Source organism: Heteronotia binoei, chromosome 16 (genome assembly GCF_032191835.1).
Source record: "Heteronotia binoei isolate CCM8104 ecotype False Entrance Well chromosome 16, APGP_CSIRO_Hbin_v1, whole genome shotgun sequence".
NCBI lineage: Eukaryota > Metazoa > Chordata > Lepidosauria > Squamata > Gekkonidae > Heteronotia > Heteronotia binoei.
The window spans coordinates 39,723,709-39,863,353 of NC_083238.1; the positions used below are offsets into that span (position 1 = coordinate 39,723,709).

At 43.8% G+C, this 139,645-nt stretch overlaps 1 protein-coding gene and 1 long non-coding RNA gene across 8 annotated transcripts; both read right to left on the bottom strand.

Moving 5' to 3' along the window:
- Window positions 1-9,164: 9,164 nt before the first annotated feature.
- Window positions 9,165-11,330, bottom strand: LOC132585481 (uncharacterized). Its single transcript, XR_009556311.1, has 2 exons — window positions 11,258-11,330; window positions 9,165-9,230 (listed from the first exon to the last, which is right to left on the bottom strand). It is a non-coding gene; the product is annotated as an uncharacterized LOC132585481 (long non-coding RNA).
- A 19,341-nt stretch (window positions 11,331-30,671) lies between these two features.
- NCKAP1 (NCK associated protein 1) lies at window positions 30,672-114,036 on the bottom strand. 7 transcript variants are annotated; one of them, XM_060257413.1, is made up of 32 exons: window positions 113,823-113,976; window positions 99,530-99,547; window positions 97,886-97,996; window positions 89,532-89,618; window positions 80,133-80,189; window positions 78,248-78,390; window positions 78,066-78,156; window positions 76,358-76,495; window positions 74,776-74,824; window positions 73,232-73,388; window positions 71,202-71,258; window positions 67,400-67,496; window positions 67,097-67,203; window positions 64,657-64,789; window positions 62,789-62,885; window positions 61,470-61,528; window positions 55,809-55,954; window positions 54,791-54,923; window positions 53,156-53,275; window positions 51,622-51,761; window positions 49,789-49,920; window positions 46,579-46,797; window positions 44,654-44,784; window positions 43,684-43,781; window positions 40,421-40,514; window positions 38,780-38,862; window positions 37,973-38,053; window positions 37,150-37,243; window positions 36,598-36,714; window positions 35,723-35,832; window positions 35,229-35,318; window positions 30,672-31,634 (listed from the first exon to the last, which is right to left on the bottom strand). In XM_060257413.1, the coding sequence occupies exons 1-32, from the start codon at window positions 113,928-113,930 to the stop codon at window positions 31,518-31,520; spliced, it is 3,414 nt and encodes a 1,137-aa protein (XP_060113396.1). In that variant the 5' UTR covers window positions 113,931-113,976; the 3' UTR covers window positions 30,672-31,517. The 7 variants fall into 7 exon arrangements, with proteins under 7 accessions (XP_060113396.1, XP_060113397.1, XP_060113395.1 ...); XM_060257414.1 differs by having other exon boundaries at window positions 62,804-62,885; window positions 89,532-89,624; XM_060257412.1 differs by having other exon boundaries at window positions 89,532-89,624.
- Between the last annotated feature and the right edge of the window lie 25,609 nt (window positions 114,037-139,645).

The window sequence follows — 139,645 nt, forward strand, 5'->3', positions numbered from 1 at the left end:
GTCATAGTACTTAAAAAATTCTCTTTTTATTCCCTCTTGAGTAACCACTTCTCTTCCATCTATCACAATTCTATTAATAATTTTATTTTCTCTCTTTTTCTTCAATTGCCAAGCCAAATGCTTTCTCGTTTTATTTGCCCCTTCAAACGCTTTCTGCTGAAGTCTTTTCAAATTCCATTCCACTTCTTTATTTAACAAATGTCTCAATTGAGTTTGTAATATTGAAATTTCCTTAGAATTTTCTTTTTCCCTGGTCTTTTTCTCAGCTCCCCTTCTTTTTTCTTTATTTCATTTTGAATGTCCAACAACTGTTTTTCTTTTTTTCTTTTGTCTTTATTATTCAAAGTAATCAACACCCCACTCATTATTGCTTTATAAGCATCCCAGACCGTCTGAAAATCAATATCTTCTTTATCATTCACTTAGAAAAAAGCTTTAGTTTCTTTTTCTAGAAATGTCACTGTTTCTTTATTCTGTAGCAAATCTTCATTCAATCTCCATCTTCTCAATTTCTTGGACAATTTTGTAATCCACATTATTGGGTTATGGTCGGCCCCAATTTTAGGTAAAATCTCTATCTTCCTTGTTATAAGACTTAAGTCTTTAGTTCCCCACAGCATGTCAATTCTAGAAAAAGTTTTATGTCTTGCTGAAAAAAAAGTGCAATCCCGTACTTCTGGATTAAATTTCCTCCTTATATCTTCTAAATGTTCTTGTTTAGCCAATTCAAAGAAAGACTTTGGCAATTTCCCTTCTTTCCCATCATTTTTTCCCCCTCCAGATCTATCCAATGAGTTCTTAACTGTTCCATTAAAGTCTCCCATTAACAATACTTGATCATAAGTCAGCTCATCCAACTGTTGTGTGACGTCTTTAAAAAAGGCATCCTTTGCACCATTAGGCGCATACAGTCCCAATAACGTTTTTTTCCCATTTAATATTATCTCCGCTGCTACAAATCTTCCATCCTTATCTTTAAATACTAATTTTGGCTCCAATTCTTGTTTAACATATAAAACCACTCCCCTTTTCTTCTGTTCAGCTAGTGAAAAAAACTCTACTCCCAATTGTTTGTTCCATAAAAATTTATAATTCTTTTGTTTAATGTGTACTTCTTGCAAACAAATTATATTACAATTTTGTTTCTTAATCCAATGAAATGTTGCCCTTCTTTTTTGTGGTGAATTTAGTCCATTAACATTCCACGACAATAATTTGTAATCCATCATGGTGCAAATTCTTTATTTTCTTCAAAAAATCTATGCAACTCCTGAGCATTTATAATTGTGACTCTTTTTCCCTGGAGTTCAAAGCTCAAACCTTCAGGTATTATCCATCTAAACCTCGTGCCATTGTCTCTCAGTTTTTCTGTCAACTTTTTGTATGTTCTCCTGTCATTTATCACTTGCCTTGGCAACTCCTTTATGATTCTCACTTTACTGCCTCCCACTATCAATGCCTTTTCAAAAATTTTATTCACGATCCTTCCCACCATTTCCTTTGTCATATATCTTATAACAACATCTCTTGGTAGATTATTTTTCTTGGCAAAAAGTGAATTCACTCTGTACATATAGTCATACATATTTTTGGTCTCATCAGGATCTTCTTTTAGGAATTCTGCAGTTATTTTTATTATATATCCTTGCAGATCACCATCGTCCACTTCAGGTACTCCTCTCAGACGTATCTGAGTTTCCAACAATTTGCAGTCATGAATTGTCACTTTTTCTTGAATTTTCAACAAGGTGGAATCATATACTTTCATTTTTCCTTCTACTTCCTGCACTTTCTTAACTGTTTCCCCAGTTTCCTTTCTGAGATCTTCCATGTTTTTTTAAATCTCTGCAATAATTCCTTCTTTCGATTCATCTATCATCTTCCTGACCCCTCTCGTCATTCTGGCTTCCATTGCATCCAATTGTTCCTGCATTTTCTCCATTGAAAGAGCCCTTGTTCGGGGCTGCTTGGCTTCAGACATTTAAAAAAAAAACACCAAAAATTTTAATCTCACAAATTTCATATTCAGCTATCAGATTCAAGAGATTTGGGCTTGCTTTTTATAATAAACTTTATTTCATCTTCCTCGGAGCTTCCAAGATATGAATTTTTAAAACTTTTAAGAACATAAGAGAAGCCATGTTAGATCAGGCCAATGGCCTATCCAGTCCAACACTCTGTGTCACACAGTGGCAAAATTTTTTTATATATATAGTGGCTAATAGCCACTGATGGATCTCTGCTCCATATTTTTATCTAAACCACTCTTGAAGGTGGCTATGCTTGTGGCCTCCACCACCTCCTGTGGCAGTGAATTCCACATGTTAATCACCTTTTGGGTGAAGAAGTACTTCCTTTTATCCGTTTTAACCTGTCTGCTCAGCAACTTCATCGAATGCCCACGAGTTCTTGTATTGTGAGAAAGGGAGAAAAGTACTTCTTTCTCTACTTTCTCCATCCCATACATTATCTTGTAAACCTCTATCATGTCACCCCGCAGTCGACGTTTCTCCAAGCTAAAGAGTCCCAAGCGTTTCAACCTTTCTTCATAGGGATAGTGTTCCAGCCCTTTAATCATTCTAGTTGCCCTTTTCTGGACTTTCTCCAATGTTATATCCTTTTTGAGGTGCGGCGACCAGAACTGCACACAGTACTCCAAAAGGGTTTTTTTAAACCCTTCAAAAAATAACGAAATTTTTGACCTCACGAATTTTCAATTTGACTATTAGGTTCAATAGATTAGGACTTGCCCTTTATGGCAAGCCCAATTTCACCATCCTCTGAGCCCCCAAAGTTCAGATATTTATTTTTAAAGTCTTTAAATTTTCCAAAATGGTGACCACAACTTTTTATTATTTCTTATAATTTCTTTTTCCTTTTAAAAAATTCCGAGGAGCCCACAAATAATATGACAAATAGTACTTATCTTGTTACTCTCTTTTCAGTTGATTCCAACAATTTTTAATGTCCCAAATTCTTTTAAAAACAATGTTTTTAATTTAGCCTCCCAGCAATGGCCGCCGATGTTTCTCAATGGTATATATTCCTAGAGTAGGTTTTCTTTCTACTGCTTCCTGTTTTTGTTGCCACCAACTCACAAGGAGATCTCACGATACTTGACGTATTTCCTGTCTTGCTCAGATGTGCTGCAGGTCTGTTCCAGTATGACGATGTTGCTTTTACTTCCAAACCACAAGTAGACAAAACAATAAATTCCTTCTCACTTTTTAGCAGTTTTAACACTGTCCTTTATATTTATAAAATCCAAATTTTGCCTCTTCCTTCCCTCTTCTTCCAAGCTTTCTATACTTTCTTTTCCCACCTTTTAATTTTGTCCCTTTAAGCTATAAATAGCTCCGGAATGAAAAAATAATCTGTACCTTTTCTTCCAATTATCCAAGTTTCCACTGGTCTTTCAAAGCTTTAGATGTTTAGCAATGTCCAAGAAGGTTAGGATCCTGACGAGCTTATGTCAAATAAATGACTCTGGGCACTTCTGCAGACGATGACTATGCAACTTCCCCTGAGACCCCTCAAAGAAGTCCCCCTCCGGGGCTCCCTTTAAGCCAAGGTAAATCTCCTTAAAGTTTTCCGTGCATGTCTTGGACTATTCTCTAACTGAGAAAGTAGGCAATAGGCATTAATTTGCCTTCTACTACCCAGAACAGAAGTTCCAGCCTGCTCCCGTTATGAGAGACAGCTCAGCTCGGCGTCCCGCAAGACCTTGAGATTTCAAAACAGTTTGCCATCCCTTAAATCCTCCAGGCAGTCCCCGCATACATAACATATAGAAACTACTTGTATCAAGGCTTCCAGGATCCTTTCCAAAGTTACATGGCTACAGAAAGCTACTATGGAGAACCACATGTGGTCTCCGAGGCACAGACTGCCAGACCAGTGTGGCTTAACAGAAATGCAAGGAGTGAGCCAAAGATTCATGAATACCATGTTATTTTGCATCCATTTGGTTCTTGATTCATCCATATAAAAAGTGCTGTCCAGAAAAAAAATCTGTTATTTTCCAGTTAAGGCTGCCGTCAGAGAAACAGAATGCCAGAAGGCAAGCTTGGTTTTTGCTTGTCTTTAAATGAGTGGGCTACTCAGCCATGAAGGGCCCTGGATGTACCCAGGGGTTGTTTTGTAGAAAAATAGGTGGTGGAGCTCATTAGCATAACTCATTAGCATATGCCACCCCCCCACCAGCCAAAAGCAACTCGACGCAAGAAAAGAGAGTCCCAGGTGAGCAAGGCGTGCTTGGGCTGGCTAGAGATCCAGCCAGCCCAAGCAGGCCTCGCTCATCTGGGGCTCTCCTTGGCCGTCACTCCCCCATAATCAAAAGACCAGAAAACCACCCGCCACCCCAAATCACATAAGAAGTGCAGAAGGGGTGGCACAGGCTTCTCTGGGGGTTAATGAGGGCTGCTGGGGGCGTGGCAATGCTCCTGGTGGCCGGCTGGCTGCCTGCTCTCCTAATCCAGGGATTGTCATGCAGCTGCACCTTCTATTCAATGGACAAGGTAGGTGAAGAGGGGGAGGGGGAAGCCTCAGAAAGGTTCAGAAGCTGCACTCCTGTGAATTCCTGCTGAATTTAAGGCCTGGGTGTTCCGAGAATGCATAGGAGGCCTGAGACTCAGACTATTCTCTGCACTGTTTTCTTGAAACGTGGCCAGACTATTCCCCTCCAATGGGAATACGTATTTTATTAATAGAGTTTCGACATACCCATCCCAATCTTCAAGGTTTACAAAACATGTTAAAAGTAAAGCTTTGGTTGAAAGACCCATGGAAACATCGCCATAAAAGCATATGGGGCAATGATGACTTAAGGTTGCCAGCCTCCAAGTGGGGACTGGAGATCTCCCACCTTTACAACAAGGGCTTTTTTTTTTTCTTTTAAAAGCAGGAACGCACAGGAACGCAGTTCCAACTGGCTTGGTTTCAGGGGTGTTGCCTAATATGCAAATGAGTTCCTGCTGGGCTTTTTAAAAAGTCAGGTGTGAAACAATGGTGATGTCAGGGGGTGTGACCTAATATGTAAATGAATTCACGCCCCTGGAGAAAGAAGCTGCTTTGAAGGGTGGACTCTATGGCATTGTGCTATGCTGAAACCCCTCCTCTCCCCAAACCCTGCTCAATCCTGGATCCACCCCCAAAATCTCCAGGTATTTCCCAACCCAGACCTGGCAACCCTAGATTACCTTGAGAGCTTTTCAATCAGGACTTGTAATATAGCCAAGCACAGCAAGATCTCTCCCTGCTCTGCTCTCCCGTTTGTGTTTTCAAGATGACTGTTTCCCTCCCTGACTTCAAAATGTGGTTGACAGGCTACCATTTTATCAACAGTTGATAAATGGATAAGGATGGGGAGGGACGGTGGCTCAGTGGTAGAGTATCTGCTTGGGAAGCAGAAGGTCCCAGGTTCAATCCCTGGCATCTCCAAAAAAGGGTCCAGGCAAATAGGTGTGAAAAACCTCAGCTTGAGACCCTGGAGAGCCGCTGCCAGTCTGAGAAGACGATACTGACTTTGATGGACCAAGGGTCTGATTCAGTATAAGGCAGCTTCATATGTTCATATGCAGCAGGATACAAGGCAGTGTTAATGCCAATGGGGCACCATGGAAGTTAGTCTTTGAAAAAAACCACTAAATAACATTTGTACAAACAAAACTACTTGTTGCTCTTTGAGATTGTATGGAGAATTTAATTTTTCGATTTATACCCCACCCTATCTCGCAAACATTAAACAAACCACATCCAGACTAGACAATATTACAATTACAAAATCTGTAAAATTACACAGCTGCAGAATTATCAAAATAGTATTCAACATAATTTAAGCACCTAGATGGTAAGGTGCTAATAGGGTGCTGATGAGGTGCTGTGGGAAGCGATGACTTCAGGGAACACCCACTGGATCAATTAAAAGCCTGGCAAAAGAGCTCCATTTTACAGGCCCGGCGAAACTTAGATAAGTCCCGAAGGGCCCGGATCTCCAGTGGGAGCTCATTCCACCAGGTGGGGGCCTGGACCGAAAAGGCCCTGGACCTTGTTGAAGCCAGTCGGGCGTCCTTAGGACCAGGGATCATAAGAAGATGTCCTGCAGCTGACCTCAGGGCCTCGGGGAGGCTCATATGGGGAGAGGCGGTCCCGGAGAAATGCAGGCCCGAGGCCGTAAAGGGCCTTAAAAGTAAGGACCAACACAGTAGATTGTTGTTGAAGAACAAGCCGTCTTAGAACATTTCTTAAAATTAGCATAAATGTAAAAAATTGGAGTTAAAATGGCACTGAAAGGCACACCCAATCTTGTTGTTTCCCATAGCTGGTGGGCAGTGTTCCCTCTAAGCTGAGTTAGTGTGAGCTAGCTCACAGGTTTTTTTAGCCTCCAGCTCACACATTTTTGTTTTAGCTCAGGAAAAATAGCCCCAGAGCAAACTAATGTATTCAGTAGTTTGCAACTTTAATGCCTCCAGTTCAAGAAGTAGAATTTTTGCGCGCAAGACTCCTCAGCTTAGAGGGAGTATTGCTGGTGGGGGTTCCTCGCCAATGTTAGCTTTTAGCAACAGTGTTATGAGTCTGATTACCAGGGCTTTCTTTGCAGCAGGAACTCCTTTGCATACTAGGCCACACACCCCTAATGTAGCCAATCCTCCTGGAACTTACAGTAGACCCTGTAAGCTCTTGGAGGACTGGCTATATCAGTGGTGTGTGGCCTGATATGAAAAGGAGTTCCTGCTAAAAAAAAAAAAAAAGCCCTGTATTACCACACAGCAGTAGTATTTTTTTTTTTTATCGAGTAGCTGAAAGTTACACAGCCCCTCACACTATGCATGCCTTCGAACACAGAAAATATCTGGACAGATAGTCCCTTCTTGTTTTTCTTTACCGTTTTAACTTGCAATTATTTAGTGCAAATGACAACTGTAAAACTGCATGCATGAATGAAATTCACCTAAATCCTAAAATGCCCCTATTCTGGGACTTCTATGTCACATAAAGTTTTTTTAAAAACCTACTAGTAAAGAGGGAAAGGGGGGGGGGGAGAGAAACCCTGCAAGAGTTTTAGAATGTCACTCAGAACCTCCTTGCTAGCTATGATTAGATGCAGGGCTTTTTTGTAGCAGGGACTGCTTTGCATATTAGGCCACACACCCGATGTAGCCAATCCTCCAAGAGGCTTCCAGGGCTCTTAGTACAGGGCCTATTGTAAGCTCTTGGAGGATTGGCTACATCAAAGGTGTGGGGCCTAATATGCAAAGGAACTCCTGCTACACAAAAAGCCCTGATTAGAGGTATGAAGAACAGTAATTTGCAGGGCTTTTTTTTTTTTTTTAACAGGAACGCACCGGAACACAGTTCCGGCTAATTTGGCCAGGGTTCCAGCTGGCTTGACCAGGGTTATGGATGGCTTGGCCAGGTTTCAATGGGTGTGATGTTTACCCACGTTAGTTGTCGCATTTGCATTCCTGCTTGGCTTGAGGAAAATGGCATGCCACAGTGTCTGTCCCAAAGGGCCATCAAACACTAAGCTTTGATGATAAAAATTCAGAAGCTTCTACTCGGGGTGGGGAGATTTTATAAAAATCTTTGTTTCCAGGGCTTTTTTTTTTTTTGAGCAGCAACGCAAAGAAATGTAGTTCTGGCTGGCTTGGTGTGAGGGGGTGTGGCCTAACATGCAAATGAGTTGCTGCTGAGATTTCCCTAAAAAAAAAAGCTCTGGTAACTTGTATGTAAACTTACCATGTCTAGGAGTAAGAAACCGGATCTGCTGTTCCATGTAGGGGCTTTGTCTGTTTCCTGACTAATCTTTAGTTAGACTAGTGGATGCAAACTAAAATAAACCAACACACAAACTGCAACTAAGATACCTGCTTAAAAAAACAACTATTTTCATTCCATGGGAAAAGCACAATTTGTTTAAAACAAACTACCATTTTCACATTAGGAATGCTATGAGATTTTGACTGCAGCACATTCCGCAGTAATAAAGGGAACAGGTGGACCATAATTGCACAGATTATCAGGTGAGCGCTGCAGTTCCTGGATCAGAATGATATTGTTGCAAGTCAGCAAGAGTCAAGCAGCAACTGATACTTATGGGCTGAATTCAGATGGCCAATTTGAGCCGACATAGGGACAGCCCCAGCAAGATCAGACAGATACAACTGCCATCCGTCCCTCTCCCGCACTCACCCCGTCCTCTGACGTTTCTAGCAAATTCTTCTGTTGCACTGAGGGGTGCAGGAGCTCCTTTGCACGTTAGACTACACACCCCTGATGTAGCCAGTCCTCCAAGAGCTTGCAAAAAAGAGCCTCGTAAACTTCAGGAGGATTGGCTACATCAGGGGTGTGTGGTCTAATATGCAAAGGAGCTCCTGCTAGAATTCTACCCCTGGTTGCACTCCATCCATCTTTCTGGACATCTGACTGTGGGGGCACGCAAGTGAGACGGATTGGCAGTGTGAACCCACCAATCCATTCTAGGCACTCACTTGTATTCTTTTTTTTTTAAAAAAAAAACTGCCTAGAGCGCACGTGCACATGAGCGCATGGCCACTAAAAATGTAAGGGGAAAAAAGAACCCCAAACTGCGCTAAGGGGATGGCGCACAACAACTGTGTGAATGCACCAAAATGTCCCTTGCACAATATATGGGCACATCGCATGAGATCATCTGATCAGGATTTGGCCACTCCAGTTTGGGGCGGCATGGTTTGCCCATCTGTACTCAGTCATGCATGCCTATAGTCAGGGCTCACTTTGTAGCAGGAGCTCCTTTGCATATTAGGCCACAGCCCCTGATGTAACCAACCCTCTAAGAGCTTACAGTAGGCCCTGTAATTAGAGCTCTGTAAGCTCTTGGAAGATTGGCTACATCGGGTAGGTGTGGGCTAATATGCAAAGGAGCTCCTATTACAAAGTGAGCCCTGCCTATAGTGCTATTCTGACCCTTTTCAGTCAGCTTGGTAATCACTGCTGCGTAAAAGAAAGCCGTGATAATGTCATTTGGCTTCAAGACAAAAATTAAAACTAAAATGTTAATCACAGCACAGCTGATAGTCTTGGTGGAAATAAAAGACTGATTTCTGGAGCAGATTGTTCCCGTATCAAAACTGTACTTACAGCCAAGAATTCTTTGAGACGGTCTTCAATGCTTCCCTTGTGAATGGTAAATAAAGCTGCAGCAATCTGGTTGATAGCTTTGGCCAGGCAATGGATATTGTTGCAGTGACCTAAACAGAAAACACATTTGTGTTATTACTTTACCTTCACTTACACTTTGAGCGTTTCTGCTGAATGGAAGATATCTTTTAACAGCAGCAGGGTAACATTAGAGATGGATTCACTTTCAGATATGCTACAGGAGCCCTTCAGTACTTGCAATTTCATAAAGAGGATCTAAAGACCTTTAAAATTAATACTGCAAAATGGTATAATTTAAAATCCTTTTTTAAAGAAAAAAAATCCAAGTTTCCTTTTTTCTCATACTATATCAGCTTCAAAGTTTTAGTTTTGAGTTCTTGATGGCTACTAGGCACTAGCAGGGCTTTTTGGGGGTAGAAATAGCCGAGGGGGAGCAGAGCCGGTGCATGGAAGTCGGCAAGGGAGGCAGCCGCCTGGAGCGCCACCTCACCTCAGGAGTGAAGGCAGGCACCCACACCCCATCCCCACTCGCACCGAAGGAGCAGGCTGGGCAGCGGTCGCCCACACACTTCTTCCTGCGTTTGGAATGCAGGAAAAGCACGTGGGCGGCCGCTGCCCAGCCCTCTCCCCCCCTTCAGAAGGAGCTGGCTGGGAATGGGAGGGACGGTGGCTCAGTGGTAGAGCATCTGCTTGGGAAGCAGAAGGTCCCAGGTTCAATCCCTGGCATCTCCAAAAAAGGGTCCAGGCAAATAGGTGTGGAAAAACCTCAGCTTGAGACCCTGGAGAGCCGCTGCCAGTCTGAGAAGACAATACTGACATTGATGGACCAAGGGTCTGGTTCAGTATAAGGCAGCTTCATATGTTCAATGGCCGTCTGCGCGCTTCATACTGCGTTCCAAGGAACGCAGGAAAAAGCATGCGGGCGGCCATTCCTAGCCAGCTCCCTCTGAAGAGGCAGAGAGTTGGCCAAGGGGCGGGCTGAGTGAGAATATTTGGCTCTCTCCTCCCTTCAGAGGTAGCTGGCTGGGAAGGGAATGGCCACGAGAATGTTCGTCCTGCCCCCTCAGCCAGCTGTCCCCCCCCCACTTCAGAAGGAGCTGGCTGGGAACAGCCGTCCGCATGCTTCTTCCTGCATTCCAAGGAACGCAGGAAAAAGCACGTGGACGGCTGTTCCCTTCCCAACCAGCTCCCTCTGAAGTGAGGGAGAGGGCTGGCCAAGGGGGCAGACTGAGTGATGACATCGCTGCACGTGGTTAGTATGAGGGTAGGGGGCAGGGGGGCAGGTTTCTGCCTGAGGCAGCAGAACTCATGGTGCCGGGTCCGAGCAGGAGCTCTCCTGAGGCCTTCCCCAGCATGCTTACTGAGGGGGCATGCTGAGGAAGGCTGAAGCCGTTGGGGAGGCATTTAAAGATGCCTCCCCCAGCATGCCAGCTGGAGCCCTGGCCAGCCTGGGTGGAGGTCTGCTCCTGTGTGCTCCTGCCCCCAAAAAGCCCTGAGCACCAGAATGTATTGCTGGTATACAAAACCTAAGAAAGAGGATCGCTGCAAATCTAAGGCAGAAATATGTAGAAATTACAATTGCTTATAAGGTAAGTGGCTACTAGAATTATTTTTTATAATCTTTGCTAATACTTTTCATCCCTACAAATGCTGGCCAGTGGTGTTTAGTGTCTCTTTTATGTGCAAGTGCAGAACACATTCTTGGTAAGAACGTCTACTAGTAAAGTATGACCATAACTGAGGTAATTTAACCTCCGCTTTCATAGCAATACTCAGGGCTTTATTTTGTAGCAGGAACTCCTTTGCATATTAGGTCACACACCCCTGATGTAGCCAATCCTCCTGGAGCTTACAGTAGGTCCTGTACTAAGAGCCCTGTAAGCTCTTGGAGAATTGGCCTAATATGCAAAGAAGTTCCTGCTACAAAAAAGCCCTGGCAATACTGGGAGATATAAAACTGACATTATATAATTCACACACTAAAACCCCACCCCAAAACACCATTACCATAAAGTGAAAGCTAGAAGACAGTCATACAAAACCTAAACAGCCTTGCTTCCATGGTCAACAAACAAACAGATCTTCACAACATAAATGCATTTGGTTTGAATGCTACCTTCAGTGATTGGGCTGTACTGAGACATCATTTTACTGTACAGAGTGGGTAAGGAGACTGCCATGAAGACCATGGAGTAGTATTTTCTGAAAAGAAACAAGCACTTTAGGAAAGTGTTTGTGACAGTATGAATCCAGAACAGAGCTTTGTTAATTTAAAACACTCAAGTTCTCATCTATCAAGTTCCATGGCATGAAAGAAAAAGCATGTAGCATCAAAGATGACAGATACATACCAAGATATGAAGAGGGACCACTGAATCCAAGCAATGCATATAGTTGTGAGAATATCTACTAGGATGATTATCACCAGGCCAGGGCTTTTTTTGAGCAGGAATGCAGTTTCTGCTGGGTTGGCATCAAGGGGTGTGGCCTAATGTGCAAATAAGTTCCTGCTGGGCTTTTTCTAAAAAAATGTGTGTGAGACAATTGTGATGTCAGGGGGTGTGACCTAGTATGCAAATGAGTTCCTGCTGGGCTTTTAATATGCAAATAAGTTCCTGCTGGGCTTTTTCTACAAAAAAGCCCCGCCTTCCAGGATTGTTGTGAGGATAAAATGGAAGAGAGGAGAATAATGTAAAGCACTCTGTGACCCCACAGGAGAGAATGGTGAAGTATAAATGGAGCAAATCAATTAAATCTGCTATATTAATAAACTAATGATTTACAGTGAAAGATAACAAATCATTTGGATTATTGAAATGGTTTTTTTTTTAAGTCCAGTGTTATTAATCATCTGCACAGTTCCATTCAAGCATACAAATTAAAGAACAGCAATAGGTTAAGTATTTACAAGACAATGTTTTGAAGAGAGCCACCATCTGATCTGGTTTATCGAAACTGGTCCTCATTCGCGTGAGCATTTCAACATTCTCCACCACGAGTTTCTAAGCCAAGGTAAGATTTCAGGTCAGGCAAAGATCCCCGAGTGTAGTAATAAGTGCATGCTTGAGGACATTTCGGTGTGGCAAGCAGGAAGCAAAGCTCATGAAATCCAGATGTTCCCACTATCTGACCAAAAGAACTACGTGGTTATACTTAGGTAAGGCTTAACTGTACGCCAAACAGAAAGGCTTGCAGTGCAATAATAAAGGCTCTCTGTGCCTTCACCACTTACTGCTCAAATTGACCCATTAAGGCTGAACAGGGCTGCTTTAGAAGAAGTAGACTGAATATGGCAGCTTGGACGTGTTTTGTACAGTCAGCAGTGAGAATTGCATGGGAGGGGAGACCCACGTCACATTACACACAGTGATTTGTTGCTCTTTATTCCACTCCAGCAATCCCCTTGCTGATTTTTCATCACATAAAATCTTGCATCTCATCCAAACACCCACCCACAGAGGGAGAGGGAGGGAGAGAGAGAATAGACTTCATCACTGGTCTAGAAAAGAGGAGGAGGGAACAAAAACCAAATCTGTGTTCTGGGACACCACAAATACATTTATATCATGATTGAATACCAGTCACATACAACACTGCCACATTCCTGACCAAATGAAAGCATACTAACAGTGCAATCCTAAAAACACTCTCCTGGGAGTAAGTCCCATTGAGCAGACTTTAGGAGAATTCTGAGTAGACCTGCTTAGGATTGCACTGCTAGACACCTATTTATGAATAATAGAATCTTGAAAATGAAAGTCCAAGCTTGTAAAATGGAGAGTCTGTTCCAAGAAGAAAGTTGTGGATAAATATGAAATATAGTGCACAACATGAATTCCAGATAATCTACAACTAATTTCCGTATAAATTCAGTGTTTCAGGATTAAACCCTTCTCCAGGAAATAATCTCAATCCAAATAGTAGTGTTAGAAGAAGAAGAAGAAATTAGAGATTAGATTTATATCCCACCCTCCAGACTTGTGAGCTGACCATTCCATTGTTCCCAGCCAGGGAGGCCATTAGCATTTCTAAAGTGTTGGGCTAGGCGAGGCTGGAGAACAATCAACGGGCTCCCCCCGCCCCCACACAAGAGAAAGCCAGGGCTGGATTAACAAGTAGGCCAAGTAGCCTAAGGGCCCCCATGCCTTTAGGAGCCCCAGGCTAACCCCCCTGCCCCAGTTTCGCCCCTGCTTGCAGCCCTCAGAGCCTGCACGCACAGCCAGCAACTGAGCTGCTCTTTGCCCAGCTTGCCTGTGCGTCTCCTGCTGGTGTCGTTGCCAAGTTTGCCTCTCTCTGCCTCTCCCCCGCAACTTTGTCAAAGGGGCCTTTGAGAAGGTGCCTGCAGGCTGCAACAGGGGCCGCAGGCAGCAGGGTGGGTGCTACAACTCTGAGATAATATGCAAGGGGGTCCCCAAGATTTTGACTGCCTAGGGGCCTCCATAGGTTTTAATCCAGCACTGGGGAAAGCAATCCTGTTTAGGTACTGCACTGTTAATAAGTCTAGCTGCTGGTCGTAGTGCAATTCACCTGACAACCACTTTCTTTACAGACCCTTAAAATATATGTTTGCCCATACAAAAGGGCTCTACAAAATAAATGTCTGTTTAGCAAGGTTTCAAGGCATCACAGGCTAGCTAGTAATCACACTCAGCTGTTCTGGCGAGGATATAAATTCCTTTCAGGTTGTTCAGTATTGCAGTGTCTAAGAAAGTATAAATAAGCCCTTCACTTGCATAAGAGAATGTTCAAGTTGGGACAAATGTTAGGTTCATTGCATCTATTGTAGACAGGATTTGCTGTTTGCTGAAAACAAATTCAACTGTACAGACATACTATTACTTGATGAAGGGGAATAAAAAATGTAGGCATCTGATAATGTGGTACAGATGCTTAAAAGAGAGCCAGTTTGGTGTAGTGGTTAAGTGTGCAAACTGTTATTTGGGAGAACTGGGTTTGATTTCCCATTTCTCCACATGTAACTGATGGAGTGACCATGGGTTAGTCATAATTCTCTCAGAACTGTTCTCTCAAGAGCAGTTTTCTCAAGAGCGCTCTCAGCCCCACCTACCTCACAGGGTGTCTGGTGAGGGGAGGGGAAGGGAAAGGAGACCAGAAGATGCTCTGAGACTCCAAGTGAAGGGCGGGGTATAAATCCAATCTCTTTGCCTTCGTAAAAGAACACAGTGGTTGGATCAATTAAACAAGCTATGCATTTTAATATAAAAGACAGCAGGATGTCCTTCTACTTTGCAGTATCCATTTACAGTATTCCTATCTGTAACATGAGATTTTAAAAACAGAATCAAGAACCACAAGTGTGTGTGTGTGTGTGTGTGTGTGTGTGAATGTGTGTAAAGTGCTGTCGAGTCACAGTTGATTTATGGCAAATCCCAGCAAGGGACTTCCAAGGCAAAGGAGAAGCAGAGGTGGCCTTCCTCTGCAGAGTCTTCCTTGGTGGTCTCTTCCAAGTACCAACCCTTGGTGGTCTCTTCCAAGTACCAACCCTTGGTGGTCTCTTCCAAGTACCAACCCTGCTTTCAAGGCAAGTGAGAAGCAGGGATGGTTTCCCATTGCCTTCCTCTGCAGAGTCTTCCTTGGTGGTCTCTTGTACCAACCCTGCTTTCAAGGCAAGTGAGAAGCAGAGGTTGTTTGCTATTGCTAGGGTGACCATAATGTCTGAAGGCCAGCCAGGGACACCTTGGGGGGGGGGGGAAGGTAGGGGTGTGTGCGCGCGAAGCCGGAAAGAGGAAGTGACGTCACTTCCGGTGATGTCATGCCACCGCCGGAAACAGGAAGTGGCGCCACTTCCTGTGATATCATTTCCCCCACGTCACCTGCCGGAAACGGGAAGTGACATCACTTCCTGTGACATCACTTCCCCCAAATGACATCATTTCCCCCAAATGCCACTGCCGGAAACAGGAAGTGACTTCACAGCACTTCCTGTGACGTCCCCAAAAATCCCCCAAATATCACCGCCGGAAACAATTTTGTTCTCAAATCCTGTATATACTTCATCAGTATATGGGATAAGGCACTTTCTCAACTGTGCTGCATAATGCAGCCTATTTATTTTGTCCTGTTTGCTCTGTTGGCTCTATCTGCGCCACCTTCATCACTTTCGGGGTGTGGATCCCCCAGTGGGGTGGTCTCCCGACTCCCTCCGCCGGCTATTTCTGATAGCCCTGCGCCCCCTCTTTCATTTGATATGTGTCCCGTGCGGGTGCCACCCTCCCGCCGGGAGATGCCACAAAATGAGCCCCCTTGAGGCTTATGGCGGCAGGGCTCGGGGGAAGCGAGCTAGACTGCTGTTCTTTTGAGGGGTTATAGAGTGTTTCGAGCCCGTCCCTGTGGCATCGGTCCCATCGTTGTGGGACCCAGGGGGCCGGGCAGCGGCACGCCGAAGCAGCCTGTCACTAATAACACAGGTCGAGATGCAGGACAGGAACCCGGAAGTGACCGACAGGCTGCTTCAGCGTGCCGCTGCGCCGGCCCCCTGGGCCCCACAATGATGGGACCGATGCTCGAAACACTCTATAACCCCTCAAAAGAACAGCAGTCTAGCTCGCTTCTCCCGAGCCCTGCCGCCATAAGCCTCAAGGGGGCTCATTTTGCGGCATCTCCCGGCGGGAGGGTGGCACCCGCACGGGACACATATCAAATGAAAGAGGGGGCGCAGGGCTATCAGAAACAGCCGGCGGAGGGAGTCGCGAGACCACCCCACTGGGGGATCCACACCCCGAAAGTGATGAAGGTGGCGCAGATAGAGCCAACAGAGCAAACAGGACAAAATAAATAGGCTGCATTATGCAGCACAGTTGAGAAAGTGCCTTATCCCATATACTGATGAAGTAAATACAGGATCTGAGAACAAAATTGCACCAGAAGACACAAACACAAAGCTCCCTTACACTGAATCAGTGCTTGGGTCCACCAAAGTCAGTATTGTCCACTCCAGTCACAAACACAAAGCTCCCTTACACTGAATCAGTGCTTGGGTCCACCAAAGTCAGTATTGTCACATAAGAACATAAGAGAAGCCATGTTGGATCAGGCCAGTGGCCCATCCAGTCCAACACTCTGCGTCACATAAGAACATAAGAGAAGCCCTGTTGGATCAGGCCAGTGGCCCATCCAGTCCAACACTCTGCGTCACATAAGAACATAAGAGAAGCCCTGTTGGATCAGGCCAGTGGCCCATCCAGTCCAACACTCTGCGTCACATAAGAACATAAGAGAAGCCCTGTTGGATCAGGCCAGTGGCCCATCCAGTCCAACACTCTGCGTCACATAAGAACATAAGAGAAGCCATGTTGGATCAGGCCAGTGGCCTATTCAGTCCAACACTCTGTGTCACATAAGAACATAAGGAGGGAAGGGGGGAAGGGAGGGAGGGAGGGAAGGAAGGAAGGGAGGGAGGAAGGAAGGAAGGGAGGAAGGAAGGAAGGAAGGAAGGAAGGAAGGAAGGAAGGAAGGAAGGAAGGGAGGGAGGGGGGAGGGAAGGAAGGAAGGAAGGAAGGAAGGAAGGAAGGAAGGAAGGAAGGAAGGAAGGAAGGAAGGGAGGGAGGGGGAGGGAGGGAGGGAAGGGAGGGAGGGGGGAGGGAAGGAAGGAAGGAAGGAAGGAAGGGAGGAAGGGAGGGAGGGGGGAGGGAAGGAAGGAAGGAAGGAAGGGAGGGGGAGGGAGGGAAGGGAGGGGGGAGGGAAGGAAGGAAGGAAGGAAGGAAGGAAGGAAGGAAGGAAGGAAGGAAGGAAGGAAGGAAGGAAGGAAGGAAGGGAGGGAGGAGGTTGGGAGGGAAGGGAGGAAGGGAGGAGGGAGGGAAGGAAGGGAGGAGGGAGGGAAGGAAGGAAGAAAGGAAGGAAGGGAGGAGGGAGGGAAGGAAGAAAGGAGGGAAGGGAGGAGGGAGGGAAGGGAGGAAGGGAAGGAAGGAAGGGAGGCCGCCCCCTCCCGCCAGCCCCCCCGCTTTCGGCCCCCACCCTCCCAGCTTACCTTCTTCCAGGGGGGCGGCCTCTCCTCCCGGCGGCTGGTGCTGCTGGCGAGGCTGGCAGCGGCTGCGGAGGCCGGGGAGGGCCTGCGCTGGTCTCTGGAGGGCCTCCAGGGACCAGCGCCGGCCTCTCCGCGGCCTCGGCTGTTCGGCGCTGGTCGCTGGAGGCCCTCCAGAGTCGCTGGTCGCTGGAAGCCCTCCACGCGCAGGGACGCTCCCTCCCTCACTCGCCGCCTTCCCCGCCGGCGCCCGCGGCCCACCGCCTCCGGGGCTGGCTAAACCGGGACCTTTAATGGTCCCGGTATAGGCAGCCTGGGAGGCGGGAATTGGTGGCCAGAACCGGGAAAGTCCTGGGAGGCCGGGACGGTCTGGCCACCCTATTGCCTTCCTCTTCAGAGTCTTCCTTGGTGGTCTCCCTTCCAAGTACCACCCCTGCTTTCAAGGCAAGTGAGAAACAGGGGTGGTTTGCCATTGCCTTCCTCTGCAGAGTCTTCCTTGGTGGTCTCCCTTCCAAGTGCTGACCCTGCTTTCAAGGCAAGTTTGAAGTAGAGGTGGTTTGCTATTGCCTTCCTCTGCAGAGTCTTCCTTGGTGGTCTCCCTTCCAAGTGCTGACCCTGCTTTGGTTCCTGAGATTTGATGAGATCAAGCCATACCACACCACCTTCCCTCCAAGCATCACAAATAGTAAGCAACAACTGTATGCTCTGGGGAAGGGGAAAAAGAGGGGAGTGACGTTACTGGAAGCATCTCTGCTGAGGATTAATTATTTGGTAATAATAATAATTAGTTATATGGACAAGAATAAAAATTAAAAGTGCAAGCCTTTTACAAAGTTCTAGCAAATTGGACTGGGGCGGGGACACACTCTCCTATTATTTTTACAAGCCTGCCTGACACAAGCATGCTTCTACAGTCTTATATCTGAAATGGCCATATAACAAAATTAAAATTATTAGCACAGCAACAGCTAACCCACACACAGCGTGAAATATTTAAGATAGAAGCAGTAAAAAACTAACATGTTTATGTGGAATACAAGGCTAGCCATGTTTTTTCCTTTAATGGCACATTATTCATGCTTCGGGAGTTGGGCATTTCTGTCCCCTGGTTTGTAACAACTTGTTTTGAGATAGAGATGGCAGAGGCTTCCTTTTCTAAGCCCTTTGCTTGAAGCTAGCAATGGAGCTGCCGCAACACTGCTTCCTCCTGTAACGTCTGGCCACGTGGGAAGAGTCCACAAAGCCGGCTCCATCATGACACAGAGTGGCTTCTGCTGTTATCTGCATGGGATAGAACCTTAATGTAGTGGCTCTAGGGCTGTCAAGCCACCGGGCTGGGTGGGGGTTCTCAACCCGCCGACCCACTTTGAGCCAGCAGGGGGAACCTCCCCTGATGTCACCGGCATGATGACATCACCTGCAAGCGATGTCATTGCACCGGTGACGTTACGTGCCAGCTGCTCTAGGCGTTTCTGGGAAAACTCTATGGTTTTCCTGGATGCTCTAGCATTTTGGGAGGGAAAACTCTATGGTACAAAAACAGTCCCCCACCAGAGGCTGCGGGAGACTTGGCAACTCTAAGTGGCTCCAATGTAAAAAGAAAAAGTCACAAAGAGCTCAGCAAAAAAAAAAAGGGAGGGGGGAGCCAGCCCACAGAGACCAGAAGTTTAGCATCTTTGTAATGGAAACCCATGAATTTCAAAAATGCCACCTGGATTGAAATTAAGGCTCCCAGGCCTGGTTTGGCAGGCCCAAACCTCCTGGCAGGGAGGAGGCTGATCCCTGCCCCCCAAAGAGCCCATCACCATGCAGCATGATGATGTCACCCGGAAGTGACGTATCGTGCTGGGCACATTGCACAGGATGCGTTAGGAATTTGCTGGAAACTATGGTTTTGCAAGGTGATGCTCTAGCAATTTCAGGGGAAACTCTGTAAAAACATATGAATATAAGAGAAGCCACTGTGGATCAGGTCAATGTTGCCCCCCACCCAAAGCACCAAGAATACAGAGCATCACTGTCCCAGACAAAGTGTTCCCTCTATACCTTACATCTAATAGCCACTGATTGACCTCTGCTCAGTTCATTTATCTAATAGTCTATTGAAGCTGTCTGTATGTGTAGCCACCACCACTTCTTGTGGCAGTGGATTCCACATATTATTCTTTGGGTGAAGAAGTACTGCCTTTTATCTGTTCTAAACCCACTGCTTCAAGTGCTGATGAGTTCTTGTATTGTGAGAAAGGGAGAAAAGTACTTCTTTCTCTACCTTCTCTATCTCATGTATAATTTAGTAATCCTCTATCATGTCACCCCTCAGTTGTCATTTCTCAGAATCTAAAGAGCCCTGATCTCTTTACCCTTTCTTCATAGGGTAAGTGTTCCATCCCCTTAATAATTTTAGTTGCCCTTTTCTGCACTTTTACAGGTGCTATGGTATCTTTTTTGAGGTGTGGTGATGAGAACTGTACATAATATTCCAAATGAGGCCACACCATCAGTTGATACAGGGGCATTATCATACTGGCTGCTTCTTTTTCAGTTCCCTTCCTAATAATCCCCAGCATAGCATTTGCCTTTTTTTATTGCAGTTGCACACAGAGTCAAGGTTTTCAGGAAATTATCTATCGCAGCTCCAAGATCTCTCTCCTGGTCAGTCTCCACCAGTTTGGACCCCATCAACGTGTATTTAGAGTTAGGATTTTCGGCTCCAATATGCATTACTTCACACTTGCCCATACTGAAGCCCACTCTCCCAGCCTTAACAGTGGTGGAGAGGTGGGGTAAGTGATATAGTTTACTGTATGCCACTGATTTTCCTAGTCCTACTATGCTTAAAGAGACCCGTGGTGCAAAGTTGTGATGCTGCAGTACTGCAGTCCAAACTCTGCTCACAACTTGAGTTCAATTCTGGCAGAAGCTGGGTTCAGGTAGCTGGCTCAAGGTTGATTCAGCCTTCCATCATTCTGAGGTTGGTAAAATGAGCTCACACTAACTCAGCTTAGAGCATACAGACTACTGGGGGGAAAGTGCAGATGACTGGGGAAGGCAATGGCAAATCACCCCGTAAAAAGTCTGCCAAGAAAACATTGTGACGTGACATCACCCCATGGATTGGTAACGACTCGGTGCTTTCACAGAGGACTACCTTTACCTTAAACAATAAAAATAAACTACTTATTAGATGTCTCATGTCATTCATTGCCTTGACTCACATTGTATCATCCTTCTTGTGTCCTGGTGAGGGTTGGGGATGTTGAGGGGGGGGGGACACTCTGCTTTTTTTTTTTTTTTGCAAACTCTATGGTAGAATTAGCTTCTTCCATGGAGTTTTGCCCAAAAACCAGAGCATCGCCCCTGGCATCCCCAAGGTGCCTACATCACTTCCAGGTCATGTAGGCAGAGCACATTTATTTTTGGCATTATTCCCTGTTTGGGAGGGATAATTCCCCCCTGCTGGCCAGTGGTGAAGAGGTGGAGAAAGCGAGGGACCCCTCCTCCACTGGGGGTCTGGCATCCCTAATTGTACATAAGATTGGAGTCCAGTAGCGACAATTTTGTTCAGTTGCTTCAGGCCAACACAGCTGCCCACCAGGATCTATAAATAAGGTTTTCTGTCAAACCAGTATGACATATGTCACTTGTCTAAAATCACTTTATTTTAGTTTTCCACACTCCATCATCAACGTTCCCTCTAAGCTGTGAGCAAAAATTCTACTTCATGAGCTACTGGCATTAAAGTTGTGAGCTTCTGGCATTAAAGTTGTGAGCGACTGCATCAATTAGTTTGCTCTGGGGCCATTTTTCCTGAACTAAGACAAAAAATGTGTGAGCCAGAGGCTAAAAAAACTGTGAGCTACCTCACACTGATCCAGCTCACACTAACTCAGCTTAGAGCATACAAAAGCTTACATTCTGAATAAAACTTAGTTGATCTTAAAGGTACAACTTGTCTACCACTTTGTTCTATTGCTTCAGATCAACACGTCTGCCCACTTGGATCTATCAGCTTAGAGGGAACACTGTCCATCATTTAGAATTCTAGGGCACGAGTAACATCTGCTTATAGTTGGAACAGTGTCTCCGAAAAACATGTTAACAAAAGGAGTCATCTGAACATTAAGTATAGTTTTGCAGTTGCACTGGTCACCTATAGTTAAAAGTACAATTAATATTGATGACAAACTGTTTATAGTTAGTGTCAAAAGGAAGTTTCTTGCTTTTGTTTAAATACTTTCCCAGTGGCACCCTACCGGGATCAAAGAACTATCAAGACACAGAAAGCTCATGTTATTTTGCTACTGTTGCAGCTGTTACTTGAAAACTGGGCTGTTGCAAAACTCTAGTAAGGTTTGTAGCCAAAGAATTCCTGGGTGCCACTGCAGAAACAGAGCTTTACACTCTTTTGGAAGAAAAAGAAGAAATTACCCTAAAGCCAACATTACATAAAAGGAAAGGAGTGTTTTTCCAACCCCGTCTGCCCTTACAAGTTCTTTGAACAAATGAGGAAAACCAGGCCTTCTACGCTATCTCAAAAACAGCTTCCAAGAAAAACTACTGGCTTTGTCTAACAATGCGACCTTGCATGTAAAATAATGCTGAAGAGTAGGCCATAACCTTCTTAACTATGCCTTGGCTATGCAACTCTGTTATTACAGGCTTCTAATTCTACCCTTATCACTCCATTTGCACTTCTCAAGGTAGTTTGATATTATCCTGTTGCCCCTTTTCTAAATAATGGTCATGGACTGGTGCAGTTTTCCCCTCGAAAAGTTTGCAATTCAGCCTATATTTGCTTAATACTCTGGGGCCTCAAGTTCTGCTTGGAAGCAAAGCAGATTTCATCCCCTTCCCTCCCCCCCCCCTTTTAACATCTTCACAAGTTGTACAATAGCAATAGTCTGCTATAACATTTACTTACAATATTCTGACAGGTCAGTTTATATGGGATTTTTCTCCCATAACATACTAGATGTGTTTCCTGCATATGCCTGGGATGCTCCTGATAATAGCTGAGCTGCAGCGTTCTGCATAGGGCTGCCAATCTCCAGTTGGGATCTCCTGGTTTGAAGGCCCTCCCCCTGCTTCAGGGTCATCAGAAAGCTGGTGGGGGGAATGTCTGCTGGGCACTCCATTATTCTCTATGAAGATCGATTCCCATTGGGTATAATGGAGAATTGATCCACAGGTATCTGGAGTTCTGGACAGGCTGTTTTTTGAGGTAGAGGCACCAGATTTGCAGCACAGCATTTGGTGACTCTCCTCAAAACACCCTCCAGGTTTCAAAAAGATTGGACTAGGAGGTCCCATTCTATGAAGTTCAAAAGAAGATGCCCCATCCTTCATTATTCCCAGTGGAAGGAAGGCATTTAAAAGGTGCACAGTCCCTTTAGATGCGATGGCCAGAATTCCCTTTGGAGTTCAGTTATGCTTGCCACACCCTTGCTCCTGGCTCCACCCCCAAAGTCCCCAGATATTTCTTGAATCAGACTTGGCAACCCTAGTTCTGCACTCACTGGAGTTTCTGAACTGATTTTGAGGGGAGACCAATGTACAGTGCATTACAGTGGCCTAGACTTGATGTCACTGTGGCATGGATCTAGGCGCAACGTATCAAGGTAAGGGGACATTTTTAAGCATAGCAGCACTTGCAGGGAGAACTCTCGCAGTCTATTTTTTTTAAGTGAAATATGGCAACTAGCATTACAGGGCAAGTATAACCGAGGAGGAGCAAGCAGTATCTGAACTCTGCCTAACCTAACAAACAGGAAGTTAGTTCAATGTGATCAACCTGCCCTGACGACTTATTTATTCATATATTTATATCCCACTTTTCCCTTCAAGGCAGCTTACAAATCATACTGAAAAGCATAACAGGGGTGTGCAAAAAAATTGCTTTCTTCTGGTTCCATTACATCCTATGGGGACCATTATAGTCAATGGCCCCATAGGCTATAATGGAGAATCAATTTGGTAGTATCTGAGGCTCGGGAGGGGCTGTTGTTTGAAGTAGAGGCACCAAATTCACAGCTGCTGGTGACTGTCCTCAAAAACCTCCCAAAGTTCCAAAAACAGCAGACCAGGGGATCTAATTCTATGGGCCCCAGAAGGAGGTGCACCCATCCTTCATTGTTTCCAATGGAGGTTGTGAGCGGAGATCAGAAACCTGTGAGCAGCCTGTTGAAAATTTGTGCGCCAGCATCCCGTAGTCCAGCTGGGAGACGCATCAAAGGCCAAATGTATGGGGGGTGGGGAAGGCAGAATAAACCATCTTTTAGATAACAGTAGATAATGTCCTCAGCATTTAAGGCAGGTATTAAAGTAACTAAGATGACGCTTGGAATTGTTTTAATTCCTCCAGAATGATATACAGGCTATAATTTAAATCAGGAGTGGCCAACAGTAGCTCTCCAGATGTTTTTTGCCTACAACTCCCATCAGCCCCAGCCAGCATGGCCAATGGCCGGGGCTGATGGGAGTTGTAGGCAAAAAACATCTGGAGAGCTACTGTTGGCCACCCCTGGTTTAAATAGTAAACATTTAGGTAGAGCTTCCATGAATAATGAGAAATGAGCCCCATCTACTGGCTACTGAAAAGATGACCGCTCGTTGCAATTACTAACAGCAGTTTAGGGGTCTTCCACACAGCGACGGGATTTTGTAGTTTCTCCATGGTTGGTGTGGCTGGAGATAAACCACAATAGGAATGGGGCTTCCCCATGCCAGGTTTCCCCACAATTTCCCTGCTTCAATGCCCCAGAAGTGACTACTCTGGGCTTTTTTGTTCTTTTAAAATCAACACTAGAATATTGTTATGCTGAAATATCATTGTACTGATGGGCACAGTGGTTTCTCTGAATTCCCCACTTTCGTTTTCATTTTGTGTTTTTAAAGACCAGGGGTGTCGAACTCATTTGTTATGAGGGCCAAATCTGACACAAATGAGACTGGGGTGGGCCATGTCGGGCTGGACTGGGCCATGTGCATACCTATTCAAGATTAGGTAGCAGAGATATAAACTTTATAATGGACACAGACAAACACAATTAAAGATTTCTTTTAAAAAACTTAAAATGAAACATGCTTAAAACATTAGCACCCATTGGTCTTAAAGGTGCTCTTTGTTTTTCTCCCATGGGATCTGGGGAACTGGGCAAAGGAAGCTCTGGCCCTTTCCCTCCCTCCCCATGTGATCAGGAGGGGAAGGAGCCTCAACACATGGAGAAAATAGAAGTTTTGCTCTGTAGCTCCTGTGTGATTGAGCAAGCCTTGCAAAGCAAGCAGTGATACAGAAGAAAGTAAAAGAGAGGGAGAAGGACACAGATGAGAGCCAGTTGCTTGGGGGTCTGATAGGAGCCCTCTGAGGCCTGATTTGGCCCCCAGGCCACATGTTTGACACCCCTGCTCCAGATAGCAGCAGGGGCCAGGGTGCCTTTCAGCAGTTTCGGCTGGTGAGCCAACTGTGAGTCTTCCTGGAATGAAAAGATCTTGCTACCATGGGACATACTCTGGTGACATCTAAATTAGATTACCACGCTGTGCTCTACATGGGGCTGCCCTTGAAGACTGTCTGGAAGCTACAGTAGGTATAGAATACTATGACCGGAGTGTTGACTTAGAGTGGGTTGTATCACTTTAGCCTTGTTCAACCTTCACTGGCCTCCAGTTTGCTTCCAGGCTCAATTCAAGGTGCTGGTACTGACCTTTAAAGCCTTTAAGGGCCAGCTTCTCTCATACAAACCTACCTGTTCACCCTGATCATCCTTGGAGGCCCTGCTTTGGTTGCCCCCAACATTTGATGCTAGATGGGTGACAATCTAACAACCTTCTCCGTTGTAGCACCAAAGCTTTGGAACTCCCTCCCCAATAGGGTTGCCATGTCCTTAACCTTGGGGGGAAGGTTGCCTTCTGAGAGGGAGGAGCGGCTCAGCCCCAAATAGCAAAGCTGCTAATGTGATGACATCATCTGGATGTGATGCCATCACATTGGGGATACTCTTGCATGAAGGCAAGACTCTATGGTAGAATTGCCTTCAGTCCACAGAGGTTTGCCCTCAAACTAGAGTGTCCCTGCACAACATCCCTCAGCATGATTTATTTATTTATTTATTTATTACTTTACATTTATATCCCGCCCTCTCCGCAAGCGGACTCAGGGCGGCTTACAGTATCATAAAAACAATCAATTCCATAAAACATATAAAACCATAAAACATTTATCAAGTTAAAAACTAGTACGCTATCTCAATCTAGTCTGGCGGTATTGGGTTCTGACTATGACCGCCAGCTTCTGTAGGATGTCCAGTGGCAGCCCATTTTCAGTCAACCAGAAAAGCCTGCCTAAACAGTTCGGTCTTACAGGCCCTGCGGAACGCCGACAAATCCCGCAGGGCCCTTATAGCTTCTGGGAGGGTGTTCCAGAGTTCTGGTGCTGCCACCGAGAAGGCCCTAGATCTTGTTGCGGATAGCCTGGCTTCTTTTGGGCCAGGGGCAGACAGCAGATTTTTTGTCCCTGATCGCAGTGCTCTCTGGGGGATATATGGGGAAAGGCGGTCCCGTAGATAGGCAGGTCCCTGACCATAAAGGGCTTTAAAGGTTAATACCAACACCTTGAAGCGAACTCGGAACACAACAGGCAACCAGTGTAGCTCTCTCAGCACTGGCCGAATGTGCTCCCGTCGTGGTAGCCCCATTAACAGCCGTGCCGCAGCGTTCTGCACTAGTTGTAGTCTCCGGGTTAGCGTCAGGGGTAGCCCCATGTAGAGAGCATTACAGTGATCTATTCTTGAGGTGACCGTAGCATGGATTACCGTCGCTAGGTCGCTGCGGTCCAGGTAAGGGGCCAGCTGCCGTGCTTGCCGGAGATGGAAAAAGGCAGATCTAACAGTGGCTGCCACCTGAGCCTCCATTGTAAGGGAGGACTCGAGGAGCACGCCTAAGCTCTTGACCTTGGGGACCGGTATTAGTGGCACTCCGTCAAGGGCCGGCAGCTGGATCTCTCTCCCCGGACCGCCCCGACCCAGGTAGAGAACCTCCGTCTTCGTCGGATTCAATTTCAGCCGACTCAGTCTGAGCCAGGAGGCCACGGCTTGTAATGCCAGGTCTAGATTTTCCGGGGTACAGTCAGACTGGCCACCCATCATTAGGTAGAGCTGGGTGTCATCCGCATATTGATGGCAACCCAGTCCATACCTCCTGACTATCTGGGCAAGGGGGCGCATATAGATATTAAATAACATCGGGGATAGGACCGCTCCCTGCGGCACCCCGCAACTAAGGGGGTGCCTCTGGGATGCTTCCTCCCCTATCACCACCCTTTGTCCCCGATCTTGGAGAAAGGAAGTCAGCCACTGCAAGGCAGATCCCTGTATCCCCACATCGGTGAGGCGGTCAGTCATTAGCTGGTGGTCAACCGTATCAAAAGCGGCTGACAGATCTAGTAACAGCAGCACTGCAGAACCGCCCTGATCCAGATGTCGCATAAGATCATCCATGAGGGCGACCAGAACTGTCTCCGTCCCGTGACCTGGCCGAAAGCCGGACTGGAATGGATCCAGTGCGGAAGTGTCCTCCAGGAATCCCTGCAGCTGAGTCGCCACCGCCCGCTCTATGACCTTACCCAGGAAGGGAAGGTTTGACACCGGCCGATAGTTCGCCAATGTGGCCGGGTCTGCTGATGGTTTTTTTAAGAGGGGACGGACCACTGCCTCTTTAAGAGGTGTGGGAAAGATCCCTTCAATCAGGGACCTATTGATGATGTCCTGTAGTGGTTCACGTAGCCACGCTTGGCTAGCCTTTATAAGCCAAGACGGGCACGGATCTAACCTACAGGTCGTAGGGCGTACAGCTGCAAGGGTCCTGTCGACTTCCTCCAGACTGAGTGGACTGAAAGAATCCAGAATTGAACTAGAAGACGTGCTCGGTGCCCCAAGTTCATCTACTGTATTAATTATGGCGGGTAGGTCGTGTCGGAGTGACGAGACCTTATCTGCGAAATAGCTCGCGAAAGCCTCACAGCCTATTTCCAATTCTCTACTATTTTGTTTGCCCTGCGGCAGTTCTGTTAATGACCGAATTATACTAAACAATTGTGCTGGGCGCGAGGTCGCAGATGCGATTCTGGATGCAAAGTATTCCTTCTTTGCAGTCCGAATAGCCATCTCATAGGCCCTCATAAATGACCTATATGATGTTCTCGTAGCTTCGTCACGAGCGCGACGCCATTGTCTCTCTAGCCGTCTTAATCGTCGTTTGTGATGTCATCACACTGGGGATGTTGTGCAGGGGTGCCACTATTTTGGGGTAGAGTTTCCAACCCACCCACCCCCGCCCCCCCCTCGCAAGTGGGGGATCCTCTGTTTGGACCTGGGAGCTGGCAAACCTACTCTCGAGGGAGATTTGTGTCAGTGTCTTTCATCAGCAGATGAAGACTTATTTTGTCTGGCATACCTGATAATGGTTACTGGCCCTCCTTCTAGGGTTGTTTATGTTTTCAATTGAATTGTGTATTTTATCTGTATTTGAATTGCTTAAATGTTTCTAATTTTTATGTTCACCACCTTGTGGGCTCTGATTGGGTGGAAAGGCAGCATAAAAAAGGTTTTAAATAAAATAATAAATAAAACAAACCAGTTTAGAAGAATTGGCCAGATTTATACTACTAAAAATAAACACAGACCAATTTAAACGAGTTTAGACCTGCTCGGATTAGTGTAAACTGGTTTTTACTGGTTGAATCTGGTCTAATCTGTTTTTAATTACTTTAATCTGGTCTTAACTGGTTGAAATTGGTTTCAATTTCTGTAAACTGGTTTTAACAAGGTTAATATGGTTTTAACTAAGTTTGAGTCCAGTGGCAAACTTTATTCTGCTGCTTTAGATCAACACAGCTACCTCACCTGAATCTATGATTTTAACTAGTTTTAACTTGTCCAAATGCTTTTGTGACTTGTTTGAAATGGTCTTTGATGTTTTAAATTGGTTTGAAGTTCTATGCTCTTTAAATGGTTTTAACAGGTTTCAACTAGTCTTAAAAGGTCTAATCTAGTTTGGAGAGGTTTTAACTCATCTAAACAAGTTTTAAGTAACCTGTGCTACTGTAAAATGCACGCTGCATCTCTAAAAAGAGCAATGTTCGTATAAAGAGATCTGAGACACTCCTCCCGTGAACTGATGCAATTGTTCAAAAATGCACACTACATATACCGCCTCATACTAATATCCTCCTGATATCTTGCAGTTCCTTACAGTGGTAGAATTCTCTGATAGAAGAATGTTAGATATATGAATGTGCACCCAGTAAAAAAAAAGGTAAAGGTAGTCCCCCTGTGCAAGCGCCAGTCGTTTCCGACTCTGGGGTGACGTTGCTTTCACGTTTTCACGGCAGACTTCTTACGGGGTGGTTTGCCACTGCCTTCCCCCCCAGCAAGCTCTGTTGTTTTATTCTATTCTGTATTATGAGCCAATATGTGTACTTACCTTTCTGACCTCTGAAGAAGACCAATTTAGGTTGAAATGCACCAGGTCAAGTTGAGTGGGTTCCCATTGAGGTTTTATGATTTTTACATAGGATAGAGGCTTATGATGGGCCCTTAAATGGTTTTAGCTTTCTACAATAAATACATGTATATTGATTTATGATTTTTTTACACTTTGTTTTTAATGAGTGGGAATAACACCATTTCTTGCATTGTTTGACATGTCAAGTTTGATACTCGTCATGCCTTGTTTCTTATTTCTGCAAACTTAGCCCCTTTACATTATTAGGTCTCCTCATCCTATTGATTGTTCTGAGTTACGCTATGTAACTCACCTTCAGCCTTAGTGAGAAAGCGTCTACAAATAATATAAAGTCCTTGCCTTCATGGAACACTCAAGTTTCTTAACTTTGAATACGAGGCTCCCTTCAGTTCCTGGGTTCCCCCTTCCTTCTTCTGTCATCAAGCTTTATGGAGGTGGGCAGAAGCGGGACAAATGATAAAATGCGCCTCATAAGAAGTCTGTTGTCTTTGCATCTGATCATTTTGGAGGGAACGAAGGAAGACATTTGTCTCTGTGAAATGACAGGTCCCTCAGCATAAGCTGTTATATGGAAGCGTATTGTATATCTTTACAATGGTTACCTTGTCTGCATTCAGAGTCCCACAGAATACCAGCAGTAAAACACAGCATATCGAAAACACCATGTCAGCCTGAGGTGTTCTCCACATGCAGTTTAACAGGTGACACAATGCTGCTGCAGAAAAGACTGAGGAAGATGGGGTTGGCAGTCGAGGGGTGAGAGAACCAGTCAGGAAGTAGGAGCTTCTAACTCCATCCTCCATGCTCTAATCTGGAGGGAAAACTCTGAAGGGAGAGAGAGATTCCACCTGTCCCTTCAGGGAATCCATCTTCAAGAGTTTTATCTTAAAGGTTCAAACATAAACAAAAAGGAAACCTGCAGGATTGTTAAAAGTACAGTTACAGACCCCTTAAAGTTTTCATTTAGAAAATATGCAAAAAAGGAGCATTTGTAACTTATTGAGAGAAATCTCTCTTTAAAGGCTGGACTCGTCTTAGTCCTGAGGAGAGCCAATGGGAGGTCAGCAACAAGGAAAGTGAATCAACCAGGACACAGGCGCCTCCTGATTTAATTTTTACTGAGTTTTTTAAACTACTTTGAACTGGTCTAATACGTTTTTGAAGGTTTACAACTGCCTAAATGGATTTTGAGTTAACTGGTCTAAACTTGTTTGAACTGGTCAAAACTGTCCTAAAGTGATTTTAACTAGTTTCAGCTGGTCTAAACTTGGGTTTAATATGGTCTAAACTGGTCTGAATCGATTTGGACTGGCTCAAAATCAGGCACAGCACAGGATTAATCTGCCCATAAATTTGAAGAATGAATGATATATTCTGGATCACCAAAAGGGTAATTAGCAAAATTCTACGGTAATGGATCTAGATTTGTTGAATCCAGAATTTAGCATGGCAGCACACAAGGTAAAATGGTACAGAATTAATGCGGGAAATCACAAGGAGTTTGGACAGAAGAAGCTATTATAACTGAAGACTACAAAACAGCTCCTTTAATCGTCAAAAAGTTCCTGGTGTGTATATAAATCAAATCTGAGAACAGATGACCAGAGTTGCAATCTCCCTGCTGCTGATAAAAAACCCAAACCATCTGTTCAGCTTTCGGACTAATGAGCCAACTCCACTCGACATGGCAAACTACAGGATGGACAAAAAAGGACCCATAATATGGCGTTTTTGCCACTAACCCTCTCCATCTCTACATTCTTCTGAATTTTACTTTCAAGCAGAGTGGCGTAGTAGCCACAACTGCAACTAAGTGTTGAACTGTGGTGAGAAGCCAAAGGGGGGGGGGGACGTCTGTTTTTGCTTCAGCTTCCACTTGGTTTGGTAAAGACTGTAAAAATATCTTACATACAAAATGATTAAACAATCACCAGTGAAACCACACGAGTGCATAAGTCTCCTGATGCTAGAATGTTAAATGCTAAAAGTAACTGGAAATAGAAAGCAGTGAAAGTCAGCAGCAAGCCAATACAGTGTAGTGTTTATTGTACGTAATGGAAGGTACACTTGAATTTCAAAAATTTAAAACATATAAAAAGTGATTAAAGGGCTAACATTTTATCAACAGTTGATATCAACGCATAAGAATGTTTATTATACAGCAGGGTACAATGTAGTGTTAATGCCAATGGGGCACCATGGAAGTTAGTCTTTAAAAAATCCCACTATGTAGCGTTTATACAAACAAAACCACTTGTTGCGCCATTTCAGATTGTACGGAGACGATTGTTGGAGGAGAAGCACTTCTCCTTAGGACATTTCTTAGGATTAGAGATTAGCATTAAAGTAATTAATTGGAGTGAAAATGTCAAAAAGAAAAGTAGAAATGTCGTCGTTCACAGAAATGCACATCCAGGTTTTTTTTTTGTTTCCCATAAGAACAATAGGCATAGATTGTAAATCTCCCTATATGAAATAATTTACACACAGATGAAATATAGGAACACTAAAATAATCACTAAATAGAATTCTTTTTTTGTAAATAAACAAGCCATTATGATTCCTGCATGATCAAATATGAAAAAAAAATCCATAGCTGAAATAGTGTTTTTCTTTCTCTTTCTCTTTTAAACAAGATTCTAAAATAAACAGGAATAAATCTCAGCAAAATGTGCAACCTAAAAATCAGCCAAGCTTATATTTGTAGTACAACTATATTAAAGAAACCACTGTTCAGAAATACAACCGCACTGGGAAAAAGTTTATAATCCACAAAACTCTTTGCCAGGCCATAAAAGTAAAACAGCTCCACAGTTTACAAGTAAAACTGAGGCAACATAGATGCGTGCTTAATTGTCTTCAGTTAAGTAGATATTCAGGCAGAAGATGTGACACTTTGTTTGTACACAGCATGGTAGGCATTGCGCAGCAAAACATAAGGAAAGCAAGACTCCAGAAGATCCATGGTCAGGAACGGAGACTCCTGCACAATCTAAGACAAGGGGTGGGGGGGAGAAACCAGTCAGAGGCCTACAGAGAATCCAGCGGTTGCTGATCAAACTCATCTACTGGTACTGCATTGAACCCATTTTCAAGAGAGAGGAGCACAAAATGGTAAACGCTCAGCATCACGTTCTTTCCAATAACATGCAATGTAAACTGGGAGCCCAAGCATTTCACATGAGGCTACAATAATAATGGCATATTTGGAGCAACTGAAAGCCTGTGAACGTAAGAGAAGCCATGTTGGATCAGGCCAGTGGCCCATCCAGTCCAACACTGTCACACAGTGGCCAAAAAAATTCAGGTGACATCAGGAGGGCCACCAGTGGGGCCAGGACACTAGAAGCCCTCCCACTGTTGCCCCACCCCAGCACCATCAGGAGGTCCACCAGTGGGGTCAGGACACCAGAAGTCCTCCCACTGTTCCCCCCTCCCCAAAGCACCAAGAATACAGAGCATCACTGCCCCAGACAGAGAGTTCCATCTATACCTTATGGCGAATAGCCACTGATGAATCTCTGCTCTGTGTTTTTATCCAAACCCCTCTTGAAGCCATCTATGCATGTAGCTGCCACCACCTCCCGTGGCAGTGAATTCTCTGTGTTAATCACCCTTTGGGTGAAGAAGTACTTCCTTTTATCTGTTCTAACCTGACTGCTCTGTGCATGAGTAACAGAGGGAAAAAAAGCAACAGTAGGTGATAACAAAGAGAAAGAAAAAGAAGATGACTGAAGATTTATACCTCGCCCTTCTCTCTGAATCAGAGTCTCAGAGCGGCTCACAATCTCCTTTATCTTCCTCCCCCACAGCAGAAACCCTGTTAAGTGGGTGGGGCTGAGAGGGCTCTCCCAAAAGCTGCCCTTTCGAGGACAACCTCTGCCAGAGCTATGGCTGACCCAAGGCCATTCCAGCAGGTGCAAGTGGAGGAGTGGGGAATCAAACCTGGTTCTCCCAGATAAGAGTCCGCACACTTAACCACTACACCAAACAGAAAGCGGTCAGATGCACTGATCTCCTCCTTTGGAACATTAAAATCATGGTTACTAGGTGCACCCCATGTTCTCTTGCCTTCCCCCCCCCTACTTCCCATTTACTCTGCCAATGTGCCTATTCTTAATATCCCTTTGCTGCTTGGGGTTGTTTCCTCCTTCTCCCACGATGCCATCTCACATCCAGCCTTTCTATGTGTAGCGAGCAAATCTTTAACATGTACACAAAATAATGTAGCAGTACTGTCTAGGTATCAAGCTAACTCAATTTCATATTATGAGTCAGAGAGACCAAAGGAAGTTACCTACAAAGCAAATCTTTCTTCACTGGACCAAATGACTGAACACGGTAGTTGCCTGCTCTCTAAAAGATTCTACCCCACTTGGTGGGATTCTTCATCAACTCTGGCTCATGACGATAACGTCAAGACTAACCTACGGCAGTGATTTTTTTTAATCTAGTAGCTAAACGTTATTTATTTATTTTTCGCATTTATATCCCGCCCTTCCCGCCGAAGCAGGCTCAGGGCGGCTAACAACATCATTAAATATCCACAACAAAACAATAAAACCATAAAGCAATAAAAACAATTACAGTAAGATCAATTAAAATTAACAATTACACTTTAAATATTGAACAGATTTTAAAAACAGTTTTGGTGCTACGTTCCATACCGTGATGTTAAGCAGCTCTGTACTTTAGTTGAAGGCCATTCGAAAAAGTGTTGTTTTACAAGCCTTGCGGAATTGGGCAAGGTCCCGCAAGGCTCTAACATCATCAGGGAGTTGGTTCCACCAGTGGGGGGCAGCAATAGAGAAGGCTCGTTCTCTGGTAGCCTTCAATCTCGCCTCCCTCGGCCCGGGGATTTCTAATAGATTTTGTGATCCAGATCTCAGTACCCTCTGGGGAATATGTGGGGAGAGACGGTCCCTAAGGTAGACAGGACATCAGCCATATAGGGCTTTAAAGGTAATAACCAGCACCTTGTAGCGAATCTGGAATACTATTGGCAGCCAATGCAGTCTCTGCAGCCCCGGCTGCACATGATCCCGAATAGAGAGACCCAGTAACAGCCTGGCTGCAGCATTCTGCACCAGCTGCAGCTTCTGGATTCGAGACATGGGCAGCCCCATGTAGAGGGAATTACAGTAGTCTAGTCTCGAGGTGACCGTAGAATGAATCACTGTTGCTAAGTCGCTGTGCTCTAGGAAGGGTGCCAGCTGTCGTGCCCGCCTAAGATGGAAAATGGTGGATCTCGCAGTGGCTGCTATCCGGGCCTCCATAGCCAATGTGGGCTCCAGTAGCACCCCCAAGCTCTTGACTTTAGGCGCCAATATCAGTGGCACCCCATCAAAGGCTGGTAAAGGGATTTCCCTTCCCAGGCCACCATGACTCAGACAAAGGACTTCTGTTTTCGTTGGGTTCAGCTTCAGACGACTCAGCCTGAGCCACCCCGCCACAACTTGTAACGCTGGGGCCAGTTTTTCTGGGGCGGAGGCAGGCCGGCCATCCATCAGCAGATAAAGCTGAGTGTCATCTGCATACTGATGGCAACCCAGCTCGAATCTCCTGACAATCTGGGCAAGGGGGAGCATGTAGATATTAAACAATATCGGGAAAAGCACCGCCCCCTGAGGCACCTCACAATTAAGTGGATGCCTCTGGGACAATCGTCCCCCGATTGCCACCCTTTGTCCCCAATCACAGAGAAAGGAGGAAAGCCATTGTAAGGCTAACCCCTGAATCCCCCCCTCGGCGAGGCGGTGAACCAGCAACTGATGGTCGACCATGTCGAACGCCACCAACAGGTCCAACAACAACAGCACTGCTGACCCGCCTCGATCCAGTTGTCGTTGGAGATCATCTACTAAGGCGACCAGCACTGCCTCCGTCCCATGGCCCGGGCGAAAGCCGGACTGGTGTGGGTCTACACCAGTTACACACCCCCTCGCATTGCATGTGCTGTCGAACACACAAGATACCTTGATCGATAGGCCCTTCGTCCTTATTTGTTCCTTACAGTTTTATCTGCAGTTATTTAGTTCAACATCACAACTTGCCTGAGACCTTGGAGACATGCTGCCAGTCTAAGTAGAAAAGAATGACTGTGACGGACCAGAGGTCTGATTCAGTAGAACGCAGCTTCATGTGTCAGTCAGTTTTAAAGCTGCATTCATGAATGAAACCAACCTAAATCCTACTGTACCCCCCGCTGCCGGCACTTCTATTCCACCTAAAGATAAAAACCCACCTACTAGAGAAGGGATGTGAAAGGAAAGAGAGAATTCACAAGTTTCAGGTCACTGTTTTATCATGGTGTCTAGTGACAATGTCATTCAGAACCTCCTCGTTAAACAGCCCAGGGCTCACTTTGTAGCAGGAACACCTTTGCGTATTAGGCCGCACACCCCTGATATAGCCAATCCTCCAAGAGCTCACAGGGCTCTTCTTACAGGGCCTACTGTAAGCTCTTGGAGGATTGGCTACATCAGGGGGTGTGGCCTAATATGCAAAGGAGCTCCTGCTACAAAGTGAACCCTGCTAAACCTTATAAGGAGACGGACAAGGAACAATAATTTGGATGTGAACTTACCATGTCTAAGAGTAAGTAAACAGATTCTCTGTTCCGTGTTGTAGTTTTGTCTGTTTCCTGACCAATTTTCAGTAGACTAGAGGAGGCCAACTAAAAGACACAGACACGTACAAGCAGCAAGTAAGTAGTGTACTTTTAAAAACCGTTTTCCTTCCATGACTTAAGCGATTTCCAGTATAAAATGCAATTTGTATAAGACAATCCATCATTTTTCACATTTGGAATGCAATGAGATTTGCACTCCACAGCAATAAAGGCAACAGGCAGCCCATAATAACACAAGGTGCTGGAGGTTCCTGAATCAGACCCAATATTACTGCAAGTCAACAACAGTCAAGCAGAAACTGATACTTACGCATGCCTACAGTGCTAGTCAATTCCTTCACTATCAATTTTGTAATCGCTATGGTGTAAGAGAAAGCCACACTAAAGCCATTTGGCTTCAGTACAAAAATTAAAACTGTTAATTGGTCCAAACTCAAAACTGTACTTACAGCCAAGAATTCTTTGAGACGGTCTTCAATGCTTCCCTTGTGAATGGTAAATAAAGCTGCAGCAATCTGATTGATAGCTTTGGCCAGGCAATGGATATTGTTGCAGTGACCTAAACAGAAAACACATTTGTGTTATTACTTTACCTTCACTTACACTTTGAGCGTTTTGGCTGAATGGAAGATATCTTTTAACAGCAGCCCGGTAGCATTGATAAATGGATTAAGTTTCAGGTATGCTAACAGGGGCCTTTTGATACATGTAATTTCATATGGAGGATGAAAAAGGTTTTAATATTTTAACGGTCTAAAACAGCATTCATTCCAAAATCTTTTTTTTTTTTTAAAGGAAGAAAAATCTAAGTTTTCTTTCTTCTCACAATTACCAGTTTTAGCTTCAAGCACAATTGCTGCTAGGCAAAAGAATATACCACTGGTATACAAAACCAAAGAAACAGGATTGTCGTACATTAAAGCAGGATACGATGTTGGAAAATTACAACTGCTTTTAATGTAACTGTCCGCTAGAATGATTTTTGATACACATCTTTGCTTTGGTTTGTACAAAAGCCTCCAATCAAGTTTAGTGTCTCCTTTATGGGCAAGCAGAGGAATGCATTCTTGGTAAAGAAGTCTAGAATTAAAATATGTCTCTCTGTGAGAGATTTTAACCCTCCACTTTTCAAAGCAAACACTAGGAGACAAAAAACTGAACTTACTACATAACACACACAAAAATGCCAAATCACCACTATTACAAAGCAACAGTCAATAAATATGCAGATCAACACAGAACAGCTTCCCCCCCCTCCCGCCCCCGCACACAGTAAAAACAAAGCAGACTATCACAAGAGAAGTTTAATTTGTCCAAATGCTACCTTCAATGGCAGGACTGTACTGAGACATCACATTACTGGCCAAAGTTGGTAAGGAGACTGCCACAAAGACCATCAGAAGGCAGGCAATTTTGTATTCTTCCTCCGGACTAATGTTTTCTGGAAAGGAACAGACACATCAACAAAGCCTTTGTAACTGCATGTGCACAGCAGATTTCCCCTGTTAATTCAAAGCATCAGCATTCTTGTCAAGCTCCACACCGTGAAAGGAAAGGTATGTGTATCAACAAACATTGACGATGTACTAAGATATCAAGGCACTACCCAACCCAAGCAGTGCAAGGTAGCCCTGAAAAGAACCAGATTCGTGTTAATCACACATAGAAAGTTGGAAGGCTCCACATTATATGGAATAAGCTTTGGCCCAAGTGAAACTTGCTATAGAAAATGACATAGTTCTCCATTCTTAAAAACAACAACCCAAACCACAAGCCCGGTCCGGGCACTTTAAAGACATCAAATCACAAAGGGTGGCTACATGCCCAAGCAAGTGACAAAGTGCAGAAGAATCCCTGCCTACATCTGTAATCATACCTGATTTTTGAGAAGAAAGAGCTACAACCAGGGCAGGATCAATTTCACAGGGCAATCCTGCAGCTGATGAGAGCTCATATACATTCATTGCAACCTAGCAAACAGAAAAGATTACTGAAAACTGAAAGCCAAAATCAGCACAAGAAGCAATCACAATCTTATTGTATGCTCTAAAATCAGTACTAGCTCTTGTCTCGAAAAATGAACAGCAACCAAATTTAAACTTATGGCATAAAAAATTGTGGAATATTTCATGTAATGAGTAAAATTACATCAAATATAAAAAAATCTTTCACAAAATATATCTTTTGAATTTATGGTTTCCTATTTTAGATTAGAATATTTAATCTCTCAAGGTGAGATTCCTGATATTATTAATAAATTTTATCTCTACTAAATTTTATTCTATTTTTTAATTTTAGATAGATGATAGATAGATAGATAGATAGATAGATAGATAGATAGATAGATAGATAGATAGATAGATAGATAGATAGATAGATAGATAGATGATAGATTATATTATTGTTTGCACCTACTGAAATGGTCACACGTTTTACTGTAAAATTTAACTGCTATATGCAGTTTAATAATTTAATAAATTGTTTAAACACACACAAAAAAGAAAAGACAAAAAGTGAACGCCAACAGAATTCTATGCAATCTGACAGAGAACACAAACAGCAGAATCTTTTCAATATTTACAGCTATCCAAGTCTGAAAATATGGAAATTCAAGAGCAGCAAGGTTCCTGGTGGTATCTAAGGCTCCAGAGAAGGGCTCTCTCAGCAGTGCTCTGATACCCTCGGAAGGGAAGTTTTACCTTCATGTCAGTCTCTCTTGGAATGTGATCCTTGAAGTCTTCGATGGAACTTACAAGGAAAGGAATGTGGTAGGATAAGACCTAAGACAAAAGTAATAAGCAACAAAATAATTCACTTTTGCTATCACAAAGGTCCTTGTACATTGTTAATTTGATGGATTTACATCCAATCCGGCCATTTATTCCAACTACACATGCCAAATTTGAAAGGACTGAAAGTATAAAATCTGTTCTAAAGGACTGTTAAAAAGACAGGCTGATCACAAGTAGGTGGTAGACACAAGGGATTGTGAACAATTCCCCATAAAAGTTTCCGAAGTTCATTATTTTATAGCATAGCGAGTTTTATTCTGCCAGTAAGTACATTCTTCTTTTATTCTGCCAGTAAGTATATTTTTGCATCAACAGTGCTTATCATTAGCAATAAGAACATAAATGAAGCCATGTTGGATCAGGTAAATGGCCCATCCAGTCCAACAGTCTGTGTCACACAGTGACCAAAAAAAACAGGCTCCCTCAGGAGGTCCATCAGTGGGGCCAGGACACTAGAAGCCCTCCCACTGTCCCCCCCTCCCAAGCACCAAGAATACAGAGCATCACTGCCCCAGACAGAGAGTTCCAACAATATGCTGTGGCTAATAGCCACTGATGGACCTCTGTTTATCCAATCCTCTCTTGAAACATTTAAAATTTAACAAGGATGGTCCCTCAAACTTTTGTTTTTAGAGTAATAAGGTTCTGAGAGTAAACGAAGCTTTTATGTATTCAAGATTTAACACAAAAGCTGTTATGGTGGTCGATACATACATCTCGAAGTGCTTCTTGTGCCAATGACCGGAAAGACAAGATGACACCAATAATGGTCATCCTCTTCAAAACACTGTCAACAGCTGGAGGGTGGGAAAATGCATGTCAGAGAACAAGAACTGGTTCCTGTACTTCAAAAATGTCTACTTGTAGAATCAAGCTAAGGGGCAGCAAAATATAACTAGAAAATGCCTGTAAAAAGCAGTGTGCCTCTACCAAAGCTTGAAGTATGCAACACAACTGCTTCTAAGAGCAACATAAAGTGACAACTGCAAACACAGCACCATGAAATCAGCTTCATCTCCAGCAATACTTGTTGGACCTTATGCATCAGATTCCTCATCAGAAGTGCTTTCTTCCTGTACAACTTCTGTTGAAACAAACTTTTGTTTTCTACTGGCCAATCTAGCAAAGCACTCCTCTACTAGTTAAAAAGGCACACCTAAACACCAAATGTGTTCCATACTCATGGGGATTTTGAAATATACAACGGCAGTTTTGGGAGCAAAGTCTAATTCCATATCTTCGTAAACTCAACATAACTCAGCCTCAAAACCACCCCAGCTTCTCAAGCTGTACAATCACTATAAAAGGTGACACGAGAACTGTAAAAGTCTGACCTCCTTTGGAAGCATGGGTATAGGCTACATATTACATACCACACAGAATTTGTGTAATGGTTAGTGTCAAACTAGGATCTGGGAGACTCAGGTTCCAATCCCCACTCTGGGTAAGATCATATGGGAGATTTTGCCTGACCTAGCCATGCCTCCTCTCCGGATTTAATGTGAGTGTTCACACATGCACATCTGCCCCCCGCCTGTATTTCCTTTGTCTTAGGACAGACTGGGACCGGATTAAATAACTACTGGAACTTCCAGTAGCAAATCTCTAAAAGCACACATAGGGTGCATTTTCTGGTTGTCTGAACAGCTGGAGTGTGCGATAAATGCACTCCACATGTGCAGGAGCAGTTTTTAATGCTCCTCTTGCATATGTGCAGCCTGTTCCTCTTCTGGCAGCAGGAGCTGCAGGGTTTTTGTAGCAGGAACTCATTTGCATATTAGGCCACACACCCCTGATGTAGCCAATCCTCCAAGAGGTTACAGTAGGCCCTGGAAGCTCCTAGAGGACTGGCAACATCAGGAGTGTGTAGCCAAATATGCAAATGAGTTGCTGCTACAAAAAAAGCCCAGGGGAGCTGTGTGATTGCCGCAGAACGCATTAAAAAGAACCAGCTTTTTCAAAGCCAGGAGATGGCCATGGCAAATTCCTGGTGTGATCCCACCCTCTGCCACGGAAGCTCACTGAATGGCCTTTGGCCAATCACAGAATTGTAGCCTAACCCATTTCACAGGGCTGCTGTGAGGATAAGTGCAGGAGAGGAGAATGATTTAAGCTGTCCTGGGTGCCCACTGGGAAGAAAGATGAGATATAATTATCAAATAAGTACCGGTAAATAATATTTGTGTCATTTGATGAACTGGTATATATATAAACTGGTAAGTTAATATGAAAGATAAATCATTTCGGCTACTTAAGATTGGTTTAAAAAAGGTCCAGTTTTTCAAATCATCTGCACAGTTCCATTCAAGAATACAAATGGGGGGGAAAGCCAGCAATAGATAGGTGGTTACTTACAAGACAATCTTTTGAAGAGAGCCGCCATCTGATCCGGTTTATCGAAACTGGTCCTCATTTGCGTGAGCACTTCAACATTCTCCACCACGAGTTTCTAAGCCAAGGTAAGATTTCAGGTCAGGTCAAAGATGCAAGTGTAGTAATAAGTGCATGCTTGAGGACATTTCAGTGTGGCAAGCAAGAAGCAAAGCTCATGAAATCCAGATGTTCCCACTATCTGACCAAAAGAACTACGTGGTTATACTTCGGGTAAGGCCTACCTACACGCCAAACAGAAAGTCTTGCAGTGCAATAACAAAGGCTCTCTGGGCCTTTACCACTTACTGCTCAAATCGCCCCATTAAGGCTGAAAAGGTCTGCTTTAGAAGAAGCAGACTGAATACGGCAGCTTGCTTTACATGCAGCAATGGAAATTGCATGGGAGGGGGAGTCACAGTTCACCCTACACGCAATAATCTGTTGCTCATTGACCCAATCCCTCCTTCTCCCGGACTGGAGCCCCCTCACCCAGTAAGCACAGCACCATACCCATGCACTTATTCTCCAGACTCGGACGGACATTTATTCTCCAGGCTTCAAAGCTTCTGATCTTACTTACAGCAGAGTCCCAAAGAGATGGTCTCTTCCTTATCGTTCACCCAGACCTCCAGCTTTCTTTAACCCCCTCCTTCCCAATGTGAAAGCTGAGTATCTTCCTCCCCCTTTTATGATCCTCACTTGCTCATTGTCATTTTCTCGCCATCAGTGAGGAACAAACAAAATTCTCCGTTTGTTAAATGCCCCACGGGTTTCTCGAAATGTCTACTAGACCTACATGGGTTTGAGCACTGTGGTCTAACAATCTTTGTTTTATGAGCAGAGTCTGGCTGCATAAAATCCAAAGGTCTTCAAGCATCCAAGAAACTGAGGCTAGTAGCCACTAATCTCAATACACTGCTGTGCCAAGAGTTACCTTCCTTATGAAGAAAGGTTGAAACGCTTGGGGCTCTTTAGCTTGGAGAAACGTCGACTGCGGGGTGACATGATAGAGGTTTACAAGATAATGCATGGGATGGAGAAAGTAGAGAAAGAGGTACTTTTCTCCCTTTCTCACAATACAAGAACTCGTGGGCATTCGATGAAATTGCTGAGCAGACAGGTTAAAACGGATAAAAGGAAGTACTTCTTCACCCAAAGGGTGATTAACATGTGGAATTCACTGCCACAGGAGGTGGTGGCGGCCACAAGTATAGCCACCTTCAAGAAGGGTTTAGATAAAAATATGGAGCACAGGTCTATCAGTGGCTATTAGCCACAGTGTATGTGTGTATATAAAATTTTTTGCCACTGTGTGACACAGAGTGTTGGACTGTGTGACACAGAGTGTTGGACTTGATGGGCCGTTGGCCTGATCCAACATGGCTTCTCTTATGTTCTTACCCTTCATCTCTCCAAACGCCAAAGTCAAAAGGCCTGGGGATATACAGATTATTTTCAGCTAGTAAGTTTTATAAGTTAAGGTTGTTATTGAGGCAGAGATAATTCTGCTCTTATCATAGCTGAGAGTGCCGATTGCGGAACAAATAACAGCCGGCATGCATATTTTGAGTCATTTCTGAAAACTGGAGATTTCCAGAATCCCAAATTGTCTGCAAATTCTAGTCCATGAGGGTAAGCCACTGATGCTCAGAGTAAAAATAAATATCTTAAAATTGCAATACGGGCAGAAGCGTCATGTCAGTGTGTCTACTCGGCACCATCTTGGACCCTCTGCCGATTCTTTTATTAAAATAGGGATCTACGGGGTTTTATTTATTTATTTTTGCTAACATTCCAATGACAGCAGCATATTTTCCAGGGATGTTCACAGACCTCCCTCCCTTCTTAAAAACTGAAATGCTTGTTATTATGGCCATTACAGTTTTGATTTGATATCACTATTTTGTGACTCGAATGCAGGCACATTTCTAATTTCCTATCACTTTCTCCTGCTTCCCGCTTTGTGTGGGGGCAAATGGCAGCTCCTGCATATGTGCATTTATCGTTTCTACAACTGACCAAATAACCGCCATTGTGGCGATCCTGCAGCCAATCACTTGCGAGGAAACCAGATGAAAATGACAAAGCAAAAAAAAAAAAAAAATCCTGTAGGCAAAACTTAAAAACAAGAGATTTCAACCCAGTAAATTCAAAATTGGCACAGTGAGAAGACAGCAAATTCCAAGAGGGCAGGGCGTGGGAAAAGACATGCCTTTCTTCAGCATAATATCACTACATCAAATACACAAAAATAAAAAGAGGGTTGGTACTATGATGCCACCAAACGATGACGGCACCCTTGTTTGAAAACCATGATTATTTTTAAAGGCACGTCTGGAAGAAAACAATCCACCTCCACGGCTGGAAAAAATAAGAGGGAAGGCAGACATGCAGAAGGCCTGTGCCCAGAATTATTCTGACCCTTGTGGAATGACTGCTAAGAAAACCAGGAATAAGTTGAATGTGTGGGGGAAAACCCAAACGTAGATATTCTGACAAACTGAAATTAGACTTTAAGATTTCCTAAACCAGGAAGTCTTCATTCTTAGCTGTGAGGAACGGAGCACATGAGTTTGATAATAAACTAATCTTGAACGCATCACAAACAAATCTGTTCATAGGCCTGAATACTGTTTTGCATACAGTCTAAAGTGATCTCAAAATATTCAAGCTGTGGGAAGGAGAGAAAGTCAGAGAAGGAAAGCTAGAATTTTATGTTATTTATTCTGTCCCAAATTGTGCTGCCTGTTCTGCTTTTATTTAATGTATACTTGTATGACTGCTTAGAAAGCCTATTTAACTGTTAACGATTTCCCCTCACGGATCTTTTCATTGTGCTTATATGTATAGCAGAAGTCAACAGCTGAACTTTTAAAAAATAAGGGTAAAAACTGAGCTTTTGAACTGCTTTGATGCTTTTGCACATACAAACATGAAAAAGCTGTGCACAATGTAGCCCAAAGATATGTTCAATTACTTCCATGTACCCATGTTTCTGGAATAACTGCCTTCCATGATAGAGGGTCTGCATCCAAGGAAAGGTGCAAATCAGATGTGTCATGGCAGTACGCTCTTCAAAGAATATTAATTTATCTATTTATAGGCTGCTTTGTCTAAGGCTCAAGATTCTGAGGAGGCGTAAAACCTCAAGCTGATTTTGGATCTTGTCCTTACTCCAGCATTCATGTTTTAACACCAACCCTGCTTATCGAAAGCAATGCCCACAGAGGAACAAAGACAGTTACCTTTAGTTCAGCAACCTGTGAGGAAATGTGCCACATAAGGCTTTCGCTCAAGAACTTCATACCATATGGACCAAGGAGTTCTGACAGGGCCCTCATTTCTGAGGAAAAAAACCGAATTGTATTCATTCTGATAAGAGTGCCTTAAGTTTAAAACGCAGAGAACATTTGGTTATTTCATTCTACCTCAGCCATTTCATCCATACTAATGTTTTCCAATTTGTATCAGCTGAAGATGTGTAACAGGTTAATTTATATTATAAATGAATATTAGCAACAGATAAACCTGAATACTTAAAAGAATGTCCTGAATTAGTTTAGTTCCAACTCCCAGTGGCCAACAAACCTGCCCACCATTAATAACTGCCCCTCCACCCAACCAAACAGAAATATTTCTTTGCCCATTACTTCAACATGCTAGAAGGGAACACGCATATATTCCTCCCCTCCCAACCACCATCTTTATATCCCTTAAAAGGGAAACAAGCTTGCCAGGGCTTTTTTTTTGTAACAGGAACTCCTTTGTCTATTAGGCCACACACCCCTGATGCAGCCAATTCTCCTGGAGTTTACAGTAGGCCCTGTAATAAAAGCCCTGTAAGCTCTTGGAGGACTGGCTACAGCAGAGGTGTGTGGCCTAATATGCAAAGGAGTTCCTGCTACAAAAAAAGCCCTGCATAATTCTTCACCAGATGTGCATTCAGGATACACAAAGGAAAGACTGAAGAACTTATGCCAAGCTACTATACCAAGATCAAAAGTTGGGAGGTTTTTTCGCAATTACCAAAAGCTAAGCCAAGCGAAATAGTCTTCCAAATGATGTTCAGAATACAGGGACAAAGTGAAGCAGTTACATAAAAGCTACAGACTTTCCCCTTATAATACCTACAGTTTTTCAGTGCAGAAATTACTATACAGGAAAAAGAATCTTTGCCCTTATCTTACATTAATGTTCAATCTAAGGAAAGCTTACCTGATATGTCTGAATATTCTTCTGCATTGAATGTTAATTCATTTTCAGTAGGCAAGTTCACAAATGCCTTCATTGCTGGAAAATAGGCTATATGACCATTACTGACTTGCCGTAACAAGGTTTCCAGATACCTGAACAAAAACCAAAATAATTCTTGTTATGGACTAAAACATTTCTTACTACTAAACTTCAATCATCATATTAATTTTGATCAGACTGCACTGCCATTTAATTCTGCTCTTAAAGGCAACTCACACAAATATAACTAACTTAGGCATTACAAGAGAGCCCTGTGGCGCAGAGTGGTAAGCTGCAATACTGCAGTCCAAGCTCTGCTCAGACCTGAGTTCAATCCTGGTGGAAGCTGGGTTCAGGTAGCTAGCTCAAGGTTTGCTCAGCCTTCCATCCTTCTGAAGTCAGTAAAATGAGTACCCAGCTTGCTGGGGGTAAAGTGTAGATATTGGAGAAGGCAATAGCAAATCACTGCGTAAAAACTCTGCCAAGAAAACGTTGTGATGTTATGTAACCCCATGGGTTGGTAACGACCAGTGCTTGCACAGGGGACTACCTTTACCTTTTAAGCATTACATCAATGCTGCAGTAGTTCCCTGAAAAACCACCAACTTCAATTTAAACAAAACTGTAGGGGTTTTTTTTTTACACAAAATACTAGATGAAATCCAATGCTGATGTGGTACACAATTCAGTTTTTCTAATTATGGCAACTACCGTATTTTTCGGACCATAAGACGCACCCCCCCCCAAAAAAAAGTGGGGGGAAAAGTGTGTGCGTCTTATGGAGCAAAGGGACGATAGGATGTACCTTCCTCCCGGGGGGGGGGGGGCGCGATCTGCTGCCTCCGCCTCCGATCCCGGCGCTTCCCCCGCACCTGCCTGCCTGGCTCCAGCTCTGCTTCCAGCAAGCGCTGGGATCACTCCACGCTGCCCCCACCGCAAACCCAGTGTTCACGAGCACCAGCTGCGGAGGGGGCAGCATGCTTCCTCCGTGCCTGTCTGCCTGGCTCCAGCTCTGACGCTTACAGCAAGCGCCAGGATTGCTCCCTCTGCCCTCCGATCCCGGCGCTTGCTTTAAGCATCAGAGCTGGAGCCAGGCAGACAGGCACAGAGGAAGCACGCTGCCCCCTCCGCAGCCGGCGCTCGCGAAGCGCTGGGTTTGCAGAGAGGGCGGGTGCTTCCTCCGTGCCTGTCTGCCTGGCTCCAGCTCTGATGCTTAAAGCAAGCACCGGGATCGGAGGGCGGAGGGAGCGATCCTGGCGCTTGCTGTAAGCTTCAGAGCTGGAGCCAGGCAGACAGGCACAGAGGAAGCACGCTGCCCCCTCCGCAGCCGGCACTCGCCAAGCGCTGGGTTTGCGGTGGGGGCAGTGTGGAGCGATCCCAGCACTTGCTGGAAGCAGAGCTGGAGCCAGGCAGGCAGCCGCAGGGGAAGCGCCGGGATCGGAGGCGGAGGCAGCAGATCGCCCCCCAGGAGGAAGGTGCGTCCTATGGTCCGGAGCGTCTTATGGACCGAAAAATACGGTAATTTAAATTTACACAGGAGGAGAAAGCATATATGAACATATGAAGCTGCCTTATACTGAATCAGACCCTTGGCCTATCAAAGTCAGTACTGTCCACTCAGACTGGCAACGGCTCTCCAGGGTCTCAAGCTGAGGTTTTTCATGCCTATTTGCCTGGACCCTTTTAAGATGGAGATGCTGGGGATTGAACCTGGGACTTTCTGCTTACCAAGCAGATGCTCTACTACTGAGCCACCATCCCTCCACATAGTTAATTCCACAGACAGTGATTTATCACTTTGTCCTACTTCAACACATCTTTCAAATGACTGCATGTTAAAGCTCACATCTCACCAAAAAGGAGGTAAAGAGAGAGATACAGACTGAAAACCCAATTTGAATTCTTACCAATTCGTGTACAGACTTGTAATTGTTGGCTCCCCATGACTGTCTAGATGCTGAGTCTGCTGAAGAAGAACGTTGTTAAACACTCTCGTGATGTCAATCTGTACATAGTTTTCTATCGACTGGAGAACCGTCATGTAAGCTCTGACGCTGGTTAACAACTCGGAAGGCTTTGCAATTTCTTGGGTTGCTTGATTATACATGGTCATCCCAACAATTGACCTTTGAAAGGCAAGGAAGGAAGTTATTGCCGTTCAGCAACTTGAGGAAATCATTCCCTATTTACTAGCTGATACCCATGTAGGATTAGATGAAGAGGAAAGCGTGAGCACCGACCTAAGCCTGGGTTTAAGCACATGGCTCATATAATGGATTCCTACTCTGGAGGCTGTCAAAACATCAGACCATCTGGTTGCAGCTAATCATTTGGGCCAATTATGCAACAGGCTGGGTCTCAACACACACTCATCTCGAATTTTTCTGGCATTATCTGAACTGGCAAATTATAATGCCAATGGTAAATTGTAGTTGAGCCTTAAACCTGGAAACTGGATGAGAAGATAAGACACTTTTTCTACTGTCCTCAGGGCAGAAAATATCCACAGATAAATCCAGCAAATTTATTTATTTAATTTAGATCATTTGTATCCTGTCCTTCTCCCCGATAGCAATCCTGAATGGCCTACATCAGGGTGGCCAAACGTGCTTAACATAACAGCCACAAAGAATAAATGTCAGATGTTTGCCATTGGCTCAAGACATGAATGTCAGATGTCTGAGAGCTGTAAGATGGAAGGGAGGGAGGGAGGAAGGAAAATAGTCTGCTTGTGAAGAGGGCGGGATAGAAAATTAGATAGACAGACAGAGGAGGGAGAAGGGAAAGAGAGGTGGAAAGAAAACAACATCAACTTTAAATGCATTTTCCAAGCTGCCAACTGGCCTGGCTTGGAGAAGTGATTTAGAGACAAATGCCTTCTCCAAGCCAGCTGATGGGGGGGCGAGGGGCCTTCGAGAGCCACACAATATGTGAAAGAGCCACATGTGGCTCCCAAGCCACAGTTTGGCCACTCCTGGCCTACATCATTCTTACATCACCCTAAGTGGCTTACATCTACCTACTGTTTCTCATCATTTTCCCCTAGTGCAAAAGAAAGGCTCACCATTTAAAAAATACCTAAGAATTAAAACCTGAGCCAATTCAATTTGAACTATCTACTGCAAGGCATTTTAAAAGACAGGAATGATCTGAATTCTTGCCGTTCATCTTTTCCTTCTCTTTCCTGAAAGTAGCCAAAGCATGGTGTAAAATAGGCCTGCAGAAGAACTGCAGTTTCTGAGAGCGCTTTAAGATGTTAAGCAGATCAGGAAAGGGACTAGGGAGATGACAGCAGTCCCACAGTAACCCACAGCATATACTGACAAGCAATGTGCCACATTTTCTTGTAATGTCTGGACACAAGGGAGGGGTCCACAAAGTCGTCTCATCATGATGCAACATGTGGCTTCTGATGTTATCCGAGTGAACAGAACATAAGAACGTAAGAGAAGCCATGTTGGATCAGGCCAATGGCCCATCCAGTCCAACACTCTGTGTCACACAGTGGCCAAAAAACCCAAGTGCCATCAAGAGGTCCACCAGTGGGGCTAGAAGCCCTCCCACTGTGCCCCCCAAGCACAAGAATACAGAGCATCACTGCCGCAGACAGAGAGTTCCAACAATAAGCTGTGGTTAATAGCCACTGATGGACCTCTGCTCCATATGCTTATCCATTCCCCTCTTGAAGCTGTCTATGCTTGCCGCCACCTCCTGTGGCAGTGAATTCGCATGTTAATCACCCTTTGGGTGAAGAAGTACCTCCTTTTATCCATTCTAACCCGACTGCTCAGCAATTTCATTGAATGTCCACGAGTTCTTGTATTGTGAGAAAGGGAGAAAAGTACTTCTTTCTCTACCTTCTCTATCCCATGCATAATCTTGGGAAAAGACCTTTGATGTAATGGCTCCAAAGTAAAGAAAATGTCACAATGGACTCTTTGTTGTGGGCTTGGCAAAAGGAGGAGGAGGAGCCAGCACAGACACTGGAGGATTAGTGTTTTTTGCAAAAGAAATGCACATCAATAATGCCACTTATACCAGAATGACACTTCATCCTCAGGCGTGTATGTAGAGGTTTACAACGTTGGAGGTGAATTTAGAATTTGTATTCTTCAAAGGCCCAGAAGCTAAATCAGAACTACTTTTACAGAAAGTCTAAAGATTTCAAAAGAAACTTTTATCTCAGTTCCAGTCTGCGAGTGTAGCAGGATGTCATGTCATGACAGAGTTAACTAGAAGAGGGTGGGTAGGAGGAAGAAATCAGAGAGATGGATTTCCTAGAGGAAAATCAGAAGTGGAAAATTGTCCAGAAAAAATACAATCTGATTTGCCGTGTTCATTTTGACTGACGTTTAGTAAATGTATCTCACATCAATTTTATATTCTTATAGCAACAAATACTCAAAACTGTTTGATCGGGAAAAATAAATGTGATTTACATGTTACATTTAAACAAATTCAAGGCTTTATGTGGAAATGATTTTTATTGGAATAATACCTGTAAAAATTAAAGGCAATACAGTATTGTATACATATAAGAAAGGAACTGAAGTCACTGAAAATGTTCACAGTAATTTTAGCACACTCACAGTGCCATCTCAAGCAGAAATTCTTTATCCTAAAGAAAAGTGCCTAAAGAGACAGAAATACAGTGTTTGCATTGCAGGTTACTAGACCTCTACCTCTTAACTTAATCATCCCATTCTGAGTTTGGGATGGATTAAAGCAGAAGTTAAAGCTCACTGAACACCCAGCAGCTTGAGACCTGGACCAGCTAAGCAAAAGCCTATAACCGTTGTGGCAGAACCGCTGCCTGCTGCACCACCCTTTTAGAGCACTACATGCATTTTATATATATAATAAAAATACACTTTTAATATAATAAAAATACATATGAGACACTGCCAAGACCCAGATCATACGAAAAATCATTCTCAGCTTGCTCAAAGGAGTTGATAAATACTAACTCTCAAAATGCTTATTTTATAACCCAAGCCACTTAATTGACATCATTAAAAAAATCCATTTCTTTACAGAACACCTAAATGAACACTTCATTAAAGCAGAGTGCATATCTTTTGGGCAAAGTAAAGTTTTACGTTCACAATCAGTCTTACTTGGTAAAGCGGATTTCCAGGTGAGACGTTAAGTATTCCCTTGGGGTGAAAGTGTGCTCCCATACAATCATGTTCGGAACGTAATTGATTGAGAAGCAAAGCTCCGAAAGTGCGGTGTGCAATTTGTCCAGACTTGTAAAAGAGGGGGGGGGGGGGGAAGCAAATGACAAAAAAGTTACAGATTAGGGACGGGCACAAATTGAAACACGAATCACAATTCGTGCCTAAAATAGCCAATTTGCACGACATGCAAAACAAAGTGGCTTGAGGTTTTTTTTTGACAGTTCATCTGTGTCGTTATGGGCAAGGGATCCTCCTTGCACGCTGCGACGTGCCTGGCGTGATGACATCACTTGAAAGTGACATTATCATGCCAGGCACTTTGCCCGGGAAAGGGGGGGGGGGAGATGCTCTGTCACTTGGGGGAAAACTCTATGCTATGGCAACGTGCCCGGTGCGATAATGTCACTTCCGGGAGATGCCGTTATGCTGGATACATCACAGCGCACCTGCACATTCTAGCCCTCTCAAGGGGCATTCCAAGTGTTCCCGAACGAAACAAACCCCAACATTTTCAGATAATCAAAAAAACCACAAATCAAACCACTGGATCAGACAAATCAACAAACCATAAAACAAAACAAACCATCATTTTTACGTTCTGCGCCCATCCCTATTACAGACCCATCACACTTTGTTCTCCTATCTCCCAATCCTATAAACATGCCAACGACTGGCAACCAACTTACAGTGCCTACAGCAAGGAGCTTTCAAGGCAAGTGAGAAGCAGAGGTCGTCTGCCATTGCCTTTCTCTGCAGAGTCTTTCTCTGGAGAGCCAGTCTGGTGTAGTGGTTAAGTGTGCGGACTCTTATCTGGGAGAACCGGGTTTGATTCCCCACTCCTCCACTTGCACCTGCTAGCATGGCCTTGGGTCAGCCATAGCTCTGGCAGAGGTTGTCCTTGAAAGGGCAGCTGCTGTGAGAGCCCTCTCCAGCCCCACCCACCTCACAGGGTATCTGTTGTGGGGGAGGGAGATAAAGGAGATTGTGAGCCGCTCTGAGACTCTTCAGAGTGGAGGGCGGGATAGAAATCCAATATCATCTTCTTCTTCCTTGGTGGTCTCCCTTCCAACTACTGAGCCTGCTTACCTTACAAGGTATGATGAGACTGGGCTATACCATGATGCTGCCTTCCCGCCCTCCCCCAATCTTACATATTAAAAGAAAATTGCTATAGGACTTTTGCTTAAATTAATTCCCATGATGCTTCTTTCATCAACGTTTTTAACATGCAATATTACAGGTAGATGAGGTGGTTATACAGAATAGAAGTTTACTGTATGCTTTTCCATATCAGCACCCATGGTACATACAAATATTTCTAAGAAGGGTTACATTTTATGCTGTCAGTTCAAGAGCTCAGAACATTTCTTAAGTGTACCCCTATGTGCACGGCCCCTCCAAGCAATGACTGAACGCATGGGGAAAGAGAGCAGGCACAAGCGTGCTAGTTGCACCCCTGCGTGATCACCAGCTTGTGAGAGTGGCAAGCTGCAGCTACGTCTATGCCTGTGGAAACGTCTATGCCTGTGTTCTCTTTCCACAAGGATTTCTCAGTGCTACTGATTACGAGGAGGGAGCGTAAGTGCAGACACTTCCTCTGCACTTAGGCACTGTGTTCATGAGTTAGCAATCACATGGTGACAGGGGACGGGGCTATGTGTACAGGGCTTATATGTTAACAGTGCAAGTGAAATTCAAAGACTAGTATGTAAAAGTGAGAAATCAGGACACGCACAAGGGAAGGACTAAATGATAAGAAATGCCGCTTACTTGGTCACCACCAGCCTGTTTTTCCTCATGCTTTCTACTCCTGGTTTTTCCCTTTCTGGTTCTCCTTTCTTACCCGTCTGCTTTTTCGACTTTTTGTTGACTGCTTGGCTGATGGTTTTGGCACAATGCTTTGGCAGTAACTTAAAAAAGGAGGGGGGGGGAGAGAGAGAGAAACAGTCAGTAACAAAACAGACTTAGGTGAGTAGCCGCATTATTCTGAAGCAGCAGAACAAAATCTGAGTCCAGTGGCACCTTTAAGACCAACAAGATCTTATTCTAAGTATAAGCTTTTGCCACATACCTCTTCAGATACTTCCATTTCAATGCATCTGAAGAAGTACGCATGCACACGAAAGCTTATGCCTTGAATAAAACGTTTGTTGTAAAGGTACCACTGGACCTGAACTTTGTTCAGAAGCCAAACAGTTCATTTAAACTAACCACAATTGCATAAATCACATTTTGTGCAGAAACCCTCATTTTCCGTTTAGACCAGGGGTGTCAAACATGCAGCCTGGGGACCAAATCAGGCCCATGGAGGGCTCCTATCAGGCCCCCAAGCAATTGGTTGTCATCTGCTTCCTTCTCCCTCTCTCATTTCCTTCTGCATTGCAGCTTGTCTTGCCAAGCTTGCTCAGTAGCATAGGAACTACAGAGCAAAGTCTATTTTCTCCATTGGCTGAGGCTCCTGCTTTGGAGGGGGGTGGGATAGTTCGCTTTGCCAGGCTCTCTCAATTGCACAGCAGAGCTACTAAGCCAAGTAGGCTGAGGCTCTCCCCGCCCCCCCCATTTCCTGATCCTCTGGGGAAGGATGGAAAGAGCCAGAGCTTCAGTATGTTGTCGAAGGCTTTCACGGCCAGAGTCCACCAGTTGCTGTAGATTTTCCGGGCTGTGTGGCCGTGGTCTTGGCATTGCGAGACCTGATGTTTTGCCAGCAACTGTGACTGGCATCCTCAGAGGTGTGACCCAGAAAACTGGAGTTTTCTCTGGGTCAAATTGAGAACTCTGGTGATACTGAGGAAACTGAGAAACTGAGAAAACTGGAGTTCTCTCTGGGTCAAATTCCCAGGATCGCACGGGAGAGATACGAAGAAAGCACCTTTAAGACCAACAAGTTCTAATGTCTTGAGCATGTTTTATTTTAAGTTGCTTAAATCTTTAATTGTGTTTGTCTGTGTCCTTTATAAAGTTTATATCTCCAGTACCTGGCATTACATTTTATGATGCTCATGGCCTGGCCCAACAAGGTCACATCTATGTTGGATCTGGTCCTCGTAACGAATGAGTTTCACACCTCTGGTTTAGACTTTAGAATTCCCCCTCGCCCTTTCCAGTATTTTATGTGCTTGTACACTGTTTCATTAACAGCGCTAATCTCCTGATAATGAAGACCTCAGAGCTCCAAGAGCATTTACTGGTAAGACTATTTAATGCAAAGAACAGGAGGTCTTAAGAAGGAAGTAGCTAGCAACACTTTACTACAAAACCAGGGAAAATGTCTACGTTCAGAAAGAGATGGAAACAAAATTCTTACCTGGTCACTTAGAGTACACTGCTCTGTGCAAATATCTGTGATAAGGTTTCGAGCTTGCTTAGCCATTTCATCCAAGAACATGTTACAGAGAGAAAGGCTGCGGTCGCCAATATGGTGTCTCTATCAAGATAAAAACATGAGCTGTTTTCTAAATGGTTTTCACAGTAATTAAAATGTTACTGTTAGTGACTCTACAACTAAAACTACAACTGTTAACTAAGGGCTAGGCCCAGTCAGCTTTTCCCCTTGTGAAAAAGGGAGAAGAAGATATTGGATTTATATCCCGCCGTATACTTTGAATCTCAGAGTGTCAGAGCAGTCACAATCTCCTCTACCATCTCCCCCTCCCCCCACAACAGACACCCTGTGAGGTGGGTGAGGCTAACAGAGCTCTTACAGCAACTGCCCTTTCAAGGACAACTCCTATGAGAGCTATGGCTGACCCAAGGCCATTCCAGCAGGTGCAAGTGGAGGAGTGGGGAATCAGACCTGGTTCTCCCAGGTAAGAGTCCACACACTTAATCACTACACCAAACTGACTCCCCTTCTGCTGTCCAAAAAGGCTATTGCTGGGGACCACAGGACCTGCATAAAGAAAAGCCATGGAAGACAGTGGCTATAATACGGAGACAGAGCAAAAACCTGGGGAGTTCCAGCCTTAACCGTGCAAGTCACACTGTCAAGCACACATGCCATGCACTGAACATACTCAAGCTGTGAAAACATGAGAAAGCCCATAAACCAGGGATGGCCAAACTTGCTTAATGTAAGAGCTATATAGAATAAACATCAGATATTTGAGACCTGCAAGACAGGGAGGGAGGAGGGAAGGAAGGAAGGAGGGAGGGAGGGAAGGAAATAGATGGGGAAGGAGGGAGAGAGAGGTGGAAAGAAAGCAACTTTATTTTTAAATGCATCCTCCAAGCTGCTGGCTGGCTTGAAGAAGTGATTTAAAGAGAGAAATGCCTTCTCCAAGCAGGCCAATAGGGTGGTGGTGGTGGTGGGGGGGGGTGCTTTGAGAGCCACACAATATGTGTGAAAGAGCCACAAGTGGCTCTCCCGAGCTGCAGTTTGGCCACCCCTGCTATAAAGCATGTTTTGCAATTTGATAAGGGGAAAAAATCTGATTCTTTGAAACCCCCCAAAAGCTTTTTTGTTTGAGTTGAGAAAGGACTTCCTTAGCAAATAGACACTTTACCTTACTGCTATTTAGCTACTAAAGAGAAATAGTATCACCAATACCATATGTTAACCCTAAATTTAACAATAAAGATCTAGTAATTTTATGTAGTTCCTAAATCTAAATAGCAGAGTATGGTATTTATAAAATAGCAGCCTTTCATGGAAGACTGCCACAGCATTCCCAGTGTTCTGATCTCATGGGCCACAGCAATAGAGGAAAAGTTGCCACTTCATCTACCACACCTCTGCTGGTGCTAGAGTGAGTCTACCCCTTAACAATTAGAGTACTTTCTCTTCATCAGCATCTCCTCAAGGAAATCACAGTGCTTTTCAGGTAGTGTAACACAGATAGGGAATTTCACTCTCTTCCACTGGCTCCATATCTGAAAACAATCCAGTCATGCAGCTTTCCCCATTCCTGCGCAAGCGTTAACAGTAAAGACACAAAATTACCTCTTCTGGGCACAGCTCATGGGTGCAGCTCATAAAGTGGGTGCAAAGCAGCGGGAATGCAATTGAGTATCTGGACTGAGAGGGCAGTTCCAAACACTGCTGGAACATCTTCTCAAAAGCACGGCTATAAAAACTGTTCAGAAATACAAAAAACTGTTCAGAAATAGAAACTGCATCTTCATTCCAACGCAACAAATAAGCACAGATCAATACACATGCCTGTATGACTTGAAGTTGAAATCCTGACATCGGAAATGTAAAATGTCAGCAAATTTAACTATCTTGTTTCTATGACACTGCACATTACTAGAAGCAAGCACGGAAGAACATATGAAGCTGCCTTCTACTGAATCAGACCCACAGACCATCAAGGTCAGTATGGTCTACTCAGACTAGTAGCGGCTCTCCAGGTCTCAAGCTGAGGTTTTTCATGTCTACTTGCCTGGACCCTTTTTTAGTTGGAGATGCCGGGGATAGAACCTGGGATCTTCTGCTTACCAAGCAGATGCTCTACCACTGAGCCACTGTCCCTGCCATTAAGAAAATTAAGGCTTTGCACAACGTATGCATTAGCCCAATCAAGTGAGTGTATGTTTCTAATTAAGTAGTTCAAACAACAGGACACCTCTTTTCCAATATAAGCTGCTACAACATTTCTCAATGGCCTGTGGCTCAAATGGGTTCTCATTTATTATTTTACGGAGAATACCTTCTACTTTCTGCCCTGCAAAACCTTCCCTCGAGATCAGTTTCATCTCCTAGCAGAGAAAACTGCACAAAATTTACTACTAGTAGTCATTTTAATAGCATTTTTAAACATGCACAGAATTTCAGTTTTGTAGGTTGTTTCCCAAGAGAATCCCAAAGACGAGTCACACCTCTTCCTACGAATAATGCAGATCTGACTTGTCCAATCCAAACACATCCTAGTAATTTTATTACAGTGACTTGTTTCGTTGGTTAAAAAAAATAAATCACAAAAGCGAAAAGGCTTAAAGGATCAAATTAAAGTACATACCAAAATATTGACAGGTCAGATGTTTCCACCAACATCTCTACCAAGGAATCTACCATTTTTGTGTGGAAAATGATTGTGTTCATCATTTTCCCAAGCTCTCTGTGGTCTGCAAGACCCAGCGAAGCCTTGGACACACTAGTGTAGGCCTGTGGGAATAAAAAAAAAAAAAAGAAGTACTGTTATTTTGAGCATATCTTAATTCTCATGTGAAAACTGTTACATTCAAGTAACAGCTCTATTCTAGCATTAGTATTTAAAACGGCTGAACATGAAAGTAGAAGACATTGGATTTTTACCTCACCCTTCACTGAGTCTCAGAGCAGCTTACAATCTCCTTTTCCTTCCCCTCCCCACAACAGACAGCCTGTGTGGGGCTGAGAGAACTGCTCTTGTGAGAACACCTCTGAGAGAACTGTGCCAGGTTCAAAGTCACCCAGCTGGTTGCATGGGGAGGAGCGGAGAATCAAATCCAGTTCTTAAGATTAGAGTTCGCCAACTCTTAACTACTGCAAGCAAACTACATATCGTAATTCAGCACTACGTAAGGGAATCGTTCAGAGAACTGTTATGTATATTAATACAAAATAGGTGCTTTTTTTGAGGAAGCATGATTAGGGACTCTACTATTGTGCACAGTATGTATTGTCTGCTGCTTTAACTATTATTCTACTCTCATTGTGTTATTTTCTGTTTTCTGCACTTTGTATTATGTCATGCCTGATACTTTATGCTTTGTTACAGCCTTCTGTAATCATAGTCCTCTGTTTATTAGATGTCTCATCCTATTTGTTGCATCAACTTGAACCTGATGAGAAAGGAAAACTTTAAATAATATCGTCTGTCAACACTGCACGGCATGCAACCACTTCTATAAAATCACTGATTCTAACTTTCCATATTCTACCATAAAGAATTCTGGGATATGAGTACTGTCAGCGTATACTTGAAACAGTAATCTTCTAAAAACATATGTTAACAAAAGAAGCTATCTGAACATTGTGACCAGGGGTGGAATTCTAGCAGGAGCTCCTTTGCACATTAGGCCACACCGCTTGGCCTAAGCTTTTGGAGGACTGGCTACATCAAGGCCTAATATGCAAAGGTGCTCTTGCTAGAATTCCACCCCTGATTGTGACCCCCCCCCCCCCGGCCAAGGCTATGTTGCCCTTGTTCTGTGGCAATCTTCCCTGCAGTGGAAAGCTATACTTGCAAGACCTCCGATTAGAGGCTTTCCGTATCCTCTGCTCTTCCGTGCTACCTGCACAAGGATGCTTCATCTTCCTTTGCCGGCTGCAGATCCTCCTTAAACAGACCACCCTTCTAATCCCCTCCCCAGCCTCTACCTCTTCACCAAACCAGAAGCTGGGTGAAACTGAAGCTGCCTCCTAGGGTGCTCCCTTTCCCGGGCAGGGCTTGGGGATGTTACTGGCTCCACCTGGCTGCCAAACACAGTTACTGACCCTAGAGTCTGCAGCCCTGCCTTGGGTGTGTCTTGGCTGCTTCAGCTGCCAGCTGTGCATGGCTTGTCTCAGCCAAGCTAAGTTGATCCTGAAAATCCTGTCTCTGGCCAACATTACGCATGATTTTGTAGCTGCAATACTCACCTGCAGTTAAGAGTGCAACAACACGCTGTTTACATTTCTTGCCTAAGGAGGTTTTTCTTGCTGTTGTTTAAATATTTCCACAGTGGCACCATACAGTGTTCACAGCGCTAAAGGTATAGGCAGTCCCCCTGTGCAAGCACCCAGTCGTTACCAACTCAAGGGGTGAGGCTGACGTCACATCCTGACTTTTTTTGGCAGACTTTTTGTTACGGGGTGGTTTGCCATTGCCTTCCCCAGACATCTACGCTTTCCCCCCCACCAAGCCGGATACTCATTTTACCGACCTCGGAAGGGTGGAAGGCTGAGTCAACTTTGAACCAGCTACCTGAACCCAGTTTCTGCTGGGATCGAACGCAGGCCGTGAGCAGAGCTTGGACTGCAGTACTGCAACTTACCACTCTGCACCACGGGGCTCAAAGCCCCTAAAAACTCATGTTATTTTGCTACTGCCACAACTGTGACTTAAAAATAGGGTTGCTGAAAAATGTAGGTTAGGTTTGTGGCCAAAGAGCTCCTGGGTCCCACCGGAAAATGAAGAAAAGACTCTAAAGCCCAGCATGGCATAAAAGTGAAAGAGTGTTTCTCCATCCTGCCTGCCCTGAGAAGTTCTTTGAGCAAATGAGGAAAACCAGGTCTTTTACACTATCTCAAAAACAGCTTCCAAGAAAATGACTGGCTTTGTGTCTAACAATGTGACCTTTCTAAAAAAGCTTTGCTCAGCGTATAATAATGTAAAGCTGAAGAACAGGACATAACCTTCTGAACTCTGCACTGGCTACAAAGCTCTGTTATTACAGACTTCTTACCTTACCTCTCCAACTTGTACTTCCCAAGACAGTATGACACTATCATGTTGCTTCTGTTTTAAACAGTAACATAATGGCAGCAATGGCAATGCTTTAAACAACAGTAACAGAATGACTCGTGGAGCTCCCCTCTAAAAAAAAAATTTGTAGTTCAGATTAAATTTACTTTATACTTTGGGACCTCTCTAAAATGTCCTGCAGACAGACGTAACGTGTGCCGCTTCTACTCCAGCAAGGGAGTTATTACTTTAAGTTCTTCGTTGTTGTTCAGTCGCACAGTCGAGTCCGAATCTTTGCAACCCCATGGACAAAGTCACGCCAGGCCCTCCTGTCTTCCACCATCCTCTGAAGTCTGCTCGAATTCGTGTTTGTTACATCAGTAACGCTGTCCAGCCATTTCCTCTTCTGCCGTCCCCTTCTTCTTTTGCCTTCTGTCTTTCCCAGCATCAGGATCTTCTCCAGTGAGTGCTCCCTTCTCATTTGGTGGCCAAAGTATTTGAGCTTCAGCTTCAGCATCTGACCTTCCAGGGAACAGTCAGGGTTGATTTCCCTTAGGACTGACTGATTTGATCTTCTTGCAGTCCAAGGGACTCTCAAGAGTCTTCTCCAGCACCACAGCTCAAAAGCATCTATTCTTCTGCACTCGGCCTTCCTTATGGTCCAGCTCTCACAGCCATACATTACTACTGGGAATACCATCGCTTTGACTATACGGACTTTTGTTGGCAGGGTGATGTCTCTCCTTTTTATTATACTGCCCAGGTTCGCCATATATGTCCTCCCAAGGAGCAAACGTCTTTTAATTTCATGGCTACAGTCAACTAAGTTCTAGTTAAGACCAAAACCCTCTTTTTATTTCTTCACATGATGTGTGGCAGTAATAAGTTTACAGAATTCATTTACAACTTTCTGCCACGTCAGCCTACATTCTCCCTCACAACAGACTTGGTTTTTAATCTGTATCTTCTTTTACCAGAAGTTCCTTTATTCAGGTGCCATTTCAAATGACACTTGGATCCAAGTCTGAGCAAAGAGGTTCAGATCTTTTTTTAAAAAATACTCATTGAATTAATACTCAACTGAATGAGTTTAGCTCAAAATCACTTTTGAGGGGCATACCCCTTAAAAAAAAATCAAGAACGTTTAGCAAACAGATTGTTTTTCTGTATTAGAAAAAGCCAAGGGGAATAATAATAATAATACATTTTATTTGTATCCCGCCCTCCCCGCCGAAGCAGGCTCAGGGCGGCTCACAACATGTAATTCAATATACAACAAAACATTCATATAATTCAATAAATAATACATTAATAAAACCATTACAATTAAAATTTATGGTGCTACATCTCAAACCTTCAGTAAATTTAGTGACGGAAACGTCAACAGCGGATCTAACTTAACTCCATAATTAGGCGAAGGCCAATCTTATATCTTAAAGATATAGCTGACTTAAGTTAAACCAGGGCTTTTTTTGTAGCAGGAACTCCTTTGCATATTAGGCCACACCATCTTGGTGTAGCCAGTCCTGCTGGAGCTTACAGTAGGCCCTGTACTAAGAGCCCTGGAAGCTCTTGGAAGATTGGCTACATCAGGGTGGGTGTGGCCTAATATGTAAAGGAGCTTATGCTACAAAAAAAGCCCTGAGTTAAACATTATAAACAACACAATACTGCAAGTTTCGTACGGGACCCCAAGATGCTGACACTGCCGCCCTATGCAGAGTTACTCCTCTCTCAGCTCATGGAACTCAGGAAATGATCTCGTGCTCCTGTTTTTTGCCCTGGAACTCCCAGAGGTCTACAGTACAATTGATCATCACATCAGGAGTTTTATGAACAAGCAAGTGGGGACCCACAATACTCGCAGGGTGGTATTCCCTGCACAACTCCCAGCTGCCCGAGCCGCCATGGAGGAGGAAGCGGTGATGGCCACAGGTGAGCCCAGCAGGCGGGACAGGCAGACACTCCTTTCCCTGGTCTCTGCTGCTGCCTACCGTCTCTCTCTCTCTCTCTCCCTTTCTGTCTCATTTCCCCCAGCAGAGCAGTTGAGTGGAGGGGAGGCAGGTCTAGGGAAGGGGAGTCCAGCCTCTCTTGGGCAGGGAGTCCTGTCTGGCTCCCAGCTGCTGGGTCCACAAAGGCTTCCCCACCCCCTCCCAACAATGACAATGGTGGAGAGCACTGCCCAGCTCCCAGGAGCCCTGCCTTCCAAAGCTTCACCCCCTCCCTCCCCAATAGTGGTGAGCCCTGTGTCACTACTAAGTGCCTTGCCTGCTGAAGCTTCTCCCCCTCCCAACAGCAGCAGTGAGCCTTGTGTGGATCCCACCATCCAGCCTTCCTTGCAGCTGCTGTTTCCTACTCCCACCACAATTTCAAGTGGTGTGTTCTCCATGCATGCTGAGAATGCTGTTTTACTTTTGAGGGGATGTTAATATCCTCCTTAAAGTTTTCTAAACATTTAAGATTTTTCTGTACACTTGGGGAGGAGCCCATGCGTGCAAGATAATCTCCTTCCCCTCCATGTGCCCCCAATCTGTGGAAGTAAGTATCCATACACAGGGGACCATGTTGAGAATTAGATACATATGAATCTACTAAAGACAGCATACAGATTTAGTTCCCATCTTACTGAGAAACACTACTTACCCAGCCACAAAAAGCTCTGGCTTTTGGAAAATTCTGATCGTGAACAACCTATGCACCTTTACTCAAAATTCCTAATTTTTTCCCCAGTGCAATTTGCCTCTAAAGATGCAAGCTTGGATTTCAGCCTTGGCTTTCAAATACGTGATCTTTCATGTGTACAGAGAACCCCCAAAGTCTTTTGTCTATAAGGAGATACAGTTCTGGAATGCATGTGGGCTGTGTGACTGTATGATTTAAGATGATACAAAGGTTTCAGCTTGGAACCAGTGGAGTTTCCCATATGTGGAGCATGATTTTTTCATCTGCTCCCTCCTGTTACAGCCCCAGATGTCCCCAAAACACAGCTGTTGGGCACCCCTAGGAATAGCATGAGGGGAGCACCAGAGATCTGCAGCAAGAGCAATTCAGTGAAAACTGCCCCCCCCCCAAAAAAAATTGCAATGGATCCAAACCAATGCATTAATTGTATTTATTCACAAAATACACGGATTTCAAAAAGGGAGCTCAGCGATTATTCACTATTTTTAAAAATGATTTACTGAAGGATTCTATCAATTTAAGCATATTGATCATCCCTTATGGCCAGGAATGCCCAAAGAAAATTCTTACCTGTAATCTAAACCAATCAAGTCTCATTCCTCTGAAGTCAAATACTTCCCCATCTTCAACTGCACAACGGAGGAAAACAAAATACAGAACAGTAATAAATTGTCTTTGTGTAGTCAACAAAACAAACACTTAATTCCACTCTTACGAGAACTTTGCTTTTGCTTTTAACCGTCAGGTTATTAACACTGTACATTTTTTAAAACAAAAACATACTGTTCCAATGAGCTGTGTTTAGTAGCCCACGCTATTAAACATCTGAATGTAAAAATGAGCATGTTGACTAGATCTGCACATCTTACCCATCTGAAATGTGGCTGCATCAAGCCTTCAAGACAGGGTAGGGAAAAATACTTTTTAAAAAGGCATTCCTTGCTAGAACTGAACGGGTTATATTTGTAGCTCTCTGAAGAGGATCTACAGGCCCTTCTGGAGAAGGCTTGTGGAGCACAACCTCTCCTACCACCCCAGCCCTCGCTAATGTAGCTAAGATCAGAACAGAAAGGAAGAAAGGAACCAGTTTCAGTAAAAATGAAGGGATGTAACGCATCCTCTGAGAACAGATACTATTCTGAGCAAAATTCATGCATTTTCACGTGAAAGACTGACAGTTCAGTTCCCAACACGTGTCAGTCTCTTTAAGGGGTCTTTTTCTAGCAGGAGCTCCTCTGCATATTAGGTCACGCCCCCCTGATGTAGCCAATCCTCAAAGAGCTTAGAGGGCTCTTAGGACCTACTGTAAGCTCCAGGATGAGTGGCTACATCAGGGGGCGTGGCCTAATGTGCAGAGCAGCTCCTGCTAGAAAAAGAGGCCTGGTCTCTTTATTGGACAAGAACAAATGCAGAAAAACAACAGGACTGTGACGTAAGAAGAGCCCTGCTAGATCAGACCAATGGTTCACCTAGTCCAGTATCCTGCTTCACACAGTGGCCAACCAACTGCCCTGGAAGGCCCATCTGTTGCCTCCTAGCACTGAAATTCTGAAGTCTATTGCCTTTGAATGTGGAGGCCTCCCTTCCACTCAGTGTGACAGCAAAGAAAGAGGCGCAAGCCCTGCAATATCTTGAAGTGTTACTACTCTCTGTGTCAGCAACAGAGATAATTACACACATGTGGCCTTCTTTAATACCCTCAGAAGCCTGAGTGTCAGGCATCAGCTGAGCCTAGTGAGGGGTGGGTGGGTGCAGCGAGAAAGAAAAACTGGTTCTTGATGTGGGCTAGATATTGACTTCCCTGAACCACACTGCCTCCAATTATTGCTTGTTTGTTTGAACTGAAAATGTTGCACTCAGTGTAGCCCTAATAAATGGTAAAAATAAACTCTCACACAAGTTACCTTGCTTCACGCTTAAGGAAGTCATTGTGTTCACAAAAGAGGACATGATGATCGACTCATCTTCAGGGCACACGGAAAGATTCTAAAAATTAAAACCAGAAATATATGTTATGCTACAGCACTGATTTCATTATCTACTCAACCATCAGTAAGAACCCACAGTTGATGTACGGAATGCATCAATTCCCATGTGCCTCACAGAAGACGACTAGCAAGCTTTCCTGCTAGACCAATTGCCTCAAGTTAGACAACAGTGAGAGTGCCAACTTAATGATGAGGTTTTAGAGCAGGAGTGTCAAATATGTGGCCCGGGGGCTGAATCAGGCTCCTGGAGGGCTCCTATCAGGCCCCTGAGCAACTGGCTCTTGTCTGATTCCTTCTCCCTCTCTTGCTTCCTTCTACATCTCAGCTTGCTTTGCAAGGCCTGCTCAGTTGCGCAGGAGCTACAGAGCAAAACCTCTATTTTCTCCACTGGCTGAGGCTACTCCCCCTCCTGGTACCCTGGGGAGGGAGGGAAAGAGCCAGAGCTTCCTTTGTCCAGTTCCCTAGATCCCATGGGAGAAATAGAAAGAAAGCACCTTTAAGACCAACAAGTGCTAATGTTTTAAGCATGTTTTAGGGTTTGTTTTTTTAAAAAATCTTTAGTTGTGTTTGTCTGTGTCCTTTAAAAAGTTTATATCTCTGCTACCTAATCTTAAATAGGTACACAGGTGGCCCGGCCCGATATGGCCCAACCCGGCCCAATAAGGTCTCATTTAGGAGAAAAGCAGCTATACACAAAGTGCTCACATCTAAAAAGAGCATCCACGAAATTTTACAGGCTTCTACTTGGGAGAATTAAAACACAGAAACTTCTCTTCTAAGAAGACAGCTTACCCAAGCTTACGCTGCCAATTCATTTGTATTCAACGAAAAATACAGCACATTTTTTGGATCAGCTAAAATATGGACCTACATCTATTTTTTTATTAAAAACTTCATATATTAATTTTCAGGAAAAAGATATTAGAACAAATTTGGCATACATATAACAAAAGACTGCATGGAGACTAACCACTGTTGCGCTAAAAACTACTTCGCTTAATATAGAGCAACAATTAAGGCTGTGCTGAACTGTAAAATGTGTCCTGGATCTAAATGGCTGTTAACACAAGCAGTTCATAGGTGTGGATCTTCTCCACCATTCTCTAGCAGGCCATCTGACCTGGAAAATACTGGAGGCACTTGGGGGTCCTCCATGAATACATTGTGTGGTTTAAGGGGCTGGAGCAAAAAGGCGCAGGTGGGTCACTTAAGACCTGTGGTACAACAGATGAGATCCTTTTCTATACTAATCATTTTAATGAATTTTTAAGACACATTGAAGGCCAAATGTATGCAGGAAGGCAGAGTAACCATCTTTTAAATATTGGTAGATACATATTTCTCTCATTATAATGTTGCTAGAATTTATGGCAGGTGTTGAATGTAATAAAGATAATGCTTGGAAGCATTTTTATCCCTGCAGAATGATATACTGGCTACAGTTTAAATCTTAATAATCTATGCCAACCTTCCATGAAGAATAATGAGAACTGGGCCCCATCTACTGGCTGCGGAAGATATTCACTAACTGCGATTCATAACCGTGACTATTCCTGTCTTTGACTGGTCAATGCAATTAGTATGGGTCCCTAAATTTATTTGGCATTGATATATCCACATTTAGTTTGGGGGCAATCCAGTATTACAAGCACCCACCCTAATGAATAAACTAAAATCACAGGATTTTTGAAGGGGTTTTTTTTTCGTTACACTGAAAATCAATGTGAAATACATGAAAGGTTTTTATGAAAAAAACGCACACCACTCACCTGCACAAGTTCATTTAAGACAACTGCATCAAAGCCTGAAAGGTATTGCACATAATATCTTTGCATAACTGGGCCATATTTCCGTACATGTGCTCTGAGCTCCTCCATGTAGAAAATCAGCTCTGCTATGTGCCTTTAGAACAAGAACAACAACAAAAAATGTTGACCAAGTGCAAAGAAACCCCCCTCTGTATAACTTAAGAGGAGAAAAATAATGTGAAGTTCTCATTTTCAAGCTGTTAATAGTTGCCAGTTTATTACTTTTGGTAACTTCACTATAACCAAATTCCTCGTTCTCTCTTTAAAGCCTTGACTCACTTCAGCAGGATGATGATCTAATAAGGAAGAACACAATAATTTAAATAAACACTTTATTATTGCTAAGTTTTGTCCTAATGGGCCTCCATAATTAAAGAAAATCTCCCCATATGAACTCCCCCCCTCCCCGGTTCTGAGGTCTCTGTTCAACATCTTCTCATAATCCGTGGTCCTAAGGATGCCCAGCTGGCTTCAACGAGGGCCAGGGCCTTTTTGGTCCAGGCCCCTACCTGGTGGAATGAGCTCCCACTGGAGACCTGGGCCCTGCGGGACTTATCAAGGTTTCAAAGTGCCTGTAAGACAAAGCTCTTCCGCTAGGCTTTTAATTAATCCAGTGGGCATCCTTTGAAAGTCATCACTTCCCCTGGCATTTCACCATTACGGTGTTATGTTATGCCATCAGCCACATGTTGTTTACTGCCTATGTCTGTAAGATGGTTTCCTGTGCTGCTCCTGTTTTGTAATGTCTGTTTTTATGATATTATTTTAACTCTGTTGTTTTATTGTTGTTAGCCACACTGAGCCCACTTGTGGGATAGGGAGGGATATAAATCTAAAAATTAAATTAAATTAAAAGTATTATCGAAAATGGAAAGTGACTTAAAACAATCAAACAGGAATGTTTTGTTCGGCTTCACCGCTCTCCAATGAAAAACAAATCAAAGAGAAATGAAACCAACATGCTATGTGCTTCGAGATCCAATGGAAACGCAACACATACCGAGTGGGTAAGGAAGACGGCATTTGGGTAGACAGTCTACCATAGACTGGCTTCTCCTCCTCAACTTCCATAGCAGAAGGGTGGGGAGATTCAGAGGAGGAAATTTCAATCCAGACCAGATAGAAGTAGTATTAGCTGATATAGTTAGCTGGCATAGCTAACCTGGGAATTGTTCTTTGGATTGTGTTCAATGGAGACAGAGCATTGGTGCATTCCTGGAACTGGCCTTGCTCCAGATGCCAGCAATGGCTGGGAGTCACAGAGTATTAAGAGCTGAAAGTGATCCTGAAGATCACCCAGTCCCCCTCTGCACAAAGCCCGCCATGGCGGGGAGGGCAGGGTATAAATTGAATTAAACAAAGCTACGACATCAGCTGAGATATGTATACCATTTATCCCTTTTCCAGAAATTAAGGATCTAGTCTTAGTTACAAACAACCTCTAAACTGGATTGCTGCAAGTTTATGTGGAATGATTTCAGGTTTTCAGAATGCATAGCTGGTCCAGAATGTAACGCATTACTAAAAGTTACACAGTCCAATATGCTAGTCCAGTCTTCAAAACAACAAAAACGGAGCTGGAATCAATGCTAAATCTGGTTTTGAAATGTGAAGCCCTTACAATCTGAGGGTTCTTTGAGAAATGCCTTTCTCCCATATCAACCTATCTACACACTGAGATCCTCTGTAGACAACCTGCTTTACACCTCTCAACTTTACACCCCTACATGTCACAACTAGGGCATTCCCAGTAGTGGCACCAAAATTATGGGCACCCTTTCCTCTGGCTAAAGCAACACATTTCTAGCAGGCATTTGGCACTAATTAATTTGAGCGTTCTTGTTTTACTGATGTTTTCTCTTTTACTGGACCTTGCAATTCACTTATCGTTGGTATCGGTATTATTGGGCTGTTCTGTTTTTAGATGTTTAAGCGTTGCCGTTTTCTGCACTGTGGCCCTAAGAGCAAGATATACATTTTTTAAAAAAGAGGAATCCACTAAAGAAATCAACCACACTGTCAGGTACTACTGAGTTGCACATTCATGCTATTATCTTGCTTCTGTAGAGCAGAGCAGAGCATCACACTCAAGGCAACATCATGCACGCCTTCATAACTCTCGAATCAGAATGACAGCCACATTATCCCAGACTGCGCGGCTTGCATTTGCCAAACATGCCCATTTGTTTTTAAACAAACCGAAGAACACAAAACGTAACTTCCACAAACTTCAGGTCTTCCATTTCCCGGCAACTCCACGAGGAGAAGGAAGCCTTCCTGATATTTAATCTAATCCCATTCATTACATGCCATAAGCAGAGATCAGAAGCAGCTTGTTGCTACAAGGGCGTTCAGTATGATGCAAGTGATCCGAACAAGGCAATGCTGGATATTAACGTACTTATCTATGAAATCATCTGCACTCTTCTTAGGCATATTGTCTGCATGTCGAAGAAGCCAAATAATTTCATCACGAGCAAAGGATAATGCCATAAATACAAAAAGTGCCTGGAGGAAAAAAACACACACATTCAAATGTTTTCACTCCACATGTATTTTGTATGTGTACAGCAAAGGCAACTGTATTCCCCCCCCCCCCCGCCCCCGGTAAACAGACTGTGCTCACAAACAAAAAGGAAATTCTGGAGGAGAATGTATGAAATGAACTATTATTCGATTCATGTTATCAATAAATGATATTCACCTTGGGTCCTAACAACCCCGGCTGATCCGACAGGACAGTAGCAAGTTCTTTCAGTGCAGACCGTAAAAATTTGCGTCTTTCTCTGTGCATCGAACCACTGTTTTGAGGAAAAAATATATCTTGATTAATCAACAATATACTAATCAGATCAAAAAGTACAATTCAAGTTGTCCTGATGTCAGTCACGGTCTACACTGGATGAGCAAAAAACACCAGCTTGGATCCTGATGATGATTTCCGCTAACGGGAGGCGCTTCCATCCACAAAATGGATTTCTGCCATCAGCTTCTCCTGCTGCAGGCTCCGCCTCTCTTACTACTTCTGAGCGGGGGTGGGAGGCTTGTAGCAGGAATTCCTTTGCATGTTAGGCCACACACCCCTGCTGTAGCCAGTCCTCCAAGAGCTTACAGGGATCTTCTTACAGGGCCACTGTAAACTCCTGGAGGACTGGCTACATCAGGGGTGTGTGGCCTAATATGCAAAGGAGTTCCTGCTACAACACCCCCCCCCGAGTCTCCCATCCTGCAGGAGCAGCATTTCCGGGAGATCAATGGGCTGCAGTGAGGACAAGAAGGGAAATTCTATCCTGTTAATGGATGTGCCCAGAGCTTTTTTGATAAAAAAAGCCCAGCAGGATCTCATGTGCATATTAGGCCACACCCACTGATGCCAAACCAGCCGGAACTGCATTCCTGCTCAAAAAAAAGCCCTGGATGTGCCTTCCATTAGTGGAGATTTGTGTTGGAATCCGAGACAGTGTTGATAGAGACTGACTGTCATTAACTCACAGCAGTCCTCAAGATCCAGGATTCATGCACTTATAACTCCGTACTGCTTTTATGCTGCTGGCGGAATGCTCAACAAATACTCCATTCCTCACAAAGTCAAATTCAATAGTCTTAAACAGGCCAACTTTGTCTAGAAACTTTCAACTTATGGGCAACGTCCTAACCTTGGATGTACAAAGCAGCCCTTAGCAAGACATGGAATTCCTTCTAAAAGAAATCATTAAAAAATCACTTTCCATCTTTTTAAAAAAGCATACTAATAATATCCAGTGCCAGAAATGACCACAGAGTGGGATTCATGATACAAAGCAGAGAACCAGAGCGGTGTTCCCTCTAAGCTGAGTTAGTGTGAGCTAGTTCACAGTTTTTTAGCCTCCAGCTCACATATTTTTGTTTTAGCTAAGGAAGGATGGCCCCAGAGCAAGCTAATCTATGCAGCAGCTCACAACATTAATGCCAATAGCTCACAAAGTAGAAATTTTGCTCACAAGACTCCACAGCTTAGAGGGAGCATTGAACCAGAGTACGATTCATGGTACAAAGCCATACATTCCAACATTCAGGTAGGTCAGTGGAAGGCATGGATGGATGGATGGATGTGGAGTTGCCTATTCCTCACACCCAAGCTGCAGCCCATCCCTCCAGGGTAGCATAATAAGGACACACGGAAAAGCAGCAAGGCAAGAAAAACTGGCAAACTGCCCCCACACCCATAAACAGAAGTGACTCTAGCTGACTGGCTCCAAGCTGGAGTTTTCAACATTATCAAGGCATTTATACGTTTCACCTGAATATTAAAATGCTCTCATTTTGGCCCAGGCTTATAAAACCAGAATGAGTAACAGGAATTCTCACACTTTGACACGTTCCTATTTTATTGGTTTCTCACACTCATGCTACCCAGATCAAAGATTTGCTCAATTTTTTTTTTACTATTCTGTCACTGGATTTTAAATCTGTACCATTTTGCATTCTAAACCACTGCCTACCAGCTATATGTACCGTATATACTCGAGTATAAGTCGACCCGAATATAAGCCGAGGCTTCTAATTTTACCCCAAAAATCTGGGAAAACTTATTGACTCGAGTATAAGCCGAGGGTGGGAAACGCAGCAGTTACTAGTAAACCTATGGTACCTTACATATACTGCCCCACAAGTTGGCCAGCTTGGAGAAGGCATTTTTTTCTCCTTAAATCACTTCTCCAAGCCAAGTCAGCCAGCCGCTTGGAGAATCCATTTAAAGCTAACGTTGCTTTCTTTCCACCTCCCCCCTCTGTTTTCCTTCCTTCCTCCCTCTTATGGCTCTCAAACATCTGACGTTCATGTCTTGTGGCTCTCAAGCATCTGATGTTCATTCTAGATGGCTCTTACATTAAGCAAATCTGGCTTTGAGAGCCACACAATATGTGTGAAAGGGCCACACGTATCATCCAAGCCACCGTTTGGCCACTCCTGGTTATTATAAACTACTTGAAATATTTGTAGAAGGGTTTTTTATGCTGTTTATCTATGTTAAGGATTTAATTTGTTGCACTGTTACATAACAGCATAGATAATGCATTTTTACATGCTTTATAGTATGTTTGCCTGACTGTTTCCAGAAAAGAGTGAGCTGTAGGATTGCATCCCATTCGGTGCCAGCCAGACCATCGGTCAGACCTCTCCTTTTAAGAACATTCTCAGACGAATCTAATGTATTGTAACAGGTATCCTGTTGTCAAGAATTAGAGCCTTGGAAGGCACGGATTAACCAAGTGATTCCTGAAATCAGTTAAAATCAGGGTCTTGTAATTTCAGCTGTTGGTATCCTAAAGAAAACAGGTACAATGCCTGCTATACTTTTAAATTGAGGCTTTTTTGGTAAAAGCATTTGCTTGGATTCTAAGCAATATGAGCAGAGAAGGCATCTTCCTCTAATGCCTGAAGGGACCCAGACTGGGAGTCTGCAGCTCTTCCATTGAAGGAGGTACTGCTGGGCCAGTGTGCCCAGTTAACTGCCATCAGGAATTCTCTTTCTGTTTCCTACAGCACAGATTTCCCTGCCCTTCCAAGTCTACAGCTGCTCTTTCCCCTAGATGCAGGAAAGCCGGGTTCTTTCTAAAGTAGTCTGCATTCTCTGAAATACTGCAGATTCCCCCTCCTCAAATGCGGGTGTTCTTTTGTGTTTTGTTTGTTGAATCCTACACATTTCCAGCAATTGGCTCCAATTTATGTTGTACTCTTTCCCAACCTGGAGTTGACCAAAACAGTTCATGCGCCGCTTCCTGTTGCCAGCCCCCCCTTGCACGGCGAAGGCGGAGCGCCGCCGCTTTCTACCCCCCCCCCCGAGCGGCGGAACCCACGGCCGGCGCCGGTCACGTGTCCCGCAGGGCTCGTCCGTCCCCCTTTCCCGGGCGGGGAAGGAAGAAAAAAAGCCGCGTCAACGTGCGAAATGGGGCCGGCGGCGGCGGCGTTGCCGTGACGAGCCGCTCCGCCGCCCTCTTGCCTTCCGCGGCTGAGGGAAGCGCCTCTTCCGCCGCCCCCTCAGCGAAGCCGGCGAGCGGATTATTATTTTTTTCCCCCCTCCTCAACGATCCCAGGCCGGCCGGCGAGCCTTCCCTTTCGCCATGCCGTCGCCGTCCCTGAGAGGAGGCGAAGGCGCGGAAGCCGCGGGGGACGCCGCCGCTGCCGAGCCGCCACTTGGTAAGGATCCCGCTCCGCCGGGGCTTCTCCCTCCCTTTTAGGCTGAATAGTGACTCGAGTATATGTCGAGGAGGGGGTTTTTCTGCCCAAAATTTGGGCAGAAAATCTCGACTTATAATCGAGTATATACGGTAGCTCTGCTCACTGTACCCGATTCCTCGTCTGATGAAGTGTGCTTAGAGCACACGAAAGTTTACATTCTGAATAAAACTTTGTTGGTCTTAAAGGTGAACTTGCCTACTAGTTTGTTCTACTGCTTCAGACCAACACGGCTGCCCACTTGGATCTATTAAAATGTGCAATGAGCAGTATTCTAGCAGCATACTTACGCATGTGATACAGCAGCCTCCTTGCACTCTCTGATGTCATTAATACGTTTGTTATAGCTGCAAATGTAAAGAAAACTCATGAATATACTGGTGAAACAAAGATTCCTGAGAACATGACACCTGTGAAAGATTCAGGCCCCTGCTGACAAATCAGAGTCCTGAATTTTAGTCAAATGCTCCCTCAAGACTTTAGAACAAAGAATTTGGCATTCATTTTGTCACATGACAGCAACCCAGGCAGGCATACTGCTGCCAAGAGAAAAATTTTGAAACAGCTCACCCATAGTGTTCCATCAGGTATACTCTACACCAGGGGTGGCCAACGGTAGCTCTCCGGATGTTTTGGGGGGTTTTTGCCTACAACTCCCATCAGCCCCAGCCACTGGCCATGCTGGCTGGGACTGATGGGAGTTGTAGGCAAAAAAAAATCTGGAGAGCTACCGTTGGCCACCCCTGCTCTACACAGAAGTGACAAATCAATTCCTTTTCCCATTTGTCTAAGGCCACTGCACATCACGGCCAAGATCCAAAATGCTCTTTTATGTATGCACAAGAATCGGGGGGGGGGGGGGGGGCGGGGGGAGAGAAGACACAGTTGGATTTGTATTAACTTAGTTTTCTTCTAACAGCTGGCACTTCTCCCGTTTCACAAATGGTCAGTTTTGATTTCAAAGAGCAGCTGCCAAGAATAAGAGCTTTCAAGTAAGTTGGTGAGTCTCATATTTTCTTGAAAGGAAGATGAGCCTGAATGTGACTCTCCCAAAGAAGAGAAGACATTACATAAAAATGGACTACTTGAATTTAAGACCCCCCCCCCCCAAAAAAAATAGACAGGCATGCAGCCAGTCAGAGGTGTCTCCTCCAACTAATCTCTATCTTCTCAATCATCCTCAAACTTACAAGGTCTCCAACTGTCATAGCAACCATGGCCTCTGACATTGCTTCTGCACCTTTGAACTGGTCCAGTTGATTTGGAGACAGATAACAAGAAGAAAGAGAGGGCACCTCCACAACTCAGTTACCGTGGGCTGCTTCCAGCCCCCTCCCCAGCTGACAGAGAGGCTAGACTTTCTCTCCCTCTGTGCCTTCTGGCCAAGCCGAAAAGCATGAAGGAAAAGAGCACGCTGGCAGTATTTCCAGCCTGGGTGACAAAGCAGCACACCCTTCGGGCCTCTCTCTTGCAGCTACAGCAGCGTGGCCCTGGATCAGCTACACTGTGGGGAGTGGTATCCCACCTCAGTCACAGAACAGGGGCAGCTTCACAGACATTAGTATTTGAGTTTAAGACAGCCCTCCCCCCCAAGTTTTTAAAAAGCCTTGTTTTTGAGTAAATATGGCAATTCCAGTGATAGAACTGAGTATGTACCGTTCTGTGCCTTACAAGAATGATGTACCTATTTTAAAATACAAACTAAATTATATCCAAACTGAAAATAGTTCTAAACGCACGAAGATCAAACACACGTTGCAAACTGGAGTTAAGCAAATGCCCTGGAAAACAGAGTCCCCTCTGCTTCATTCACTATTCATTCACAATATTATTTTATTTTATTTTATTTATTTATTTAGACTATTTATATTCCACCCTATCCCAGAAAGGGCTCAGGAAAACGACATTATAAAAATGACATAAATAACAATTAAAACAGATCATAGCAATAAAATGATACAACTTCATCGTAAACAGTTATAGGTAGTGGCTCAGTTGGGCACATGTTATATAGATTAAGAATCTGGCACAGTAAAGAGGTAGTTTAATATACTCTCGTGTGGGGATTTCCCTCTGCCCCCCCTGGACTCAGCTTCATCACTTTGCCCAACTGCAGGGAACCTTGAGAAAAACAGATGCCGGTTGCTATGTCATAAGGCACAGGGTGCAAATGATCTTACTTTTTCCTCCCTAGCTATTAACTCTGGGTGGAATGTTGAGACAAAGACTGCTTCCATTCTGTTAACCTTCTCATCGCATTGCGCACGGATTAAAGAGTGGTAGGCTATTATAACCTGATCTGTAATAAGGAACACTGTACCCTCTGATGTTTACAAACAGGTCTTCCGCAGCTTTGTGGATATGGAAAACTTCGTCCCGAAACAGAGCGAGGCACGAGCTGCTTTGAAGGGCAAGCTTCCAAAGAGTCAAAGCCGTCGCATCGCTATTCAGGATCCCATGGCACAAAATAAATCCAACTTTGAAGAGAGAAGGGGGAGAAAATGATGTCAACCGATGATTAAAATTCTTAGAATGTATGTTAAAAAGCAAAATAATATACTGTTCTCTACAAAGATACTAGCTTGAGTCCAAGACAAACATAAAATATATTACAAAGTTTTACTACAATCAACATGTGAAACTCCAATCTGGTTAATCCAAATAAAACCACTCTCTTAACCAGCTTTTTCAAAAGTACCAATAAAGATGCACTGATTTCCACCAATTCTACACTCAGACTTGGGTGCCAGTTCTTAGAACTGGTGAGTACTACCACCCAAAAAAGCCCTAGTTTGTCATCTGGGCAGTTTAAAATAATATTTTTGATTTATAAACAAATAAAGGCTAATACATAATAAAATGGAGACTCGTCTGTCCCCTCTGTTGCTACCCTCTGTCAGTAGGTGAAGAGGGTTTTTTTTGTTCATTTGTTTCATTTGGCATTCCCTCAATGATCTCTCCCTTCCTAACCACTGCTTTATGTTTTGCATGTATTTTAACTTTGTATGTTAACTATGCTTTTTAACACTTTTAATAGTTGTTTTTAATGAAGCGTATTCGGGATCACGGGCTACTTCAGTGGTTTTATAATGTAATTTGATCATGCATATTTTATATTTTGTAGCTGCCATGATGAACCGTGTAAAGGCAGAAAGGTGGGATATAGCTTTCGTAAATAAATAAATAAGTGGTACACAGTTCCAACAATTCAGCTTTGATACCTATTACAGAAGTCTGCAAAATTAAGTTCGACAGAATGTGCATATAAACCCTCCAGCTGGCCTCTCAACAAGACACACAGGACACGAACTAGTCCCAAATTAAACATTTTCAAGACCCATTCACTTCACTGAGGAAAATGTAAGCAAGTGCTTAGCTCTCCCATTGAAAATCAGCTTTGACTGGACCACAAGGCTTTTCAGGAATTGGAAAATAAGAACTGATACAGTCATACCGCTTTCTCCTTAACTAGAGGAAGAGATCAGACCAAATAATTTTCTTCCATTGCCTATGAATTCCACCATCCCCTCTTTTGTTGGCATTAATCATTTCACCCCAATGTCAATGATGGTTGCTAATAAGCAGGGTTTGAAACCTGAAGGATTTGAAGATGATCCTGGGTTAACAGCAAGTCCTCAATAGCGCTTGCTCTTGTCAACCGTGATGCCGATGCAACCATTAAGTATGGGTCCATGGCAGTCAAGGAAATTTACAAATGAGAATAATGGAACTAAGGGAGGTGACTGAAGATCTCATTCCTTTAACCACGGTTTAAAGGATGTGAATTGTTACATCTGTGCTGAGTCCAAAAGGATGAGCCATATATGAAAAGAAGCTGCAAATGCTTTAGTAGATTTAACTTACAGATGATCCATTTCTCCATTGTATCCAGAGAGAGGTATTCACATGGCATCTGTTTGGAAAAAGAAGTTGCCATAATAAAATGACTCACCACACCAATATATGAGCTTCAGATCCAATTCCTTAAACAAGACTGATCTATGTAAATTGGCTCATTAATATCTATTAGGGTTCTAAGCCAGACACATCGTTCTAGAGCAGAGACAGGTGCTTCTGGACTACAGAAGAGCTTGAAGAATACTTTTCAGGTTTCTCCGTGTCCATTAGAAATATGTCAGCCCTGGAATAGCACAGCCACAGGCAGAACACAGTTCAGAAACTGGTTCAACTAGAAGGGCCAGGACAGCTTAGTGGTGAAACTGATGTTTTTTTTAATGCACATGTGACAATCTAGTAGACTGAAAGGGTGAACAGAAAGCATTCCTGGCTCAGAACTGGCAAGATCTGAGGAAACTATCTGAACATGGGTTAATTACATACCCTGGCTTTGTAAGCACATTTCCCAAATTGTCCTCAGTTGTGGAACAATTCACATTACACGCACTTTTGGAACGTAAAGCAAACTGGCCTTTACAATTTAGTTGCTGCTGCTCCCTCTGCTAAAGGAATGTTCTTCCAGAACTTTTGTGAGTTCTATCTGGCTTCTAAATCCTGAAAAACTCACAAGGATGTCACCATAATCACAAATTGGCCTCAAGTTAATAATAAAGCTTTAATAAAAGATTCTTTCTTGGAAACCCCCCCTCTGTTTTAAATGTTTAATCACAGAGATATTCTACAGCAGAATGCAAAACGGAATTCCTCTTCAATATTTGAACAAAGAGGATATCTGGATTTAGAGACTTAAGCTTTAAAACAATATAGAAACATTTTCGATCAATGAAAACTACTTGCAGATTAGAGAACTGTGATACAGAGAAACTTTTCTGCTTTCACCTTCCGACTGCTGTCCCTAATGTCCTCACCCCCCAAGCCGCTCCTGAGGGTAAGGGCAGCTTAAGCAATTTAATGAGATGTGGCCAGGAGGCTCAAAGGGGGCAGAGCTGCAAAAATCAGAGATAGGGTGCCCCACGTGCACACTCAGACTGCAGCAGGAAGACCAGCCACGCAGACAGAAATCCACTCACACATCTCTCAACGCAAATCCTCAATTTCCAGTGGAGGAAAAACGGCACACAAAAGGACGTGGTCCTTGTAAATGTTCTGAGTTCACTGGCTGAGTCACACTATGGCAGCACAGGCCAGCTTGGAGAAAGAATTTAAAGAGGTCTCTTTAAATCCCTTCCCCAAGCCAGCCCGTGCCACCACCGCAACTTGGCTTGCCTAAACCATGCCCGAATAAAAGCCCTAATAGCATTGTTTTGACTCGGGCTCAGCTATATCAGTACCCAAACAAGATTAGAGAATCTGTATTTGGCTGACCAAATACCCATAAAATATCAATGAGGTATACCCCAAAAATATCTTATTCAGGTTGGTTTATACCAAATGCATGCCCCTAATGCCCACGCTCTCAGAATAATGACCAAGTCTGAAACAAGCACTGGACTTGAATACTTGCTTTAATGCTGTAATGGAAACATACCGTATCTGACTGTGCAGGATTAAGCATTGTGCTGGGGGCACTGATTAGGCTCAAAAGCTGTGCATTTCTCCACTGGTCAGCAGAGAGGTTTCGTCGAGGATAGACCATCTGGAGTGAGATTAGGGCATCAGAAAGGGCCTAGAAGATAAAGCGATTCAGTAATAAATACGACAGCTATTCAACACAACAAATGCTGCTTTGGGATTCACAAAGGAAGGGCATTTAGCAGCTAATCTCTCTGACTATTATCAAGCTCCTGGCTTTTCCCACACTGCTGAAAGAAACCAGAGCATGAGCATGTAAGGCAATATTGCACATTGACAAGACTACCGCATGCACGTGGGCACTCACACACCAACACCAGGGCTCCAAATGCCAAGCACCATAATCTTCTTGTAGGCACCCACATCTCTGGAAGCTGGTGACAGCCAGAGCCACAGATGCTCCATCAGGCTGGCTTTCCCATTTACTGTGAGACTGACAAGACTACAAGGGCCTCCCTGAGAGATCCAGTGTGGCCTCCCAGACCCTGCAACAGCCAGTTGCTCCACCTAATGCTGCTACAGAGCAGTAATGTGGGCCAACTGCAATACAGGCTCACTCCCCCCTTCCCTTTTTGCTACGTTTCCTTGAGACCATTTGGTAAGTCTCCTTGAATGACTAGTAATCAGTGACCACTACTCAATAAATAATAAAGCAAGCAAAGAACTGAGGCTACCACATCCGCATTGTGCTACAAGATCACATTCTGCCCACAGCGCAGAGAAGAAGACTGCAGATTTATACCCCGCCCTTCTCTCTGAATCAGAGACTCAGAGCGGCTTACAATCTCCTATATCTTCCCCCCCACACACACACAACAGACACCCTGTGAGGTGGGTGGGGCTGAGAGGGCTCTCACAGCAGCTGCCCTTTCAAGGACAACCTCTGCCAGAGCTATGGCTGACGCAAGGCCATTCCAGCAGGTACAAATGGGGAATCAAACTCAGTTCTTCCAGATAAGAGTCCGTGCACTTAACCACTACACCAAACTGACTATGAAGCATAAATACAACCCTTGTGTACCTCCTGGGGCACTATGAAATCTTTTCTGGGGTGGGTGGGGAAACCTGGCTCAGTACAAAAAGAAGCTACAGTATTTTCGAATTTCCCAAGAAGTACTGCAGTAAATACGCCTTAGGAACTTTTGGCCAGCAGACACGCAGTGAAGGTTAAAATGCTGCTCTGGAGAGATGCTGACAACCGCCTTTATTTTGGGGGAACAGTACAGTATTCCTTAATAATAAATATCCATACTAATATTAGACTGAATACTCAAAGCCTCTAGCAAAGAAGGGAAAGGAGGGAAAATTTGCCTTTTCACACAAATATGCTCACTGAACAATCTGAATTCTGTTAATTAGGGGAGGGACGGTGGCTCAGTGGTAGAGCTCTGCTTGGTAAGCAGAAGGTCCCAGGTTCAATCCCTGGTATCTCCAACTAAAATGGGTCCAGGCAAATAGGCATGAAAAACCTCAGCTTGAGACCCCAGAGAGCCGCTGCCAGTCTGAGTAGACAATACTGACTTTGATAGACCGAGGGTCTGATTCGGTATAAGGCAGCTTCATATGTTCAATTCTCCAGAAGAATGGCAGGGGGAGTGTTGAAAAATGGAATATAAACTGTTCAGCCTGTACTCAGGAAAATGAAAATAATGCTTCCCACGTACTTTACTGTGAGGTACAAATTCCTCCATCATCTTCTTCAAAGGATTCTCATAATCCACAATCATCTGGCCAAGACGTGGATACTCCCTGTCACTAAAGACAGCAAGAAACATGATGAAAGAAAGAGATTATGAAACCCGAACCCCAATCCTAAAAAGCTACTTCCATGCAGTGCATTTTTTACCTTGCTCCATGCGTCATTTCATGCGCATAGTTGTACAATCCTATGATTGCCTTCCGTTCTTCAATCCGAGACAGCAATATCATTAGTGTTGTGTAGGTTATAATCAAATCTAGGTAGTTCTTTGTTAAATCAAAGTTTACAGTCTGGAAATACAAAACAAACATTTATTTATTTTATTCCAATTATATCCTGCCCTCCCCGCAAGCAGACTCAGGGCGGGTTCCGTCATAAAATCACACATTAAATCAACTGACTAATTAAAATACGGTACATTTAAAATGATCAGAACATCAGCATCAGTAACTAACTGGTGCCTCAACAGATATCCAACCAATTGGGCCCAGGTGGTCAGTTGGTTTTGTGGTCACTGGATGAGAGGTCTGATAAAGAGTGGCTGCCCACTGCCTCAACTAAAGGCCTGGCTGAAGAGCTCCATCTTACAGGTCCTGCAGAACTATAGCAGGTCCAGCAGGGTCCTGATGTCCAATGGAAGCTCATTCCACCAGGTGGGGGCCAGGGCCAAAAAGGCCCTGTCCCTAGTCGAGGTATTATACTTTAATACAATCCACAGCATGTTTCCCATGATTTCAACTGAGTGATGAAGCCAATACTACACAACTGTTCTGAGAGCTCATTTGGGTGACCCTGGGTTGGCCATGCACTCTTAGCCTAAACTACCTCACAGGGTAGCTAAAATGGAGGATAATGATATAAGCCATTTTGGGTTCCCAGTGGGAGGTAGAGTATAAATGAAATATGCATATAAACAAAAAAAAAGCATCAACTTCAAATTCTCATTTTTTACACATCTGAACAGTTCTGAACAATTTGACAGGAAGTGCTGACACATTTTAAATACTTGGAAGCATCTTTAACAGTCTTCGTATATTAATCATACTTGCTGTACTGTATTCTGAGGGACATAAATATGCATTACAGATTAAATTTATGTTTTTGAGACATTGCCAAGCATTACCAATTTAGGTTTGGGACCAATGTAGAGACTTGATCTAGAAGTCTTATAAATCATACACTGAATGTGAGTCAGCAGTGCAATGTAGTAGGTAAAAAGGAAAATGTAGTTTTAGACTACACAAAAAGAAGCATAGTGTCCAGGTTACACCAAAGCAATAGTATCATTTTACTCTGCTCTGGTTAGATTTCACTTGGAATTACTGTGTATAGTTTGCAATATTACAGTTTAAGAAGGATGTTGATAGGCTGGAACAGGTTCAGAAGAAGGCAACAAAGATGATGAGGGGTCTGGAGACCAAGTCCTATGACGAAAGGTTGAAGGAGTTGGAGCGGGGGCGACTGAGAGGTGATACAATAGCCATCCATCTTCAAGTATTGGAAGGGCTGTCATATAGTGGATAGAGTGCAGATGTTTTCTGTTGCCCCAAGAAGGCTGGACCAGAACTGGTGGGTTGAAATTAAACCAGAAGAGTTTCCAGCTAAATATCAAAAGACCTTCTTAATAGTTAGAGCGGTTCCCCATTGCAACAGGCTTCTTTGGAGGTTTTTAAGCATAGGTTGGAAAGTCATCTCACAGCAATGCTAATTCTACAGCTCACTATGAATTTAGGCAAAATCATGAGAGGGAGGGCAGGTAGGAATGAGGGACATAAATATGCATAACAGATTAAATTTATGTTTATGATAGTTCAGCTCTTGTGGCCCAGAGTCTGCTTGAGCCTAACACAACGGCAAAGCTAAATCTGAAAGAGCCAATTTTACTGATGTGCGTAAGAGCTGTTTTTACCTTTCCTTTACAGAACAATCCTATGCAGAGTTACTACAATCTAAACCCACCAAAATATGAGTTTAAAGTTACTCTGCACTGGATTGCATGACTAATCGATCAACAGAATCTTAACAGACTTACAATATCAAAGAAGACTTGGCAAACATCAATAGTGTTCAGCAGTTCGCAGACATGGTCCTTTGAAATAAAGAGAGAAATGGAAAATCAAATCACTCGCTAGGATCTTCATCTTACAATCCTTTATGAAATTTTACATTTTATCCGCAAGCAAGATTTTACAGAAATGAACATGTGCATGTTAGGATTAACAGAGTTGCCAGTAAGCTTTTATTTTCAATATCCCTGACTTCCCTTGACTGACTTTTGTTGGTTTTCCTAACTAGCATTCAAAAATAATCGCAAAACATTAAAAATTCCCAGGTTATAGTGCACTAAACAAAGATTTTATTAGTTTAAAACTACACAAATACTGAAATGCAAAAACATCTGTTAATATAAGAGCTCCAATATGAACTTCTTTGGTCTCAGCAAAAAAAGGTAGACTATAAATAACCAAATAATAAAAATATTAATTTAAACATTGATTGTTAGCTGAATACACCTGTTTTGAAACTGGACTAAAAATTACACAACAATGGAACATCAACACACACAATCTCTGAACATTAACTGGCCGGACATTTTGGTTTTAAAACTATGACAAGATGATATAAAATAAATTTCAATGAAATGTTCTTTAAAAATTGCTTAACTGAAGCCACAATGTGAAACTTAATTCTGAAATGGCAATTAAAAATCAAGGTAGAAATCAGAGTACAAATATTATTTCAGAAAGAGAAAACAACAGTATACAGCTAACACTTCTACAATTTTCTCATTGTGTTTTGTAACTTGCTTTCAGTTTCTCATTAATCATTTCTCCATTTTGGCTTCTTTTCTCAGCCTTTTAAAAGTAGTTTCGAGGCATTTAATTTCTCCCCCAAGTTTCTTCTTTTTTCAGAGTTCCTTCTTGATCCTTATGGCATTTAACCTCCAGGTACTCCTTGGGTCATGTGAAAGCATGCCTGACCAACTGCAACACATTCCTATGAATTACAATAGATCCAAAATGCTCCGGAACTCAGGACAACATCATAAACCTGGTAAAGGCAGACAAAAGTTTCATCATGCAAATTCTCCATTAATGCTGATTAACAGAAAATTCACTTTCAACTAAAGCACTACCAAGAGACAGGATAGCTGACATCTTGACTACATTCCACAGGTCTCAAAAATTCTTGTTGGCCATCAAAACACCATTGTAAAAGGTGTTCCATCCACTTCATTCTTGTTTTATTATGCATGCTTGAAACTGAGCCTTGGATTCATTGCAAACGGATGTGGTTAAGCAGTGTACTGTTGCTTTGATTTTTTTTCAGCTGTTGTGCCACTGATGCAATTTGCTGCATGCAGTTCAAGTAAAGTCCCTGTTTTGAGACTCTTAACATTTGTATTTGTGTTATCATGACAGGAGGATCTAATGCTGATAAGCCAAGTACCGTTCTGAACTTCAAATGACTTCTCTCAACCACTTGAGGATCGCTTAGTTTAATTTCTCTTAAGGGCTTCTTTGTTGCAAAGCCAATTTTGACCTTGTTTCTGTCAAGCTGTATCACAGTCAAGTTTCATGTCAATTGTTAACAACTGCAAGGAAAGGAAAGGTCCCCTGTGCAAGCACCAGTCGTTTCCGACTCTGGGGTGACGCTGCTTTCACAATGTTTTCATGGCAGACTTTTTACGGGGTGGTTTGCCATTGCCTTCCCCAGTCATCTACACTTTCCCCCCAGCAAGCTGGGTACTCATTTTACCGATCTCGGAAGGATGGAAGGCTGAGTCAACCTCGAGCCGGCTACCTGAAAACCCAGCTTTCACCGGCGATCGAATTCAGGTCGTGAGCAGCAGTACTGCAGCTTTAACACTCCGCGCCACGGGGCTCTTAACAACTGTAAACCAGATGGCAACTTTTGCAACTTTTCTGATTTTATACAATTGAGTCATTAGTTTCCTGATTAGTTCATGAGGCTCTTCATATGAAAAAGGTGCCAGCAGCTTTTGGCTCTGAAACCTTTTAAAGAAACAGCTCTCAATCTCCAGGGATTGTTTTTAAGCCATTTGATGAGTGGATCTTGCACAGCAGATTTTATCATCAACTTGCACATTTACTGTTAGGGAGCTCTGCTACTTCCATATACATGTTTGTCAAAAACAATGATCACCCTAACAACAAGACAAACAATATTCTCCAATCTAGAGGCAACAGCAGCTCGAGGCAGAACAGCGCTCTAGGCAGGGCACCACATCCCCTCCAAAAGCGGTGGGGAGCAGCCACGCACCTGTGAGGCTGCCCTAGCTCCGCCCATGCGTCTGACACAGCTGGCAGAGTGATGGGTAGCCCCATAGTGGGCTCTGCAGCACAGCCGCTTTCACAGTTATTTTCCTCGCCATGGAGACAAGGGCGAGTGGGAGGGCCATTCCAGTCCCCTCCCAGGGCTTGCACTGGCGCCCTTTCCTAGTCCAAGGGCCGGCCTTGCCTCGAGGAGCAGAACTTCTGGAGAAATCATTTGCTTCTGTCGCAGGAGTGCATAATGCCCGCCTAGCTCGGGAATCTCTGAACAGATAACATGTGTTGCACAAGACTGAATTCAGGACTCATTTCACTGCATGCAATCCGATTTTTAAAAGACCCATGTACAACATGAAGGCTCTATGCCCCAATCAATCCATTTTCTTCTGTTTTCAAGTCGGAATTAGTTTCATTTCTTTGTTCAGTTTTGTCGGAAAGAGTTGACTGACATTTGGCCCATCCATAAATACTTATACTAATTTTGCAACTGGTAAATAAGCATAACAAACGATAACCAGAGAAAAGATATGAGTGGGCTTAATGAAGAATTAAAACCAACAGGCATCTTCCTCTGCAACTTGATCATATAGGATTGGTCAAACTCAGGATCCTGTTTTTTGTAGACATTCTTCCATTTTTTTGGGGGGGGGGCTGTTGCCATTTTGGGGTGGGACAAGATACCCTTCTACCATCAGAGCAGAAGGAAGCTTCACAGTGAGTCTCCAAGGTTCTGTTCTCTCTCTGAAGAGAAGGGCATCTTGGAATGGGACTTCCAACACCAGCGTCTGTCCCAGTGATGGGTGGGAATTGATAATCTTCTACCATATCCTTCAGGGCTTTATGTCCAAAGGTGGTGTAGCTGAGAAGAAGGAATGAAGTCTGTAGTGTCTGACAAAGGCTAAGACTGAAGACTGTGTTGCTGCCTTGCACATTTCCTCTACTCAGGCCTGATGATCAAAGGCTATGGCAGTGGCTGCACTTCTCATTGAGTGGGCCTTGATCCTTGCTAGGAGTGCTGTTTGCCTTGTAGGCATGGGAGATGCACAGCTGAACAGCGTAGCTGATGGCTGATCTGGGCATCATCTTCCCTTATTTGGAGCTGTTAATGATTATTTGGAGTTGATGGATTCTGTACACTGGGGGTAGATGCTGAAGGCCCTCTCTCTCCTTGGGGGTGACTAGAATGTTGGCAGAAGGAAGGGAAGTGAATCTCCTGAGTTCTGAGAAAAGTGGAGTTCACCTGGGTGGCAAACAGGAGTGGAATTCTAGTAGGAGCTCCTTTGCATATTAGGCCACACATCCCTGATGTAGCTAATCCTCCAAGAGCTTACAAAAAAGAGCCTTGTAAGCTCTTGGAGGATTGACTACATCAGGGATGTGTGGCCTAATATACAAAAAAAACTCCTGCTAGAATTCCACCCCTGGTGATAAAGGAGGATTCTGGCCTGAGCACAACCTTGCCCTTGTGGAAGACATGAAAGCCTTTTCTGGCTGACATGGCTCCCAGTTTCAACACCCTTCTAGCTGAAATTATTGCCATGGAAATGAGGGTTTTCATGTGCAGCCTTTTTAGGGGGAACTTCTCTTAAGAACTTGAAAGCAAAAAAACCCTACTTGTGGTCTCCATGAAGGTGATCTGTGGACCACAGCTGGGATGATCCACACAACCCCTTGGAAAAAGCAGAAGACAGGAGGATGTTTAGTTAAGAGATGCCAGCTACATACAGTAGGAGGACTGTAGCAATAGCTGCCACCTGGCAACAAAGCATGGACATTTGCATGGGTGGAATTCTAGTAGGAGCTCCTTTGCATATTAGGCAGCACTCCCCTGATGTAGCCAATCTCCAAGAGTTTACAAGGCTCTTTTTTGTAAGCTCTTGGAGCATTGGCTGCATCAGGGGGGTGCAGCCTAATATTCAAAGGAGCTCCTGCTAGAATTCCACCCCTGGACATTTGTAGTTTCTGATGAACACTCTCTGAAGGAGGGCTAACTGATGGCCCAGGCCAGGGTTGAGGAGGCTGACATGCTTGCACTGGCACCATCTCGAAAAGGCTCTTTCTCATATAGTATTGCAGATGCACCTCCTGGAAACCATGATGGTCTTTGTGACCTCTGAGGAGTAGCTGACGTTCAGGAGCCCATTCCTTTCATGAGCCACATGGTCAGAGGAAGCCACTCTGGATCTGGGTGCCAAAAGCGCCCTTGCTGCAATGTATCTGGGCTAATGGAAATCTCCGGGGGGGCCTGAACTTAAGAGTTCTACCGAGGATCAAAACCATGGCCTGCGCGCCAATCAGGAGAGACAGATCACCTCCATCTGCTCCTGATGTACCTTCCATAGAGCTTGAACATATGAAGAACTTTTGAAGCTGCCTTATACCGAATCAGACCCTTGGTCCATCAAAGTCAGTATTGTCTTCTCAGACTGGCAGCGGCTCTCCAGGGTCTCAAGCTGAGGTTTTTCACACCTATTTGCCTGGACCCTTTTTTGGAGATGCCGGGGATTGAACCTGGGACCTTCTGCTTCCCAAGCAGATGCTCTACCACTGAGCCACCATCCCTCCCCAAAAAGACTGAAGATTTATACCCCGCCCTTCTCTCTGAATCAGAGACTCGGAGTGGATTACAATCTCTTATGAACATATGAAGCTGCCTTATACTGAATCAGACCTTTGGAATCAAAGCGAGGAGCGGAGGCCCTTGGGCCATGGAGAGATTAGAGCATTTCCTCATTTTGAGTGAAGAAATGGGATCTGGAAAAAAATCTTAGCACCTGATAACTGAATACCAAGTCAAATATCCATTTCTGGCATTCCAAATTGAGCTGCAGTTAGTAGGAAGATCTCCCAGCTGATGGACTGTTTGTTTTAATTGATGATCTCTCTGTTCAGAAAGTCTGCCTGGATGGACCAGAGGTGTTTCTCCAACTGGAAAGGGGACAAGTTGAGCCTCTGCATGTAGGGGATAACCTGGAGCCTCCTGCCCCACTTGGTTTGGGTCTGGCTGAAAAATTATCTGTCCTGATGAGTATGTGCCGGATCCTAATTTAATTGAATTTTTAGATTTATACCCTGCCCTATCCCACAAGCAGGCTCAGGGCAGCTCACAACAATGTCTGCGCTGAAGAAGGTGAGCACTTCCTGATGGCTTTGAGTTTCAAGCTTTTGATATCCATTTTCTTTTCCTTTGATGCTGTGGAATGGATGGCCAAGTAGTGATGCTGCCCAACCATGAGTCTGAAAAGTTTCAAAATACGGTCCGAGACACAGGATTGGTCCTGTCTCAGTTGTAGGGTCGGAACACCTGACCATGCTCTGTCTCAGAGGCCATTTTAGGTTTGAGGTTGTGTTGGTCCTTTGAAGTGGTTCAGCAGGTAATCAGGCTCACGGAAATATTCCTATGCAGACTATTAACCCCTGGAGGCATGCCAGGGGCATCAGCTGAGTAGTGTTGGCTTTGACCAGTTCTTTTAGCCAAGCTCAAAATCCTGGAAGTCTTGTCCACTGGGGAAGGTGCATACAGCAAATTCTGGCATGTACCTATGATCACAAAGGTGTTGTAGCCCCTGTGACAGGGTAAGACTGCTCTTTTCCTTGTTTAAAGCAAGGCCACATATTTCCAGAAGCTGATGGTTCTGAGGGTAACCCTGACTACTAGTTCCCGAGTGGGAGAACAGATCAAGATGTCATCAGATAAGGTTGGATTTAGTTTCCTTGCTGACAGATCAGGACTACTAGAGTTACCAGGACCTTGGATAAGGCCCAAGGATCCTATGCTTGGCCAAAGGGAAGAACTCAACTGGAGGCAAATCCCGTGCGGCCTTGAGGAGATCGATACGGCTTCCCATCTCATTTTGAACTGTCTCTTCCATACAGAGGCAAGGTACAGATTTCTGCGGAACCATCTAATGCAAGCTGAATCTTTAAATCAGTCTCAAGCTATTTACTTCCTCCTAGGGGACGGGAGTGATCAACTTTCCCTGGATCTCGCTAAGTTTCTATATGTTACTGACCTTGACAGGAAGAAACTTAATGTCGCTTGTATTTGAATGAAGCTGCGATCTGAGTGTACAATGCTGTCTTTAGTTATATGTTGCTTATATCAGAAAATTTTAACTTTAACATTATTTTGATGGCTGTACACAGTTATTAGATAGTTATGTCGCGTTTTAGCTCGGTGTTGTGCTGTACTGTTGTTGTTGTGTTGTTGTTGTTGATTGGCCTAGAGCCGCAATAAACTGACTGACTGACTGAACTGGAGGCAAACTGGAGAAACGTGCAATGTTTTAGAACGACGAGAACATGTAAGCAGGCTTCCGTGATACAGGTGAAAGTCTGATGGTTTACAGGGTCTCCATGCAGAAACGACCTGTTCACATACTTCAGGTCGAGAATGGCTGTCCAGTCCCCGTTTTTCTTGGACACCAAGAAAAATACACAATGGTTTTCCTAAAGCCAGCAATGCACAGGAATGTCTTTGGCATCACGGTTTCCTTGCTAGGCCAGCTGATTAGGCTCGTTGTACCTGCAGGATTGAAGCTCGTATGATCTATTCACATGTGGGCCTCTTAAAAAGTGTTTCAGGTGCTTCCCAACTGGGCCCTCCTTTGATATGGTCTAATTCTGAATAAGGCGTTATGGGAATAAAAGGAATGAGACAGGAATGTCCTTCCATAGACTCTCAGGCATGGCCCTCTTATTATTTCTATTTTCCAGCAAGATAATGTCAAGAGAGTCCCCAAACAGTCTTTCACCCTGGAGTGGGTAGGCTATTATGGGCTATGTGTGAAGCCATAGAATGCACCTGGCCACAGAGCAGGTGCCATGGAGCAGGATGCAAAGGTCAATGTGTGGAGGGAGGGGTCCACTAGGAAGGTGACCCTGAGAATGCGGTTGGCGCTCTCTATTACCCCTTGGTCATCACTGAGAGTGAGTTCCACAAGCTTCTGGGCCCACACAAAGGCTGTTCTAGAGACTAAGGCAGAGTTAGCTGCTGCCCTAATAGTCATTGCAGTGGCCTCATGGGACTCCCATAGTGCATAGTGTGCTTTTCTATCTAAGCCATCCACTCTGAATCTATTTGTTCAGTTCCCAAACAGCTTCGTATAGTCCTACTTTTGTCCATTATTTCAGTGCCATTATAACTTCACACATTTTACTGCGGATTTGGGCCAACTATTAAGGGTACAGACTTAGACCACCGACACTTCAGTGCAAAGTCTGATGTCTATTTTACATGGACATGAAAGACTTCTATTGGCTTCATGCTACTCTCCTCAAGTGGCCTACAAGAAACATGCTTAAATGCAATGCTCAATGAACTGAAAATTACCGCTTTCTTGAACACCATGGAAAACTTGCTTCTTTCCTTCTGTTGATTTTTTCTGGGTTTTTTTGTACTTTATATGTGCATTTGTGTGGGTGTATGTAAACACATAAGAGAAGACATGTTGGATCAGGCCAATGGCCCATCCAGTCCAACACTCTGTGTCACAATGGCCAAAAAACCAAGTGCCATCAGAAGAAGAATTGCAGATTTATACCCCACCCGTCTCCCTGAATCAGAGACTTAGAGTGGCTTACAATCTCCTATGTCTTCTCCCCCCACAACAGACACCCTGTAAGGTGGGTGGGGCTGAGAGGCCTCTTACAGAAGCTGCCCTTTCAAGGACAAGTCCTGTGATAGCTATGGCTAATCCAAGGCTATTCCAGCAGCTGCAAGTGGAGGAGTGGGGAATCAAACCTGGTTCTCCCAGATAAGAGTCCACACGCTTAACCAGGAGGTCCACCGGTGGGGCCAGGACACTAGAAGTCCTCCCATTGTGCCCCTTCCAAGCACCAAGAATACACAGCATTACTGCCCCAGACAGAGAGTTCCAACGATAAGTTATAGTTAATAGCCACTGATGGACCTCTGCTCCATATGCTTATCCAGTCCCCTCTTGAAGCTGTCTATGTGTGTGTGTGCACATGTGAAAGTCACGGCGACCTCTGATGACTGACCCCTACTGGGGGCCTGGAGAATATTCAGGGAAGTGGCTGAATAGAGCCTACCCATGCCTCCCAATATTCCAAGGAGGTCTCCCATCCAATACTTGCCAGAGTCAACCCTGCTTAGCTTCTAAGATCTGATGAAATCAGGTGTGCCTGGGCTATCCAGGTCAGGGCATCTATTATTTTTGTTGTACTCTTTATGTAAATGTCTAATGTTCATTTCATGACAGAAATTCCGTAATTTCCTTTGTATAGAAGTAGAAAACGGAGATTGCTATGCTAAACAGTACGTTATACAAAGTGTCTAAATTTTGCTGTTTTAAAAACTAACATTTCAAAACAAATTTTCTTTTATTAACACAGTTTTGAATTATAAGGTCTGATTTCTAAAACAATCTCAAGTTTATTGCTGAGAGTAGTTCTGTGACACGACTGGAAGAAACCATGCACAATGTGCGGACCTGTCAAAATATTCTTATATTCAAATCAACTGAAGCTGATTCCAGTTTGTCTGAATACAAAAAAAGCTGCAAGAAGGCAGTCAGCTTCTCTATAAAACAATGCCATCTCTTACAAGTTCATTTTATTCTGCTTTACTGTTAACAATCATCAGACAATCCACATTATCAGAATCATTTTCAAAACATTTTCATATGGAATATATCGGTATTCTTCTGTTGCATTTGTATTCTACCATTTCTCTACTCCAGGGGTGGCCAATGGTAGCTCTCCAGATTTTTTTTGCCTACAACTCCCATCAGCCCCAGCCATTGACCATGCTGGCTGGGGCTGATGGGTGGGCAAAAAACATCTGGAGAGCTACCGTTGGCCACCCTTGCTCTACTCCAAGTACCACAAAGGAAGACTGTCCTCTTGCAGTAACATTTCAAAAGTATACCTTATAAAAGTACACCTTAGCCATATTTTTCCTGACTTCTGACCTATTTCTCTGCCCAATATTCCCTGACTTGTGGCAACCCTGATTAACCACTGGAGTGCAGAAAGCAGCCGGTTTTGAAAGAGACACCACTCAAGCTTCAAGGCTTTTCATTTTATGCACTGATTGGCACTTGATGGGAATGCCTTGTGACGTCCCAGCCCCCTCTGCAAGGACAGCTGCTCTGAATTTGGGGGTTCCTTACCTTAAATTCCATCACATCAACAAAGGTGAAGTAATATAAAGCCAGATTCTTCAGAATCTCTGATTTTTCTTTCTGGAGCTGAGCAAGCTGTTGCTGTAAACGAAATACACACATGTATACTATGCAGCTCTTTGAAGCAAATGTGTAACTTTTAAAAGGCAAAGTCATCTTACTTGCAAGCAGCTGGCAAATCAGGTTTTCCACACATCTTACTGTGACCAAACGCTTAATGCATTTCCCTAATTCCAAGATACTCCCATAGTTGGGTTTTTTTTTAAAAGGGGAGAAGTTCCCTCCCACCAGAACCCCAGAAGTACTGCTTCCTTCCTACCACAGGAGCAAGCAATGAAGAGAAGGCTGACACCAGTGTTCCCTCTAAGCTGAGCTACTGTGAGCTAACTCACAGATTTTTTGTCTTAGCACAGGAAAGATAGCCCCAGAGCAAACTGATCGATGGCCCGAGAGCCAGTAACTCAAGAAGCAGAATTTTTGCTCACAAGACTCCACAGCTTAGTGGGAACCTTGATTGACACCCCCTATGTTTTCCTTTCCAGACCTTCCTCTCCAATTCAGGTTTTGGTCTAGCAAAGCAGGAAGCAAGCCAACTAGCCAGCAATGACTACCACACAGACCTGTCTATCTACATGAGCAAAGAAGTAAAAAGCTCCTTCAAATCTCATGCCATCCCTTGGGGTACATCGGGGGTGGTCTGTATTCGTGCCTGACACTAACTACTGTTTATAACTGCTGGCTCTCAAGCTAGTTAGTACGCATTAGTGCCGAAGTTAGAAGATCTAGAGATAAAATTAATAAAAAACTACTGAAAATATTAGTTATACAGATAGTTAGCCAAAGCAAAACCAGTTCTATGAGCACAAATCAGCATGATGAAAACAAGAACAGATTTCTTGAGGTGGGAAGAAAGAGGTGACAGGAGAGCTCACAGATTTTACTACAGAAAAAACAATATGCTTTTAAAATTCAGAACTTACCAAAAAGAATATCCAGGTAAAGCCACGTTAAGCATGCAAAATAAAATGTAGATACAAACATAAAATACAGTAACGGTTCTTCAACCAGTTCCATACAACACAATATACATTAAAACACAAGCAACAAAAGAAACAAAGATGAGGAAAAAAAGCAGGAGGCTAGCGTGTTAAGACACTGGTGAGGAAATGAAAGAGAGAAGAAAAAACATGAATACAAGAAATTTTTAGAGGACAGAAAAGTAGATTTTCACTCTATATTTTCCAGCAATGCTCAGATGACTAATTTTTGCAGAATGCAAACTACTCAGTGGAACAGAAGAAAAAAGAGTGAGTTAATCAAAGAGCAGTGGAGAGAAAGAACTTCTTCCTTTAACTTTCTATACCATTGTGAGTGAAAACTGTTAACACTTTCCAATGCACAAAATGTTTTAGAACTGTTGCATTAAAAGCTCACAATGCTATGTATACATCAGTTGGAAACAGCTGGCTGTTTAAGGTAAATGGATATCATGTATTTAAGAGAACGCTCTCCTTCTTATCACATCAATCTGAACAACTGCCACGAGCATCACATAAATGGAGTAAAAGGCTCACTTTGCTTATAAAAGGTAATCTTATCTACAAATACTTGCAGACAGCATCTAATCCTTTCTGTAAAAAAAAAAAAATCCAGATTTTTCCTTCCTGTCCTCTGTGCTGCTTGGCACCTCAATTTCTACCTTGTATAATTTTATATCAATGGACTCAAACACTAGCCAGAATATTTCTAGACAAACCAAGCTGAAGTGTAATTGGCTGTTCAGACTGGAAAACGTAAGCTTCTTCTCTTTTCACAAACTTTGGCTGCAGGCCTTTCAGGGTGAATTGCTTGCAATATCATAGGCCGGGATTCCCCGGAAGATTTCCACATGCACAAGGGTTTTTGTGCAAGTAAGAGTGTGAAATTGTGCTGTCTCCTTTTACTACATGAAATGCAGCATAGTCTGTTTTTCCGCTTGCAGAAGATGATTTGTGAGCCATTTCTTGGTGCTTATAAGAAAAAGGAAAATGCCAGGTATTGCAGACGATCTCGTGCAAGCGGAACTGCATTAAGTCACTCTACATTTCCATCTGCATGCTGCTGGATCCAGGTCACACTCAAAAGAACATATATTGTTCCAAAGATCCAAGGGAATGGTTTCAGAAACAGAACACTAACCACAGTGCAGCTTTTTGTGGGAACTGGAAGAAAACTGTGGATGGTACACAAAGAAAAATTTACAGGACTCAAGTATAGCAAAGTGCATATAACATCTCTCAGACAATATCTGATCTTTTTAATACAGTTATCCTCTTTCATATACAGTAAAGTAAATCTCTCCTGACATACTTCTTATATCTTAAATCATTCATACATATATTCTGAATCATCAAAAGCATCAAAATTACGACTTGGATGAGGGGAAAGTAGGAACAGAAAATTCAATCAATTGCTATTGACAGAATTTTTACCACTCATATATATTCGGACTTCAAAAGGATGTCAAAAAGTGAACCTTCAAAGTCTGCAATCGTTTGCCTGGTCCTGTCTTTTGGCAGTGACACTAGTTCACATTTAATGCTGAAATGCTTCTTGCCTCCTTAAGTCCATGTGCTTTTTGGCACTGGGTGCAACTGTTACCAAGTGGATTTAAAACAGAATTAGGTAAGCTCTTGAACACAAAGAAAATCCACCCTGTAAATGCACGTGTAAGCAAAATCAATTCGATCTCTTTTTATTTTAGGAATCAAAGAACAATTGAGTTATGGATGAACTGACGTATACAATGAAATCTACTGAAGGCCTTTTTTGTTTTGAATTCTCAATCATACAAAAATTAAAACCCTGGGTACTGTGGAACTGTTTGCTCTTTAGCAAAGAAATTATTTTCAGGCTAATAAGGACAAATGATAATTTTTTTACCACATTCAGTACCAGGTACATAGTTATAAAACTATGGAAGGAAAAACCTAGTAAATTAAAGATGTGCTTTTTGCCAATTTTAGTTGATGCACTGCATATTTTTTACTTAGCAGACTTCCTGCCATTCCTTTAGGAGTGGGCACTGGTAAATACCAGGATCAAGTGAATTCAAGTTCAAAAAATGATGTTTACCCCTATGCTATTCCTGCACCATTATGCATCCCAGTGCTAACAACACTTCAAGCTGGAGAACATTAAAAACAGGCAAGCTTCAAGACTATGCCTTCAAAATGGGTTGCATTAAGGCTCACGGTACCTGCCATACCCAATTTGCTGACAATCTGTCTAGTTAGAGGGAAAGAATGGCAATTGTGAACGTATTAGTTTTTAATAAACTAATATCCAAAGAACCACAATGGTAACTTTATTATTCTAAGGAAACTATATGGTACACTAGGTAGGCTATAAGGAACTCTGTTTTTAAAATTGCAGTGATATTCAAAAGCCAGGCCACACTCTTAACAAGAGTATAATTAAATTCAAGTCACAAGTCAGCTGTTCAAACCAGAGAAACAGTGGCAGGATGCCAATCAGATATTGCCAACTGACTGCTATTATTTGACTGTGGTCAGATAGTCCATTAAATCAAGGATGCTCTTGAGCACCAAACCTCTTTCATTGATTCATGGGAACTATTTGGTGCAAATGGCAAGAGTGGGATCTCCCTAGTTTTGCAAGTCAGGATTACACATACATGAATACCCCCCTCACACAAGAACAAGGTTCCCCCTCACCTGCAATCTCTCCACACAGCCCAGTTTCTAGTGACTGGAGAATCCATGTTTTAGAACAGAAAACACAGGGCTAGTTTATGAATGCCTCTGGAACACACGATGTACCCAAGGAAGCCATCTGTTTCTTCAGCCATGTAGGCTTTGCGTGTAAATGAGTAGGCCATGTTTACACAACACTCCACCCCACTGGAGGGTGGTCAGAATAATGCACAGAGACTATTCACACAGGCTCTTTAAGCATACAGACCTGGTCCTTATTTTATATTGTATGCGTGGTAAATATACATGAGCAAGCTTTACGCTGACACATGCAGAAGCAGCTATCACAATGGCATAGAACACAAATGTCCAGGAAATTAAAACTATCGCTTAATCACTTCACTTCCAGTAGGAGAGGGGGGTAAAGCAGAGGTCTCCAACATGGTGCCTGTGGGCACTATGGCACCCACTGACACCACTGTTGCTGCCTATCAAGTGTTTTTAGAAAGTGGGCCACCACAGATCTGATCAGCTATGCAGATTTAAAAGATGTTGTTTCAGCAGTAGCTGCCACCACAACACTGGTTTCATACTCTCTCATTCTTTGTTCATTCCTCTTTCCCAGTGTATTTTTAAATTACGCCCTCTTCTCTGCAGTTGGGATTCCTTTGTGTATGTGTGTGTGTGTGGAGGTCTGCCCCGTAACAGCTATTTTGTGGTTGGTCTCACCTCCTGCAGTATCAAAGGTGCCCACAGTTTCTCAAAAAGGTCGGGAACCCCTGGACTACAGAAAGCAGCAGTTTTTGTAATTTGCATAGCACTCTCTCTGTTTCATTACTGACCAAGACTCTGATTGGTCAAATCCCAACCTTTTAAACAATGCTACTGGGCAATGCAAGTCTTTATGCAAGACTAAGCATCCATTTGGATCTCAACTCTGAACTCAAGGATGGGTGGATGAAGGTTTATAATACTGCATACAATGATCTGAGATAACCAAGGTTCTGAAAACCAGCAATTGTCACAAGAAAGTTATCTGCAAAATTTTCTTATTTTTTTAAAAAATTGGACTGCATTCCACAGATCTGTTCCAGTAATGGCAATACTTTCATCTGTCAGGGAAAGGTACCACCATTAGTTAAGCAGAGCTGTAGGATCCAACCCATAAAACTAAGTTGCTAGTTATATGTTGCCAGAGAAAAAGCTTAACATTCCTTAAGATGACAGATTTATCTAATTCATAGGGTAGTAAAGCAAAAATCTGGATCTTTAGTGTTCAAGAATGGTCTATATTCTAAACTGCCTCAGTCATCACATTTCAGATTTTTATGTGATTTGTTATGGATGAGAAGGATCTTTAATAAGGAAATATTTCTTTAATAAGTATAGATTACTGACAGCATGAGATCCTAGACTAAGAAAACTCTTAAATTGTTTATTCCTGAACTTAATTTTGGTAATTTAGCTGCTATCTCCCTCCCCTAAGCAATATTTTCTCCATACTGAAACTGTTCCTCTTTCAAATAAGAACTACAACTTTACTTCTGTGGAAATAGTACCTTACAGAAATACTCCTTCCAGAAAACTGATACTACATTTAGGAAAATGGCTTCAAATATTGCACTGTTCTCAGAAAGGTTACAGCCAAACATATACCTTTTCAGTAGCTTCATACAAGTTGTAACTTTCTAGTCTTAATTCTTTTCATCATCTGGACTAGTATCATTATGATAAGGCAGAAGCACAGACGTTCAATCTCTGAACTCCCAATCAATACGCATTCATTTGAAGGTCTGTACAGAGGCCATGTGCATATACTGATATTGTGTAGGACCTTCCCAAAATGATTAGAGGCCTTCTGTTCAGCCCTCCTACGGAACAGGCAACCCAGACTGAGGGTGAAGCCTACCACTGCAATTCTGATACCTGCCTTCAGCACATTTAACATGTTTCAGAAGTCCAAAAACAGCTAAAGGTGTTATTTCCACACCCTTTAACAAGAGTGCAATTAAATTCAAGTCAAAACACAGGTATTATTCTCCTGGTATCACTGATCGGACACTAGCAAGTGAATTTCTAACTCATCACACCAGATTTTCTAAGAAGCAGCAAAATCAAGAAGCAACAGAAGAGACTGCTAATGGTAAACATTACAAATTCTAAGGAGAAAACTAGTTCTTCTATTACAACTATAGAAAAAATGCTTTTTAAATTTTTTTTTAAAAATCAGCATTTAATGGCTAACAGCATGAAACCATATAGAAAGGCTAAGCAAACAGAATTTTCTTAGCCACAATGATAATTTAAACTGTAGGCTTTATCAAGCTTAACTTAATTTAAAAACAATCAATGATTTTATAGCCCACCAAAATTGAGTGCACACAAAAAAGCATTATACCACTGAGACACACAGAGCAACACAAATAAAGTGGGAAAGTGCAGACACTTTTTTTAAAAAAATGGTTAATTTTCCTTACTATTTTAAGTCAAAAACAATATATTTTTTCTACATCGAAGAATAAATGGTGAGATTTATGGTCATGATTTGAAGAAGTCTGTGTCCACTGACAGCTATACCAACAATAAAAACTACATGGTCCTACCCTCTACTCCCAACCAGTCTTTTAATGTTAACAATCATGGCTGTCACTACTATCCACTGAAGGAATCTTTGCTGGTTTCTAGACAAATGACCAACAAAGTTTCCGGGTAACACTATCCTAATGAGGAAAGTAAAGTATATTGTGGGCAGTATTCCCTCTAAGCTGAGTTAGAGTGAGCTAGCACACAGATTTTTAGCCTCCAGCTCACACATTTTTTTGTCTTAGCTCAGGAAGGATGACTCCAGAGCACACCCAACCAATCTTTGGCCCAACCGTTGGCAATCATGGCTCTCACTACCATCCACTGCTAAATCTAAGTTCTATTTAAAAGTTTTAATTTTCACCAGGGGGTAAAAATTGAGTAGATAGGATTCCTGTTGAAATAGTCTTTGAATAAGCTTGTTATGAGAAAAGCAAAAACTATTTAGCCACCAATTGTAAACAGAAGGTGATGGTTGATGGAAGAGTTATACCCATTACAGCTTCTGGCAGATGTCTCAAATGGAGACTGGGATTCAGAATTGCAGTAATTGCCTGATTGTGTAATTTAGTTTCTTTCCCTCCACCATCTTTCTCCCAAGGTAACCAAGGTACAATCCATCAATTTGTATTCCATAACAAAGTTATGTAGTTGCAGAAAGGGAGTTGCAACCAACAAGGAAACGAAAAGATTTTTCTGGACACCAAAGAGTCTCACAGAAAATGTCCTATCAGTTCCAGAAGTTTCTAATTTAAATTTTAATAATTCAGAAAAAAATTGCAACAATACCTATCGGTTTAGAAATACCAAATAAATGACCAAAAAAAGGCAAAACCACTTCAAAAATTGGTTAACACTTTAATGTTTAAAACTCAGAAACTGCATCCCTTTGGAACTGAATTATAGTACTTCAAAGGTATTACATATGTATATATAATACTGGAGATGCAGGTTATTATCTATGTTTTTTAAAATCAATCTTTAAAATATATCTGTTGGTGTTGAGATTTGATGGTTAGTAATGCTGAAGTAAAGCACTAGATGTTTTAATTCTGACAAGTAAGAGACGGCAGGGGGAAAATGGAAGAACACTCAAAAATAAATGAAGCGAATTAAGTGTGCTGGAAATTGGAATTCTCAAGCACTCATGCAAACTATGTCATGCAGGAAATATACAAGCCCATTACCTGCCTCCCCTTCTACTTCTGAGAAGAAAAACAAACATGTAAGAATATCCTCCTCTTGATTTTCCATTATAGAGAGATAAGAGCCAGCTTGCACCCTCATCAGAATTCAGCTATGGTCATAACAAGCCTTAAAATCCTATGTGCCCAATGCAGGACAGAGCATGCAAATCAATGTAAAGGGGATCGGGTACACCCACTGAATCTAGGGACAGGAAAGACAACTGCATCAAGGATTTGCCTAGTAGTGATCATGCGAGTAGATCTCAAATGTATCCACTCTGGAACCCTAAATGTTATACCAAGCTTTCCATTTAAAGATACCTGAAAGGAACTGCCACTAAAGAGTGGTTCTGAAGATTTCTGCTAATAATGACCAGTCTGCAACACCAATTCACTGCATGATATATCCTCTGCATACGTTTTTTACGTGTAAATCAACCTTCCACCTGCTACTCAACATCTAGCAAACATTTGTACTGCAAAGTTGCATCCAGAAACACTGCCATGTTCTGCCTAGAATGAACAATCATATTCCAAAGTGGGCTGGGTTGCGAATCCTTTTAAAAGTTCTAAAGCAAAGCAGGGGGTTGAAATAGATGATCCTGGGAGTCCCTTCTGACTCTGTGATTCTATGACTCAATACCTGATACAAGAAGCTTTTTCTACAATTCCAGTATCAATGGGAAAAACTGAACCTATGTAACACCTGCCATTCAGAGTCCTGTTGCTTCTGGTGTATGAACAGCCTTAGTATTGAACTTCACTGGTAGAATCTATGTTCTACAGTAATGGGGGATCCACATTTAGATGCAGAAGAACTGCCACAGGTAACAATTATTTAACGCATCCAAATAATCACAGTTGTTTCATTACTTACATTGTTGTTGCGTGTTTCGACAGCTGGAAATTTTCTGACGATGAATTTGACAGCTGATTCCAGATTTTTGTCTATAAGGTAGGATGGTTTGGCTTTTGGGTCGCCACATGCCTAGGGAGGCAAATGAAAACAAGAAACTAAAATATATATTTTTATCACTAATTATTATACACACACACACACAATTTGAAAACCATCTGCAATCAGAAACTAGGAAAACTTCTTTAGCTTTTGAGTGAACAAGTGAAAAATGAGTAGGGATTGTCAGAGCTGGACTATGTAATGGGAGACAGTACAGAGATGCTCCTACTGGAAAAAATGTGTGAAAGTTTCAAAGCAGTTAGTGCAGAACAGCAGTGAAGGGGAAGTTCAATTGCAAAAGAAGAGGCAGATATTTTATTTCTAGCCAACATGTGAGGGCAGGTAGGTCCACCTTTAATGCCCACCATGTGCTAGTGAAACTAATGAACTGTTAGAAAACTCTTATCACATCATTTCAAGATGAAAGTGCTCGGGATGTTAAATTATTGCGTCTCTTTTCTAACGAAAAGAACCAAGCAATCAGTCGTTAATGTAGTTTCTCTGTGATCTCTCTCCGGGACGTTAATCCATACGCATCTCCTTCTAAAAAGTATGTCAAGTTCAAATGTTCCACTGAGGCAAAACTAGGTAAATTACACTTTTAAAAGATTATCACTTAGGCATAATTTGTTTTGACCTCAGAGCCACATTCAATATACCCTGGCCTACAGAAAGCTATTTTCCTCACAGAAATCAGGTCTTCAGCTGTACTGGTGTCCAGTCTCATTGCTTTGTGATCTGATGATATCAATGTGGTCGTGGTGGTGGGGGGGAAAGAATATGACTCGTGTTGGCACTCTTGTTGGCACAGACATTGTAGAGCTGAAACAGCCCAGTCTGGTCTGTTCAATGACCGTACACTGTTTTCATATCGGCTAAACTCCAAGGCGGAAAATGTCCTCTCATTTCTGAATAGAGTTGCTTGCTGGGCCACATTTGCTGTGGAACAGTAATCAAAATACTGCAAGATTGCCATTAATGGGCCTTGTCAAAAACTGGTGGGCTACAAGAGGGGCTTCACAGACTGCATTTGGCTTCAAATTAAATGTTAAGCGCCTCTGCATTAAGCGAGGTATGAAAACTTTTATCTACTTTAGAACGAGCTCTAAGGAACAGGAGTAATTCTGTTAAATGGCACTACTGTTCAAGTTAGCCATTAGAGAATTCAGAAAATCTGGGACCTAATAAAACTAATCTCTGGTAGCTAGTGAAACTTCTAAGAAAGGTGCAAAACTCTAACCCAGACAAACCTGAACCAAGAACAGAGCTGAACTGCCATAGGTGTTATATAACACCAGAGCTATTCAGTTAGAAGTACATTGTGCAACAATTTAATTTCCATGCCAGTATCTCTTCTTAGATACAAAATTGTCCCAGAATAGAGAATTTGTGTCTCATGCAAACTGTAACATGCTATGCATTTCTACACAACATAGTGGAAAACCAGGATGGCGGTTTATCGACTTTCTACAGCTGTGGATTATAGAGGCAGAAGTCATGGAGTATGAGACTGATCTGAAAGCGGGCAAGCGGGCAGAGGGAAGGTGAAAAAGCTTTGCAAACCTTCCATACTTGTCCTTGCTGGGGAAGCATTGTAACAAAAAGAGAGAAGATTACACATAAACAAAAGTTGCTTGAATTCCCACAAGCACAATGTTCAGGAATACAAACTAATACTATTAAGCAAAGTTAAAGCTAAACTCTAATATAAACTATTATTTCTAGTGGACAGCAGTGAACATTCTAATAGGCTCTACAGCTATTACATATTGTGCTACTCATATGGTGAGTAAAACGTGTCCAGTCATGTCAGCTCCCCAAACAATCATTCTGAGCCAAGAGGGTGAGGTGTAAGGAGAGGCATTAACAGCAGACAGCACATGCAACTTTCAGGACAGCGGAGCGACTATCAGTGAAATGTTACATACCTGAAATAGAAATGGTAGCCAAGAATAAAGCAAACGAACAAACAGTCATTGTTGTATTATAATTCTGATGCTGACTTTACAGTTTGCTATAAGGCTAGAACTCTGCAAAGATCTCTGTAATCGGGCAAGGTTTTCTAAGCAGCTAGTTAATATGGCTAAGCTTCTTAGAATACAAAATATTATAGTATTCTTAGGCTGCCCATGATTTTTAATAACATTACAGTGATGACATATGCACCAGTAAACTTGGGAGAAAAGTAGACCACAGCAACCAAAATGCAGCCACTGTGGTGAAGTGGTTGCAGCATCTGAGACACTGGCTCAAATCTCTGCTTGGCAGTAACGGATAAAAGGAGGTACTTCTTCACCCAAAGGGTGATTAACATGTGGAATTCACTGCCGCAGGAGGTGGCAGCGGCTACAAGCATAGCCAGCTTCAAGAGGGGGTTAAATAAAAATATGGATCAGAGGTCCATCAGTGGCTATTAGCCACAGTGTGTGTGTGTTTGTGTATATAAAATTTTGGCTACTGTGTGATACAGAGTGTTGGACTGGATGGGCCATTGGCCTGATCCAACATGGCTTCTCTTATGTTCTTATGTAATGCTCAATGGGTCACCTTGGGCCAATCCATCAGCATAACTCAAATCACAGGGTTGTGAAAATAAAGGGGGGGCCTTCATGTACCCCTCAAATGAAGGGCAGGATAACAGTCAAATAAGTATAAATAAAACTTAAATATAATTTTATTTTTATGTTTGTCCACATTCTAGGCTGCGACTAATTCACTCGGTATCAGCCTTCACAAATCACTGCTCACTTCTTCAACTACTTTTGTTAGTCTTTAAGGTGCTACTGAACTCTTTTCTACTGCTTCAGACAGACTAACAAAGCTACCCACATCTTGCTCATTTGCTGAGTTGCTCTGGTGACCAAAGCAAAGGTTTTACTCTTCCTCCTGCAAACATGAAGTGAATGCTGTCCTCAAAATTAGAAGGAAGCAAGCACTTGATGACCATTTTTCTTAGCGTGCTTAAAAGTCACTGGAAACAAGCTCTTTCAAGAAAGTTCAAATTACTTAATTACAAAGGCTCCAGGAATAGACTCTCAGCCCTCCTTTAAAAATAAAAATTAGTCCTACTAAACCTCTGAAACAGATGAAACTAATGCATTTCTCTGTTTCTCAGTACATTTGCCAAAACCAGCACCAAAATAATCAGAGAACACGTGAAAAAAAATTCGCCATTAATTTTTCAGCCTTTCACCATTAAAAGCTACTGCTCAAATTTTCAAAATGAAAAAAAAAAAATCCAACCCTATGATGACTCCATAAAAGTTCCTGAAAACGCAAGTCATCATTTAATAAACAATTCTCCCTGTACCATGCCCAAAAAGAATGCAGAGTGGTTACATAATAAGGAAAAACTGCTAATTAACTAGATAATTTATATCGCCTTAAAAAGCATCCCAAAACCTAAGTTCTTCTATGCTGGCACTGTTCCAGGAGAACAAATTATCTCCCATTTCTGGCTACATTTTCTCAACAGATCTTGCTAAGGAATAAACTACTCAACCTCATCACTGCTCCCTGCCATTTTTCTGGCTCAAAACAGGGCTGGGGGAGCTGTCATACTGTGCATACTGGGCCAGCTGTCATACTGTAGCTGTCAGACTGGGTTTATGTGGATTCTTGCTCCAACGCACCTCCTAATCTATTTAAACCCAGTGCACCAAAACACTTTACACAGTTTACATACATGTCCACCAGCAACATTACAGTTCATATTTACGTAGCTCGGAACCCTTTCCGGAATTCGTTCAGGAACTCATCATGATTGTAAAACGCATCATCGTGTTCCTGTTCAGCCAGCTCTTTCAGACGCTTGGCTTCAGCCTCCTTCTCCCTTGCCTCGCGCTCTGCCACCCAGGCTTTCCATTTCTTAGCCTTTTCTTTTAACATTTCCTCTAATCCGGGTGGGTCTGGATTGACAGTCGGAGTGACATAGGGACACTTGTACCTAGCGGGACGTTGGCCTTTGGTGGACCTGGCAGACACCCGTGGCCCTGTGCTTGGACCAGCTTTGTCTTCTTCGGGTTGCTCTGTTCCCACCTCCTGGGCTGGTTGCTCTGCCCCTGTATTTGGGTGTTGAACCTCCTGACTCTCACACTTTACCTCCAGTTCCTGCATTTGAGGCTCTGCCTCCTGACTCTGCTCGTCAGGCTCTGTGCCAGCATTCGGCTCACCTTCTCCAGCCCTACTGGGTGCCACCTCCTGGGCTGGAGTTCTGGGCTGCGCTCCATCATCGTTATCGCTACTTGGCAGCAGGACAAATTGTTTCTGCAAGGAGTGCAACCTTGGCCAGCTGCTTTCTTCATTGAACTGGGCACTCTTACTAAGCGTTATCTTGCTTTTGCTATTGCAGAAACGATAACACCTGGCCCTTGGCTTGTAGCCCAGAAAAATTAGGCTCTCTGCCCGGACATCCCCCTCCCCGCTACTCGTGGAGTGGATGCCAACCCGAGCCCGTGACCCAAAGACTTTTACAGAACTCAAATCTGGGGTCTTGTTCAACAGTAACCTGTAAGGCACATTTTTCACAGTATTACACCAAACCCTGTTTTGCAAAAAAACAGCTGCATGTATGGTTTCTGCCCAATAGGTCATTGGCAGTTGTGCATCCTCTAACATGCAATACATCACATTCTGCAATACAGCCCCATGCCCATTTTCTCGGGGCGTTGCCGGGTTCGTCAGACGGTGGGCAATGCCCTTGTTCTCCAGCCAACGTTTCATCTGGTTAGATAAGAATTCCCCCCCTCTGTCGGTTTGTACAGCTAGGAGATTAACCCCTAATTGTCTCTCCACTGCTTTGACCCACTTGGTGAATGTCTTATACACCTCAGACTTATGCACCATGGTGAAAACCCACGCGTACCTCGTGTGGTCGTCGGTGGCCACCAAGCAGTATCTCCTCCCCGACAGACTCTTTGGCAATGGGCCAATAACGTCTAAATGGACTAGTTCCAGGGCTCGTGTGCTTTCCCTTGAGCTTTCTTTAGCAACAGCACACGCCTTGCTTTTGGTCTTCTTGCAGACCTGGCAATCCAAGTAACATTTGCAAGGATTTACTTTCAAACTAGGCGCAAGCTCCAGGGTTTTCTTTAACGCCCTAAATCCGCAGTGCCCAAGTCTCCTATGGAGCAAATGTATACAATTATTGTGCACAGGCTCATTCGACACCTGAGCCACCTGGGCACAATCACTCTGGACCACATACAGTTTACCTTCCCTCTTTCCTGTCACAAGCAACTTTCCCCCACCTCCCAGGATTTTGCAGCAGGTTTTCTCAAATCTCACCTGGTATCCCTGGTCAAACAGTGTGCTAACACTCAACAGGTTAGACTGCAGTGAGGGTACATACAACACATTTTGCAACATACATTTCAGTGCAGGAAATTCCACATTGCCTGAGCAAACAGAATTGGCAGTGGTCCCATCAGCCAATCTCACATACTTATGCTCAGGACTGTCAATGTTTTTCAACAACTCCTTCTCGCAGCAGAGATGGCTCGTTGCCCCGGAGTCTAAAATCCAAGCAGACCCTGTGCTCTCTACTGCAGACGTGACCAGCCGGGTTGCTTCCTCACACGGGCTGGCGGTCCTCCGCTCTCGCCGCACACGCCCCCGCCTCTTCTCCCTCTCAGGGCAAGCTCGGAGCAGGTGCTGCGACGACCCGCATCCATAGCAGCGACGGACTGCAAACGCAGTCGGCTCCACTTCCTCCACCTTCGGACGCCTGCCAGCAGCAGAAGCTGGCTCATTCTTGGCTGTCTTCCCGGACACACCGATAACAGCACGCTGCCCGGCCGACACCCCCGGACAGCTCACGGCCGCAATTCTCTCTTGGAAGTCAAGCAGGTGGGCACAGACGTATTCCATGGTCAGGGTCGCTACGTCCACCGTCTCCAGAGAAGTTATCAGGGGAGTGTACTCAGGTGGCAACGACGACAGCAAAATGTACACTCTGTCGTCTGGAGCTACAGTCTTGCCTCTTGCCTCCAGCTCAACGAAACAGTCCGTTAGCCGTTTGATGTGATCTTTCACACACCCTCCAGCCGGCATAACGGTGCGGAACATCCTCCTTGTCAAGGCCATGAGGGAACCAGCAGTGGTGCTAACATGCACCGCACTCAACGCGTCCCAGGCAGCCTTGGGAGTGTCCTTCCCTCGCACATAAACCAGCTGGTCATCTCCTATAGACAGCACTATGTTGGCCAGTGCCTTATCCGATAACACAGTCTCGGCAGGAGATAAGTCAGCAGGGGGGTTACTCACGAACAGCCATTGCCCTTCACGCTTGAGGTAGTGTTGCATTCTCAGGCTCCACACCGCGTAGTTGGCTGAGGTGAGCTTCTCAACGGCTACTCCAAGCTGTTGCTGAGCCATCGTGCCGACTCCTCCTCACGGCTGGCTGCCGACGTCCCTCTGGCTCTCAAACAGAGAACGGTGGTGCTTCTGTGTCCTTCACCGGCGTTCCTCGCCTCCGGCTCTTTCCAACCTCACAGTCAGCTCAACTCTCAACTCTCTCCTCCGCGCAGCGGAAGCGTGCTGGGCCCATAACCCTGTCGGAGCGGGAGTAGCAGAGTGAGGGAGATGACTTGCCCGACACAGGGCTTCAGGAAAGAAAATCAGGCAGACACGTGCAACTAGTGCCAAAAGGTGTATTAACATATATACACAACAAGTGCTCTCTTGTGCAGTCTATACAATATCACCTCCACGGACAAAGTGCTTCGCCTAACCACCATCTCACAGGGAGAGACCTGTGTGATGCACACACAGATCATATATAGTCCAAGCAGCCAATCCTGGCCGTGCTGACTCAGCAGATTGCATCACTTGGCTTCTGCCGGCTCAAGCCGGTCTGCTGATCAGGTCACTGTGACCTAGCCTGGCAGCTAGATCACCAGCTGTCATACTGTAGCTGTCAGACTGGGTTTATGTAGATTCTTGCTCCAACAGGCATTAGGTGCCCTGGTGCAGTGGGAAGGCAGGTACCCTCTCCTCCCCCTGCACTGCAGTTCCTATCCCAATTGGGCTCCTATGGCACTTCTAAGTGGATTTCCCACTAGGAACTTTCAGCCGCAATATGTCTGCAAGTCCCCATGGCAGATTTGAGCACAGTATAGCATGTAGTGTGGCTGTGTTAGTAACACACAAGCCAGGACACTAGCAGGGTTAGAGTTAGGGCAATTGTTTAGACAAATTAGACAAAGGTTAGAGACAAATGTTTAGCAAAAGCACACAGCACAATTCTCCCAGGAGTGTACAACTTCAGAATATAATAGGAAGAGATCAAATGTCCAAATATTTTCCAGACAATGCTAGCTTCTCATATGCAGGAAACATGCAAAAAAAAAAAAGAAGACAGGAAACATGTATGACATTCTTACAATAATAAAAAGATAAAGGTAGTCCCCTGGTGCAAGCACCAGTAGTTTCCGACTCTGGGGTGACGTTGCTTTCACGTTTTCACAGCAGACTTTTTACAAGGTGGTTTGCCATTGCCTTCCCCAGTCATCTACACTTTCCCTCCAGCAAGCTGGGTACTCACTTTACTGACCTCGGAAGGATGGAAGGCTGAGTCAACCTGAAGCTGGCTACCTGAACCCAGTTTCTGCCAGAATTGAATTAAGGTCGTGAGCAGGGAGCTCAGACTGCAGTACTGCAGCTTTACCGCTCTGCCCCACGGGGCTGATTCTTACAATAATACACCTGCAGAAACCACAGCTGTCAATGTTATTGGGATGGTGAACTCCAGAAAACATGGATGAAATATCCGGAGTGCAGGTTTGTTAACACTGTTTCTACAGTCATTTAAAAATGGTTGCAAGAGAATGTAAATAGCCTACCAGGAAAAGCCCCAACTCTGCCACCCCACCTACTTTTTATGAGATAATCCCTGCTTTCTAAGTACAAGCTTGCAAGGAATATCTTTGCCACTCGTATCTTTATATAAAAATGTAGATGCAGATAGTTCTCCATGTCCAGAGGAACTTGAGTATTTAAGGAAGGGAAACAGTAAACTAATAAATAGTAATATTCTAGCTAGATTTGCCAGAGCATTCAACCATTTTCTATGGAGAATCCTTTTGTTATTTGGAAATACAAAGACTTTAAATTAAATGAGACACAATACTTTCTCTTAAAATGGTCAGATCTTTGGACAAAGGCAATGATGCAAAAAACTAAGCATCTATTTCTAAGCCCTCCGCTGTTTTTTTAGACTTGTTTCTCCAAAAATCAAGTACACTTAAATACATGGCAAAGCACCGCTGAAATGCAGATTTAAAAGAAATCTGTGATCTATCTTAGGGATTTATAACTGTCAAACAGAGACTTTTGATTTTTTTTTAAGTAGGACATGCTACCCCCCCTGGCACATTTAAAGTAGGTCTCTGCAGACTGAGGCTGATGACTACATCAAAGACTGAGGCCTACAATTTAGCAGACAGCAAAGGCCTCAGTATATCCAATGAGAAGTAACAACAGTCTCTTTCTAGTCCATTTAAAATGTCATCAATAAAGCTTGTGTCTTTTTAGCAGAGCCCTGTCCATCAGAAAATGGGTGTGAAGGATAGCTTTTCATCTAGCAACACAGTGTTACTACAAAAAATAATCTGTGTTACAGTGGCACATTACACCCCACTCCAGAAAACTATTTGATACTTTAAAAATGCAGAAGCAAAAACCATTTCCTCTCCTAGACCAATTAAATACCACAGATCTTTTATCAGTTAAAAGATCAAGGCCCTTGATTCACATAACCCAGCAAGGAAACAAAAAAATAAAAACCACATGTGACCCCTGATAAGATTTGTCACACTGAAGTGCCTCTCAGCTGCATGGAATAGCACAAGCTGCCCCACTGTAAATAGCAGCTTAAGTATAACTACAATTGATACAGTTTTTCATCTAAAAACATGGGACAGATCCCGTCATCTATAATATATATCCTTGGAAATTGCTACAGCACTTTATTTCAGTCTCAAATAGTAACCTCAAGACCAAACTCACCGGGCTTCATACAGGAAGAGAGGGACAAGGGTTGATTCCATGGCAAGCAAATGTGAACAGCTTCCATCTCACAAAAGCACAAGGGCCCCTATGTTGGTTTGCAAGAGTCACTACAGTGGCTTCGGAAAAGAGTATATGAACGTGTGGCAAATCTCTCAAAACAGGAAATCAACACATGCTTTTTCTGAAGCAGCAGTGTACACTAGTTTTGAGGCTGACACCAAAACCCAATAAAGCATCCCCAGCACTGAGTTGCAGTGGTTAGAACACTTCTCATTTCTTCCCGTTATAAACATAAGAAACAAATCTGAACTAATGTCTCATCTTAAACGACTTTGGAATACTACTGAAAATCTCAATAGTCCAGGGCAGATCAATATAGATCAGTGGCCTTCAACATTTCCACATCTGGGATCCACAGAGCTTCAAGTATGTGACAAGAGATCATATGATGTCAGTATCATGACCTCACCAGTGACAAAGTGAAGCAGGACCACTGGAAAGCAGACCCACATAGCCGGGGTAGAAAACAGAAGGTGAGTATCAGGATGTCCACCACAGACAGAAACAAGGCAAAGGTCAGAGCCCAAAGGAATTTTCTCCTTCTCTGAGTGATCTCTCCTGTGCTTGCTTCCACTATAGCTACTCTTGTTCCAAATTCACTGGAAATGATGTGAGTGTGCGAACTCTTATCTGGGAGAATTGGGTTTGATTCCCCACTCTACTCCACTTGCAGCTGCTGGGATGGCTTTGGGTCAGCCATAGTTCCTGCAGTTATCCTTGAAAGGGCAGCTTCTGTGAGAGCTCTCTCAGCCCCACCCACCTCACAGGGTATCTGTTGTGGGGGAGGAAGGTAAAGAAGATTGCGAACCACTCTGAGATTCAGAGTGAAGGGCTGAATATAAATCCAGTATCTTCTTCTCATCACTGTCAGTAGACCAAACTGAGTTTTATTCCAAAAATGCTTAGGAGAGGTAAACTTGACAAAGCATCTCTCTCTTGGGAACAAGGTTGATCTAAAAAGTTGCCACAAGCTTCAAGTGTAGAGAATGAAAGAATGCATCAGCTATTCCTTGATATTTGTTTGTTTTTTAAATGAAAAGAGTTACTATAAATGAAGGGATAGTCACATTTGGTCAACTCTCTACTTTGGCTGAAAAATTAGCATCTATTATAAGCTGCCTTGAGCAGGATGCTGAAGAGGCGGCACAAAATATTCTAAGTAAATAAAGAATATGTTAGAGCCCCCCCCCTTCCCCAAAAAAACCACTGCAAACAATTACCCCTTATCAGAGAGCAAAATATAGTTTAAAGGAACAGCAGCAGCAAAGACTTAAAACTACTTGAAGCAGGAAGTGAAAAAAAGACACACGATTTTAGGCCAAGGACACTACTGATATATATATACATGAAATAAGTATGAATCTGTAATATTAATGCAATTACTTTTGTCCCATTAATACCAACAGAGCAGAACATGTAACTTTGCTCTTGAATGAAAGCCACCGCGAATTCAAGTGTGTATTAGAAATTAGCTAACCCTGTTTATTTGCTATTGCTTCCTCTTTTCTTAAAAAAAAAAAATTAAGCAATTCACCCAACCACAATACCACATATTGGCTGGTAATCTGCCTCTTGCTGATTTAGAGAACGTACAAAACAACACACATTCACTGGTAGCGAAGACATATATTTTCCTCCTGCAGGAAATTCGTTGTTTGGGAAGCAAAAACGGTATTCCAAAAACAGCAAGCTTCCTCTTGCTTTGAGACATTTTCCTGTCTCGAGAAGGACTCTGCAGCAGTGTGAAAAATAGCAGACTACAAAATGCCATGAATGCCATCCTTTCTGCTCTATCTACCAGCCTGCATTAGCAAGACCCAGTGCTTTGAACAGTGATCCTCCAGTTACCACAGTGATGAATGACGCCTATGAAGCCAGAAACAAAACTGCAATCAGCGTTAATTCCAAATTAACACTGACTGAATTCCAGAACTGGGAGAAAGAGAGCTGTGTCAAGGCCAGCTGCCTATCATGTGCCTTGTTTTCTACTCCTCAGCACTTTGTGAACTACCTGTACTGGGGGGCAAAAACAAGCCACAATTTTGGAGAATGTTACAATGAAGTTATTAACTGAACAAAGCTGGAGATTATAATATGGGATATTCAAAGTCATGCTTCAAAGCCTGAAGGAAAACACATAGATCATATATTCATTTTTGTTTTCCAAAAAAAAAGGAAAAGGGGGAAGAAAGCTTTAAATCTCAACAAAGACAAAAAAAGTACAAGATTCAAATGGCACATAAAAGCAAAAACTTTTATACGTGTCCAGGGTACATTGTGATATTTACCCAAAAGCTGTTTTAACAATATATGCTAATATTTTTAAACCCCATGCTTACATAGATTCATGCTAGTAATTTGTAGCATGATAATTTAATTTTTAAAAAAATTCAACCTCCCTCCTCCACCTTTTTACATTCACTCTCCTGGACCTGATTCTTCCTTCCCAGAGATAATCCTACAAGTGGTTATTCAAAAGTCTACATAGAAGTATTTGCAAGAACTTCTTAACAAGCTAACAAATAATTCTGAACACCAATCTCTGATTAGGATACCTACATTTTCCTATAAAACAATACAAGATAACTATATTATGTAATTTTGCTCAGAGGTCTGATTTCTGTCTTGTATCCTCTGCTTTAAAAAATACACTAATATCCTTGTGGTGTAATTTAAAGTAACATCACTTGTTTATTATCTCTTTTAACAATTATGGTATTAACTGACCAGTGTCAAGAGATAAGATCATACTGTCTTGCTTAGGAACATGAAAGTGTTTTGCTAGATGAAGCCAATGTCTATCTAAATCCAACCCTGCTTGTGACTAACAGACACCGGAGGGCCCACTAGAAATTGGCCAGTGGACATCCAGTGGCTGAAGATCTGCCACCTCTACTTTGTATGACTGTGTCTGAAATTTTATCTTAAAGCACGGTACACCCACACAACTAGATAAATTGACGACTCCAAGCCTATGAACGTTTACATCATGTTATGCAATGTCCAAATAGAGAGTAAACTGACACTCAGCTACAATTTCGGAGAATATTTCTCATGAGCAAAAGATTACGGGTTGGATCCAGACTAAATTGGCAATTTCCTCCAATTCGTCCTTTCTTCTGCAGATCCCCCTAGTGTCATTCCTCTACTTTATTTATGTTCTTTATAGTCTGCCTTTCTCACATGGGCTCAAGGCAGACTGCACAGAGTACATCAGTACAATCAGGTCTCGGATTCACCAGGAGCTCACAGGAGCACAGCTCCTGAACCTTTCTGAGGGTTTCCCCTCCTCCTCCCCACCTTGTCCATTGAATAGTAGGTGCAGCTGCATAACAATCCCTGGATGAGCTCCATTACCTATTTTTCACCAAAGCGATCCCTGAGCTCAAAATGGGATATTAGAAGATTGGAACCACCAAAAAGAACAGGAGCATAACATAAACACTAACACAACACATTAACCAGTACAATTACATAATAGGATCCTACTTACAATATGCCAGCAGTAAAAACCACAAGTCCCCATCATTTATCCACATATGCCTATGAAACCATAATACAACCTTATTACCTTGAACAGAAGAGCCCTCATATAAATAGTTGTTTTGCATAGTTTGCAGAAGTCTAGGAGAGTGGAAGCTTTTCTGGCCCCTCCAGGCGCACCATTCAACAAAGTGGGCACCATATGGAGAAAGCATGCATATGGGTAGTTCCTGATTTGGCCCATTTGCAGACTGGCACCTGCAGAAACCTCCGCTGACATGAGCAGAGTTTTTGTGGCGGAACATAGAGAGATAGGCAATCCCATAAATTAGAGGAGCCAAAACCATGAAGGGCCTTGTATGTGATAGCCAATATCTTAAACTGAGCTTGCCCACCATTGGGCAACCAATGGAGAGTTTGCAGGAATGGGAGTAATACGCATGCTCCATCTAGTTCCTGTTTATAGTCAATCCACAGCATTCAGGGCCAGCTGGAGTTTCCAAATTGATTTTGATGGGAGACCAACATATAGTGCATTATAGTAGTCTAGTCTTGATGTTACATGGCATGGATAAAGGTGGCCAGGTCAGGTATATCAAGGTAAGGAGCCTTTTGGGCTAGGCTGAGGTGGAAGAAAGTCTTCTTCACCCCTACGGCTGCATTAACTTGGTTCTCCAGTAATAAAGATAGATCCAGTATGACCCCAAGACTTTTAACTGAGTCAGTGAGGGTCAGTTTAACTCCCTCAAAAGTGAGAACAATGTTCTTCAAGGCATCCACATTCCCAACCAGCATTACCTCTGTCTTTACAGGTTTTACTTTCAGTTTGTTGACTTTTAGCCAGTTAACTATTGCAGTCAAGCAGTGATTCAGGGCCTCTAAAACATCACCAGGAAATTATCTGACATTTATTCTATGTAGCTCTTACATTAAGCAAGTTTGGCCACCCCTACTGTATGCAATTATACAGATCGTACATACTGCATGTAGTATTTCTGGGTCCCCTATTCCCCCACAAGGAGCATTCTGAGAACAGTAAGGTGCAGCTGGGGGTGGGGGGAGTTCCACAGGAAAATTTAGGGGAAATGAAGTCGAAAGGCTTCAATCCTCAATACATTCTAATTAAAACCCATAGAGCTGCCAGATTAATATGTTTTCTGTTAAGATACATGTTAACGTGTTTAGAATTCGGACAAATAACATATTTGTAAAAACCAGTTTTAAGAGCTTCTTCACATACCCAAATGTAACACGTGAAATCCCTACCAGGGAAAAAAAAACCTCACTGGTTATTTCTTTTTCAATTCAGTCTATGGTTGAAAACACATACACACTGATTTTTTAAAAAAAACCCACTTAAAATGTGGGTTACCGGTCAAATGTGCACTCTGGTCACCACTTGAAACATAACCTGTCAAGAAGCTTCCTTTGCACTGCCTTCAGAAACATTTTCTCCTTTCCCCCTCTTTTTGATAATCATAGGAACAATTAGGGAACAGCTGCTATTTAATCCTTCAGCACAAGCACTGATGGCATGTACCACCTTTACAAACAACGTTTTGCTGTGATGCTTGCGGCATAAGCTTATAATTTTTAGATTATCTTTATTATATGGGGGGCTACTGGGACAAGAAGAGACCCCCTTTACAACCGCCACAACCAAGGCCAGAGTGAGGAAAAATGCAGGATTCATAGTTCCCATATGGATGGATCTATCTGTCTGCCTGTCATCTCCATCTATCTACCTACCTACCTACCTTTTTTCAGCACAAGTACTGATGGCATGTACCACCTTTCCAAACAATGTTTCACTGAAGTGCTCATGGCACAAATTCCCCTATGGAGCCAATCCTTCCCTCCATCCCTATATACATAGTGCACACAGGTTTTGAAAGACATTTTCGATCACGTATTCAATCAGGAAGACAACCACAGTCTCCTCTCAATCCTTCTGAAAACGAGGGGGGGGGGGATGGATTTTGGGGAGGTTCTTCTTTCCTAACCCCAAACAGATCTACTGCCTTTTCCATGGGCAAGCCAAAATCAGCAGGAGGGGAGGGGGGAAAAAAAAGAACCAGATGGTGCATCCAGCCCATATTTGCAAGCAACCCACCTACATCCCCCCCCCCCCTTCCTAATCTCTCCCAGGCTACCTGCGCATCAAGAAAACCAGGACCAATTCTGCACTAGGCTTTTAATCCTGGTTGAGCCCTGTCCCCAAGCTGACATTCTACACTAAAATCATAGAATCATAGAGTTGGGTTTCTCTGATTCTAGTGCAGAATGTCAGTTTGGGGACAGAGTTAAACCAGGATTAAAGGTCTAATGCGGAATTGGACCAGAACTAAGAAAAGACTGGCATGCAGGAAGGAAAAATAGATGTCCTGTTTCTATCTATGGTACATGCCATCAGTGCTTGTGCTGAAAAAAGGTAGGTAGGTAGGTAGATAGATAGTATTCCCACACACACACCTCCTGTTGGGACCTCTGCCCTAGGCAGATAGACAGACAGACAGATAGAATCCCCCCCACACACACACACACTTCCTGTTGGGGCCTCTGCCCCAGGGCAACAGACAGACAGATAGAAAGACAGACAGATAGACAAACAGACAGAATTCCCCCACACGCACATCTCCTGTTGGAGCCTCCGCCCCAGATAGATAGATAGATAGATAGATAGATAGATAGATAGGTAGGTAGGTAGGTAGGTAGGTAGGTAGGTAGATCGATGATGGAAAGGAAGGTAGATAGATAGATAGATAGATAGATAGATAGATAGATAGATAGATAGACAGACAGACAGACAGACAGACAGATAGACGGACGGATAGATAGGTAGATCAATGATGGAAAGATAGATAGTCAGATGATAGATCGATGATAGTTAGATCGATGACAGATAGATGATAGTCAGATGATGGATGGATGGATAGATAGATAGATAGATAGATAGATAGATAGATAGATAGATAGATAGATAGATAGATAGATTCCCCCCCACACACACAATTCCCCCCCACACACACACACACCCCTCCTGTTGGGGCCTCCTCCCCAGGCCAACCCAGGCCCCACACACACCCATACGATAGCAGGCCCCGCTGACTAAGAGCAGCCCCGGGAAAGGAGGGAGGGGGAGGGAAGAGCCGTGCAGCCGCCTCAGGAGCCCTTTAGGCCGCGCCAGGCAGGCAGAGGCCGGAGCAGCGCCCGGCGGAGGGGACGGCGCCCTCTTCCCACCCCCACCCCGCTCCAGCCGCCTCTCTCTCCCCGCGGCCCCGCAGGCCAGGCCGGGCCCGCGCACCTTCTTGATGTTGTAGAGGCGGGTGAGCATGCCGACGCCGCGGTCGTGGAGGATGGTGAGCTTCTCGGCCAGCTTCTGCTGACTGGGCTGCAGCACCGAGCGCGACATGCTGGGAGAGGAGAGGAGCCAGGCCGCTCAGCCGCCGCAGGAAAAGGAGGGGGAAGGAAGGAAGGAAGGGAAACGGGGAAGAGGGAGATCGTGACGGCTCCTCCTCGCTCGCTCGCCGCCCCCCGCCCGCCAGGCCCCACCGGCCGCTCTCACGACGCCGCCGCCGCCGCCTCCTTCTCCATCGCCCCGGCCTCCTGCCGCCGCCGCCACCCTCCCCTCAGCTCGCCAATCTCGGCTTCGTTAGGCGTGGCGGCCGCGGAGGCTCCACAGCGAGCGAGGGAGGGAGAGAAGGAGGCCTCATCGGCCGCGCGTCACGCCGCTCTCTCGGCCGCCCTCTGGAGGCCGGAACGGGCCAGCGGCAGGCATCGCTGGCGGCGGGAGGCTTCGCCTGAGGGGAAGGTGGCTGGGGCAGGGGCCGCCCATGTGGGACTCGCATACGAGTTTTGGGGCTCTCGAAGCCGCCCCACCAACACCCCCTGGGTCATCTGGGAGAAGGCATTTCATCCCTCCCTTTAAACCACTTCGCCCAGCCAAATCACGCACCCGCTTGAGGAACGCATTGAAATTTAAAGCTGCTTTCTTTCCACCTCTCTCTCCTCCCCACCTCTTTCCTTCCTTCTGTTGTGTATGTGGACTAAGGTTGTGTATGGTGTTCCTGCCTTGTTCATTGGAGCCTTTAGGACTGAACTTGGGGACACAGGAACAATGGGCAGTTATGCATAAGGAAGCAAGAGAAAGGGAGAAGGAAACAGATGACAGCCAGTTGCTCAGGGGCCTGATTTGGCCCCCCGGGCTGCATGTTTGACACTCCTGCCTTAAGGGCTCAAACCAGCTTTTCATCTAGTTCCCCTCTCCTCCATTGAATCATCACAACAACAACCTTGTGAGGACAGGTTAGGCTGCAAAATTGTGACAAGATCATCTGACAGACTTCGAGGAATTTGAACGTAGTCACCCAAGGGTTTAGTCCTACACCACCCTTGTGCATGATGTGACAAAGACCTGAAGCCATAGAATGGGCGCACTATTTCACACTGCAGGTGGTGGGTTTTAGGTCTGAATGTTCCTTCCCACCTAACATTTCATACACAAGGAAGACTAGTACAGGGAAGGGTTTTGCTCCTTCGGTTTGCTTGCTGGGCTGGTTTTCTCTTTGTGGAGAGGATTTTTTTTTTTTTTTTATCATAGGGAAGCATTCTAAAATGTGATCATCCATGATTTTCCCATCTGTAGAACACTCAAGGTATGAAACAGCAGCCCATTTGGCTTATAGATTCCAGTAAGAATCTTTCATTGCAATAACAGAATATTTCCCCCAGTTCACTCTTCCAGCATGTCTGAGCAACACTGCAGCATCCACGGGTTATTTTGTAGAAAAAGAGGTGCTGGAGCTCATTGGCACAACTCATTTGCATATGCTACACACCGCTAACATCACCGGAAGGTGTACTAAATTATATCAGCTCAGCATCTATCTCAAAATGCTCCTTGGATTATAATTGTCATAATAAAACCATTCTCCTATCATACTTTTTAAATGACTTTCTCCTATGAGGCCACAGTGGCATGATGAAGATTTCCATCTGTCTGCTTTATATATTTTGGTTATTTTCCTATTTTTTGGGGGGGAGTGGAAATATTAGAAAGTTTGTCAAATCTTAAGAGTTCAGCAAAATTCTCACAGGGGGTTTGACCAAGTAGAGCCCAGAAGCAAATATCTGGAGGGGGTAAGAAAGAAAGAGCAGAATAAAATTTAGAGGTTCCGGAGCACCACTTCTGTGACCTCGTGCCCAAAATAAAGCCTGACTGCATCCATACTCTCTTTTGTGTGTGTGTGCGTGTGCGCGCGCGTGCTGAATCTTCAGCTTGTTATGAGAAACAAGTAAAATGGTTCTTAGCCTGTGAACGCCAGGTTGAGGAGGAGGCTGTTCTGTGAGACATCCTTGACTGTTTTTTGTTTTGTTTTTTGCGACTGTAGACAGACATGCCAAAAGATTGGCAGTAGCATTTTCTGTTTGGTTGTTGAATTTGTACAGAGAAGGGACTGTGCAAATTATTAATAGCAACAATCCAGACACATTTCCCAACATGAGTTAGATGTATGTTCTTGGCATTAAAGCTGCATTTTTTGGTTGTTATGAAAGTACAATTTCCCCTCAAGCGAACACGTGTGGCCGTGCTAATATTACGAACCAATGGCTCAAACAGTGTTGCTGTGGGAAGTGTCTGGACTATAATATTTTACAGATCCCCCCCCCCCCCCGCCGAGATGAAGCATATGCAAAACGTGTATGGGTCTCTTAGAGAATTAGAACTTATTCTCCTACTGTACCAATTCTCTCTCTCTTGCTGACTGCTGCCTCTGACATCATTTGAGCAATACATTCCACATACGATGTCCACGTGTGGGCCATTTTCTGAATGATTTGAAGCAATTACTAGGATTGTTTTGCGATTTCATTCTGAGAATTCCTGTGTTCTGATTTTCCAACACAGAAATTTATAATACAGCATTTAAGAAAAAGTGCATTTTAATGCTGTTTAAAGCAACAAGGCTATTTCCTCTGCCTTGTGATTTCACGAATCTGTGTGTGTGGGGGGGTCCTTTTCCTATTAATTCTTGAAGAATCATCCTTGTATGGAATGCACAGGGTGAACTAACCTCCCAGAAAAGGTGGGGAAAGGGGAAAGGGGGAAACAAACAAAAATATACACAATAAAGCCAAAATGCAATAGTGAAGGATTGTCACTGCTTTTAGAAAAATATCAGATTATGTCTTTTGAACTCATCAGTATGTATTCTCTATGTAGGGAGTTTATTTTGCAGCTTTTTATTTTGATCATATTGTCTTGTTGTACCTACTTCTTGAATTTTGCCTGTCTGAACCTGATCCTAGGATAATGGTATAGATGTGTGATTATAAGTTTTTGTCTGGGGGGAGGGAGATTTAAAGGGTTAAGATTTTGTGAATATTTGACTGCACTTGTATATTATTTTTAAAAGTTTAATTTGAAAAGAAAGAATGCAGAAAAAAAAAAGAATCATCCTTGTACAGATGGGTGTGCATAAATAGATGTATCCAATTGAGGCATACGGATAACATGCTGGGGGGGTGTTGGTGGCTTACCTCCTATGGTTTGGGCTGAGGAAAACAGCTGGGAAAGAAATAAGAAACTGCCATGCCTGATCAGGAAATTTTTTTTGTAGAAAAAGCCCAGCAGGAACTAATCTGCATATTAGGCCACACACCCCGGACATCACCATTGTTTCACACAGCCCAGCAGGAACTCATTTGCATATTAGGCCACACACCCCTGGTGCCAAGCCAGCCGGAACTGCGTTCCTGTGTGTTCCTGCTCAAAAAAAGCCTTGTGCCTGGTGATGCCACTTTAAGCTCCAGCCTGCAATCCTAAACATACTTATTAGAGCGTAAAGCTGATTTCCCACTAGTCTTATGCTGCGCTCGCTCTCCGTTTCTCAGTGGGGCTTCTGATTTCACACGATCTGCCCAGGGGCTGCAACTCGCTCCGCCTCTTTCATGCAGTAAATAAGATCCTCTACAAACCAGTTTCTGTTTGCCTTGTGAAAAATGCAAAGCTAGTTGCAGCCCTGGGGCAAATAGTGTGAAATCCAATGGAAGCCCTGCAGAAAAGAGGAGCGTGAGAGTGGCATAAGGCTAGTGGGAAATCCGTCTGAGTCCCACTGACCTCAGTGAGGTTTGCTTCTGAGCATACATGCTTTGAATTTCACTGTTATTTTCCTTTTCCTCCCCACCTTATAAATGCAGCTGGGAGAAAAACCAGGCAGACCAGTCAAGCAGTGTGTATACAAACAGTGGAAATACAAGATTAGGCAGTATCACAGGAACTTCTATAAGGGAGTGGTGAAATTAAAAGGGGAAAAAAACCCAGCCAACACCAACCTGAACAGTGGCAGGGCTCAGAGCGTTTTAAAATAAGAATTTGAACTTTCTTAACAAACCTGTTAGGTCTGAATATTAAAGACATGTACAGAAGCTCCTCTTGTAGCAAATGTATCTATTTGTAGGGGATTTATCTATTTCCATTTACTTAAGTATAGCAGCATTTATTCTTGCTCATTCCTTATGCCTTAAGTAACAGAGACCCAGTTTGGTGTAGTGGTTAAGAGCGTGGTTTCTAATCTGGGAGAGTGGGGTTTGCTTCCCCACTCCTTCACATGCACCTGCTGATGTAACCTTGAGTCAGTCACAGCTCTCTCAGGAACAGTTCTCGAAAGAGCGCTCTCAGCTCCACCTACCTCACAGGATGTCTGTTGTGAGGAGGGGAATGGAAGGAGATTTTAAGCTGTTCTGAGACTTCAAGTGAAAGGTGGTGGCATTTAAATCCAGTCAATAACAACAACAACCCTGTCCTAGATAGCCCAGGTTAGCCCAGTCTCATCAGATCTTAGAAGCTAAGTACAGCTAACCCTGGTTAGCACTTGAATGGGAGACCACCAAGGAAGTCTAGGAATGCTACGCTGAGTCAGGCAATGGCAAACCACCTCTGTCCACCTCTCTTGCCTTGAACACCTGAAAGAGTTACCATAAGTTGGCTGCAACTTGCTGCCAAAAGAAAAGAGGGGGGAAGAGAAATAATTCCTGCTACATGACACATGTTCAAATCCCCACCTTCCCATGGAAGCTTCCTGGGTTACCTTGGGTCAGTCACATAGTCTCAGGCTAACTCACCTCTCAGGTTTGTTGTGAAGACAAAATGGGGGAGAGGAGAATGACGTAAGCTGCTTTGGGTTCCCATAGAAGAGGAGGGTGGGTGGGGTATAAATGAAGTAAAGGAATTACTTTTTAAAAAAATACTGATGTTCACACACGGCATTAAGCACACCTTTTGCCTTGGCATGCTTCTCCTGAGAAGGTACCGCATAAAAAGCTAAACAGAAACATTTTAATACAAGTGTCTGTTTTAGCCAACATTGGTCTTAATTTCAGTTTACGGGAAAAGGGAATGCAAAAACCAGTTTTCACAATAGCAGTCTGTAATTTAGAAATATATAAAATTGAAATACTTGTTGTGAACACTGTTTCAGTGTTGTCGTCACAGCTCAGACAGAACCAGCTATACAGAGGTGTCAAACATATGGCCCGTGGGACAGAACCGGCCCATCTAGGGCTCTTTTCTGATCTGCAAGCGACTGGTCATGACCTCTGTTGCCAGATGACAGAGGTTGTACATTATGTCCCTATATACTTTCCCAGGGCTAATGGATGGCAAAAATGGAGGGATGGGCATCAAGGAGATACTGTAAAGAAATACTCTAAGTGTTAATGTTGTAAGCTTGCTTGCATTTTGAATAAAAAATATTGTGAACTGGGTTTGGCTGAGCCCTTTATAAACTTTAAATCTCCAGTATATGGCATTACATTTTATGGCGCAAATGGCCTGGCCTGACAAAGTGACATTTATGTCAGATCTGGCCCTTGTAAAAAATGAGTTCAACACCTTTGACCAGGGCTTCTTGGGTAGCAGGAATGTCTTTGCATATAGGCCACACACCCCTGATGTAGCCAATCTTCCAAGAGCTGATAGGGCTCTTCTTACAGGGCCTACTGTAAGCTCTTGGAGGATTGGCTACATCGGGGGTGTGTGTGTGTGTGTAGCCTAATATGCAAAGGAGTTCCTGCTACAGAAAAACACCCTGCCTTTGACTATAGTTTTGGAAGGGATTATGTGAACAAGTCTACAGCTCACATGTCTATCCTCCTTTTCCCCTCCCTCCTTCCTATGTGCATCCTGGCTTCTTCCCTCCATTATTTGTTTGTTGTTACATCCAAACTGGGGTTTGTGCTAACCCTAGTTCGCCTGAAGTGCAGAAATAGAAACCGCCATCCAGGGCTTTTTTTGAGCAGGAATGCACAGGAATGCAATTCCGGCTGGTCTGGTGTCAGAGAATGTGGCCTAATATGCAAATTAGCCCCAGCTGGGTTTTTTCTACAAAAAAAGCCCTGTGTGAAACAATGGGGGTGTGGCCTAATATGCAAATAAGTTCCTGCTAGGCTTTTTCTACCGAAAAAGCCCTGCTGCCATCATTTCCAAGTCCCTCCAGTTGGGGACTGGAGATTTCTCAGAATTATAAGGTTACAGAGATCAGTTTCCCTGGGGGAAATGAAAATTTTGAAGGGCAGGCAGTGTGGTATCGCATCCCTAGAAAGCTTCCTCTACTTCCCAAGCTCAGCCAGACCCAGGAACTGCCTCCAAATATCGAGGAATTTCCCCTAGCTAGATTTGGCAACCCTCTTTCCAACCCTGGTTTGTGGGCAAACTTGTAGGTCTAGGGTCTTTAACCTTTTCGAGCCTGTGGACACCTTTGGTATTCTTTTTTTTAAATTTTATATATATATATATATATATGAAATACAGATTATAAACAAATAAAAATATCATCATACACTATCAAGAACAAAAAAAGTAATAATATTTATACTAAAGTTAAACAAATGTGATCTTAAAGAGAGATTAACATACAATTGAGAGAAAACATTTCAATGAGGGAAATCCCACTGTAAAGAGGATATTTCTATATCCTTTGGTATTCTGACACAAAGGAAGATGTCGGACAAGTGGAGTAATTTCAAAAAATTGAGAAAGGCTAGTGACAGAGATAATAAAACTGAGACTGTGGTGGCATCTGCTTCTTTTTTATTTTATTAATACTTTATATTTTTTTTTGAAATTTTACAAATACAAACAAAAATGTTAGAAATAACTGAAAACTCCAGTTGAACAGTATTCATTACGGTGGAGAATGTTGAAGGTTAAGAACAACTGGGTCTAAGGAAACATCATTTGTAAGATAAACATTACAATGGTAGAAACATTGACTAGGTGGTTTAATTTTACAGAGTTTGGCAAAACCTGATAGTTTTGATTAGAAAATTATTATTAAAAATAGGCTAAGAAGTTATAATAATTGCAATGCTTCTGCCAGAAATTTTCATTTCAGTCTGCACAACCAATCACATCCCTCCAGTGCAGAATCAGAAACCCTGCAGAGCGGAAGCCATATCCACTTCCTAAAAAATTTGGCAAGCTCCAGGAAAGGTGTTGGAGGGAGCCATGATGTCCGTGGGTGCCAGGATAGGGTCCCCTGCTGTAACTTGTGCAAACTTATACTGGAAGATCTTGGAAGCCTGAAATACAGCAGGTGTGTTGCAGAAGGATATAATATCCCTGTAATGATTTGAATTCATATATGTGTGTTCCTTTAATTGTTGTAAGTTGCAGTAGAGAAAGGGGGGGTGAAAGAGGGGGAGTGAGGTGATTGGTTGGTGACTGAGAGAGGATGGGTGGAGCTAAGAAGTCAATCCCTGGTGAACTCTCAGCAGAGTGACAGCAGTTGATTGTTGTGGTTAGTCAGCGGGCTACAGAGTCTGACAAGCAGTCTTCTTTTTTGTGAATTAGCATTTAAATTGAAATTTTGTAAAAAAACAAAACACCAATACAAAACAGACTTTTGAATAAACTAACATAACAACATCAGCATAACACAGCATCAGTATAATAAAGGCATAATGAAAGATAACTTTAATGTAGACCAGAAGCAGTCTTCTGATTAGAATCCTATCTACTGCTGTGAAAGACATTAAGATTTTAGAGAAGGAAAGTAGAATACTTAGAGAGGACATATTAGGGGCTAGATGGAATATTGTCAGTGTTATAGGAGTGTGAGAAACAGAAGCTGACAAAAACTTGAGTTTAAGAAGGAATCGAAAGCAAGGAGTATTAGTGAAGTGAATCAGTGTGTCACCTCAGTTAGTAGTTGTTAATTTCCACTGTTTTATCCACTAGGGTTGCCAAGTCCAATTCAAGAAATATCTGGGGACTTTGGGGGTGGAGCCAGGAAACATTGGGGGTGGAGCCATAAGCAAAGTTGTGACAAGCACAATTGAACTCCAAAGGGAGTTCTGGCTATCACATTTAAAGGAACTGCACACCTTTTAAATGCCTTCCTATATTAGAAATAATGGAGTTTTGGGGGCTCATAGAATTGGACCCCCCCTGGTCCAATCTTTTTGAAACTTGGAGAACATTTTGAGGAGAGTCATCAGATGCTATGCTAAAAATCTGGTGCCTCTACCTCAAAAAACAGCCCCTCCAGAGCCCCAGATACCCCCAGATCCATTCTCCATTATACTCTATGGGAATCGATCTCCATAGGGAATAATGAAGTGCCCAGCAGATGTTTCCCTCCCCCCCCCCTGTTTCTGATGACTCTGAAGCAGGGGAGGGCCTGCTTTCACCTGGGGATTGGTATCTCTACTCATGAGTTGCTGAACTTCCAACTTCTTCAAAGTAACACGGAGCAACCAAAGGTTCACATTTACCTTTCCTATGCAAATGACCTCTGAAAAGATTGTGCAACCAACAAAAGGTCTGGGCTGCTTTCACAGGCACTGGGAGCAGTCATGTTGTTCTGCCTGCTCCCCCCGTCCCCATTCAGCCTTAAAGACACAGACACACCATCCCAAGAGGAAGCCTTTCCATGTGGAATCTGAAGCCTCTGGAGGCGGAAAGGCACATGGTGGCTGTGGGGGCGGGGCTTCCCCCTGCCACCCAGCTGAGTGGGAGCGGGAAGGAGCCTGGGAAAGCAGGAGAACCCCTGCTGGAACCTGGGGATTGGCAAGCCTAATTCACTGAAATTATAAGTATTTATATATCCTGAAGCCAATATGCTTCATGTACAAATAAAGTTTCATTTTGTTTTATTAACACCCTGGATCAATATATTTAATAACGTGAGAGTCTCATCCTCAGGGCCACATAGTCCAACAAAGAAGCCTTAGAGCAGAGGTGTCAAACTCATTTGTTACGAGGGTTGGATTGACGTGAGATCTTGTTGGCCTGGGCCATGTATGTCATAATCCTTGACATAAGCCCTGAGCCTGCTTTGCGGGGAGGGTGGGATATAAATAAAAAAGTATTATTATTATTATTATTATAAAATGTAATGTCAGAGAGCAGAGATGTAAACTTCGTAGAGGGCACAAACACAAAGATTTTTTAAAAAACTTAAGTTTCAAACATTAGCACTCTTGCAATATTCTGTTTATGTGACAATCTCTGATAACTGACACCACTTGCTCTGAATTATTGCATTGAAATCCGGAGACAATATCTGTGCTGTAGCAATGAGTATGCTGCTCAGATGTTGTTCATGTGTGTACCTATAAGTTGCAAACCTACTTCTGATTTATTGCCATTCATTACAGAAATCTCATGGTCAATGCTCTGTGCCCTAGGAGCCAGGGGAAAACATGAAATGGCTGGGTATTGGGAGCTTTTGTACATAAATTGCTTAGTGTGTTGGTCAAGATTTGAAGGCACAGTGACACAGACTAAGGGCTATGTGTTTATCTAGTAGCTATAGTCTTCCTCAGAAAAAAAACTCCTATGAGGCAGTGCAATAATAGAGGGACAGCAATGTGTATAGTGGTCAGTATCAGCCTATCTGGGAAGCCTAAATTCAAAATCCCCAGTCTCCACCTCACTGGCTTCTTGCTACTCCTCATCTAAACAGTTCCCATTGCTTTCCTACTGAGAAAGACTGGATCATGAAGGTGTGAATACATGAAAAGGAAGAGGAAACCCAGTTGCACCCAGGAAAGCCCAGCTTAACAAGAGAGAGAAGCAAGGCAAAAAGCTCGCTCTTTCCTTGAACAAAACTGCTGGTCTTTAAAGCAGCTGAGGAAAGCAGCTCTCTCTCTGTTCCCCAAGGGAGGGGGAGGGAGGAGTCTCCGCCAATGGAGGAGCTTGGCTCTGTAGCTCTGCAGTGTGATTGAGAGAACCTGGCACAGCTTGAGCTTTGATTGATCTCAATCATACAGCAGAGCTACAGAGCCAAGTTCCTCCATTGGCGGAGACTCCTCCTCTCTCCCCTACCCTTGGGGAAGAGGGAAAGCATGAGGAGAGGTTGCTTTGTTCAGCTGCCTCAATCCCATGTAGGGTTGCCAATCCCCAGGTGGGGGCAGGGGATCTCCCGGTTTGGAGACCCTCCCCCCGCTTCAGGGTCTCAGAAAGCAGGGGGAGAAAAATGTCTGCTGGGTATTCTATTGTTCCCTATAGAGATTTATTCCCATAGAAAATAATGGAGAATTGATCTGCGGTTATCTGGGGCTCGAGGGGGGGGGCTGTTTTTTGAGGTAGAGGCACCAAATTTTCAGTACAGCATCTAGTGCCTCTCCCCAAAATATCCCCCAAGTTTCAAAACGATTGGACCAGGGGGCCCAATTCTGTGAGCCCCAAAAGAAGGTGCCCCTATCCTTCATTATTTGCTATGGAAGGAAGGCATTGAAAAGCTGTGCCGTCCCTTTAAATGTGATGGCCAGAACTCCATTTGGAGTTCAATTATGTTTGTCACAGCCTTCATCTTGGCTCCACCCTAATGTCTCCTGGCTCCACCCCAAAGTCTCCTGGCTCCACCCCCAAAGTCCCCAGATATTTCTTAAATTGGACTTGGCAACCCTAATCCCATGCAGAAAAACAAAAATGGTGATGACAGAAGCAGGAGAGAGGGAGAAGGAAGCAGACCATGGAGGGCCACAAAGAAGTCCCCTGGGGGCTGAACAGGCCTGTGGGCCAGACATTTGAACCCCTGCTCTAGAGTAATGCAAATATTATTGCATTTGTTGCATGCTAACTCTCTTGACTGTCCCATCAATCAAAGAAGCTTGTTGGGTTGGTACATGAGAGAGGGCCTTTTCAGTGGCAGCCCCATGACTATGGAACAACCTATCCAAGGAGGTGTGCCTGGCTAATAAATTATTTAAGTAAATAAATAGAAACAAAAACTACCACAATAGATATGAAGAAGAAGAAAAAAACCATTTTCATAAACATAAATGAAGGATAAAGTTATAGAATTCTTTAGATCTTGACTGTGGGTATCCAATAATTAAATAATTACGGTTGACTACGAACATCAAACAAAAGGTGAACTTATCTTGATATCAGCATTGAGAGAGGCGTGTAATTGTATGGTTTATTCTAGAGTTTATTTTAATTGCTCATAAATATTCAGAACTGGCTGATTTATTAAATGGTCTGCTTGTTTCCATAAATATCCACCAAGTCATAGAAAACCCCTTCTATTATGTCATAATGCATTCTTTATAGGAACTTATGCAAATGTAAAAAGCTTTTTCTTGAGGAGTTTGGCAGGTATGTGCAACAGTGGATGTAATTATGGTTATGCGTCTTTAGAAAGGAAATAGCCTTTGTCAGATTTAACACTTTTTAAAAAGCCTACATCTGCAAGCTCCTTTTTTCCTCCCAGCTTTTCACATAGAATTAAAATTGAATGAATATTTGTTGGTTAGTTTAAAAATGGCTGCAGGTGATACAGCAGATGGTATTTATAATAATTTGCCTTTTAATTAGGAAAATATAGTCTCCTGCAACGAGTGTGAAGAAAATAATCTAACACAAAGCAGATTTATCTCCCTTATATATTTTCACATAAGGCCTGATTTTCCCCTCCCGTCCCCTGAGTAGTCACTGCTTTTAATAAAGCTCCACTGTTAATAATTTGTGGGGTCTCCTTCCTTCCACTAAAAATGAACTCCTAATGTGTTTGAAGTTAAGGACACGCCTGTGGGCTTTTCCCAATCAGTTTGCATGATGTCCACAGTAGAATTTTTTCCCCCATTTTGCGTTCATGTTTTCTATTCTTCTCTAAAGGAAGGCAGAACAGGCAGGTGTTCAAAAAGAATAAGAACACCTCATCTACTAGGTGGGTGCCATGCAAGATAATTGAACAGAATTTTCTGCCACCTGGATAGTTTTCCCCAGGGCTTTTTTGGTAGAAAAAGCCCAGCAGGAACTCATTTGCACATTAGGCCACACCCCTGACATCACCATTGCTTCACATAGGGCTTTTTTGCAGAAAAAGCCCAGCAGAAACTCCTTTGCATATTAGGCCACACCCACTGACACCAAGTCAACCGGAATTGCGTTCCTGTCCATTCCTGCTAAAAAAAAGCCCCAGTTTCCCTCCCCCCAGGATACAATTTAATTATTTTTATTTATTTAAAATATTGTTTCCACTAAGAAATGCAATGGGGATAAAAATGCAGCCACTTGTTCCCAAAGATACTATAATACTTTTTCTCCAGACCCAAAGTGTCACCATGTATATTTATGTAGCACCATATTCCAGTATGCAAATGACAGAAAACTGTAGCACGATTCAGAGATAATGACAAACTGTACTTTGTCATTATGTGGATAAGACTTGGGGATACACTGAGTCTTATTTTCTCTCTTCTGTCTTTTCTTCCCTTGCACATGAAAGTCAGAACTTTTGCACTAAATGATAGCATGATTCTTGGACACAAACTATGGCCCTCTTTCTTCTCTGCAAACCAGAATTCAAAAGTCTGGCTCATAGGGAGCAAAGCAAATAGGGTTGGAGATTTTGGGGGTGGATCCAGGAGAGGGCAGGGTTTTGGGAGGGGAGGGGCCTCAGCATAAGACAATGTGATTGACTCCACCCTCCAAAGCAGCCATTTTCTCCAGGGAAACTGACCTCTGCCAACTGGAGATCTGTTGTAAAAGCAGGAGATCTCCAGTTAGGGCCTACCCTTTATTCTCAGCAGCAGAATTTCAGAAGCATTTCGAGTCTAAAGCAGGACCAACAAGGAAAGAAAGTCCCACAAAATTACTATTAGATCCACCCCAGAGTCATGATGCAGAGACAGGCAATGGCAAATCACCTTTGAAACATCTCTTGCTTTAAAAAACAACAAGTCTAGCTCGCCACCTAGTGGTGGTGCATAATGCTAGACCTTCTGACTGCCATACAATCGTAGGATCTCCTGGCTATCCTACACACAATGCTATACGATAATGATGATAAAATAAGTGTGTTTAGGATTGTAAACTCTCAGTCTATCCTCCATAAAACACACAATTGCTTTTAACAACTCTGAATAGCACCTTAAGCTTATATGAATTCCCACCCCCGGATTTAAACAGTTGACGACACCGTATTACGAGCTTCAAGTGAGCTGTGGCCTTTGCTAGTGAAGACATAATTAACTTGGGGAACAGTAGCAAGTGGGGAAAATATGAATTAATGATGCTGTTGGAAAATAGGATTTAAGAAGGCTTCAGGGGGCACATTTTTGAGGATGGCAAATGCCTGCCATGCCAGCCGGGTGACTTCCTTCCTTCCTGCCTAGCTGCTCCTTCTGCCCAAGAGCCGAAGAAGAAAATCTCCCATCCTGCCATGTTTCCCTGTGCCACTTTAAAAACCGTAGGACAAGCCAACCATGCCGGATCCCAAACTCTGCCAAGATAAGAGTGTAGGAGTCAAGGAGCCGTGGGAGTCAAGATACTGTGGGAGTCAAGAAACCAGACGAGATGACAGTGGGGTAAAGAAGCTGCTCCTCCTGAGCCAGGAGCGCTCACTTTATTTATCCTCGGAAACCAGGCGTTGGCTCAGGTAATGATTGATACCCTTTTACAATAGGGCAAAGTATAATGCACATGAAGCGGTTTCGGTTGGGGCCCTGCAGGGTACAGGGAGCACAGGCAAGTCACGTGGTTTGCCAGCGTGATGTCTGACACTGGTTCCTGCACCCCTACATCTCCCCCTTTTTGTTTTTAAGCTGATGATAAGCATAATACAATGCACGCCGTTGCCATGTTTCCTTAGAACGTGTACACATTTGCAGCAAATTAGGAAGGCACTGAATACAACAACAGGCAATGATTAAAAGAACAACAATTACAATTATGGCACAAATCAATTGTCGGAGCCAAGTGGGGTCTGGGAGCAGGGAGGTTAGCCAAGCGAAAGGGTCCCAATCAGGACGGAGTGCATTATCCGCAATGAGGTTGTGCAAGTGCTTCAACTCTTCCTCGATGGTCCGGTTGAAGTCTTGAAACCGTACCTCACAGGCTGCTGGCCCAACAATCTTGCAAAACCCTCCTTGGCGTGCCAACAGATAGTCCAGGGCAAGCCGGTGCTGCAACTGTATTTGGTGCAGACTGAAGATTTCCTTCTGTAGGTCACGAATAATGGAGGTAGTTGCATTAATGGACTGTTCTAGACGGCAGGTGAGTCCAATGATGGAAGCACGGTTCTCTTGTGCTACTATATTAGAGTAGCCGCCTAAGGTTAAAATGCCTGTGAAACTTGCAGCGGCTGCCCTCCCCGTACCCCAGAAGAACCATAAATTGGGGTCTTTTATGATCCACCCACTACAAGTGGACCCGGGGGTAAAGGTTGAAACATTTGGAAACAAGAATGGAAAAGTGACATGAAGCATGTCCCAAGTAGAATTCATGAGGGAAATATTAACATTATAAGAAGAATTACAGTTCATGTTATTACCGCCTCCCACCCAGAATCGATCACTACAATGAGTCTGATTCTTGCGACTAAGCCAATGTTTGTTCCCATCAGCAAGTCCCTTCCACTTGGAAAAGGCGTTATTTGTAGCGCCGCAGCAAAAGCACAGTCCTGGTAAGGCATATTGGTAATGAAACATGCGAAAGCGAGTAGCATTAACATCGTACTCCAATGGGTTGGTAAACATATAGGATCGATTTAAGTTCTGTAATTGGGCTAACACTATTTCTGGAGCTTGAAAGGGGGTGGGCAGGAAAGACATAGAGGAAACAGACATGGGGGGTTCATATACAAGTGTAACATTAGTACCATGGTGCCAAAACATACGCAGCGTGTCGAACCCACAAATTCTGAGGAGGAGACTGATTAACTAGTTCTGCATTGACTGGAACCAACAACAAACAGTAAAAAGGTTTTGTGCTCAGAGCATGTCACAGGAAACAGCGGAGGGGGATTCTCCCCCTTTCTGTTTTTCAAGAACAGCCAGGGCAGCGTTCAAGGTACGGTTGGCACGCTCCACAACAGCTTGACCTGTGGAATTAAAGGGAATACCGTAGAGATGCCGAACGTGCCAGCGGCCACAAAATGCAGCAAAGGCAGAGCAACAGGAAGCAGGGCCATTGTCTGTGTTGAGGGTGGCAGGACGATCCATAACAGCCATGGCGCGGGCAAAATGAGAAATAACCCGTTTCACGTTCTCCCCTCGTTGATAAGCTTCTTATACTGGGGTTGGAAGAGGATCTTCTGCCATGGACCTATTGGGTATGTGAAAGGCCTAGGGGAGGGTGAACTAAAGAGCCTGCCCACCCCCCCTAGCACCCAATGAAATGTGTCTGTATGGTTGCCAAAAGGGAATTCTTCCTGTAACCCAGCATAGAATTGGCAACGGTGCTGTCCTGCCGGTATCACCGATGGTCCATACAGCAACAGGGGGCTTGAGGAAAAAAACCAAAAAGGAACCAAAAACATTCACACATGACAACATGGAGATGACTCCGTACCAGTGTAGGGAGCAGTGAAAGCAGATCAAAAATGCATACATTCAACCATGAAGAAAGGAGTCTTAAGAAGTTATTAGTGAAGCGTCTTCCTGTCCAGAGTATGGTGACCAGTGAGCTTTTACGTCACAAGCTTACATATGTCATGTTAGGGGCCTGCATTGGGCAGGTTTGCCTAGTACACTAAGCATTCAGGACTTCAGGAGGCTTCTTCCTTGTCAAGGGAGGAAAGTAACATACACAATACAGAAAACACAACCCAAAATATTCTTTGTTGCAACATAAAACTTAAAATAAAACATTGTGCACAATCCAGGAAAATGACCATAGTTTGGGGCGTCCCCCATATGATGAAAATAGTTCCATAAAAAAGAGACAAAAGAAAACCTTTGCTATAGCCTTGGAATATAATAAATTGTCAAAACAATATAAAAACTTCAAAAACAAAAACCGAGGCCTCAATAGAACAATGCTAGCTAGCTTTATATGATAGGTGAGCTAGATCAGAGAAATTAAAAACCTGGACATAAGTGAGGTGATCAGGTCCCACGAAATCCAGTGTTTCTCTGGGCTAGGTCAGCTAAAACGATCTTGGCATGGGGGTCTCACATGTGAGCACAGATTTCAACAAAAACTTAACAAAACAAGGATTCTGAAAAGGAACATAATGGTTACACATACATAAAACAATTCTTAACAGGACTATCAATAACCTTTAGAACTACTGAGCATGCATTAGACTTGATTTGCAGGTCCAGATTCCCTGCACATCTATATTGAAAGAAAAGATGAGCAAACTTAACAAAAGGTTACAAAATCCTAGAAATCAAATCATGGTTAATACCTTGATAGACACACTAAAACAATGCATAAAAAGAGAAAAGATGTGTCAAGGCATCTGTAGGACCAAGATTAAAATGCTGAGTTGTTGCAAGGACAAGTCAAAAGAAAGACTAGAAGCACGAAAGCATATCCCTTTAAGAAGAGACCTTTTATGGAGTAAAAGGTAGAACTAGGATGATGGCACAATGCTCCAGGTGTAAGGCTTGTGCCAGAGAATGAGTTTCCTCTGTGCATACACAGAGTGCAAAGAATGTGTTGCTGGAAGGCAACATGCTGTCAGAAATACCAAGGAGACCAAAAGTGGAGCATAATACAACAAGACTTAATTTGAAGGGCCTTTATTGAGGCAAAAATAACACAAAAGGACATTTAGTAGCAAGAAGAAAATCATGATCAGAAATGAACCCTGAGGGATCTACATTAAGAATCTAACAGGTTATGGCTCATTTCCTTGAGAACATGGAAAATAGAAAAGGGTGCTCACTCAGAAAAGTCTGACTCTAACAAGATATACTGAGCCCACAAGGTGGGGCCTTTTAAGAACATGTGGATACCTCTTTCCACAGGCAGACTGGATTAAACAACAATTAAAACTCAAGCTGCACCAAATAGCTAGAAAGGGGAAGATTGATCATAGATGGAACATAACTACAAATGACATGCAGAGGGCAAATGAAGATATCAATAGTTGAAATACATTTGAGGAATCCAGATTTCTAAGGGAGACCAAGAACTTTCAGGAATTCTGCCAAAGCAAGAGTATTAGTTCCTGAGGCTTAAGAGAGAAAAAGCACAGGGAGAGGGTAAGTTTTACCCCAAGGAAATGTACAGATGTCCTATACTGCTTGTAGAAACCAAAATTTGTGAGGTAAAGTTTAAGACATTGCCCTGTATAAGAAAACTACTAGAAATAACAAAAAAGATTCTCTATTAGGTGCACCATTTCCTTAGAACAATGGAAATCATAGGCGGACTATTTTAAAAGGGTTTACCAGTCACTAGAAAATTATTAACCTAGGAGAACTCCTGGTATTAGGGCAGTTTACAGGCAGAGGAGTCTCTCCAGCGGAGAAGGATTAGCTGTAAGTAGAACTTTGGGATGCCAGCTCCAGGCTGGAGATTCCTGAAATATTGAATCAGATGTGAGAATCGCAAGGCATGCAGTTCATTTCCTTGGACACTTACTTTCTCCAGAGGCACTAGCCTCAATGTACTGGGGAAAAGGCTATGATTTTGGGAGAGACCTCCAGGTCCCACCTGGAGACTGGCAACCTTACAAAAACAAAGTCGTATGCACATCTTCCATCCAGGTATTTCTCTGGCTGGGGAGAGGCTGTCTGTGAGAGACTGCAATATTAGAAAAAGGTTTGGTAATGAAAGACTTTTGAAATTATATCTTTTAGACCCAAAATCAGGAGATGAGAATTCAAAATAGCACAAAAATATTTCCACACTATTTCCACCCTCGCGCCCCCTTATGGGGAGCGCATGAACAACAGGAGTATCAGAAGGAAACGAAAAAGGGAGTTGGCTCCATGCCTGCACAAGGAGCGGCACCCCTGGGGGGGGGGCCTCCTCGCAGGCAGGGATGATGAACACTCCTTGCTCCCCCATTTCCCGTAAGGGTAAGATCAACACTGCCTCAGCAGGAAATTCAGAGGGCAGAAGGACGGGCAAGGTGACTACCTCTCCTGGCAAGGGTTGCTTAACAGCAGACGCAGTCACCAAGGTCCAGAGGAGCGACTCTCCCTTTGGGCTTGGGCTAGGAGAGGGCCCGCCTAAGAGTTTTTTCGCTCCGTATTGCTTGATGGGACAGAGCGGCATTGATTGGCCCAATGATATCCTTTACCACATTTTGGGCACTTCTTGGAAGGTCTGTTAGCTGCAGTACCTCCTTGTACAGTGCGGGAGCGACACTGAGCTTTGTAGTGGCCGGGTTTCCCACATTGGAAACAATTGCCAGTGGGTTTCTTGGGTCGCCCCCCACCTCGGAGGGCAGCTGCCAGTAAGGCCATCTCGTGCTGCTTAGACCCAACCTCTGCACACGCGGTTAGCATGTCAGCCAATGTATACCCAGGGCGGCTTATAACTGAACTTAGCACCCGCTTGCAATCAGTGTTAGCATTTTCATAGCCTAATTTAGCCAGCAGTTCGCTCTGCGCCTCGATGTTGTCGAGCTGCCGCTGAATAGCCTCTCGGGCTCGAGCCAAGGAGCATTCTAAGGGACTGAGAAGGATGGCGGGAGAGGACTGGGGCACTGGGAGGACTGAGCCCAGCGGCTCACTGGGAGACACAACCGTCTGGGGGGCTCCCGCGGGAGCTGAGACCCCTGGCCAAGGGGCCAGGGCCGGGTAGAGATGAGGAGGGGGTTCACCCGACGTCTCAGGGGGCTTACCGAGGATGTTATCAGCCGGAGTGAACTGGCAAATAGCATGATGAATCCGCTGCCAGGTTATGAGCAGAGACATAGGAGCACGGGGTTCCTGCTTTAATTCCGCCCCGATTTTCCCCCAGTCACTGGGCTTCATGGAACCACATTGTGGATACCATGGACACTGGCAGTCTATCTCCCGCAGGAGCTCAAGGATCTCTTTCCCTGACGGGCATCTGTCTGGCTGCTGTGACTGACATAATTTCCTTAGTTCATCTGCATGCACTACCTGTTCCTTAGACAACGTTTCCCCCATACTCACCTGAAATTGGTGCACCGTGAAGACCGTTGGGTCGGGCGAGCAGGAGTCGGGAGCTGATCACGTCGGGGTCACCAGCTGTAGGAGTCAAGGAGCCGTGGGAGTCAAGATACTGTGGGAGTCAAGAAACCAGACGAGATGACAGTGGGGTAAAGAAGCTGCTCCTCCTGAGCCAGGAGCGCTCACTTTATTTATCCTCGGAAACCAGGCGTTGGCTCAGGTAATGATTGATACCCTTTTACAATAGGGCAAAGTATAATGCACATGAAGCGGTTTCGGTTGGGGCCCTGCAGGGTACAGGGAGCACAGGCAAGTCACGTGGTTTGCCAGCGTGATGTCTGACACTGGTTCCTGCACCCCTACATAAGAGTTCAGCTGCCCTTGCACGGCGTTGATGACAGCCCAATTTTTGTATGAGATAACTAAATTTTGTGAGATAGTAATTCCAGAAGGGGTCTCTGGTTCCATAGTTGCAAAAATAAACAGAAATTTTGAGACACCTTAAAACACTGTGAAGGGCTTAAGAACAGCAAAGAGATAAGGAGCGTTATCACTTCTGGCTCCTGCAGGGAGAGGCAGTCGCCAGGGAGAGCATCGGTGGCAGCAGCCTCAAGCAAGGAAACATTTTGAGCTGCCGCTGAGACTCGTATCCAATATACAGTAGAATCTTGCGTGAGGGACAGGCATTATTACAGAGGATATAACTTTTGCCATTCTGATTCCACATGTAGCTGATTGCGGGAAAGGAATGACTGAATAGTGCCAAAGTGTCCCCCGGCTGAAGAAATGCAATAAGCTCCGTGCCATATAGAACCGGTAAATACTCAGCTGCATATGTTTAATTCATTATTATACCAATGAGACCAAGATGCCGCATCAGAACACATTAAGAGATTCAAAGATGCATTGTAGGCTGCAGCTGGCATCTCTCTAGATCTCTCAGAAGGACACTCTGGCTACTCCCGTTACATATTCTGAAATTCAAAAGGAAATTGAGTAATTAAAAAAAGGGGGGGTGAGACTGGGTGGATACTGAGTGGAGTAGTATAAGGGCCCCCAAGATGCAAGGGCACTTCTCTTACATGAGCTGTAATAGAGCCAGTGTGCTATAGTGGTTGAGTGTCAGGCTACTGCTGGAAGACACATGCTGTGTGGAAGTTGTACAGACTGATCCCAATCTACCTCGCAGGGTTGTTAAGAGGTAGGGTTGCCAAGTCCAATTCAAGAAATATCTGAGGACTTTGGGGGTGGAGCCAAGAGATTTTGGGGTGCAACCAGGAGCAAGGTTGTGACAAGCATAATAATAGTAGGTGATCCCCCAATTTGGAGTTGTTCCCCCCGCTTCAGGATCATTAAAAAGCTGGGGGGGGGGAGGGAAGTGTCTGCTGGGCACTCCATTATTCTCTATGGAGTAGGGTTGCAAAGTCCAATTTAAGAAATATCTGGAGACTTTGGGGGTGGAGCCAGGAGACATTAGGGGTGGAGCCAGGAGCAAAGGTGTGTCAAGCATAATTGAACTCCAAAGGGAGTTCTGGCCATCACATTTAAAGGGACGGCACACTTTTTCAATTCCTTCCTTCCATAAGAAATAATGAAGGATACAGGCACCTTCTTTTGGGGCTCATAGAATTGGACCCCCTGGTTCAATCTTTTTGAAACTTGGGGGGTATTTTGGGGAGAGGCACTAGATGCTATACTGAAAATGTGGTGCCTCTACCTCAAAAAACAGCCCCCCCCCAGAGCCCCAGATACCCGCGGATCAATTCTCTATTATTTTCTATGGGAATAAATCTCCCTAGGGAATAAAAGAGTCCCCAGCAGACATTTCCCTCCCCTCCCCCAGCTTTTGGATGACCCTAAAGTGGGGGGAGGGCCTCCAAACCGGGGGATCCCCAGCCCCCACCTGGGGATTGGCAACCCTACTATGGAGACCGATTCCCATAGGGTATAATGGAGAATTCTTCCATGGGTAACTGGAGTTCTGGGGAGGATATTTTTGAGTTAGAGAGACCAAATTTTCAGCATAGCATCCAGTGCCTTTCCTCAAAACACCCTCCAAGTTTCAAAACGTTTGGACCAGGGGATCCAATTCTATGAGTCCCGAAACAAGCCCCTTAAATGCAATGACTGGAACTCCCTTTGGAGTTCAATTATGCTTGACACACCTTTGCTCCTGGCTCTACCCCCCCCCCAAGTCTCCTGGCTCCACCCCCAAAGTCTCCTGGCTCCACCCCCAAAGTCTCCAGATATGTCTTGAATTGGACTTGGCCTAAAAACAGGCCCTAGCTAGATGTTAAAAAATTAGGTCAGGCTCTTTATCTTAGGTATCCTAGTTTTCTAAAGAGAACTTTCTAGGCTGGCTGCATGGTTCAGATTGGAGGCCTGCTCCCCACCTCAGACGTCTGCCCAGCTCTGCATCCCAAGAAAACACGAGACTACCTCCCCCTGCAAGGTGGGTTTCACAAAATTGTGTCTCCTCCCTCTTGACCCTAGTCAGCTCCCTTGACCCCTGTTGCTTGCCAGTTTCCATCCAGGAGAAAATGCATTTCTCCACACAGGCCTACAGAAAATCTTTCTTTGTTCACTGACCCCACATTCAATGTGATCATATCCGTTCTATAGAAGTCAGACAAGGAAAAATTATAGATCCACACAGAGCTTTTTTGTACAAAAAGCCCAGCAGGAACTTGTTTGCATATTAGGCTACACCCCCTGACACCACCATTGTTCCACACAGGGCTATGTTGTAGAAAAGCCCAGTGGGAATTCATTTGCATATTAAGTCACACACCCTGACACCAAGCCAGCCAGAACTGCGTTCCTGTGTGTTCCTGCACAAAAACAGCCCTGGATCCACAGTAATAACAATAACAATTCTTAATTTGTCTCCTGCTACCAGACCTTTAAAGAGCCCCGTGGCACAGAGTGGTAAAGCTGCAGTACTGCAATCAGAGCCCTCTGCTCACGACCTGAGTTTGATCCCAGTGGAAGCTGGTTCAGGTAGCTGGCTCCAGCTTGACTCAGCCTTCCATCCTTCCGAGGTCGGTAAAATGAGTACCCAGCTTGCTGGGGGGAAAGTGTAGATGACTGGGGAAGGCAATGGCAAACCACCCCTTAAAAAGTCTGCCGTGAAAACATTGTGAAAGCAACATCACCCCAGAGTCGAAAACAACTGGTGCTTGCACAGGGGGCTACTTTTACCTTTACTTTTTACCAGACTTAAAAAAAAAAAAAGTCTTAAAAGCCAATTAAGATGGTGTTGGATTCAGGTGGGTAGCCATGTTGGTCTGAAGCAACAGAAGAAAGTTAGAGTCCAGTGGCACCTTTAAGACCAACAAAGCTTAATTCTGGATATGAACTTTCCTGTGCATGCTCACTTTCTGCAGCTGTTGAGAAGGAGGTGGCACTTTAAGGGAATGCAGACAAGGCCTTTATGAGAGTCTGGTGGATATACTTGCATTAAGTCCTAAACTTCATAATTTTCTCCATCTTCACTACCCCTTTTGCAATTTGGTTCATGAGAAAAGAATGCATTAAGTGTGCTATGTTACACCCCAGGGTAATAAGTAATAGAGTTCAGCTCCAGATTCCCAAGCAATGTCTCCAGGCTTAGACTAATACTTTCATTCAGTATACTGCTGACACTGTTTCCTTGTGCTTTCTTTGGAGATTATGCCTTCTGGGAGACTGCAAATATAAAATTCAACTGTATGTTGATAACACACTCCTCTTCCCTAACACCCCAGTTTGTCATATCATTAACTGAAGTATTGGGTGGCCTTTTAAGGAAAACTGAGATAAGGTTCAGGGTGTTAAATTAGATAAAGGCTGTTACATCACCAATTCAGCCTAGCAATACAGATAGACAGTATCATTATATAGATCTTTTAAAAAGATCCTGGGATAAATTCCTCCCCAGGTTTTTTTTTTTTAGCAGAATGTAAAAGATACGTGAAAACATGAAGCTGCCTTATACTGAATCAGACCATTAGTTTATCAAAGCCAGTACTGTCTACTCAGACCTGCAACAACTCTTCAAGACCTCAGACTAGGGTTGCCAAGTCCATTTCAAGAAATATCTGGGCACTTTAGGGGTGGAACCAGGAGCAAGGTTGTGACAAGCATAATTGAACTCCAAAGGGAGTTCTGGCCATCCCATTTAAAGGGACAGCACATCTTTCAAATTCCTTCCCTCCATTGGAAAGAATGAAGGATGGGGCCCCTTCTTTTGGGGGTCATAAAATTGGACCCCCTGGTCCAATCTTTTTGAAACTTGGTGGGTGTTTTGAGGAGAGGCACTGGATGCTATGCTGGAAATTTGGTGCCTCTACCTCAACAAACAGCCCCCTCCGAGCCCTAGATACACATGGATCTATTCTTCATTATAAACTATGTGGGAATTGATTTCCATTCTGCATCACAGCTTGCTTTGCCAGGCTTGCTCAATAGCACAGGAGCTAAAGAGCAAAACCTCTATTTTCTCCATTGGCTGAGGCTCTTCCCTTGGGAGGAAGGGGGGGAGACAGAGCTTGCTTTGCCAGACTCTCTCAACCACACAGCAGAGCTACTGAGTCAAGTCTTTCTTCCTTCTATTGGCTGAGGCTCCTGGTCCTCAGGAGGAAGGGAAAGATCCAGACCTTCCTTTGCCCAGTTCCCAGAATCCCATGGGAGAAATACAAAGAAAGCACCTTTATGACTGAATGCTAGTCATATTTTTTTAAAATGATTAAAAAAAATCTTTAATTGTGTTTGTCTGTGTTCTTTATAAAGTTTGTATCTCTGCTACCTAATCTTAAACAGGTACAAACATGGCCCAGCCTAACATGGCCTGGCCTGGCAAGGTCTCATTTATGTCAGATCCAGCCCTAATAACAAATGAGTTCGACACCCCAGAGTTAGAGGGTATACCCACCAAATGATTGATGCATGGGGTTCGCCAGGGGTGGAATTCTAGCAGGAGCTCCTTTGCATATTAGGCCGCACCCCACTAATGTAGCCAATCCTCCAAGAGCTTCCAGGACTCTTAGTACAGGGCCTACTGTAAGCTCCAGGAAGATTGGCTACATTGGGTGGGTGTGGCCTAATATGCAAAGGAGCGCCTGCTAGAATTCCACCCCTGGGGTTGCCAGCTTCCAGATAGTGCCTTGAGATCTCCCAGAATTACAAGTGGTCTCCAGGTTCCCCTGGAAGAAAAGGCTGCTTTGGAGGGTAGAACCTGGCTGAGGTCTCTCCCATCTCCAAACCCTTCCCCCCCAGGCTCCAACTCCAAATTTCCAGTGATTTCTCAACCTGGAGTTGGCAACGCTGGGCACATGCTCAACCATAACAAAATGTTTATTCGTTTACTTCCCCTTCTGCACAGAAACAAAATTAAACAGTATAATTCAAGTGAGCAAGACAGCAAACAAAACAAACATTCTGGGCAGGTAGGGATGCCAGCCTCCAGGTGGGACCTGGGGATCCCCCAGAATTACGGCTCATCTCCAGATTACAGAGGTCAGTTCCCCTGGAGAAAATGGTTGCCTTGGAGGGGGAACTCTGTGGCATTGGAGCTCACTAAGGTCCCTGTCCACCCCAGACTCCATCCCCAAATCTCCAGGAATTTCCCAGCCTGGGCCTGGAAACCCTTCCTCCCCATCCCCCATCAGTGGCCAGAGGGGACATGGCAACCCTATGGGCAGCTCCTCATTCTCTGCTGTGACTGTCATAGGCCTCAGGCTACGAGCCTTGGGTTAACAACCAAGAGCCCTCAGGCTCTTCTCCTGTGTCTCTTCCTAGGGTTGCCACCCTCCAGGTGGGGCCTGGAGATCTGCTTCTGCAACTGATCTCAGGCTGTATAACAAACAAAAGATGAATCACAGTTAATGAGACAAGCAATGAAAGTTAAACAACTTCTCTGATATGTTGGCTAACAAAGTTTAATAAAACCATTGAAAAACTTACATATATTTTAATACTTCCTATTGTAACAGAGGTCCAACTCTAACATTCCCATATTACAAACAAAAGGTCCTATTTTAATACTTCCTATTGTAACAGAGGTCCAATTCTAACATTCCCATATTACAAAAAAAGTCCTATGAGCACCTGGATGTAGGCTCATTTCGTCCTCTCAGGCTGGCAGAGATCAGCTCCCCTGGAGAAAACGGATGCTTTGAATGGTGGGCTCTGTGGCCTTGTACCACAATGAGGCTCCTCCCCTCCCCGAACCCCTCCCTCTTCTGGATCCACCCCAAAGTCTCCAAGTATTTTCCAGCACAGACCTGGCAACCCTTCTCTTGCCCTAGAGTCTGCATTTGGCCACACCCAGACCTTTACACCTGCCGACAGAAACCTCTTTCTGATTTTAAAAGAAATTAAAATAGTTTTGTGGGCCTCTAAAAGTATTGTGGACCCCAGGCACTGCGTCTGCTGTGCCTAATGGATAAGCCAGCCCTATCCCTTCCCTGCTATCAAGAGCTGTGTCCAGGGCTTTTTTTGTAGCAGGAATCCTTTGCATATTAGGCCACACCTCCCTGAAGTAGCCAATCCTCCTGGAGCTTACAGTAAGCCCTGTACTAAGAGCCTTGTAAGTTCCAGGAGGATTGGCTACATCAGGGGTGTGTGGTCTAATATGCAAAGGAGTTCCTGCTACAGAAAAAGTCCTGGCTCTGTCCAACTTGTGTCACTAACTAAGCTGACTGTTCTGGCGTCTCACTTAGGGTCGCCAATCCTCACTTTGGAGTAGAGGATTCCCTGTTTTGGAGGCCTTCCCCCCCTTCAGGGTTATCAGAAAACGGAGGGGGGGAGAGA

Excerpts from the sequence above, each read along its gene's own strand:
- NCKAP1 (XM_060257412.1), bottom strand. The coding sequence starts at position 113,930 with ATGTCGCGCTCGGTGCTGCAGCCCAGTCAGCAGAAGCTGGCCGAGAAG. Across the intron at positions 53,276-54,790 it reads ATGAGCTGTGCCCAGAAGAG|AGACACCATATTGGCGACCG; the intron begins GTAATTTTGTGT and ends TTATCTTGATAG. Across the intron at positions 36,715-37,149 it reads TCTTTCTTCTCAAAAATCAG|AAAACATTAGTCCGGAGGAA; the intron begins GTATGATTACAG and ends GTTCCTTTCCAG.